Source organism: Talpa europaea (genome assembly GCF_964194135.1).
Source record: "Talpa europaea genome assembly, chromosome: 2".
Taxonomy (NCBI): Eukaryota; Metazoa; Chordata; class Mammalia; order Eulipotyphla; family Talpidae; genus Talpa; species Talpa europaea.
In genome coordinates, this window is record NC_140068.1 from 25,442,995 (window position 1) to 25,587,173 (window position 144,179).

The window sequence follows — 144,179 nt, forward strand, 5'->3', positions numbered from 1 at the left end:
TGACTTTAAGAGTTGAGGATTTGCTTTCCTTCTTTATTTATGGTGTTAGCTCCATCTGAAAAGGTAAGATGATACCTTCTCTAAGTTTTATCCATGTGTTCATATTTTAATATGATTCTCATAGTTAGACTTATTTTAAAATTCACAACTCTAGAAACCCTCTGAATGATTCGAATAATTAATCTCCAGTACTCTATGAAACTATGGTTAAAAGGTAAATATATTGTCATGTTTTTTCATATAGAAGACATGTAAGGGATATAAGAGGCATAAGAGCAAAAAATTCCTTTTGGTTTACCAATTCTGATCATTTCATCTATAAAAGTTAAGCAGGATTTGATTTTCTCTGAATTCTCACAAATTTTAACACTAAAGTCCCTGCAAAAGTGAATGGTGTTGTCAGACTGTGATGGGTTTTAAAATCAAGACTGTGATGGGTTTTAAAATCAAGAATGAATGGGACTTAGTCTTAAGGACAAGGAAAAAAGTTTGTAGAATGGAACAAATGGAAAAATTTTAAATCCTAATGCATTATGTAAAAGTTACTTTCATAAATATTGTCTCCTTGCGATGAAAAATGCCTGACCAGGTGGACAATTTGGGACTCCAAGAGGATGGGTGCCTTCTTTAAGGCACACAGCAGGTAAACGACAGGTATGGAGCTCACACCTCCAGTTCTAGCCAGTGCTCTGGACTCTATTGAAGCGTTTTCATCAAGTTGTCCAGGAGCACTGAAGATGTGAGAAGGGGTCTCAGGCCTTGTGGCAGAAGGTAATAGCACATTTCAAAGCATAAATCTATGGGACCTGGCTTCATCTGCCCACCCCACCCCCACCACCCAGTCAAATTTGTAGGCACACAACCATGTACATTTGACACTAGTCCTTTCAAAGTTTTACTCTTTCATTCACTCCCATTCTTTGAAATCAGTTATCTAGTCTCCATTCTCTTCCTCTTAAACTTGTTGATTTGGTTTCCCCAAGTCACACACTTGAAAGCATGGCTGCCTCCCCTCCCTTTTTTATTGCCACTCATTTATCACCTTAAAAATCAATTTAAGGGCCTCCTTGGTGGCAGAGGGGTTATTGTCTCAGGGCTATCAAGCTGTGGCCAGCCACTGTGGCCAGGGAGCTGACCCACATGGCGCAACACACCTCTCCTGTCTCGCCCGCAGCTCCCCTCAGCAGTGTATTTCATTGGATCTGCCTGTTCTGCTCCCCACACTGTCTCTGGTGAATCCTCTCACCCCCACCTCTGACCAAAACCCCAATTCTTGCATGCATGCATAAATAAAATAAATCTTTTTAAAAAAAAAGAATCAATTTAAGAGAAAACTCTTCCCATCCAGGTTATAAATCTATGGGAACACTCCTAGGTGAGTCACTAATCTGTCAAGAAAAGTGTTACAGACCTATCTCCATCATAGAAGATTCACATTCACCGGCACCATCTCAGAGCTACACACACTAGAGGTAATACCAGAATCTAGCACATCCATTAAAAGAAGTGAGACAAGTGGTAAGGTGAAGGAAATATCTTTTTTTTTTAAATTCCATCACTTTCTCACTGCTCTAACACTCCACTCCATCTACAAGCAAATAAATGAACAAGCAAACCTGAAACAAACCACAGGGAACAGCCTTGACTACACTCTGATAAATGCCTTTGCATCAAAAAACATCCTAAGAAAGTCAGAGAACTAATTATAAGGAGGAAGAAGCATGAAGGAAATGAGTATAATTTAGATGGTAAACATCCGCCCTCCTTCCCCACCTCTGAGCTCCTGGCGAGTATGCCCTCTCTGTAACCTTCATCTTAAGCAAACATAAGGCTATGTAAGCCAGCCCAGGATCCCTGAAGATTTTAGCATAATATTTATTACAATGTTTCAAAAAGCCTCTGGCACACCATTTTTTTGGTGAAATTCATTTACATGATTGAATTTGAGGCAGGCTAGAACCATCGGAAGCCCATCCCTACCCACCTAAACAACAAATCGTTCTCTGTCCAGATACCCATATACGGCCAGACTTCCTATAAATCTGACAGTTCAGTGTACGCATTGCGTGTGGAGCTTGGCACTGAATCACATTCCTCCAGTATGTTTCCTTGGGAGCTTTGATTTCCGCTTTGAGGGCTGGCACAGATTTCTACTTGCTCTTATAAGAAAATGTCTATGACTGAAAGTTGAAAATGTGCAAGATTCCTTCTTTAAGTACACAAACACTCCACGTCTAGCCACTTTCCTGTAGTCTTGCCAGCTTTCTCTATGTCTGATACTTGATCAAGAGACTTTTTTTAAAAAGAAAAAAAAAAACATAAGAGAAAGAATGTAGTACATCCACAGGTGAACATCTCACAAGTTTAAACAAATGACCTGTACGAAGGATACCTGAGTAGACACACCCATGTATTTCTGTCAATAGGACTCAGTGGCCAGCTTAGTGAATTCCTCATTTTACCAAGAAAAAAAAAAGCACTCTCTAAACAGCATTTGCTAGATAAACACTTGCTTACAAGACAAAATTAGGGCATCTTAACCATTTTGCACACAAGTTCAAAGACCTTTTTCTCCCAATTCTGACCCGCTGTCAATCAAAGGGGTTGGGATAAGTCAGAGTTGGACCACGTTATAAGAAGCCACTATTCCTACTTTACCGCCCAGGCACACACAAACATTTGCTGAGTCATTTATAATAGTGCAAGAATTCAGATCCCATGGCAGGAGTTAAGAATGAAGTGTCAGTCTTTCCCCTTGAATTTCCTGGCACTTGATGGTCTGTATCACAAAACAAACATACTTTTGAGTTTGTGAATGTCTTACAACTCTCTCTCTCTCCCTGTCTCTCTCTCTCTATCTCACTCTCTCTCTCTGCCTCTCATCCTCTTTTATTTCAAACCCTTCAAAAGAGTTTTGGTCACAAAACCTCAGTCTAACCTTATAAGATGTAACATATTTTTCTATTTTGAGAGTCTATGTTCTATATATTTCAATATGCTTATGTTTTCTTAACTAATACTATAATCACACATTTGGAGCTAACTATGGACTTTTTGAGAGTTTCAGGGACCATGTGAATTTCATAATAAAACCAGTTTTTTTGGTAATTTGTCTTGATATTTTTACAATGCAGCAGAATAGTAATGTACTTGGTTAAATTTGTAGAGAAAAGGAAAATAAAGAAAGTTGGGGGGAGGGAGATACCAAATTCCCCGAGAATATTAATCTGATTAACCATCATTAAACCCTATGAAATAAAACATTTTCATTGTTGTTATTTCACAAATGGAAATTTGGGAATGTGGCTCCTACTTGTGACTGCTCTAGGATTTGTGAATGGTAGTTCCAAGAATACAGCCCAAGTCACCCAACTGTAACCCAGTCCAGCAATTTATCCCCACTATGAATGAGTCTCCACTCTGCTGGACATGAAGGTGTTGATGGTGGCAGTCAGACGCTCTAAAGTATTCAAACATTCCCGACTATTCTCCCATCTACCTCACCCTGCAAGCCACAAAAGCTCACCAGCAAGCCCACATCCCACCTTAGGTGAAGTTGGACTTCACATCCCTCCCGCTCCCCATCTACCACACCTTTCCAGCCATTAGTGGTGTATGTAATTGGGGGGTTAGGTTTGAAAGATTTCACTGTGGCTTCCCACATATTTTGGACTTTTAAAATCATCCACAAGGGAAGAAAAAGTTGGGAGCCAAGTTGCCTTTAATACACATGTGGCTATTAACATAACTTGGAATGTTCCCTCTTTAAATAGGAACTTTTAGGTCTCTTCTCTTTGAGGAATGCTTGGAAAGAACATTAAATAGCAATGATGAAAATTCTCCCTGGGCTTCAGAGGCTGCCTTTGCTGGCCATTCACACTGTTGACATGCAACTACACTGTACAACATGTGGACTGCTTAGCGAGGTAATTGTGCACAGATGATGTGGTCTGTGCTGAACTTGGAGAGCTTTATTTTATTCCCCCCTCTTGGCTATTTTTCAGTAGAATTGAAACATTAAAAAATGTGACCAGTGGAAACAGGCTGTTTTCAAATTATAAATCTATGTGTTGTTTTTTAAAGCTTATATTCACATCAGATACATTATGTTTTTCTTAAACCTAGACACTGAAGTATCAACAACTGAAGTGAATCTACTCATTGGAAATATCATTGGTCAAATGATCTGGCATTTCAAGAGGGAAAAAAAAGAGGGTATGTTTCTGGAATTACTCTCTTTACATAAAATGGTAACTAGAGTAATTAACAAAAAAAGTAACTAAACAATGAAGATTCTGCCTGTGAAAGCACAGTTAATTAATTGTGGCCTTAGTGAATTTTACTAGCAATATTAAAAAATGGAGAGATATGCTAGATTTTATTGGCCATATTTGACATTTACACACAAATTGAGGGAATAAAATCTGTTCTTTCCTTGACCTGATCTTACTCCATTAGGTTGCAGGCTCTGTGGGTAATAAGAAATCACAATCAGTATCCATAAATGTGAGAGGAGTCACTAAAATACATTATTCACTGATACTCTTAGTTAATAATATAATAGGTACGCTACACTATTGTTATATAATCAGATTTTCTAACTGCAAGACATAAATCCAATCCACACTTGAAGATTATAGGTTTTAGTATAAGAAAACTCATTCATTTCTCCAAGAACCATAATTGTATTTAAAATGGCCCAAGTTAATCTCAAACTTCTTGCTAGCCCCCCTCTTATCTAGTTCTCTTTCCCACCCTTGAGACTTTATCCCAACACCCAGAGCCTCTGCCTACCCAACACTAGTCATATGCTTTGACATAAAAATAGACCCATTTTTCTGGAAATACTGATGTCCACTCAGTCTTTCCCTCTCTATACCCTCAGCAATAAAACTGTTACATGTACTAAGAGAAAAACAAAGCAAGAGTGTTGGAACTCTCCCCCAGAAAACTGGATCCACACTCAGACCCCTGGTTTTGTTTGCTTTCTTTCCAGTCTGGCAATGAGCATCCAAACCTTTATCTCACATGACAAATGATCAAATCTCTATATTTCCAGCACAGAATTCAGGGTTTTACAGGTAGGTTTACTGGGGATTTCAGCTGATTAAAAGCAATGAACTCCCTTTCTGCTCTCCAAAGTGTTTCAAGGCATACAGTCTTTAAAACTAAAATCATGACAAAAATAATAAAAAGAAAACCCTTTCGGATTTTTTAGGAATCCCTGCTGTTAGCCTCTGCAGTTACTACCTCCTGAAAAGAATTTGTGTCAGTGGGTAGACCCGGTACAACTACTGGAAACAGAAGTCAGTAGTATAAAACAATCATAATAATTGATGATGTGTTTTCAAATGATATAAATCAGGAATGGTTTGAAGAGGGAAGGGGAAAAAATCCTATTTGGTGTTGGAAATAATGAAATACTGAGCCTCTTTTCTCTCTCTCTCCCTCTTTTGGGTGAGTTGGAGTGTGCCAGCTTTTTCAGACGGGAGGAATGTTGAGTGTCAAGGGGTCAGGATCAATCCGGTGTGAGTTGATGAGGCAGGAAGGTGGGGAGGTATGCAAGGAATGTCCCTGTTTGTGTAGGACTCCATTCAGCTCATTGGCGAGCCAGGGCTGCCCAGAGCGTATAAAAGCCTCGGGCCGCCCGCCCCAGCCGCACACAACAACTCTTCCCCACTGAGAGGAGGCAGCCGGTGCAACTCCAACCACAGGCGACCCACCACCGCCTCCAGCCCGACGGCAGCCGCCCCGGCCGACAGCTCCTGTCCAGGACCCGCCTCCAGCCCGAGCCCGCGTCCCTCTCCAGCCCAGCGCGCCTCACCCACCCCGCCGCGCCGCCTCGCGCTCCGACCCGCAGCCCGCAGCCGCCGACCATGACCGCCTACGGCCTGGGCCCCGGCCGCTTCGCCTTCGTGCTGCTGTTTGCGCTCTGCAGCCGGGTAAGCGCCTGGAGACCCCCGCCGTGGCGGCCGCGCCGGGTGGGGAGGGACTCGGCCGGGAAGGGGAGGGCCGGCTGGCGCCGAGGGGCGTGAGCCTCGCTGACCGCCCCCTCCTGCCCGCAGCCCGCCTCTGGCCAGGACTGCAGCGGGCAGTGCCAGTGCGCGGCCGCCCCGGCGCCGCGCTGCCCGGCCGGCGTCAGCCTGGTGCTGGACGGCTGCGGCTGCTGCCTGGTGTGCGCCAAGCAGCTGGGCGAGCTGTGCACCGAGCGGGACCTCTGCGACCCGCACAAGGGTCTCTTCTGCGACTTCGGCTCCCCGGCCAACCGCAAGATCGGCGTGTGCACCGGTAAGATCTGCAGCCCCTGCCCGGGAGCTGAGGGCCTGGGGGTGGGGGGAGGGCCGGGGGCTCTCGGGGACCAGATAACATCCTCACTCCTGCCCACCTGCCCGCCAGAAAATAAACCGCGGCTATTGAGTCCGTTTCTCTGGCTGTTTCCAGCCCGCGCACTGCATCCCTGAGCCCAGCTCTGTCCCAGACGCACTTACTGTTGGAGGACCGGGAGCCCATATCTGACCGTTGCATCCCTTTTCCCCTTGCTTTCCTTCAGCCAAAGATGGTGCTCCCTGCGTCTTTGGAGGGACAGTGTACCGAAGCGGAGAGTCTTTCCAGAGCAGCTGCAAATACCAATGCACTTGCATGGACGGGGCTGTGGGCTGCGTGCCCCTGTGCGCCATGGACGTTCGCCTGCCCAGCCCTGACTGCCCCTTCCCTCGGAGGGTCAAGCTCCCCGGGAAATGCTGTGAGGAGTGGGTGTGCGACCAGCCCAAGGACCACACCGTGGTTGGCCCAGCCCTGGCAGGTGAGTTGCATCTTCCTGTCAGTGTTGTGATCCTCACCTGGGGCATGAGTCCTCACTTTGTCAAGGCTCAATGGTGGCTGTCTTCTTACCTTGCGCTGGTGTGCTCTGCTCTCACAGCTTACCGACTGGAAGACACCTTTGGCCCAGACCCAACTATGATTCGCGACAACTGCCTGGTCCAGACCACAGAGTGGAGTGCCTGCTCCAAGACCTGTGGGATGGGCATCTCCACCCGCGTTACCAATGACAACGCCTACTGCAGGCTGGAGAAGCAAAGCCGCCTCTGCATGGTGAGGCCTTGCGAAGCCGACCTGGAAGAGAACATTAAGGTATGTGTTCTGCGTCTATTAACTGATTATCATGGACTGACAATGGGTAGAACTACAGTTAGGTCTCAACCTTGTTAGTATAGGCCAACGGTTTTCCCAAAAGCCTGTTTTGAGCTGTTTTGCTGAAATGAGGTAGATGCTGCCTAACAGGAACCCCCAACTTTCCACTAGAAATCCTCCATAAATTTGTTATTCAATGCATTCCAAAGAGGCTATGTCTGTTTTTAGAAAACTGGCAAGAGACTCAAAGGTCCGCTCCTTAGAAAACAAACAGAAGTCAGACAACCTAAAACTACAACACACAGAGGTTGAAAAAAGTCACTCCTTTTATAGAGTCATTGATTTTTCTCTCCTTCCTTCTCTTCCTTAGAAAGGCAAAAAGTGCATCCGTACCCCCAAAATCTCCAAGCCTATCAAGTTTGAGCTTTCTGGCTGCACTAGTGTGAGGACATACCGGGCAAAGTTCTGCGGAGTATGCACAGACGGGAGATGCTGTACCCCCCACAGAACCACCACCCTCCCTGTAGAGTTCAAGTGTCCGGATGGGGAGGTTATGAAGAAGAACATGATGTTTATCAAGACCTGTGCCTGCCATTATAACTGTCCCGGAGACAATGACATCTTTGAGTCACTCTTCTACAGGAAAATGTATGGTGACATGGCATAAAACCAGAGAGAGTGAGAGATATTAACTCTGTAGGTTGTAACTTGAACTGATTCACATCTCATTTTCATGTAAACGTGATTTCCTTAGCACAAGTTATTTAAATCTGTTTTTGTAACTGGGGAAAAGAAAAGTTCCCACCAATTTCAAAATATTGTGCCATGTGACATTCAAATAGTCTATCAACCCCAGACACTGGTTTGAAGAAAGTTAAGACTTGACCTTGACGGTGGGACTACATTAGCTCATTGCACCAGAATGTATACTAAGGTGTGGCTTTGGGAGCAGTGGGAGGGGCAGCAGAGAGGCTTGTCATCTTAAAATAATAATGTGCCTGCTGTTTGGAGTGTAACTTAGAGGGAACATAGCACGTTGGATGACCTGCCTGACGCTCCAGTGACAGCTAGGATGTGCACTCTCCAGCCATCATGAGGCAAAGTCAAGGTCTTCTTTGAGTCAGAACAGCAGATTCAGCTCTGATATTCTGATTCGAATGGCAGTATTCAGGAATCAGAATCTTGTCTGTTAGACTGGACAGCTTGTGGCAAGCTAATTTGCCTGTAACAAGCCAGAATTTTTTTTTATTGATATTGTAAATGTTGTGTGTATATATAAATATATATATTTGTACAGTTATCTAAGTTAATTTAAAGTTGTTTGTGCCTTTTTGTTTTTGTTTTTAATGCTTTGATATTTCAAATGTTAGCCTCAATTCTGAACACCATAGGTAGGATGTAAAACTTGTTTGATAATTCAAAGCATGAAATGGATATTCAAATGGAAATTCTGTTCAGTAAGAGTGACAGTCCATCTAAACAGTTTGCTGAAGGTGAGGCCGAGATGTCCTTGGAAGTCTGATTTATGGGTTGGAACTGTGGTAGCCTCACTTTTAATAAACAAATGACCTTTATTAATAAATGAGTGGCTCTATAAGGTTGATCAGTTTTTCCACCTGGAAGCATTTGTTTCTACTTTGACTATGACTGTTTTTTGGACAGTTTATTTGTTGAAAGTGTGACCAAAAGTTACATGTTTGCACCTTTCTAGTTGAAAATAAAGTATATATTTTTTCTATAAAGGACTTGGTTATTCATTTATTCCCTAAATATTTCTGAGTTTTCTTAAGTATAAATGGGAAGTTTTTGTTTGTCTTAAAACAATTCACCAGTAATTCTCTAAAGATCTTTTCTCATATATACTAATAAATTGTCTTATCTCCTCAGTACAATTTTTGCAGACATTTCACACTCAAGTGTCATTTTGCATGTATGCATGCTATATTGAACACAGGTACATTTTAAGTTACATTTATTTAGAAACACTTCAATTATCTCTAGATAACGTCAGTCACTGCTAACTTCTATCACTTTACCCTGGTCCTGTTTATATTTACTACCTCTCTGGCCATTATAGGCATTTAATTTCCAATCCCCATGCCACAAACTTTCTTTGATGTGCTTTGCGCATGAAAAATAGACTTGGGAGCTGTTATGCTCTACTGCAAAACTATTTCAAATTTCAGAATCTTATTGTTAAATCTGAGAAGTATAAAATTAAATTGCCTTAGCATGGAATCATTTAATAAGTCTTGTTTTGTATAATTCTGTTTTCAGTTGCCATGGTGACCATCAAATAGATGATGGCATAATTACAAAAGTGATGATAAGCAAATCTTTCATTTAACATTAATAAAAATTGTCTTAAAAGCAACTCCTTCATTTTCTCAAGTTTTTTACTTTATCAGATCTCAAGATTAAGAATTTACCAAGTTATCTGTAAGTGACAAATTGAAATTTCTAAGAAGCCTGGTGTGGAAAATCATATTGGATCCATTCAGGCCCTACTGAAAAGTGAACTGCAGTGGCAAACAAAAGAAATACTCCAAGGACAACTAGAAGGCCAATTTGTTCCATATTAGAATAGCTGTGGATTCTAGAGGAAAAGAAATAAAAATAGTTACAGGTAACTATCCCATCACAAGGCAATTAGCCATGTTGTAGTGTCAGTGTCATTCCAAGAGACAAAAATACATCCAAAAATAAAGACTAATTCTGCAAACAGTACCCATGCCACAAACCAAAGGGAAAACTTCCCGTGTTCAAAATGTGAAAAGTATTTTTGGTCAAAACATCAGACTTTTAGGATACACCCACAAATGTACATAGCAACGCTGTCGGCAGCTGTACCCCACTTCCCCAAATAAACCCACAGGTGTAGACACACACAGAGTATATTGTTTAGTTCATATTTCCTTTCTGTCAATCCCTAGCTGTAAAGATGAAGAACCATGGGAAATGAGCCTGCCTGTTATAAAAGCTATTTGAGAATTCTGGGAGGATAGAAGTAGTAACAGAAGCATAGATTTTATATTTTCCAAATCGCCACATATAAACAGAGTTAACTAGATTACAAAATTGAAAAGCCATGAGCAATATTTGTAATAAAATTAGGTGACAAGGCATTCCTTGAACCCCAAAATATGAGTGGAGGAAAATCATCAGCTACCACAAAGCTTCTACTCTGTCAGCATATGTTTGGGGAAAAAGCTAAGGGAACCAACAGCAAAAGCCCAGTCTGAGGCTTTGGAGCACAGGAGAGCCAACAGCGAAATATAGAACAGCTGCTGAAACCAGTAGCAGTTTTGCCCACTCCAGCAAAAATTTCAAACCCGAGCTCTCTCCCAAGAAAGGACGCCACACCATTGGGAATGGAATCAAAATTGAGCAGGTCTAAGACAACAAAAACACTGAGAGGAAAGGGGAAGATAAAAGTAAGGAAAGGTTTGAAATCTCAGGAAAGGAATCACGATATTTAATATGCTTGAAAATAATAAAAAAAAAAAGGGAGCTATGTGAAGTCATAAAAGTTATGAAAAACACCATTCTCCTTGAACTTGTTTAGGAAAACTACTTCCATATCAAAAATAGGAAAGCAAAGTCATCAATGCCAAATACAAGGTTATTATATAAAAATAGTAAGGGAAAAATAACATCCATACAGATGATGAATGTAAACCAAAAATATATGTCCAGAAAACATGTCAAAACTCTAATCTATTTCAAAAGAATATTAGGAAAATAACAATCATAAATAATAAAAAGAAGAAAGCGAATGATATAAAATACCAACATAAATCAGAGTTGGTGAGACCTAGAAGTATGGTGATAATTCAAATGGAAATTATAAATAGAAGAAATATATCAAACTAGAGGAGTGAGCATGAATAAACCCAACAGGTAATTCCTTAAGAAGAATAAACAGTGAGGAGAGAGAAAATTTTTAATAAAAAAGAGAATAAAAATGTTTCAAGGAGAAGTGATAAATATTGTAGATAGGTAAAGAAGATCCAACATAGGGAGGTAGGAATTGTTGAGGAAGAAAAAGAACAAAAGCTATAAATTAAAATTTTTTTACAAGTAAATAGCTATAGCAAAGTACATGTTAAGAACATGTCATACACCTAATAAGATCTGCCAAACCAAGACATATTCTAGTAAAATTGTGGCATATAAGAAATGGAAAAGTCATCTAGACTTCGAGATAAGAAAGAACATAAGCCAAACAAGTAAAAAAAAGAAAGAAACCTAGCTCCTCAGATGTTGTTTGTTTGTTTGTTTACCACATTTTACACCAGGAAAAAAAAATTTAATATGCTCTGGGAGAGAAAATATGAGTCAAATGTTTCTACCTTTTAAAACTGACACACAGGAATGAAGGACACATAAAAATGATCAAAAATACACAAGACTTAGGATATATTATTCGTGAGAGCCCTTTCTGAGGTACCTAGTAGAGAAGAAGCTCAAACAATGAAAATGTCTGAGAAGTGTCAACATAAGGAAGGATGACGAGCATGAAATACATAGCTTCTTTTTGGAACTAAAATACGATGAAGGTTAATGAGGTTTTTGTTGGTATTAATGTTATTCTGAGATTGTCAGGTGAGTAATGTGGAATAAAGCAAATGAGCCACAATGGATACTCTATCCCTAGTGTTGGTGAGTAATGGGATTCTCAATAAGGAAGTCAGAAGAATGGGGACTATACCTGAGGGGTGGGGGTGGGGTAGGGGGAAATAAACATTGTTTAAAAATGAACAATGATGGGCCTCCCTGGTGGCGCAGCAGTTGAGTGCTGGGCTGCGAGGCTGCCCGCAGCCTCTGCAGCCCCGGTTCGATCCCTGGCCGCCGAGTGAGGGTCCCACATGGCGCGCAGACCTCTCCTGCCGCCGGCTGCTCCCCTCAGCAGTGTACTTCGGTCCTTCTGCCTGCTCTGCTCCCCGCTCTGGCTCTGGTAAATTCTCTCACCCTCCCGCGCTTCTGACTGTACCCAGTGCTTGTATGAATAAATAAATAAATAAATAAATAAATAAATCTTTTAAAAAAAAAATGAACAATGATGTAAAATATATATATATAAATAAAAAATAAAAACAGGAAGTCAGAAGATACAGATATAATATTAAATAATATATGTAGCTACAATTATATATTTCTAATGCAATATAAATAATATAATAAATGTAAATAAGAGATAATTATCATAAATATATAAGTACAAATAGCATATATATAAACGTTTATTTACTTACATATGTAAATGAATAGATTTCTGTAGTCCTGAAGTTGAAATAGAGATTATCAGGATAAATTTACCATGCATTTTATCTTTTAAAACACACATGCATGTGGGGCCTCCCCTGGTGGCGCATGGGTTGAGTGCTGGGCTGTGAAGCTGCCCGCAGCCTCCGCAGTGCCAGTTCGATCCCTGGCTGCCGGGTGATGGTCTCACATGGAGCGCAGACCTCTCCTGCCACGCCCACTGCTCCCCTCAGCAGTGTACTTCGGTCCTTCTGCCTGCTCTGCTCCCTGCTCTGGCTCTGGTGAATTCTCTCACCCCCGCTTCTGATTGTACCCAGTGCTTGTATAAATAAATAAATAAAATCTTTAAAAATATATATATTAAAAAAGACATACATGCATGTGCACAAGTATGTAAACTTAATTTTTCCCACATTTTCTCACTGAAAAGGTTTAGATACAATCATGTTGCCAGAGTAAAGAGCACTTGTAAGCTAAGATTGGGCTCTTGAAATGTTTCTAGTGCTTAGAATTACTAAGTAAACATGCATATTAAAGCTAAGGAGCTCTGGGGGGTGGGGACAATTCCTAGGACTCCTTTTGAAATCCAATATGAAGTCAATGGAAGCCTCTGTACAGGGATGTGTGGAGAGGAGGGGTACATGTGGGACATGAGACAAACACTATAGTTCCTGAGATTTGGGGAGGGAGTTGCAGTGCTCATTGTGTGACCTTTGGGCATACTTTCTAGGGGAACTATGCAAAGGCAAAGCTTTAAGAAAATCAGTCCATGTGTTCTGCCTTTATGAACAGCAAAAGAACATGGAAAATGCAGCAGGAATTCGGCCCTGAGTAATAATATACACATTCTAAGTTTATTCATACAATATTTGGTGATTCATTCTGTTTGGTATGAATCTTTTCAATTTTCTGCTATCCTTTATGGTAATCTTTTTGTCACATTCTTCCAAACATGGTTTTCTAGTGACATCCCACACACAGAGATGGCTCAGCTAACTGGAGTATATAGAAGACCCCACAATGAGAAAACATTCATCAGTCTTTCAAGACAGAAATCCAGCCTCTTCAACTATGGGACTTTTCTGATACAGGCAGAGTAGCCAATGGAGATATAAGGGACTTAGAACAGTATGGCATTGCAACTCTCTCTAATGGGCTTGATAGGGACCTGCTGAGAACTAGTTGACAAAAATTGTTCTGGAACCTACTATTCCTGTTAGCCATTGCAGGAAATCAGAAACTTCTACTCTTTTAGATTTTGGGATTGAAGTCCTATTAAATTGAATCTTTTTTTTTTTTAAAGACTTGTTTATTTATTTATTTTTAAAGATTTATTTATTTGTTTATACAAGCACTGGGTACAGTCAGAAGCGCGGGAGGGTAAGAGAATTCACCAGAGCTAGAGCAGGGAACAGAACAGGCAGACAGATGAAGTACACTGCTGAGGGGAGCAGCGGGCGGCAGGAGAGGTCTGCGTGCCATGTGGGACCCTTGCCGGCAGCAGGGGATCGAACCGGTGCTGCAGAAGCTGTGGGCAGCTTCTCAGCCCAGCGCTCAACTGCTGCACCACCGGGGAGACCCTTAAATAAAATCTTTTAGAATGTAATGGGATTCCAAGGAAATAGAAGTCAAGAGCTACTGACAATCATTTGGAGCAGTGTTCACCAGTAGGAAGATCTACTGAGAGAGGGTGATGCTAGTTAGAACCTGTGGCAACATGGCTCTAAAAGCTGCTACTATGGAAACTCAAACTCACATTAACCACTACTAGAAGTCATGGTCAATGGAAGCAGTCATTCCCAAGAGCAACAACCAAGAGGCCGTGCTGGGAGATGTTGACTGGAAAGAAGCACCAAAATGTGTATCCCATAGAGAGTTATGTCTAGGGATCCTCAACTTGAAGAATTTGGGGGGAGGAGGTTGTTTGTTTAAACAGGCTTAGATGAATCACCCTTGACGTTAGGGGAAGAAGAGAAAGACTACTGTTCTTTTTATGCTCCACACTGAAGGAACATCATAATTTCCCTTAAAACCAGATTCTCCAAGTGATCCTGCATTTCTATTAATAGTACTATTAATCCATTTGTTACCCAGGTGGAAATACCCAATTATTATGGAATCTTCCACCTCCCTTTCAACCCCACTCAAATATTTTAACTTCAATCTAGAAATTCATTTATAGAGAAATTAGTCCCAAACCCAGTAGGGAGAAGGGCTCACATTTTTGTGAGGAAGAGCTTATAAATCAACCTAATCCATCTTTTAAGGCCCTTTCAGAAATCACTTCCATATATCCGCTCCTGAATCCATTAACATACTAGCAGTTCTCTTTTCTTTAAACACTTTCTGTAATCATATTTTCTCACAATGTTAATTTTACCCATATTTTAGTTCTTTGCTGTCCAAATGATATCCAATAAACAAATATGGCTCTTAACATTGAATGAATTAAAATTAAATAAACTGTGAAATTCAGATTCTCTGTCACACTAGCGATATTTCAAGTGCTGAGAAACAACATGTGGCTAATGACTTCCATATTGGAAAGAACATTTTCATCAGCACAGAAAGTTATATTTAAAAGCATTGTTGAGTTGTTAGATTCACGTTTTTTCCCTCCCTTTCAGGGTCAACATCTTTATCTCAAAAACTAATCTTGGGCATGAAGATTCTCAATAAGTCTCTGTTAAATTAAAAAAATTATTCAATCACACTATTATATAAATATATTGGTCATGTCTTAAAAATAATTTGTTATGACTTTCTTAGTTCTGGTTCTATTTACTTGTGTTTTCTCTTCTTCTCTTTTTTTGTGAGCCTCGCTAGAAGCTTATCTATTTTTTCAAATAACCAGCTTTTGATTTCATTAATCTTTGGACTATCTTTTTTTTTCCTATTCCATTTACTTTCACTCTATTTTTTATTTCCTTCCTTCTACCGGATTTTGGTTTTGTTTGTTCATTAAAGTGAAAAATAAGATTATTTATATGAACTCTTTCTTGTTTCTTGATGTGGACCTGTATTTCTATATATTTCTATCTTAGTACTGCTTTTACTGGGTCACATAAGCTCTGGAAGTTTGTGTCTTGTGTTCGGAGAAGATGCTTGGTATGAGTTCAATATTTATGAATTTATTGCCACTGGTTTTGTGGCGCTATAGATAGATAGATAGATAGATAGATAGATAGATAGATAGATAGATAGATAGATAGATAGATAGATAGATAGCCTATCCTGGATAATGTCCCATACACACTTGAGAAGAATGTATATTCAGTTTTTGTGGGTGCAGTACCCCAGAAAAGTCTATAAAGTCCATGTGCTCTAATTATTTAAGACTATTGTGTCCTCAGTTATTTTCTTTCTGGTTGATCTAAATATAATACTTTTATGTGCTGAAATATATATATTATCTTCTCCTTCCAAAAATAATAATCTTCTGCCCTATTTTCCTATGTCAGATAATGGCACCATACTTCACCCAATCAATCAGACCCAAAACTGAGGTGATTTTTTTTTTTTTCTGCTTACATCTCACAGTCAGGCAATTGCCATGTTCTACAACAACAACAAAAAAAATCCTGAACCTGACCACTTATTACCTCCACTGCTGAGCTCCAGCTTTGCTTGCACTGCCCCTCTGCTAGACTCTCTTCTAGCCTCCCCATGGGTCTCTTCCACTTGCTCTTCTCCTAACTTTTCTCTAATAAGCAGCCAAAGTGATCTTTCTAAAATATAAATCCTTGTTGGAGATCCTTAAGGCTTAAAGTGCTGAAGCAAGGAAAATCTCAAGGTCATGACTGGAAGACAGGCCAACATGGGCTGGAAGACTGGCCCATGTCCAGACCCTGATGTCCTTCCTTGCATCAGCAAAGCTAACTTTAAAGGAAAAACAGGGAGGGGGGGTCCCTGGGGGGATTAATAAAAATGAGTTGCACCTGGCACTCAGGACGCTTGCACTCAGGCTGAGAAGCCTTGTGTCACCGGGATCCTGCTTCTCTTAAAAATCTATCTTGTGTTTGTCATTTCTTTAATCGGTTCTTTTGGATTCCTCTCTCAGCCCTGTTCACTGGAGCTGGTCTTCAGCAAATCCTCCCACAGCCCATTTTTTAAAATATAAACTAAACTCATGAGCATAGTACACATGATCATAGTTTCGGTGATCTAGATATCGCCAACCTTCCAGCCTCACACCCTAACAATCTCCGCTTTTAAACTCCATTTCCAGCAACTCTGCCTTCTGACCATTTCTTAGTCTAAAGTCAGTGCTGCCTCATGGCTTTGGACTTCCTGTACCTTTCCTTAGGCAGATCTTTTACTAAGAATTTCTAATAATGTCAAATCCAAGAGAACAAGATATTGTTTCTCTTGTTCTCCACTATATCTGTAGTGTATAGAACAATACTGACAAGTAGTAGACAAATATTTATTGAATGAGTGAATGTAACAAATGCAGAAACAAAGGCAGATATATAGATGGGCTATAAATAGGATAATACAGAAATGCATAAGAATTCCAAGGTTTAAAAAGACAGAAAATCACTCTGTCTAAAATTTTATTCCCTAAGAAAATTTAAAAGTAAAATTCACTCAAAAACAAACAGAAGCAACAACAACAACCACAAAATCTTTGGACTTGCTGCACTGCATAATTGACGAAAAGTTATGTTCTTCTCGGACAAGATAACTTCATTTATCTGGAGCTCAAAGAAGAAAGCACAAATTTTGCACCATGGAGAAAATAAAAAGTATGCTAAATTAAGCCATAGGGAAATGTGTTATCTTAAAACTGATTTTCTAGGTGGTGAGACAAGAGCCTTGCAAAGAATTACTACCACTTACAACATTGGCAACAAAGAATGCTTCACACTTGTAATTGAAAAACCAAAATCCCACCTTAATAAATCCCGGAAGGCATCATTAGGGACAAATAAGTAGCTGTATTAGCCATTCAAATGTCTCCAATACTTCTCTCCCAGAGTCCTGACATGGAGCCTTATAGCTGTGTGACATGCGTAGCAAAGATATTATCTTTAATATCAACTTTCTGATTCTGCTAAAGTGTTAATTACTATAAAGCTTGCATAACATAGTTCGATTGAAAGTGAAACTAGCTGATTTTCTTCACTGTTTACTAATGAAAAAGCACCGTTTTTCAAATCAGATAAATATAAGAACAATGAGATATCTCTCTTGGGAGAGATATTAATATAAACACCTTTGTTAATCAGGTTTCCTGTAGTGACAAACCAGTCCCAAATTTTAATGACTAGTAGCAATAAAACAATTCTCACAAAAATCCATGTTAGCAGCTGTATCTGGCTGCTGTGGCTTTGCTCCATTTGTTTTTTCATGCCAGCAAGCAGGCTGAAAGAATAGTCCCTATTTGGGACACAGCATCATCACTGAGGAGAGGGAAAAGGGCAAGAGGCAGAGCTAAATCCCCTAAATGCCCTTAAAGCTGCTGCTGCTTAGATGTGGCATTTCTATTAGCTGAAGCAAGTCACAGTCAAGCTGGCAAAGTGCAGGTAGTACATTCCTCCCCTAGGGTGGCCCTGCAAGTTACATGGCCATGAAGGGATGCAGGATTATGCTACAGAGAAGGAAATTAGTTGGTGTGAACAACCATGCCATGCAACCTATCAAAAGACCCCATTAGTACAATTGTTTTAAGTGTCTCCTTTGCCCAATAGAATATAATGAATTTTCTAAGGTTCGAGCTTCTTAAACCACTTCCAGCTTTGAACTCCTTCTTTAAGTCCTTGATCCTGAGTTGAATTTTATTCCTTTGTTAAATTCTATTCTTCCATAGGGCACAGGACTGAACCCATATTCTCTCTGCTCTACACCATTTTATCAGCCTACCAGGATTTTTTGTCATCTAATGCAATACTTCTAAAAATCTCTGCATGTTCAAATAATCAGAAGTTCTGAGATGCTGAAAAGATTCTCAGAATTCTCACTGCCAGAAATTGGTATGTCCACTGATTTTTCAGCACACCGTGTTGTGGATTTTCCTTAACCAAGAACCAGGTAGGCTGGGCACAGAGGTGTTTTAAGGTCGTTTTACAGCCTTAGTGGGCTCTGAGTTATTTTACTATGAATGTTATGCTCTGAATCATATAGATTATATCAAAACAAACCCTCTTTTCACACCAAATATAAAGTTCAGCTATTAATTTTTTGAAAAGATGTTCATAATTTTACTTTTGAAATTATTTGGCTAGAGGTAGTATTTGATTTATGGCTGACTATGATTTGTCAGCTGCCACCATATAGAGTTAGGAGTTCTTTCAAAGTAAGAAATTCTCTTTCAGAATTATTTTTCAGTTTAATGAAATTTGTATAAATACTAAATTTGGTAATACAGCTGACATATTGTGGTATTTGTAGATTTTAATTAAACATCCATTACTGTCAACATTCCAGTTTTCTTGTATTATTTGGAGTCTGTACATATTTTTTCTTCAAAGTTCAAAACATTTTGTTGGCCTGTAAAAAGTAAATACCTAGGAGTAAATCTGACAAAAGGCAAAAGATCTATACAACAAAACTATAAGACATTGCTAAAAGAAATAGATGACACAAAGAAATGGAAAAAGTATTCCCTATTCATGGATTAGAAGAATCAACATTGTCAAAATGGTCACCCTACCCAAAGCAATATACAAATTCAGTGTAATCCCAATAAAAATATCAGTATCATTCTTCAAGGAACCAGAACAAACACTACTGAAATTCATATGAAATCAAAAAAGATCCCAAATAGCCAAAGCAATACTGACAGAAAACAAAGAGAATAGAAGTATTAGACTTCCAGACTTCAAACTTTATTACAAAGCCACAATAATTCAGTCTGGTACTGGAGCAAAAAGACACATAGACCAATGGAATAGAAATGAGAGCCCAGAAATAAGCCCATATCTATATGGATAGTTACTCTATGGCAGAGGATCAAGAACATACAGTGGAACAAAGAAAACCTCTTCAATAAATGGTGTGGAAAATTGCATGCAAAATAATGAAACTAGACCACAATCTCACACTATACACAAAAATCAATTGATAAATGGGTTAAAGACTTGGATGTAAGACCTTAAGCCACAAAAAATATAAAAGAAAACATAGGCAGAATACTTCATGACATAAGCTTCAGTGATATCTTTAGGGATTCATCCCCAACAGTACTGAAAACAAAATAGAACGTAAACATCAAACTAAAAGTTTTCTGCACAGTGAAAGGAACCATAACTAAAAAGAAAAGAAAGCCTACTGAATGACAGAAAATACTTACATAGCATATATCTGACAAAAGTCTGATATCCAAGATCTACAAAAATTCTTACAACTCAACAAAAAGAAAACAAATAACCCAATAAAAAAAATGGGTAGGCTACCTAAAGAGACACCTCTCCAAAGAAGACATACAGCCTGCAAGTGGGGACTTTAAAAAATGTCCCTCATCACTTATCATGAGGTAAATGCAAATCAAGACCACAATGAAATATCTCATACCTGTGAGAATATCCCATATCAAAAAGATCAGAAACAGCAAGTGTTGTTCTAATAAATACAATTTTAATGGTTGAATACTATAAAAACTTCTTGACCTATTTTTCCACTTCTCAATATGTGAATAACATCTAGCCCTATGAATAGATAGTCATCTGCAACCTCATAAGGACTAAAACAAATGAGAAAACCTTGTTTTGCTGAAATGAGCTTATTACTAGGCAAATTATAAGTTGGATTCCCATTCCTTAATTAGACTTTTTCCTAAAATATCAACTTTAGAGAACTAACAGGTGGGATGTCCTGGACCATCCAATGAGATGTGTTTCAAGGAATCTGAGTAGAAACTTGAATGAAGGAGTGTTTATTAGCTAAACCTTTCTTAATACATTTGCCTTGGTTGCAGTAACAATAACAGACTGTTTTCTGTCAATATTATCTATGGGTTATTCTTCATATGAGTTAATGATCAAGTAATAATACTATTTTTAGGAGTTGACTGTATATTTGACAAAGCATGCAGTAGCCACAGACTGCCTCTAAGCAACCAGCACAAAACAGATTGGTGGAACTTACTACATTTAAAGTCTTATAAGAGAACAGGGAATAATAAAGTCTAAAAATAAATTTTCTTATAAGAAACTTTCCCCTAGATGTCAACTTTTGAAGTTTAACTCAAATATAACAAATATGGACTTCTCATACATAAAGAATAATTATTTTGTACATATTCTTACAGATATTGGCATGGAAAGGGCAAATTACTTCACAAATTTCCAGATCCCAAAGCAATAGTTAATGACATCAATATTCCTTGCATAGTAAAAGTTGTTCTGAGACAATATTCACTATCAATGCTACATCATTCTCAAAGAGTAGAATAGAAATGTGGAAAAACCATGAGTTTCTAGTGCTTGCAAAACTAGCATTTAAACTCTAAATCCATATTTACTAGTTGCATGACCTCAGTTTTGCTATCTGTAATAGAAAGCAGAAGTAAATGACTGTCAAGTTAATGTGAATATCAAATTTAGTTTTACATTCCTTGGATTCTTTGTAGAGTATATTATGTGCTGGGTATGTGGTAGCTGATACATAATAAGCAACCAGCAAATATTCTTTCCCTTTCTATCTTGTGTTACTTAAACATAACCTAAATCTAGCCCATCACATTAGAGAATACACAAGCCAAAGAGCAGAGATGAAAAGGAAATAAGAATGAAGAACAATGTCCTGTCCCATCAGGCTAACAGGACTCTAATAGAGTTTTGGAGTTTATATTTTTCCTTGTTTCATTTGTCCCTATTAATTTAGTTTAAAAGACACTTAGGAATTCACTGCAATATGTTTACTTTTTCCTTTAATTATAACAACATTTGTGGTATTCTGAACATATCTATAAATCGACAATTGTTTTCACAGTTTTATATATGGAAATAAAGTCATTTTTATGAGTTGGAAACAAAATTTTGCTTTTCGAATTTCAAACATTTTTTGTAGACCTTCAAAACCTTTGTCCTAGGCAATGCTGTATCTCGAGCACCTAAAGATGAAAGGATGTATGTGCTGTAAGGCAAGGCTTCTCCTATTTTTGCACCATCACTGCAGGGCCTTTTATAACAAAGTCTGCCTTCCCCACCACCAGAGTTTTTGACTCAGTATGTCTAGGGTAAGCTCCAAGAATTTGTATCTGTATTGGTGATGTTGATAGTCCTGGTTCAAAGGTAACACTTTGAGAACCACTAATTTTGTGTCTGCAACTACCAGAATCCAAAAGATCTAGAACAGACCATCAGTAAGGGGAACTACAATTAAATAATCAGGGATGTATATAGATATACAGAAGTACTTGTTTTTTATCTCCTAATGTGAGGCAGGAATTAGTGACATGAGACCATGGTGATGGTCTAGAGTGGAATTGCAATTTTTTCATTATTTGTAGAATTTTATCAGAAAAGCCACTTCCCCTCTCTGGGCTTCCATGCCACCTGCACAGAGGTTTTTGAGTATCAATGAATTTTGGATTTTGAGTATCAATGAATCATGAAATGAAATGAACAGCTTTAGAAAAAACAGTTTATGAAAATCTGAAGGTGAACTGCTGTCCAAATGGGGGTGCTAGTAAGTATGAAATTGTGTAGTACACAACTGGCCCCTGGCTCCAGCTGGACTCCTGTTCAACAGTGACAACACATGACTCTGACTGCCAACAGCTGTCCTAAGGACGGAACAGTTCTCTCTGTCCAGTATTAAAAGAGGTCCACTTCCCTTTGTAGTAAGAAAAAGAAACCCTAAGAGTTTTTGAATAATTTGCTGGACAAGATGAGGCTTCAGACAAAAGACACTAGTCTTTTTCAATAAAGGTGATTTAAAGTTACACACATAATAATGACAGTGGGACCATATAGGCACATTAAAATCGATGATTTGGGTTATGTCTGTAACATATTGCAAGTTTCTTTCACAGGGAAAATCAGGCAGGACTCAAGAGTTCTAGATCTAGACCTGCAGAGATCCAAATAGCCAGATCAGGAGCCTCCTGGTGTATGTGTCTATCAATGCTGAGAACATTAGATTTAAGGATTTCCTGAATAGATTTGTTTCCAGACATTACATAAACCTTAATTTTCCAACTCCAAACCCATAAATCCTGGGTAAAGTATACCTTTCATTCCTTAAAATGCATTGCTGAGTACTCAGGAAAAGAGAGAATTCTATAAGGTCTTCAAATAATAAGTAATAAAGAACTACAATCTGAATGCAAAATAACACTGAGGCTCTCCTACGGTGGAAAAGGATTTTCAATTCCAATAATCCTAACTAGTAGATTAATATAGTTCCAAGATGCTGATATCTCCATACCTGACTCAGTAGGCTAGAAACCTCTTTGGAGAGGTATATCCTCAAGTCAGGCTATGGAGCATGTTCATAGATGAAGATGAGTTCACAATACAGAATTCCAAAATATATATTTAAATAATCTTTCATGAGGAAACATTAGGGCACAGAAACAGGAATTTTATATCCCAATTTTCAAAGTAATATAAAGGAGAATCAGAGCAATCAGAAGGGACAGAAGTAGGGGTGAGAAATAGGGTCTCTAAGCAAATAAAAATTGCTGGTGATGGCTCCCCAGAACTCTGTGTTGAGAGGATTCTGAGGCCATGTCCAAACTCAGGAAAAGAGTAATTGTCATAAATAGTGTTCCCTTCCTGTTGGAGAAATGTTTTGTTTATTTTCTCTTTCTGTATCAGAGATGTCAGGACCTATCAACTGGTGATGGAAAAGGTTGTGACAAAAAGAGAAAGAAGTAGCAGCAAACTTACTCCCTGCAGTGTTTTCCCAAATTTGTACAATCATTCATTAAGATTTATCAGCAGCTAAGATTAGAAGAACAAGGCAGGATCTATGGTTGAATAGAGGAAACCTGGAGGAAAAATGGATGTTTCATTCAAGCCTGTACCTCTCAGGCCTCTCAAAGCAGTCAGCATATAGCAGCATATATCAAGTTGAATTGAAAAAGTGGACTGAATGGGGGGAGTTAAAAGCCAGAAAGTAGAATCATATTTATTTATTTATTTATTTGTTTGTTTGTTTGATGGTTTGTTTATACAAGCACTGGGTACAGTCAGAAGCACGGGAGGGTGAGAGAATTCACCAGAGCCAGAGCGGGGAGCAGAGCAGGCAGAAGGACCGAAGTACACTGCTGAGGGGAGCAGCGGGTGGCAGGAGAGGTCTGTGCGCCATGTGGGACCCTCCTCTGGTGGCCGGGGAGCAGCCGGGGATCGAACCGGCGCCGCAGAGTCCGCAGGCAGCTTCGCAACCCAGCGCTCAATCTCTGCGCCACTTGGGAGGCCCAAGTAGAATCTTTTTTTTTTTTTTAAGATTTATTTATTTATTATTTATACAAGCACTGGGTATAGTCAGAAGCGTGGGAGGGTGAGAGAATTCACCAGAGCCAGAGCGGGGAGCAGAGCAGGCAGAAGGACCGAAGTACACTGCTGAGGGGAGCAGCGGGCGGCAGGAAAGGTCTGCGCGCCATGCGGGACCCTGCTCCGGTGGCCGGGGGGCAGCCGGGGATCGAACCGGCGCTGCAGAGGCTACGGGCAGCTTCGTAACCCAGCGCTCAACCGCTGCGCCACCGGGGAGGCCCAAGTAGAATCATTTTTAATGTAAGCAACTGCTTCATTCTTTGTGTAGTCTCCCCAGAAAAATGAAAATTGTTCACTTTATCTGAAGCAAGTACACACACATGATTATGCACGCACATGTGAACTCACACACACACACATACACAATCAGTATCACCCATTTATTTTTATATTGCTCCCTCTCCCAACACCTCATTGTTCCACTGTTCTTGGCACATAACAAGTGCTCACTAAAATCTCAATAAGTGATTGATTAGGTTTCTTAAAACAAAGCCTCTTTAACTCTCCACTCAGTCTCTGTCTTCCTGAAATCCTAGAATCCATGACCTGCATGTGACATGAGCTGGTTAGAAGCAGCACTCAGTCCTCTGAAGACAGTGGAGCAGAGGAAGACAACTAATGAGAGGCTTAGCAGTCGAACTGCCTGAAATGCCACTGAAAAGATACTATTTTTACCCCTCATAAGATATTTTTCACTTCAACACTGTCGCCTTCCCCCCTTGATATATCTCTATTCCAAATTAAATTTCAGGCTTGCTTTCTTCTAGTTTCAAAACAAAATTCCCTCCCCAGAGATATCTCTCCAAACATGGTTTTATGAGGAAGGCTAACAGACTCAGACTGTAGGGTGTTAAGGGCACCTTTGATATGGATGAGAGCACAAACAGGCCTCTCACCTCCAGGCAGTGCTGCCAAACAGACAACCACTTTAAATAGACAGTACTCAAGCCCCACCAGCCTGGCCCTCCTCCTTCTCACTATACCCCACATCCGAAATCTCTATCCATCATTCACACTCCTGTTTGGTCTGGACAAGGGAGTGACTTTGGCAAAGTTCTCCGAATATTCTTCATGAACTCTGGCATTCCTCTTTGCGGTCTAGTCAACCACAGTGGATTAGTTCAGTTTCCCCTTTGAACAGAATTTTAAAATATAGTGGACAAGTTTAGAGACATACTAGTGAGAGATCAGAATACTTAGAGCAGCAGAATTGAAAGGACATGGAGGAAAAAAGCTCTGCAAAAGAAATAGTATTTGACCAAGACCTTGAAGGAAATGGGGAAAGACACTCCCTGGGGAGAGCAAAGAGCACCCACTAAGATGGAGAAGGTGGGAGGTAACTACAGGGCATGCCAAGCGACATGGTTTGAGAAAAATATAACAAATAGAACAGGATGAATGAAGATAGAAGTTAAAAAAAGTAATAAGGTCATTGGGGCCATATGGTAAACATAAAAGAAATATGAAGTTATATGAGCAAAGCCAATCTATAAGCATTTGACTACTATATGCCAAGTTCTATCCTTTTGACTGAGATTACCACAATGTCTGAGACACAGGCCTTAAATTCTCCTAGCTCTAGTAGGCACTAAACTCTTGAGTAACAAAAACGCACATTATAAAATAAGAATATTTACCCTGTGACATAAAGTGCCTTAGGAAGGAAGAGGCATAGAATGTGGGGGGCAGGTTCAGTGTCACTCTAAGAAGAGGTGAATTCGTTTTATTTGATTTGTTTGGTTTGATTTTTACCTTTTGATTGCCTTAGCTCATTTCCCCCACTCCACCTCAGGCAATCACCAATCTGTTTCCATTACTTCTGGATTTTTTTTTTCTTTTAAGATTTCCCATGTGAATGAGCTCATAAAGTATTTGGCATTCTCCGCATGACTTATTTCACTGAACATAATGCCCTCATTGTCCATTCATGTCATTGCAAATGGCAGAATTTCCTTTTTTTAATGGATGATTAATATTCCATTGTATGTATACAAGTATGCATCAGTTAACAACAGGATATGTTCTGAAAAAATGTGTAGTTAGGCAATTTCATTGTTGTGCAAAGGTCAAAGAGTATAATTACACAAACCTAGATGTAATAGCCTACTACAGACCTAGGATATATGACACGGCTTATTGTGAACACTATCATATATGCATCCATCATTGACCAAAATATCATTAAGTGACACACAATTGTATGTAGATATATATATATGTTATGTGTATATGCTCCATGTTCTTCATTCATTCGATGGATACTTTGGTAAATCTATGACATGGTTATTATAAGTAATGCCTCAATGAACATGATGGTGCGGATATCTCTTCAACATAGTGATTTCCTTGGGATATATGCCCAGACATTGGACTGTTGATCATATAGTAGTTCTATTTTTAATCTTTTGAGGACTTTTCATACTGTTTTCCATAGTGACTATGTCAAATCACATTCTCACCACTAGTGCACAAGGGTTCCATTTTTCTCCAACATCCTCACCATCATTTGTTATCTTCTTGATGACAACCATTTTAACAAATGTGAGGTGACATCTCACAGTGGTTTTGATTTGCATTTCCCTGATTATTAGTAATACAGAGCACCTTTTCACGTACCTGTTGGCCATTAATATCTCCTTTGGAAAAAAATTTATTCAGGTCCTTCGTCCATGATTTTCTTTGCTATTGAGTTGGTTTGGTTCTTTATGCATTTTGGATATTATCCCTTATCAGATATATGGTTTGCAAATATCTTTTTTTTTAGTATCTTCTTCTGTTCCATAAATTGTCTTCTTCATTTCGTCAATCATTCCTTCTGCTCTGCAAAAGCTTTTTAGTTTCACATAGTCTCACTTGTTTATTTTTGTTTTTGTTGCCTGTGTTTTAGGTGTCTTGTCCAAAAAATCATCACCAAAAACAATGTCAAAAAGCTTTTTTGTCTATTTTCCCTCTAGGAGTTTTATGACTTCAGGTTCTACATTTAAGTCTTTAATTCATTTTGTGTCAGTTTTTGGGACTAGTGTAAGACAGAGGCTAGTTTCATTTTATTTTTTTGTTGTTGTTGTTTAAAGATTTATTTATTTATACAAGAACTGGGGTACAGGCCAGATGCCCGGGAGGGTGAGAGGATTCACCAGAGACAGAGTGAGGAACAGAACAGGCAGACTGAGGAAATACATTGCTGAGGGGAGCAGTGGGTGAGACAGGAGAGGTCTGCTGCACCATGTGGGATTCTTGCCGGCCAGCAGGATCGAACCAGCACTGCAGAGGCTGTGGACATCTTCACAGTGTGGCACTCAACTGCCTGCACCACCAGGGGAGGCCCTAGTTTCATTTTCTTTACATGTGACTATCCAATTTCCCAACACTAATTATTGAAGAGATTGTCTCTTCTCCATTGAATATTCTCAGCTCCTCATCAAATATCAGTTGACAATTTGAACTGTGCGTTGGAAAATGAATTATCAGAGGTTTGGGAATTGATGGGATATGTGGAAAAGAAAAGCAGTATTATTAATGGTGGAAGTAAATGTGTTTGAATTTGTAGGCTACTGGTAAATACTTAACAACTGGCTGAAAGTAGAGGAAGTTCCTGGTTTCAGAATTTGGAGATTTCCATTGTAAACACTTCGACAATAACCAATTTCAAACAACCAATGTAAAGTCAACCAGCTTACAAAATCTCTTAACAAATTGCCAGCTGATTTTTATGAACTGAAATAGATTTGCCCCAGCACACCACTGTCTTACCTGAACATGTTGAGTTTGGGATACTGTTGGACATCTCAGTGTAAATGACTGGTAAGAATTACTGATCTGTTGTTAGAGTCGCAAGGAAAAGTTAAGCTCCTGGCCCCTATTCAACTAAAATAACTCAGTGTAAGTCTCTTTTATGCTTAAGCAGTGCTTAAACCACTTCACTTGTTTGTAGGCAACAAATGAAATAGCATTCAGGTGGTATTCAAATTAAAAACTAACTAAGCAAAAATCCCTAGGCAAACTTCAATTCTCTTTACCCACGCTGGTTATATTATTTCTCCTGATCACTTACTGCCACCTGCTGGGTGAAAATATGCCTCGCTGACAGATGAGTTGTATCTCAAGAACCAAATGAATTCTAAGTAGCTGTAACTTGTGGCAAAAGCTTTGCTGTCTCAGTCCTTGTTAAAGCAAAGGTCAAGTAAAGACAGACAGTGTAGATGGTTCAAAGAGTTACCCGCATTGGCATCTGCAGTCATTGTCAATCACTCTGCTAAAGATCTCTATTGATTAACGCAGACCTACGATCCCCCTTGCAAACAGCTCTTCTTAGTGTTCAGCACTCCGCTGGAAACTTAAAACCAGGTCAGGGTTCCAAGGAATTCTCATGGCATCTGTATATCTACTTCATATGCATTGTGTTTTCCTAGATATGCAATGGAGATATATTTCACTGCAATCTAATAATATTTAAAGGATTTTGTATTATTCACTTTACCCTATCAACATGACCATATAGTCAGATCAATTTTTTGACCAAGTGATTAAAACTTAAACAGAATCTCAAAGGCTAACATATTTACTTTCCTTACTTTAGTTTCATAAGAATGAAGACTGTATTATAACAAGAAAAGGCACAACAGATACTTTAAAATAATTAATCAGCTAATTATTAAAGTGATCAATATTTTTTGTATAATCACTATGAGGTGATATTTAAAATTATTTATGAATACACTAATATGATGATTATAAAATTTTACTGGGAGTGAAAGTTTTTCTTTGCATTATTTTTTCTAATTGTTTTTTGAATAATTATTAATTTTGTATTAAAAACAAATGCTTACCATTAACATAGCAACCTACATTCAGAAATAATTGAGAAAAATTAAATAAAATTATATTCTTGCCCTTTAAAGTGGTGGATAAAATAAATCAGTACATTTTTTTTCTACCAAAAGAGAAATGTAAACATATATTAAAAAAAAAAATCCTATGCTTAGCTTCCTATGCTATCTCTGCTGCCTAGGATCAGGAACAGGGCAAGATGTCCACAAGTCACTGCTACTAAACATGGCACTGTAATTTTTAGTCAATGCAGTAAAGCAAGAAAATAAATTGCCTACATAAAATTCCCAATCTACAACAATAAAAGAAAAAAAACCTAGAACTAATAAGGGAGATCTGCTGGATACAAATCAATGTACAAAAATTAATTGGTTCTACATACTAGCAATGAGCATTTGGAGAACAAATTTTTAAATAAAATACCATTTTTAATCACTAAAAATATATATCTAATAAAACATGTTAGAGCTACAAAACAATGATGAAAGAAATTAAAGACCTAAGTAAGTGGTCATGAATTTAAAAACATGTCGGTTTTTCCCATATTGATGTATAGATTAATTGTAATTTCTGTAAAAATCTCAGTAAGATATTTTATTGGCAAGGACAAGATTATTCTAGAATGTATAGGGAAAGGCAAAGGAACTAGAACTGTAAAAATCATTTTGAAAAAGGAGAGTTAAATAGGAGTGGGCTCACTTATCTGATTTCAAGACTTAACATAGAACAGCAAACAGAATTAATTAAACAGAATATTGGTGAAGGGAGAGATACATAACTCAATGGAACCACATAGAGAACCCAAAAATAGACCCACAAAAACACACACAAGGCATATTTTACTATGGTACAAAAAGCAACGCAATGAGGAAAGGAGACCCTTTTCAACATATGGTGCTGGAATAACAGGATTTTCATAGGCAATAATCTTGACCTAAATCTCATACTTTATACAAAAATTAATTCAAAATTTTTGCATAATAGATTTAAATCTAAACTGTAAACCCATAAAATATTTACAAAAAAATCACAGGATAAAATCTTCAGCACCTAAGACTTGGTGAAGAGTTCTTAGACATGACACCAAAAGCGTGATTCATGAAAAAAAAAAAGTCAATAATCAGACCTCATCAAAATTAAAAGCATTGGGCCTCCCCGGTGGCGCAGTGGTTGAGCGCTGGGTTACGAAGCTGCCCGTAGCCTCTGCAGCACCGGTTCGATCCCCGGCTGCTCCCCGGCCACCAGAGGAGGGTCCCACATGGCGCGCAGACCTCTCCTGCCACCCGCTGCTCCCCTCAGCAGTGTACTTCGGTCCTTCTGCTTGCTCTGCTCCCCGCTCTGGCTCTGGTGAATTCTCTCACCCTCCCATGCTTCTGACTGTACCCAGTGCTTGTATAAATAAATAAATAAATAAATCTTTAAAAAAAAAAAAATTAAAAGCATTTGTTCTGCATGAGACCCTGATAGAATGAAAGAACAAAATGAAGACTAGGAGAACAGATGCACAAACCACATATCTATAAAGATCTCATCTCTTGAATTTATAAAGAATTTTCAAATTGCAGTAATAAAAAAGTCATCCAACTAGAAAATAGGTAAGATATGAAGATATTTCACCAGAGAGGATAAACAAATGTAAACACCTGAAAGCATATTCAACATCATTAGCAAAGAGAGAAATGCCTATTAAGATCACCATGAGAAATTACTATGTATCAATCAAGATGAAAAAATGAAATACAGCACATAAAAACCTGTACATCATTGTTTTTGGCAGTTTTATATGTAAGAGCTAAAACTCAGAAATAGCCCAAATGTTCTATAATAAATGAATGTTTAAACAAACTATGTGCAACTATAACAAGAATACTGTTTGGTAATAAAAAAGGAAAAAACATGATTCATGGAATAATTTGCATGAATCTTAAAAAATTGCACTGTACTTTTTAAAAAAAACTCGGTAAGTCACATACTATATGATTCTATTTATATAACATTCTTGAAATAACTACCTTCCCTGCATTTTATTTACATGAGTCACTTCATTGTCCTTCTATTTGATGTTCTCCAGGGGGGCCAATGTTGCCTTTTAACAGATTGACAGTTACCAGGGATTAGGGATGTGCAGGGATATGACCATGCAGGGGTAGCATAGGGAGGTCTTTGTGGTGATGGAACACCCCCACATCTTTATTGTAGTGGTACTTACCAAATCTAAACATGATAAAATGATGTGGAACCATCATACCCTTTATAACAGTACAAATTCCTGTTTTGAAGATATAATCACTGTGGAAACTGGGTGAGAGATACACAAGACTCTCTGTACTAGATCTACAACTTTCTGTGAATCTGAAATTATTTTAAAACAAAAAGCTGATTTTAAAAAATCCAATTCATTGGGAATAGCTAAGGGGTTTCAAGAATGAGCTCTTGGCAACAATAAGTGGATAGCAGTGGTGGCAATGAAGATAGAAGGAATTTGGTCTCAGTATTTTTGAGTGACACATAATCACACAATGGCCATGGTTTTAAATCATTTAAATAAGGAAATCTAATTTATATTTCATCTTGGAAATTAGAGATGACTACTATGTAGTATGAGTATAATAACTGTTACAGGACAGGAAGAGGGGCACCCCAGACCCCGCAAACCTGCCTGCTCTAAATAGGTTCTGCCATCCGCTGCATTAACACAAAACATGAGACTTTAATGGGAAGGAACTTTAATACAATTTGGAAACAATACAGGAAAGGCAAAGAATCTAGTTTCTAAATCAAGCACCCGAAGTTACCCGTCCCCTCGTGGTTAAAACTCCATCCAAATGGAATCGGCCCAGAGCAAGGCCCCAAAGCCTGCCACAAGTCCAAAGCATCTTCCAATGGGGACCCACAGAAAAGGGTCAGAAACAACCAGACAAGCCCGGAAGGAAAAGAGCAAAATTAAAATCAAGATAAAAGCTGCCATTGTCACCTCCCCTCGGGTCTCACCCACATCTGTGTCACCCAATCCACAACCAAAAGACAAGCACAATTTCTTCATATGTCTCTAGGCTCTACGCACCTCCTCCAGGTCTCCTTCTGGCTCCATCCTGCTTCCTTCCTTCCTCAGTCTCCTCTGCATCCTCTTCTCTTCCTGCTCAGCTCCACCCTCCCTTGGGTGGGGCAGAGAACCTGGAACTTCCCCCTTTTCTGGGGACCACCCTGTTACATAACTAGTAATCTCTGAGTTGTTTGATTGTCTTTCTAGAGTACCCTTACAGTCTAGAGAGCTTGAGAGAAGAAAAAATCAGCATCAAAGGTGGAAACCCATATTCAAGAAACTGTGTGGCTGTGGGTGCCAAAAGTATATTGCTCAGGATCAACTTTGCTCTTGTGAAATACTTGCCTAGTTGTTTGGGTGGCGGACTTATGCAGAAGCATCTGACAGTAGAAGCAGAAAAGATACAATTATTCCAGTCTATGTTTTTTCTTGGGGACAAATTCAACTAGATCCTCTCATTTCAATTCAGAATATTACATTCCTAGGGAACAAGTTCCTTCTAGCTGTCTTGGTTATTTCCTCAGCCTGAACAATTCCAAGATTACCAGCAGGGGGAGAACTACTCCTTAGTTTCTAGCTCTAATCTGACAAGTATTGTCTGTGGCTACCTGAGATTCCTTTCAATTTAACCCAATTTCTATATTTATAGAATGAATAATGTTTCTAAAGTGACAATTGTTTTGGTATTTTTATTACTGCTATACTAATGATGTGAATATTTATAAACTTTCAAATTTCCCATCACCTTCAAAGTGCTGTACGACCAGAGCGATTTTAAAGAACTGCAAAAATATGTAACACAGGTAGTATTTTCCCCCACCTTCCACATCTCCTTACCATTTCCAGTGTCTGCCCACTGCCAACTCCCCAAGCCAATACTATGCAGGTGCTTCTTTTCACCACCTCTCTCCATGCAGGGCAGCAGCTTCCTGCCTGCCCGTGACCTGTACCTGCCAGAGTTTCTCTTCATGGATCTCACCGGAGGCCACTCTCCTCCAGGCTCCCTGCCTGCAACCATGCAGGCCTCTCTCAGCAAATCTGTCCCTTTCAGGGCAGCTCTTCCTCCCAACTTGTGTCTATGCAAGTGTCCTTTTTATTCTTCTGTCCCTTTCCTTAATACACCTGCCCTTTATTTTTTTTATTTTTTAATATATTAGCCTTTGTACTTTTTTTTAAAGATTCATTTATTTATACAAGAACTGAGGTACAGCTCAGAGGTGCAGGAGGTTGAGAGAATCCACCGAGACAGAGTGGGGAAAAAGACAGGCAGACTGACAAAATGTACTGCTGAGGGGAGCAGCGGGTAAGACAGGAGAGGTCTGCTGTGCCATGTGGGAATCTCCCTGGCTGGTGGGGATCGAACCGGCACTGCAGAGGCTGCAGACAGCTTCACATCACTGCGCTCAACCCACTGTGCCACCAGGGAGGCCCTAAACCTGCCCTTTAAATATAACTAAGCTCTCTGTCTTGTGGAGAAACTTGCCCGGGAAGCTCGCCTAGTATCGCTGAAATGGGAGCTCTAGTGAAACCTTTCCCAGCGTGAACCCAACTCACACTCCAAATACACTGACTCAAAAAACCCCATTAGAAGGACTAAGAACCATACCAGCAGTGGAAACACTCCTTAGAGGTGTCAGCAATACCCGCTGCTGCTTTTTCCATCACTCTCATCCCATCATCATGACAACCAACTGTCAAGTGAATGAGTTAATTTTCTGGGGAAAATATCAGCGTCATCAGGATTGCAGGGCTCAATGAAGAAAAGGAACACAAACTAGTAAAATCCAAGCGACTGCTGAAGAATTGGTGTCTAGATACAGGCCCAGAGTCTGAGGACCCTGGGCAGGCTCTTTACTAATGATGTGAATATTTATAAACTTGGCGTCTAGATTCAGTCTGGTCTTGGGAGAGAAAAAGATTCAGCATGGAGAACAGAGTTACAGGAAAGCAAGACACTTACTGAGAGGCAGGGAGGGAGAAAAACAGGAAAGTTCTCTGTAGAGAGAGTCCTGCTGGGAGCCCTTGGGGGCAGAAGTGGGTGCTTACAGGAGGAGGGGGGGAAGGGGGGGGCAAGGGGTGGGGTCTGGTCCTTGGTGTCTCTGAGCTGTGTCTCTTGCTGATTGGCTGGGCTCTGGGGGTCTCCAGCAGTTCTGAGGGTTCTCCTGGGCTACCCAGGTCCACTGAGGGTGACCACATTACCTGAAAGCAGCCTTTCATTTCTCTAGCATTATGTTACTGTGTTGGTGTCTGAACTCAACCCTTAGATTATTAAATGACCTAGATTTGGTGGGGAGGGCTCAGTGGGGCTGGAGAGGCAGTAGGGCACCCTCTTGGTTCCAGCCCAGAGTTTCTCATTCAGTCTGAGAAGTGGACTTGGGGCTGGGGCACCCTGTTCCTAACTGACTGCCTGGAAGCAATTCCTTGCTTCCTCCCTCGCCACCCCCAAATAGCATTAGTCAGCTCAGTGTGATTTTTGAAGGAAAAATCACAACAGCTTCTCAACAGCTCCAAACACACGAAAATTACCCAAAATGGCTTAGTTGATTTTATGAAATGATCAATACCACCAAAATCTAAAAACAATAGTAAAATAAAACCAACACTCCCCTAGTTCCCTTTATAAATGAACTTGTGAAATTTCAAAAAAAAAGAAAAATGTTTCCAAATCACGTTGCAGGTGGGGGATCCCCAGGGAAAGTTTGGGTGGCCTGAGCAGGGAGGAGAAAGAACCTGGAGAAGAGATTGAGGAGAGGGAAACAGGATGGAGGGAGAGAGGGAGACAGGCAGGAGGCATGTGGAGAGACAAAGACATTGAAGAGGTTGCACATGTTTCACTTATTTTTATTTTTTAGAAGATTTATTTTATTTATGTATGCATACAAGAGCAAAGATGCATGCCAAAGGTGGGAGGGTAGAGAGAGGGGCAGGGAGAGGAGTGAGAGGACTCACCAGAGACAGAGTGGGGAACAGAACAGGTGGATCGACAGACATATACTGCTGAGGGGAGCAGCAGGGAGATAGGAGAGGTCTGCTGCACAAGGTGGGCTGCTCCTGTTCAGCAGGGGATGAACTTGTGCTGCAGTGGCTGGCCAGAGCTTGAGAGAGTCCTAAGTCCTGTGCCCCCAGGTAGACCCATACAACATGACTTTAAAGGGGTTAAGACGCAACCTACAAAGCTATCTGCAGCCACTGCAGCCCGAGTTTGATCCCCGGCCTGGGAGCTACCCACATGGCACAGCAGACCTCTCCTGTCTCACCTGCTGCCCACTTCAGCAGTGTATTTCAATCAGTCTGCCTGTTCTGTTCCCCATTCTGTCTCTGGTGAATACTCTGACCCCCCACACCTCTGGTCTGTACATCAGTTCTTATATGCATGAATAAATCTTAAAAAAAAAAAATAAATGGTCAACCAATTCTCATTACGTAGCTGAGCATAACCTGAGCTGTATGAGAGAAGTAGCTGCCATTGAAATCATGATGGAATGGACAAGTTCAAGGCAGCAGTCTTTCTGCCCAGCCGGGACTGTGCTGGAGCTCCTTTTCACCAGCTCTCTCCCCAGGCAGGGCAGCGGTTTCCTGCCAGTCCAAGACCCTGCACTGGGCGGGGGCTTCTCTGCTCAGACCTCCCTAGGCAGAGGCAGCACTGCTCAAGTCTGCTGCCCGGCGATCAGGAAAGGCCAGCAGGTTTACCAAGCAGAGGGGGAGAACACACACCCTGGCCAGCCTCCCAGATCTCTCGCTGCTGCATCACCAGAACTTGCAGAACCCTCCTAGCACCCCCTGGCTGACCCTCAGCCATCACCCCCCTTTGTTTTTTTTTTAAAGATTTATTTATTTATACAAGAACTGGGGTACAGGCCAGATTCGTGGGAGGGTGAGAGGATTCACCAGAGACAGAGAACAGGCAAAGAGAACAGGAAAGAGGACAGGCAGACTGACGAAATACACTGCTGAGGGGAGCAGCGGGAGAGACAGGAGAGGTCTGCTGTGCCATGTGGGACCCTTGCAGGCCGGCTGGGTATCAAACTCGCGCTGCAGAAGCTGTGGACAGCTTCACAGTGCGGCGCTCAAACGCCTGGGCCACCCGGGGGGGCCCCTAACAACCCTCTTTTTTACTCCCTTATCTACAAGCCCCTCCCCTCAGCCCAAGAGCAGGATGGAGTCAGCCAGACACGAGGGGCTGCCGGCCCCAGTGTGTCCACAGCTAAACTACTTTCCTTCTCCAGCTCTGTCTCCTTTCCTTGGCGGTGGGAAACTGAGGCCCCCAGAGGCTGGATCCCTGCACAGGTGACTGGGAAAAGAACTGCTGCCTGTGGGGAGGAAAACAAAAGGAAAGCTAAATAACAGATCAACTCAAACTTGAAAAACCATTACAAAAGGCAATCCCAGAACTGAAAAAAGTACCTGCAACCCCCCCCCCACACACACACACACATGCACACATCCAAGAGCAATGCATGCCCCAAAGCAGTGGGAAAGGAGCCCGAGGTGATTGTAGTAGGAAGACACCCCACCTCTCTAGGCAGAGGCAGATGCGCCAACATCCCCAATACAAGGAAATGCAAATCACCCGACCAAGATAACCCCTCCACCCCATCCTGCGAGAGAGCCTAGGGCAACAAGCATTGCTGATAGGGAAACAGCAGCAACTGATGGAGAAAAGCTGAGAAGCAGCCAGGTGCAGCCACTGAGCTGATGCCCAGAAGGTCCCACATGCCCCATTGGGAAAATCGCCACAAGCCAGCCGCAGCAGTCTGGATGTCAGGGGTTCCTGAAGGATGAGAAGGCATAGGCACAATTGTAGAAAATGAGGAGGAGGTGGAATGAGGAGATGCAGACACTTGATCAGGGTGCAGACATCATCCTGCTGAGGGTCTCAGCAGCTCTTTATATGTTTCAAGCAAATCGTGAGAGCGCATAATAAGCATATGCATTAAGGCAGGAAGATAACAATCATCACATCTTTCTCAAGAACAGCCAAGGGTCTATTTGCCCTCCTGCAGAGGTCGGGACATTTATTATTCTTTGTTTTAAAGAAGGCACAGTTGCTAAACAAAAGTGTTCTTAGAATAGTCATTTACCTTAAACAGTCATTTTATTATTAGCAAAAAACTTAATGTGACTGAAACTAACATGTCTATGTTTGCGATAGTGAATGATTAACTAAGGGCTAGGGGAAACAGGACAGGAAGTTACCTGGGGGAGGAAGATGCATTGACTTATTCCTAACCCCAAGCTCTCAATTAAGGGAGGAATTTTCCTAATCTAACAAGAGCTTTTCTACCTATTACTCCTATACTTATCTAGTCGGCCTAGTTTTCCTATCTAACTTTAAGATCAAGGGAAAATTCCTTTTTCTGTAGGACTGCTGATTGTTGTTTAAAAGAACTACAAACATTACATCAGGAGGCAGGGCCGGAGATGGTTACAGCTTTCAGTTCCCAGAATGGTTAATACCTGACATATCAGTTGTAACATTGACTATTTCCAAGTGCATTATTTGTGCTGCCATGGTTATTAGCTCAACCAGTCACAAAATTGTTGTTGACTTATTCTTGAATGCACACTCTAACAGCTACCATACCAATTGTCACTTTGTTATAGAGCAACCCCGATATTAAACGGGTTCCTGGCTGTGGGTCCTCACCCACGCGCTTTAAAGGGACTTATGAATACTCTACTACAGACACACACAAAAAGGTTAATAAAAGGTTTATTTACAAGAGGAAAGGAAATAAGGAAAATGTACAACTCAGGGAGAAAATAGGGAAATAAAGTCTTTAATGCGTCCTACCTGATCCGACGACCTGGAAACCCAAAGTCACTCTCAGAGCTGGCCTGATGCTGCGAGCTGGCGGAGAGCCAAAAAATGGGGGATCCCCAATGCCCACGTGTCTGCCTTTTGTATCCACCTGGCTGCTTAACCCCACCCTCAGGTCCCAGCCACCTTCCCTTTGGTGGTGATGGGATTTGGAGTTCCCAGTGTCTTTGGCTTTGACCTGGGGTGGGGGTGGAGTCCACAAAGCCTATATGGAAATAGCTTTGGGACATCCTTTTCCCCCTAACAACTTCCAGGGGAATCAGCCATAAACAAACAAGAATTTAGCAGGAGCCGGCTATGGCGCCTCCTGGCTCTAGGGGCAGGAAGACCACAGAGCAGGTTTTCTATGATCCAGCAGACCAGGTAAAGGAGGAATCAGAGTCCTCAGCGGCTTTTGCAGGTTTTTTATTTAATTTACCAGGCACATGGCAGGCAGGGGTGCTGGGGGGCCGGGAGACTGGCAGTCCTCCCAGCCCCCAGCAAGTCTTCACTCTATCTGGGCTCTCTCTGGCCTTCTCTATGCTTATCTTCTTCTTCTCTCTGCTTCTGTTGGTTCTTGGCTTCTTCTGGCATCCCCCGTGACGCCACCCCTAAAAGCCCCGTCTTAGCCCAGGTGAACCCCATCTACCTATGCCCACACCCTACTCCAAGTGTCCTCCATCAGGCATGCATTCAGGACCACAAGGATCCATCATCTATCCTGATGGCGGGAGGGCAGAAAAGCGTGATACATTTTCCTTACCCTATACTGACTTATTAGGAATTTTCTTACACTTGGAGCATGGCTTGCTCAGCCACCCAACTGCTATCTTTAACTTTAAAGTAAGAGAAATTACCTTCTCCATTTAGCCCTTGCCTCAAAAGACCACATATCCCATATTAAAGACTTGGCCAAGGGATGCTCACAGCCATTTGTTCCCAGAAGTTTTTTCACTTGTTAATGTAAGGCCAAATGTTGAATTACTGCCTTTTGGCAGAGAATTACCAATTTTATAAAAAATGTAATATTTGTATCACGCAGTGCCATTTGCCATCATATTGGTTATTCAGTAATTGATCAAAAAGCATTTGCAGTTTTACTTTTAAATGCGTAGTTTAAATGCGTATGGTAGAAACTAGCCATAAACAAATGAGGAGAAACTAGCAGGAGTCAGCTAAAGAGATTGCTGACTTTTCAGGAATCTGCCCCATGCTGGGACCTTTGTCAGACAACATGAGCAGCACCGCTCCCAGCAGCAAACATAGGCAGAACAAAAAAATGACACAGAGGCATCGGTAGGGGGCGCCACGTCCCCCGCTAGCGAACCCTGGGCCCCCCCTCACAGGATGCAGGCCGGCAGCCTGCCCAGGATTGGGCTCACTTGCCCAGGATTGGGCTCGCTACATTCCCTGCCCCCTGGGCTCCCTACATTCCCCATATTTTATTTTCAGGTCCTGTCCTCCTCCGCATGGTCCTCTTCTGCTCCCCTTTCTCTGTCACAGCCCTTATGTGCAACCTTCAAGCCTCAGGTGTGCCATGTTACACATGCCCACCCCCATACTCCAGGTGCCCACCCTCAGGCAGCCGACCTGCAGGCCCCACTGCCAAGGGCCTGTTCTTTGCACAGCCGCAGGTTAGCCACAAAGGCATTCTGCGCAAACGCTGGAAGGGAAGCAATCTTCCCTTACCCCTCTGTCAACCCCCTCCCCCGCAACAGTCCCTGGACAGTCTTCACCTAGGTTTCTCTTGGCCACTGAACTGTGCAGCCATGACCCACACACGTGAACGGTGCAAATAAACACAACACGACAGACACAGCAGAACCAGGCTCCTCTCAGGGCGCCAGCCCGGGGCTGAATGAAGAGCTCATTTGCACCCGCCCCCAAGATCTCTGGCTTCTGCTGTCTGCAGGCCTGGCTCCCCTGAGGGGGAACCACTGCTCACTCTTGGGGGGCGGGGGAGGGGCCTCCGCCATCCCATCCAGGGGCCTCAGGCTCCCAGGCTTTCCCTGGCTGTGGTCCCAGCACAAACCACACCCTGCACCCGCCCCCAGCTGTGCTCACTCTGAGGTCTGCAACAATCGGGTCTTGAGGGGGCAACTGCCAGCCCCTTTGGTACCCACTGCTGTACCCCCCCCCCGCCCCCGCACTAGACTCTCGTGGCCGCCGCTGCCGGGAAGCCCCTGCGCTCAGGCCAGCCCTTTGCGCTTGACCACGGGTCGGGCTGCGGGGAGCGGGCTCCGCTGGGGGGCCTCTCCATCACCTCTCCGCCCGTGGGCTCCCCACCCGCCCCCTGAGGTCCCTCCGCCCCTCACCCTCACGCTAAAGCAAACGGGCCTCCCCACAGGTGCCGTGAGGCGAGCAGCTCCGCTAGGCTGCGTCACACCTGCTCGGGGCTCCCGACCTTGGCACCCGCTTTTGACTCCCCTGAGCGGCTTATGACACTCTCCCGCCTGCTGCGGGGACCCTGCCCCAGGTAGCTTAAGGCCACCCCGACTCTCCTCTCCGGGGGCGCACGATGATCCCCTCCCTCCCTCCCTCCTCCCCAGGGCACCACAGACTTGGCATCCACCCGCCCGAGTCCCCAGCCCCTGGCGGGATCCTCAGTCCCTGTCCGGCCCCCGTGGGGGGTGCCCCGCGGCAGCGCAGGGCGACCTGATGGGCCGTCGAGCCGCGTCTGCGGCTCAGGGTCCCGGGCGGGTCCTCGCAGGCCGCCCCCCTCCCCTCGCGTTCTCCTCGGGCAGCTCCCCGCGGGGTCCGCCTCCTGGGGGCCGCGGAGCCTCCAGCGTTGTCCTGGACCGACGCGCAGAGCTTCCAGGGCCCCCAGCGGCCCCACGTCCGGCCCCTGCTGTGCGCACAGTGGCACCCCCACCCCACCCCACCCTACCCCACCTCCACCCCACCCCCACCCCCACCCCCACCCTGGCCGCTGTGGTGTCAGTTCTCCAGGGCGAGACTCTCATCCACGCTGACTGAATTTTGAGACGTGGTGTCCAATATATTCTTTCGTTTACCTTTGTGATATCTACTTTATTTAAAATAATAGTGATTCTGCTTGTCAATGAGGCATGTTTCGTGTTTAAAGAGGGATTCATTGATTAAGCTTATATAATTATGATTACCAGTTTAGTTAAGAACAGTTAACTCAATTATTTCGCAATGTAAAACAGGGTTCTCTTCCAAATCAGGTGTTTCAACTTTGTGTAGAATTTTGAATTCTTTTCCATTTGGCTTTCCGTGTCTCCAAGATACCCAAGGCCCGCCTCAGTTTCCCTCAGCCAATAAAAGAAACCCGAGTTTGAGGGAAAGGAAATTGGCTGAATTTGTCGCTGAAGGAGGAGGGCAGCAGACTCAGGTCTGAAAGGCAACCGTCCTGCTCTTTGGCAGAGGGCAGGGGTCTTTATACAAAGGGGGAAAAATGGGGAAGACGGGCGAGGGTCTGCAAAGGGGTGTGGGAGGGGTCAGTGGGTGCCAGCTTGCTTTTTTCAACTCCTTGGAGTGCAAGAAGACAAACCTGACAAACAAGGGGGGAATTGCAAGAAATTCGGGGAAAGACAAACTTGCTAATGCTTATCTGAAGAACCGGTTCCAAAGAAGGCAAACTTGTCAAATTAGGGTGGAATTACAAGAGATGGGGGAAGACAAACTTTTTCATTCTTATTTGAATGTAAGAATGCATTTGTAACTGCATCATCCATTAAACCACCAATAGTTTGTTGTTTTGTTATTTTTTGAAAGTCTTCATCTCTTTTGAAAGAGAGCTTTTGAAAAGAAGTCATTTTTTATAGATTATTTATTTATGCATACAAGAACTGGGGTACAGGCCAGATGTGGGGGGTGCAAGGGGCGGAGGAGTTGAGAGGATTCAACAGAAACAGAGTGGGGAACAGAACAGGCAGAGGAACACAGGCTGGAAATGTTCAGTTAGTGCAGCTTTTTTGGACCCCTGCATTTCCTTACAAAGTTTGTAGCAAAGTATTCTCTTCAGAAGCTCCTGCCAGGACCCTGAAAGCCTGAAGTGGAAGTTAACAGCCTTCTTACACCAATAACCACACCCTGAAATTATTTTATTTCCTTTTATGGTTACAGACTACTTTTAGCAAGCCCTGTAAGGGGGTCATAATAGGGGGAGGATCTGAGTACAATTCCTTAGAGTGTCACAATGCCATGTAACTAATTGTGAGGAACAACTGCATAATGTGCCATTGATTGCTGCTACCTAACAATGCATAGCTTGAGGGCATGTGCTGTCTGTCATCCTCAGAGTCTAAGACAATCTTATCTCATGAGGAATGCCTTAGAAGTTTGAAGGAGAGAAAGTGTGGTAAAGACAACAGCCTTGGACTGAACCTTGAAATAAAAATGTAGATAAGGAAACACTAAGAAGGCAAGAATCTCATCTATCTTGTTTCCCAGCTTTCCCCTAAAGCCTTACTATATGACACAAGAGTAAGCACTGCTTTGCAATCTATTGTTGGTCTCCATCTGACTGAACATAATCTAGGCCCAATGTCTTGAAGTGTGCTATGAGGTTAAACAATGATGCTACCTTTAAAACAAAATAAGAAAAAGCTACAAAAATATACCATTCTGTTTCTAGTCGGGGCTTGATACAAGTAATTCTGCAAGACAAAGACAGTAGAATTGTGTTAAGGTACAGAAAAGTTTATGATAGAGAACTCAAAATTTAGGGGTTTATCAGAGACTTTAAATTGTGAAAATTTCAACAATGAAATGGACCCATTCTTTGAACGAAGAAAATTTGAGTTTCGTTTATTTCAAATCCTCTCGAGCTTTTATTAATTTACAAACTTTCAGTCTGAGACCCACTTCACTTCCTTTGTATTACAGCCAGCACAATGCATCCAAGCATATGCACATAAAAATTTTTGATAGTGAAAAAATTATCAGAAATGTGAAAATCTTATTTCCTAGATGTTTACTGTTTCCTCTCTCTCTTTGGTGAAAGAACTCTACTCTGAGTTCTGAATTTCTGATACAGAATGAAACTGGACATGCATTTTAAATGAATGTGCTATTTTTATTAAAATCCTTCAGTTTTCCCCTGAATTGAGGATTTACAGGCAAATACCTCAAGTTTAAGACAATGTCATTGGGGTGGGTGGGATGTAAAGGGACTTTTTTTGTGTGTTTTCCTTTATTCCTCCTTCCCTACCTTATGGGTATAATACCTATTTCAGAGATTCTTTCATTTCTAGTAGAGTGAAACATTTTATGAATCTGTGGCTTCTGGTATGGGTATGATTCCTTGTAAACATCTTTTTTTTTTTCCCCCAGTCATTATTTATGTATGACAGGGGGAATAAATGCAAATATTTCACATTGAAAAAAAAAAAATCTATGGAAGTTACAGGTTGGTGACTTTCCTTCCCTCTGCTTCAGTCTCTTCTAAATACTGAAAGGATATTTATATATGTCTGTCTCCTTTTTTACTTGGGAGTACCATTAAATGTAATTAAAGAACCAAAAACAGGAATATAGGTCACAGATCAGAAAGGACTGTTTACTCTGTGAACCTAAAATGAACTTTGGAACTTCTTTCCCCTTCCAACAATACAGCTGTGGATAATGGCCCACAACCCTTGCACTCAGTATGAATGCCTAGAGAAACACCACCACCTGTTCCCTGCCTCCTATCCCACACCCTCAACACACACACAAGCAGTCAAGTTTCTGTATATACAACTTTTATTTTTGAATCCACATTTCTTATTTTACAGACATTACATTCTGTAGATTTCCTTTCAAGGAAAATGTCATTGGATGTAGGTAGACATGATGAAATTTACTTAAGGCTTATGAAAACACCCACAGACCAAATTCCTGTGATAGGCTTCAGCATGAAGTGTAATCACTACACTTGTTTCAAAGCTCAAATGCCAGTTACTGTCATAGATAAGAACTTACCCAGAAAATAGGGCAGGACAGTTAATGTAGCTAATAACAAAGAAAAGTCAAAAGGGGTTGATTAACAGACTCCTTTGGAGGACTATGTGTTCTTAGCTCCATCCCTGTCTCCATCCTAAATAGGACCTGATAACATCACCCATGTATCTGGAACCTGAATGTTTGTCTTCTCAGGAAGATTTGCTCTCTTTTCTAATTCTTGTAAATATTTTTAAGTTCCACTTGGTTCTTTGATGTTGTGAAATTCTGTATGGAAGTTATTTACCTCATTGAAGAGGTGCATGACATGGTGATAAAATTAGGGTTAAAGATTTGCTGTGTAGTTGGAAAGCAAAAATAGCCTTGTCAAAAAAAAGTAGGGGGCCTCCCCGGTGGCGCAGTGGTTGAGCACTGGGTTGCGAAGCTGCCCGCGGCCTCTGCAGCGCCGGTTCGATCCCCGGCTGCTCCCCAGCCACCGGAGGAGGGTCCCACATGGCACGCAGACCTCTCCTGCCGCCCGCTGCTCCCCTCAGCAGTGTACTTCGGTCCTTCTGCCTGCTCTGCTCCCCGCTCTGGCTCTGGTGAATTCTCTCACCCTCCCGCGCTTCTGACTGTACCCAGTGCATGTATAAACACAACAAACAAATAAATGAATGAATAAATAAAACATGCCTCTATAAAAAAAAAAAAAGTAGAATCAATATGTTTCCATATTTGACCATGTCAGTTTATCAAATTGGGAAAGTGAAGGTCAGTGACATATTTTAAGGTGATTAATTGGTAAAAGGAGAGTGTCTTTCAAGACAAGAAATAATACATACTGTATAAGAGCAACTGAAGAAAAAATTAAGTGGGAACAGATGGGGATGTCATTTACCTTAAAACATCAAAACAATTTAGACTCTGATATTTTCTTCAAGAACAGGAGATTATTATGACAAAGGAAGAAAAGTGAAATGGTTGTATGTCATAAGTAGGTCATAATGACCTTTGTAAAATATATCAGAGGAAACAATGGGAAAATGCCAAAAATGTATCCATCCAAAGAATGCTAGACTCTCCTTTCCTTACCTGTTTACCTGAAGATCACCACTGCTTCCTTCAAAGACCTAGCCCAAACGTCACCACCTCCAGGAAGTCACTGCTGATATTACCATGCAGTACCCAGGGTTCCCTGGACACTAAGTTTCTGGTCCCTGGGCCACCATCCACCCAACGCTCCATTATAACATTTATCACCCTTTAGGGATCATTTATATTTCTGCTACCTACCACCGCCTCCCCAACTCTGTAAGAGTTTTAATTTTCTCTTCTCTGTGGTCCTGGTACCTGGCAAAGGGGAAGGGTATCTATCCAGTCAAATTTTACTAAGATGTTTTATATTAGCGGCAACCATGTGTCTGCAGGTGTTTTTTGAAGAATATATAAAATCAATGAGACACTTCTACAAAGAAGTAGATATCTTTCTGCTAAGTGCAGATAAAAAGCTTAGATATTATACATACACAAACACAGGAAGATTATGAAAAGTGGAGAGAAAAAAGGTACTATCAGGTTGGGGGCCTGGGACCTAAAGAAGATACTGTGATAATTTCCCCCATTTATTATTTAGTTCACATGGAAAGGCACGTTCTCTCTCTTTCTCTAGCTCTCTAGCCAAAGAGCCAGAAGAAAAATGCCTAGTTAAAAAAATAATAATAATAATAACAGCACTAGCCAAGCACCATGGAGAAGACCATGGCCCCATCCATCCTGCAAGGGCTGAGTGGGGAGCCAAGGCTTCCTTCCTTGCCAGGTTACAGCAAGGTGCCCTAACTTTCCTGCCAGCATGATGTCAGAGAAGGCTAAGTAGAGAACTGACCATTTCATCCATACCTGGTGATAATAAAGCTTTCCCCACCATTGTCTCTCAGTCCATGCATCAGTGGGGACCATGTGGGAGTAGGAACGAGGCACCTGCACATCTCAGACAGGGGGGCATCAATGGAGCCTCAGTGGTGAGCTGAAGTCCCACCCTGCTCAGCAGGCCCCAGGATCGCCTCTCATCCAGGTGTGAATGGAGGTTAAGTGAGAAACCTGGCTCCCAGCCACATCTAGCAGTGCTCCCAATTCTCTTGCTAGCGTGATATCAGAGAAACTCAGTGAAAACAGAAGGTTAAATAATATCCATAGTTGTATAACATAATACTAAAACTATCCAGGTTTCAATTGAAAACCATTCATCACACCCAGAATCAGGTAAATCTTTTCAAATGATAAAACACATAGATGACAACATCAAGATAACACAGATGTCAAAATTATCTGACCAGAATTTTATAGCAGCCATCATAAAAATGCTTCGGTGGGCAAGTATGAAAATGCTTGAAAGAAATACAAATCTCAGTACAGAAATACAAAGTCTCAGCAAAGAGATATTTTCAGTAAAAAAAAAAAAAAAAAAAAAAGACATAAAAATTATAAACTTTACAATTAAAAATACAATAACTGAAATATAAAAACCGATGGATGGGCTCTAGAACTGAATGAATTAGACAGAGAAAGAATCCATCAACTTGAAACTAGAACAATGGAAATTATCCAACCTAAACAAAAGAGAGAAAATACACTGGAAGCAAAATTGAACAGAACCCCAGGGACCTGTGGGATTAGAACAAGAAACAATGAAACTTTCTAAATTATTATATAATTTTCAGGTGCAAATTGTATTATTTAAAGTTTCTGTGGCCCTGAGGCTATTAAAGAACGATTATCAAATGAAGGACAGATACAAATCTTTGGTGTAAAAATATAAAATCTAAATCAAACCCAAGCAGCCTAAGAGTGAAGGTAGACTTTGAAGCTTCACAGACTGGGACTAGAGGACAAAGTCTACCTGGGGGAATTCAGGTTCATTTATCATGACCACCAAGAAGATGGGAAGTGAAGGTGACATGTCTCCTCGAATCCATGGAATTTCAAGATGAACACCTCAGTCCAGCACAGCACTCCTGGCAAGGTCATTTCTGTGCACAGAGGAAAACATTTCTAGAATTGCAATGAAAAATGCCACTTGCAGGTATCAACAAGTTCTCTAAAGTTTCACTACATAAGGCTCATTTTTAACAGATGAACCACTTTTAGAGCTATTTTTAACCTATGTTAATAACCATTGAGCAAATTGGGAATATTCTCTTTTGTGTACAAATGTAGAGTAGAACTTTGTAACAGGAGGTATACTCAGTTCACAGATTGTCCCTTAGTTTAACTTGCTAGCATCATTAAATTTGAAGAAACTCTAGCACAATAAAAAATAATACACAGGATTACATATTTTGTCTTAAGAGAATAAAAGAAAACATACGGAGCCTCTGAAATATTCTGGCTTCCACTATTTTGATTAAAACAAAATAAAATAAACTCCAAGTTAAATGGAATTCAGAATCTCTCTTAAATTCCTGTGAAGATGCTCTTATAACATGATTTTTTCCAATCCTATTCATTAGTCTAATGTTTGCCAGTTCCATAAAAATTTATTAAAGATACTAAGATTCATACATTTGGTGTCCAGATAATGTTCACAGCTACTTCTGCCTTTAAAGAGAAGCAGAAGAGCAGTTTTCGGTATAGTCTGTCTTTATTTCCCAAACTTGCACAACACATACAGCTCTTACACATTCAGACACGTGCAAGACTCAATAGGAACACACTCCTACTGCCATACTGAGGCCACAAGTTTCCCTGAGATGGTCATATCACAGAGGATTCCCACTTCTAACTCCGGATGACAGTTTCCAAACAATGCAATAGTGTAACAGAGGACTGTATAAAATAGAATGTTCTTTTAAAAAAATTTATGTTATGTTCTAGTAATAAAAAATATCAATCTTCTTGGTTAAAGGTTGGCAAATATGTCTTCAATTTTAAAATGTCTGAGATCGGCTCTTTTCTTTCTTGATAGAAGCTGAGTCCAGTGATGTGTTCAACATCTATGATGCGAGCCCTGTGCAACATCAATAACTCTTCAACCCATGAGGACTCATGCTTCCCATGCTGTGAGGAGGAAGGAAGAAAAGTCACTGGAGAACAGCCAGTTCACTTCTGCTGCAAAGTGTCCATCTCCCCAAATTTAATTAGTTCTGACACTTTGGTTCCCAAATGGTGGATGTCATAGATTGGTTAGGCGTGATCCCAATTCTTGATAAGCTCCCTGTCTTACATATACCATGCATATTAGTTAAAGTAGATGTGTCAAGTTTCGGAAAAGGAAAAAACTCGTGCAACAGATGTTCTGTATCATGCTGGTGCAAGAAACTTAGTGGTGTGGGTTTAGAAAATGTTGCAAAACAGAAACAACATGGCATGGTAAAAGAATATGGAAATTAGTTTGAAGAAATTTAGATTCCAGTCCTGTTTCTACCTTTCCCTATCAAGTAAACTGGGGCAAGTTATTTAACATCTGAAGCCTGCTTCCCCTGTGTGCACCCTCCTTAAAGTATTATACTGAGCATCAAATGCAATGATGTACACAACTGCTCGATACAAACACTAGCTCTTCACAGAATTCATTATCTATATAGGAACATGAAGAAGGGGCTAGGGAAAATAGTAAAACACTATCATTTCTGGTGAAGTAGTGAAATCTTAGCTAAAATGGAATGAGAATACAATTTGAAAGTTGTCAGAGAGTAAATCCTTAAAGTTCTTATCACAAGATGATGACAGATGTTAACTGGACTTATTGTGGGATCGTTTTGCACTATATACAAATATTGAATCATTAGGTTGTTTACCTGAAGCTAAATTTAATGTTATATGACAATTATACCATGAAAAAAAAGATTAAAAATAAAAGCAAACAAGTAAGAATTAAAGGCTGGTCCCTGGCAAATAGAAACATGCAGTAGCTGAGGCGGGTGATAGAAATGGAAATCAAACATCCATGTGATGGTGTAAATTTTTCTGAATATGGCTACTGGAGAAGGACAGATGAAGAATGTTCTCACTGTTTGATGGGCTTTGATTGTACTTTAAAGGCATCCCTCAAGAAAGGTTCATGTGCCCTTGGGACATTATTAGTTGGAAATGATAAACACAGACTTTTCACACAGATCATCTCAATAATTTCTAAATTCCCATTAACCCTCAATCACCCGCTGTCAGTACTACTGCCCATTCAGCTGCCTGCAGCCATCTTTACCCTGGTTCTAAGAGGAACAGCCATGACTTAGTAGACAATTTGGCCAGTGGACATCTGGCATCTCTTCTGACATTCACAGGAACATTTAAAAAGCATACACAACGCATCAATTCTCTCAGGCCAATATTCAGCTAAGAGGAGAAATCAGTAAGCATTGGGATATAACTTCAAGTTATATCCATCAAGTCTTTTATTTAGGGTCCTTTATGTACATGACCGTTGTAGAAAATGACAATGTTTGCACTTAAGGTGTGAGCACAATAGCTGTTGGAATGGTAGAGATAGGAAGGGAACTCCACACCTAATTTATAACACTTATCATTTGGGTCAAAGAAATGTAAACATAAGCCTGTTACTGACATTGTGGGGAAAACACAGAATTCAGATATAGCATGTAGGGAAGTAGAAGCCATCTTTTGCACACATGGGCCACAAGCTAAGAAACGGTGGCACAGAAAGACAGGAAGAGTCTGGTTCCCCAAGAGTGCTGCTCACCTGATGCACCATCCTGTTTAACTCTGAGTTTCCTCTTCTTCTAAGAAACCCTTTACTTGCTCAAGTTACTGTAATTAGGTATTCTATTATATGCTTCAGAACACAATACTAAATGATACCTTTAAATTAAAGGCAATTTAACTTAACAAGGAAAACAAAGATACAGTCCATGATACTGACCAATTAGCAGAGTAGATGCCTAAAAGGCATCTAAATAGACAAAATCTTACTATCCTCTACTTAACTCTTAAAGAATAATGAAAAAATAGCTTCAAAAGAAATATATTCTATGAGAGACTGGTCAATTAGTTCTGAAAGTTTATGAGCAAAACAACTAGAGAGAGACATATCTTCATTCGGAATGGTCACTCCTGGGCCTACAGCAGAGATCCACTCCTGGGCCTACAGCAGAGATCACTTTTTGTTTATTGCTGTGTCTTTAGTACCTACAACATCTATGTTAAATGAATGAATGGCTGAGGGGACACTGACACTGACACATTCACATTGACGCATGGAGAAATCAATGAGTGATCGCAGCACTTTCTCTTGCTGAGCTCAGGCTGGGCCTCAAGATCCTTTTGACCACATTATACACACCACTCATCCAATGAGGCTGGTAGGAAAGCCAAAATCTATTTGCCAATTTGTATCTAGACTTACTTTGTGTAAATTCAATGGAAAAATAACACTTAGGAAATCTGGGAAATGCTCTGAAACAAAAATATTTTGGCCTCCTCTAAGGAAAAACTTAAAACTGTTAAAATTTTAATGCAGCCTTGATGCCAAATAGTTACGGTTTAGATTTTTTTTTAAATTTTGAGCAAATAAGATGACATAAAACAATTATTTCCAAGCACTGGAATAACAGAATAGAAAAGAGGCTGTGGACAGCTTCACAGTGCTGTGCTCAACCACCTGTGCCACCAGGGAGGCCCAGGGACATACTTTTATAATAATGTGATATATAGGAAATTAATTTGAAATGTTGTATAACCACAACTTTCAGACAATTTACAACAGTAAATTACAGATCTGCTTTTGAAACAAGAGAAAATTCATACTTCAAATAAGCCTAGAATTTAGTGGTAAAATCACACAAAATCACCAATATTTACATTTTGATCTGATCTGTAGTGTTTTCAGTAGACAAGTGTGATCTCTGAAGATACACCATCTGAGAGGATTAATTTAAAACCATCTTACAATTTCAAAGTACATATACAGATTCAAGGTAAGGCTCCGTCATAGAATTTTCAGTGTAAGAAACACACACAAATATACAAATATATTTTCATTGTTTAAGGTAAATAAACAAAGGTTACTTACCGCACAGCTCTCACTGTTGTCAGTCCTGTGAGGCAAAATGAAAGCTAAGGTATCTAAATTTTCACACTGTAAGGGAGTCTGGGATATATTTTTACAACTTGTTAGTACAATGAAGAAGTGAGTTGGAATCAGAATTTCTTGATTACGGATGGGTCTGGTGTTTCTGTAAAATATGGCAATATTCACTTTAAGAATAAAATAATTATCTTCCTTTTAAAGAGTATTTCAGAATAACATATTTTAATACAATACAGCTAAAGCAAAGATTCAAATAATCAAATACATTATAAGAAGTTAATAATCATACTATCAACATAGATTGAGAAAAAGATTTCAAAGATAGATAAACAATCCAAGTATTTTTTATTTTCTATAGAAATTTATTGAACTTTGGAATTTTGTAGTTCTATCTTTTTTTTTTTTTAAGATTTATTTATTTATTTATACAAGCACTGGGTACAGTCAGAAGTGCGGGAGGGTGAGAGGATTCGCCAGAGCCAGAGCAGGGAATAGAACAGACAGACTGACAAAATACACTGCTGAGGAGAGCAGCGGGCAGCAGGAGAGGTCTGCGCGCCATGTGGGACACTTGCCCAGCGGCCAGGTATCAAACTGGCGCTGCAGAGGCTGCAGGCAGCTTCACAACCCAGCACTCACTGCTGCACCATTGGGAAGGCCCTTTTGTAGTTCTATCTTAACACACTGGAATTGAGACATCGTGGAAAGGAAAATATAATTTTGAACTGCTACAACCAAGATCCTAAAGCATTACTGTCTTTCAAACTTCATATAGCTGTGGACAAGCAGTGGCCAGAGAAAGGAATGGTTTTGTCATTTTTTTTTTTTTATTCTCATTTCATCAAAGAAGCCACATGCTATGAATTTTCCTTTGTTTCCTTTAGAGTTATCCCAATAATTTTATTATTTTATTGCAGCATATTCTCAATGCTATCTCAGTTAACATCATGACCTTATCTTAATGCTCTATCTTTGGGTTTCAAAGCTAAGCTGGTTGGTTGGTTTTTTCAACATCTTTCAAACTTCAATGTAGTGAGATCACTGCTTTCAAATAGAATCTTACACAGAACTATATATAACATGCAAAACAGATTAGTTGGAGCTGTGAGTAGGAAAGCATTGAGTTCTCTCCCTTCCCCATTCTACTGTTGTGTCCTATGAGGCAGTTACAGGGGGACATGATGCCTTTTAAGATATAGTAAAAAAAAAAAAATTGGCTTTTTTAATTGTAATTTTACAAACTATTGTGGTCAGATATTTATGTGTAAAAAGGATCCCCAAATCAGCCTGAGAGTAGGAAATTCCTCAGACCAGCGCTGAATCTCAGCAAAAGTTCCTGTCTTTTTTTCTTTTTCTTTTTTTTTTTTAATATTTATTTATTTATTTATACAAGTACTGGATACAGTCAGAAGCGCGGGAGGGTGAGAGAATTCACCAGAGCCAGAGCGGGGAGCAGAGCAGGCAGAAGGACCGAAGTACACTGCTGAGGGGAGCAGCGGGCGGCAGGAGAGGTCTGTGCACCATGTGGGACCCTCCTCTGGTGGCCGGGGAGCAGCTGGGGATCGAACCGGCGCCGCAGAGGCCGCGGGCAGCTTCGCAAGCCAGCGCTCAACCGCTGCACCACCGGGGAGGCCCTCTTTTTTTCTTATATACATAATAACAGCAAAATGGTTTGCACAAATGTTGTAATTATTGTTTAAAATAAGACCAAACCAGCTCCTAAAATGTTTTCTCCCTCTCATTTCTAAAACTACAATAACCTGGCAGTTTTCTCAACAAGGATGCTCTATCATTCCCCTCCAGCCAGGGTTCAGTCAAAGCTGTGACATTCACCCCCTGCCCACACATGGGCATTACTGATTTATAACCCAGTTGATTCGTTTATCAGGATGCCTCTACCCACAACATATATCTCTTCATCTGCAGTATGTTAATTAAGACAGTATCTTACCAATTACCTGCATGGGGAGATTTTAAACACTGATGCTAGTTTTGTAGCACACAGCAGAGCTCAGCATTAACACTGAACTCAAGAATTACACATCTGACTAAATGGGAGAGAAAAAATACTTATTTAACAAATATTTTTCTAAACACTGAGCAAAACTTCAAACTAGTCAGATATTTCAAGGTACTTCCAGTATAATCAGAAAAGACATACAACAGGATCAGGTAAAAAAACTTCTGCTGACTCACAGGGCGGTAATCACTGTTGAGAGCTATATTTAAGAGCAAATAAAATGTGTTCTTACTGCTTCAGTGTGTCTGAGGAATCATAACGTCCATCGTAGTCGAAGTCAAACACAGGGCCACTGACAACGTTGACGCCATTCCTTTCCTTGGCGTACTTCTGCAGTAGGGGGCCGTGGAAATAGCGCCACACAACTTAAGAAGGAAGACAAGGGTTTTCAAAAGAATGAAGAGCCATGGTGTCACATGAAATAATCAATCCTGCATTCAAACTGAACATTTGTAATATAGAGAAAAATCAAGTCTGACTTGGGTCTCAGTTTGAGGCCGTCAACATGAACTTGTGATAACATGTCACTATGTTAAGTATAAAAACTTCACCAACACAAACAAGGCAGGTTATTCAGATTTATTGTGAATATCTGCATATTATCACTGAATGTTCACAAGTAGGCTAAATGTAAATTAGAGTAAAATTTTCTCACATGCTGCATATTTTAAAATTTAATACATCATTTTAAATATAAATGCTTATCGATTCTTCTTATAAGAGTCTAATGCGACAAAAAAAATGATGCAAATTTGATTCATTTTAAAATCAAAAACAATTATCAAGAACTTCCCAACAGATAAATAGGAAAACAGACTAAAGCAAATGTGTGAGTGGACCACACTAGCTAGTTAACCTTAAGGAGAATATCACATACTTTTTCCACCAAAAAATGTTGATAAACATTTCAATACAAAATAGAAGAATAGACTATTAAATATCACAATTCTAATATTTGTGAAGTTTTGTGTGTACTGGCATTCTCGAAAAAGACTTGTAAGATACCTGATAGTCATTTAATTTAGAACATCAGTCTTATTACATATAAATTATATGTACAGAAATTCATCAGAACTATAAAATATAGGGTTAAACCTTTTTACCTTGGAAACTCTGGTACATTGGCACTATATTAGTAGTAAGCAATGCTTCAGAATATATTTGATTTGAACCTTTATTTAGTTCTACAAAGAAAAACAAGAGAACAAATTGCTCATTCGTTACAAACATTAAATAAAAAAGTTGTAGTTTTTCATAGGTGTGATTTAAAAATTTTAGTCAACTATCATCTTAAACCTGTAAAACTTTTCCAAGTCAAGGGAAAATGCAATATATTTTATCAAGCACTTTAAAACTTTAGTAAATTAAACATGTTCAAACTTTATACCTTATTTGCCTTATTTCAACTAAAGTATATTGTGCTGACAATCTTTTTTCCTTAAACTCTTTTATAGTGAAAAGAGAAAAGAGACTATGTGGCTTCAAAACAACCAACCATCCAGAAAAAACATCACAGGATGTCTGCCTAAAATGCTGTACAAGGCTTCTTTATATGAATTTTCAGCTTGGACCTGGTCTATTTTTATAATGCAATAGCCAAGTTCTGACTTCAGATACTTACTATGGGGACTGGAATGAATCTGGAGGGTATTTGAGTACCTGGAGCCTTCTGGGTTTTGCCTTTTTAAGGTCAGCCTAAAATGTCCTATCATTAACATACAAAAATGCCGCTTTAAAAAATAGAGCATTTGACTTCCAAAAAGACATTCCCTCGAGGCTTTGGATGAAGACAGAGCAAGCACATTTAAGGCTGTAGGTCTACTAATTCTATGACAAGTTACACTGCACAAGAAAATGATCTCTCCTTAAGAATCCTGAAGCATCCTTCTAATTGCACTGAGTTTTCTCAAATTCTCTTTAAAAGAAAGGCAGAAAAAAAATAAAGATTATCTTATTTAAATTGTCTGCATTAAATCAACCACTCTCCAAGCAACAAAAAAAGATTTCCAAAATTCAAGCTTTACATACTTTAAAATTTTCCCTAGTAGTTATATTTCTCATTCACAATTTACACCAGAAAAAAACAAGGCTATGTACTTTGCACATACTATATGGTGGATATATATCTATATATCTATATCTATATCTATATCTATATCTATATCTATATCTATATCTATATCTATATCTATATCTATATCTATATCTATATCTATATAAAGGAAGCAGATAAAGTTTAATGGAACTGAGAGTAAGAGACTTACGTGGGGGGGACAGGAATGCGTAACTCAGTTTAGCATTGTTTTTATAAAATGAACATTTATGAACAGGATTAAGAGAAATTCGGAGATCCTGATAAAAACAGTTGGAAAAGACTTCTGTAGAAAAACTGTCCTGAAAAATAAAGTGAAAAAAAAAAAAAACCAAACAAACATTATACCAGGCACATAAAAGAAAAGCAGCTTGCTTCATAAGTGGTTAACGTTCAACTACATCGTACAATTACGTTGTTCTAATGTCTGCTCATGTCCTTCACTTATTTTTCCATTTTTCTCTGGGTATATTCATTAAAGATCTGAGTCAATCTTCCATGTTTAACCAAGCAGAATAAAGTTGGGAAGGGAAAAAAAGGCCACTGAATAGCAATGCAATATGAAAACCTCAGAAGTAGGCATGACTGTGACTATATGAAGTCTTGATTATATAAGAAAACTAGAGTTCACACAGAATCCAAAAACACCATAATTAAGGGCCTAAACTCAATACACAAGATGCGGACAAATAAAACATTGTGTGGACTGCTATATATTACAAAGTAAGAGCGTTTCCAGATGGTCTTTAAGAATTAAAAAAAAAAATCATGTTTAAGGCAGAAACTTTACATAAATAAGTGAATGCACATATATGTATATATTTCAATCTATGAATTGCATATATACACATAAGTCCTTATTTTATTTACCAACCTCAGTGAAAGCTATTTTTCATTTTTAAATTTTTATTGCAGCAAGATCATTTTACAATATTACATAGGTTTGAGGTGACAGCATTAAAATTTGACATCTATACCAACTATGTATGATCCCCACTAACAGTCTAGTTTCCATGCACCACCACACAACTGCCCTTCATTCCCCAGTCTGCCCACCTTCATTCCCTTTCTTCTCATTTTGTTCTCATAACAAAATTTTGTTTCATGCTTACAGCTTTATATTTTGAGATCTGTATATATTACATTATGATTGCTACTAAAAGTCTATGTTTCCATCCACCACCAGGCAATAATTTTACCTTTTGTAATCAAACAGAAAGAAATCCTTTTTCTCTCCTTCAGGGGCAGCCTATACTTTGCCAGATACTTTCAGTTTCTGAAAATCCAGTTAGTCTAGTTTAAAACTGCAATTCTCATCTGAAATCTAAGTTTCATCTCACATTGCCATCCTCTCTTTCAAAGCCTATCTCAAACTTCATCATTTCTCTTTCTATCACAGCACCCAGAGGGTGGAGATGAGGGAGAATATTATTAGTTTTATTAAGAACTGTGATATCCGTGCCTACTCCTTTCAAGGCCTAAGCCCTCTGGTCTGGGGGTGGACAGGATGCCCAGCCGCTGCCTGGTCTAGTCTCTCATAGGTGGTGCATGCACAAGGTTACTGAACTTCAATGGTTTTTTCCACCAGTCAGCCAGAAGCCCCTAAGATGTGCATAGTTGAGGGAAATCCTTGTGCTCACACAGGTACGTATGTAGAGATGGATGACTGTGACATTTAAAACTGATTTCATAAAATTATAAACTAGAGTCATAAAATACAAAAACCAAAAAATAAAAATTAAACCAGCCTCATTTCACAGGAGAAGAAATCTGCTGAATCATAGTCACATAGCTAGCCAGTGGCAGAGCTGAAATCTAACTTTTCTGACTTTGGGTTGAGTAACTTCTAATTTAGAAACTGGTGATAGAGCCAAGATAAACTGTAAGGAACAATGCTTTCAACGTTTTGCTTAATGAGGATGTATAAAACCACTACACAGGGCTCAAGGGGTGAGGTGAGAAATACTTGCATTTCTGTCCACAGTGTAGGATGTCCAAAGGGGCATTAGGATATCGTGGCTGTAAGCACTCACAAACTGGTGCTGGTAGAGAAGGCAGATGGTGTTATTCTTCCGGAGAATTCTGGGCCTTCCATAGGGTAAAGTACCACGCTTAATGATCTTCTCTTGGGTTATATGGAGAAAATGGAACCACCATTTAAATGTACTTAGTGAACATTATGTGATAATATACAATAATACATTCATCTAAATTTTACTCAACTCCTTTGAAAAATTATTTTTATCTCTAAGAAAACTAATTACAAAGAGCAAATCCATAAACAATCTAGAAGACAAAATGGATTCACTGTAGATTTTGACTATGGAGATTCCCAAAATCAATGTTAGATCAAAATATCACAAAATGATAACAAAATGGCTAGAAATTTCAGCTACTAGGAGTTAAATTATAATATCAAAATTCTTTGACACTATTTTATTTTATTTATTTAATTTCTTATTCTTCAAGACATGCTCCAGAGAGAAAGTTTTCTGGGTGATATGTGTACTTAGAAACCAAAAGTTCAAAATTCTGAGACTAAACTGAATGAAATCACAGTAGAATATATCTCCCATTTTCATTTTCCCAATTGCCAGGTGTTTTATGCTTCTAGCATCTAATTTAATTTTTATAAATCCTATGAATTAATGTTATACATTTATCTTACAGATGAGAAAACAGCAGCTTGTAGGAAGTAAATATTTTCTCTATGGCTATAAGTGCCTAAGCTCATAATCAAACCCAGTTCTTGATTTCAAAAGTATCATCCTTCACCACAAAGGATGGTGGTACCATCAAGGATTTCTGTAATCCAAACATTCACAGAAATTTTATAAAGACAAGTCAAGAATAGTACAGAATTCGCCTTTATATTCCAGCAGGATGAAAATATAAGCAAATAACTTAAGGACCAGAGACTATATCAAAGTGATGGTGAACATGCAAGTGACAGCTGACAAATTTCATCAGGTATCTGCTTATTCTTCCATTTATTATTATTCACAGGTGATGAAAAATAACTTTAGGTTAATAAATCAACTTAGGCTTTCTCATAATTAAGAACCAAGTGAGATAGAAATTTAACAGGATTTTATTTATTGTTTTTTCTGCACATCCATGTTTACTGCAGCATTATTTACAAATAGCCAAGCTATAAAACAACTCCAACCACTGATGGAGGAATGGATAAAGATGACAAATAATATGGAATATTATTCAGTCACAAAAAAGAAGGGAATCTCTTTTCTGACAGGTATTTTAAATGGAAATATGATATAACCCTACAAAGACCTTCAAAATTTCAAAACATCACCAACATGTTCATAAGGAGTGATTTAGCTTCCACTCAACATATTATATGAGGTTCCCACTATAACTATCCCTTCTTTCTTTATGAGTAACAGTCTAGACTGTCAAGCAAAGAAATCTCTGTTTCATCAGGTGGTCTTCTATAACTTCCTTAGTTTTATTGGCTATTCTCAAATAAGGCTGAAACCTGCTTCCACTTTTCAAGCTCAACAATAAGCCTTACCTTCTGCCACGGTCAGATTCAACTGTGTCTGAAAATCATCAACTGGCAAAATCTAAAAAGTTAATAATACCATCTTTAAAGTCTGAGAGACAAGTTTAATAATGCGTCAAATAATGTCTGTAGTGTAATTATTTCATCATAGAACAAAGATAACATTCAAAACCATCTTTTTTAAAAATATGGGGTAACACTGGTTTACAGCAGTATGTTTTAGAAGTATAGGTAGGATAGCGTACAAGTGAAATTATTTTTGATGAAGAAGGTGAAAGAATAAGATGTTTGCTGCAAAAAAGACAAAATTGGTAGCATACCAAACTATTCATTGAAAAATAAGAATATAGGGCCTCCCCGGTGGCGCAGTGGTTCAGCGCTGGGTTGCGAAGCTGCCTGCAGCCTCTGCAGCGCGGGTTCAATCCCCGGCTGCTCCCCGGCCACTGGAGGAGGGTCCCACATGGCGCGCAGACCTCTCCTGCCGCCCGCTGCTCCCCTCAGCAGTGTACTTCGGTCCTTCTGCCTGCTCTGCTCCCCTCTCTGGCTCTGGTGAATTCTCTCCCCCTCCCATGCTTCTGACTGTACCCAGTGCTTGTATAAATAAATAAATAAATCTTGAAAATATATATAAAAAAAAAATAAATAAGAATATAATTGCTATTTTATAGTTTTCGTTTCTATTTTTACTGTTGTAATTCTACAAGCCTAAAAGAAAATAGAAAGCATAAAACCATTTGCTCCTCAAATTTCTATCTTTATGAAAACTATCAATTCTATTCATAAGTGTTTACATTATCATATTCTTACAACAGCTCTAAATTAAAATAGGAGTAAAAAAGGAACAATACCATATATCCATTTTGTTCCCCCAAATGATATTTCCCCCCTAAATTTAAAATAGTTTGGAATGTTTTCAATAGGAGGAATATTATAACTGGTCCATAATTAAGACCTCACTGCTAGGAAAACAGCACAGATTCTGATTCCAGATGTTTCAGGACTCAGCTACACTTTTCCCAACTTGTACTCAAGTCAAGTCACAGGGATAAAACTAGGTGGAAGCGCAAAAATACCAGGAGGAGGAAAAATAAATAATGAAAGATCTGCATGTGTCACTTGTATTAAAAAGAAATATGTTCACTCCCACTCATTAATTTTAATGTGATTATTAAATATTTCTACAGCACAAGCTGTGCAGAGGATATTATGAAATCCTGCACAGCCACGCTCAACTTCCCGGCAATACTTACCGAGGGATCACAGGAGCAGCCAAGGTGGTCTCTGGGGGTTGCTGTAATGGGGCATTGCATCAGGGGGCGGGCTTCTTTGGGATGCTTTGGGGTGTAAAAGGGATTCTTTAAAAGGTGGTTAAGGCTTCCGTGAGTTCCATTATTAGGAGCTGGTGTCAAATTCAGTAAATCTGCGTAATTCCAATGATGGTAAAGTGTTACTTATAAGTTTCAAATAAACAGTAGACTTGTACTATGGTTTTTATTTATTTTTTAAACCAACTCTATTGGTATCCTTCATCTTTATAAAAAGTCTCTTGGATTTTAGAACATTTATGACCACGTTATTCTTAAGGAAAATATGGGTATGTATGTTGTACTACTCTTGCTACATGCAGTTATATACCAATCACTTGACCAACACATTTTTCTTACTTAATCCTCAAAAGCACTTTGCTAAGTTGTCACTATTTGGTAGAAGAGTAATCAGAGTGCTGTGCTCAAGTTCTCAAAGCTACTACTGCAGTAGACGTTGGACTCAAAGCTTCACCTGAGTCTAAAACTCACACTTTTAGTAATAATAGCAAATATTTACATATTAAAGCAAATACTATATGCCAGGCATTGTTTTAAGTGCTTTCAGATGTCTTAATTCATTTAAGTATATAGGATCCCACACAAAGAATGCCACTTAGAAATTTAAGGTTTTGCAAATGTCCAGAGAAAGAAATATTTAAAACATAATCTCGAACCATAAAAGTACTAGTTGATAAAGAATAGGGTAAACCAAGGACATATGGATGGGTTCCTCTCCACTTCTATACCATCCATTCAATTATTATTGCTACCTGGGCTAACCACCTATTTTATTTACCTTTCACAGTCCCAAACTCTTTTCTCTTTTCTCTTTTGCTCTCCCCCACTGATCTCATTCAATTGTCATATAATTAAGCCCAGGACCTGGCACTGGGGTGTACAGACCTCTCCACACTGTGTGTTGAGCTTTGCTGGTCTATGGACTGCAGAGGAAGCAATCAGAGGATATCTTCTGCACATTTTTTTCAATGGCTTTGGCTCAAGAAGAGGAAAAGTGGAAATGTGAGGTTCTAGTTGCCTCATCATCATCTCCACAAAGGGGCCCACCATGTGACACCTTCCTTTGATAATCCTATTCCAGCTCTGTTTTCAGAAGGGATGAAAGTTGCCTGTTCACACTTACCACACATTAAATTATAGACTTCAATATTTTCAAAGGCATCAACTTCAAAGCTGTGCTTGAATCCAGGTCCATAGCCAATAAAGAGGGCCTAGATTGGTCAGAAAAGCAATAGTTTCTGAACTAATTTCATTTACATATGTATTTGGTAAAAACAACAACACCCGTATTTCATGTTATTCACATTGTACATCTATAAACTGGTTTTGTTAAAATAAATTTCTGTATACAACAGATTTTGTAGGCATTTAACTACTGTTGCACATTTAATGTAAGGGCATATTAGTTTTATGAATATTAATAGAATATTTCTCCTAGCTTTATTACAATTCCTGTCTTGATATCAAAACAGAATGGTTAAAAATGGTTTTATTTTTGAAGGAGGGTAAATCTCATCTTGCCCACCTTTGCACAGTGCTACAAAGGCCAATTTGATAATTATTGTGAGGATATTTTGAAAACATAAAAATACCAGGCAAATGTGACTTATCTTTATTTAAAAAACAAGAATGATCTTTTCACCTATTACATCACTAGATTCATTTACTGTGGAGCAATATTCTTAGTGAAGCACAAATAAATGCAAAAATATTTATTAGAAATTTGGCAGGCAGTGTCACACTTTCATGAAGTATGAAAACTTTAAACAAAACTCTATTCATTTCCTAAATGTAAAACAGCCAAATGAAAAAATAATTCTCCATTTATTCTCTATCAAGAGATACAGAGTCAGGCTCCCTGGTGGTGCAAAGGGATAAGTCTCAGCACTATGAAGCTGTCCACAGCCACTGCAACACGAGTTTGATCCCTGGCCAGGGAGGGGACCCACATGGCGCAGACCTCTCCTGTCTTGCCCACTGCTCCCCACAGCAGTGTATTTCAGTCAATCTGCCTATTCTGTTCCCCACCCTGTCTCTGGTGAATCCTTTCACCCCCTGCACCTCTAGCCTATACCCCAGTTCTTATATACATAAATAAATAAATCTTTAAAAAACAAAACAAAAGATACAAAGTCTATATTTTTAATACTAAAACTTTGTCAATATTTTTCCAGATATAAAGTACCATTTTTTTTAAAAAGTAGAATATATTTACTCACTTGCATATTTGAGAATGCATTATCAGAGCCATGAAATCCACCTCCACAATATTTCCTCTCCGAAGGATTCCTAATTATTTGCATAACAGAAATTAATAGCATAACTCATAAAACATTCATAAAGCAAAATTAATAACCATGACATTATCCCATTAGTAGTTTAGATTATTACTAGTTGTTATAAGGCATTATCATATCCCATCAATAAGAAAGTAACTAATTTGTTAATCAAACAACTACTACTTGGTATTGAAAAGCATCCAGGGGGCACCTTTATCTTTTGTTTTGTAGACAAATTAACTTTAAGCAGTGGTAAAGAGGAGAAAAACCACCAACATGGTTTTGAGCCCTGACTGTGCTATTTACTAGCTGTGGCTTTGGCAAGTTAATCTTCTTTAACTTTCAATTTCATCATTTTGGGTTGTTTGTAAAAATTAAATAATCTAGCCTAAGTGGCGCAGTGGTTGAGCACTGGGTTGCGAAGCTGCCCGCAGCCTATGCAGCGCCAGTTCGATCCCCGGCCGCCGGGCGAGGGTCCCACATGGCGTGCAGACCTCTCCTGCCGCCTGCTGCTCCCCTCAGCAGTGTACTTCGTCCATCTGCCTGTTCTGCTCCCTGCTCTGGCTCTGGTGAATTCTCTCACCCTCCCGTGCTTCTGACTGTACCCAGTGCTTGTATAAATAAATAAATAAATCTTTAAAAAGAAAGAAAGAAAGAAAGAAATGGTTGGAACCTAGTAAATGTTCACTAAAATATTAGTTCTCTCAGGAGGGTAAACACTACCCCTTCTTTTATATTCTTCTTTCAGGCACTAAAAGCATAGCTCTCTGCTCACAGTAGTGCAATTCTGTAGACTGAGTTCTGGTTCACTACTTAAGTTTTGCTTTACCCCCTGTATTTATCATCCTTGGCTTCCTGGCAACCATCAAAAGAGTTAATGATCAAGTTATGAGATACTAGCAATATCAACCATCCAAATTATTTACCAAAGATACCAAATAATGGAGGTTTATTGATGAATTAGTATAAGAAAATTTTTTTAAAAGCTGTATAAAAATGCAGGTAATTGCTAATTAATAAGAGCGCTCTTGCCAAATATTTTCTGCACTTTGCAGCTATTAGGCACAACTGTAATGAGCACAAGCAAATCATCAGCAAGTAGTGGCACAAGTCTGGAGCATAAGGAAAAACCGACATGGACGTGAGCAGACAGAGTGGTGCTTCTTTTCTGGGCATGATCTCTCCATGCCAGGGGACTTTCAGCAATATCTGGAGACATTTTTGTTGTTGTCACAACTGTAGAAAGGGTGTTATTTTCATCTAGTGAATAGAAGCCATGGATGGTTTCAAACAAAACAGTCTCCCACAACAAAGAATTATCTGATCCAAATGTTGAGATGCACAACTAAAAACTTATGCTATGATGCAATGTTACTTCTATAAAAAAATTAAAAGAGGGGCCTCCCTGGTGGTGCAGGCAGTTGAGTGCAGTGCTGTGAAGCTGTCTGCAGCCTCTGCAGTGCGGGTTCGATCCCGGCTGGCTGGGGAGATACCCACATGGCACAGCAGACCTCTCCTGTCTCGCCCGCTGCTCCCCTCAGCAGTGTATTTCAGTCAGTCTGCCTGTTCTGAATCCTTTCACACCCCCTCACCTCTGGCCTGTACCCTGGTTCTTCTATAAACAAATAAATTTTTTTAAAAAATTAAAAGAAAACAAAACAGCAAAGGGAAGGAAGGGAGGAGGGAGGGAGGGAGGGGTGAAGGAAGGAGGACAGGCGGGAAAGATTGGGAAATGCTGTCACAGAGTAAAGAGAATCACAGTCTTCATGTAACAATATAGTTGGAAAGGACACAGCAGTTACCTTGAATTACAAATATATCAGGGTAATTTTACCTGGGAGACTCTCAGAACTTACAGTGCAAGTTGCCATTGAGGGTCCATATAGAAGGTCAGGGACTCAATCCTGTCACTTTTAGCAAAATGCAAGCGCTTAGGTAAGAAATGTTTCAGGTATGGTCTGAAGTGTTGCTTTGGTTCCCGACACTGAAATTGTAGAAGGCAAAGAAAAGACATTATTTCCATATTTTCTGAAGTGTAAACTTTCCTTGAAATTACTTTCTAATCCCAATGAATTTTTTCTCACATTTTACCAGCATGCCCAATAAATCACACTTGCAAAAGTGAGTTCTTATTTTTTTTTTTTTAAAGATTTATTTATTTATTTATTTATTTATACATGCACTGGGTACAGTCAGAAGCGCGGGAGGGTGAGAGAATTCACCAGAGCCAGAGCGGGGAGCAGAGCAGGCAGAAGGACCGAAGTACACTGCTGAGGGGAGCAGCGGGCGGCAGGAGAGGTCTGCGCGCCATGTGGGACCCTCCTCCGGTGGCCGGGGAGCAGCTGGGGATCGAACCGGCGCTGCAGAGGCTGCGGGCAGCTTCGCAACCCAGTGCTCAACCGCTGCGCCACCGGGGAGGCCCCAAAAGTGAGTTCTTATTAACCATATAATGTATAAGGTGAATATTCCCAGCTAGGAAATATTCCTATTATTACAGGGAAGCACAATTACTGCATAAAAGTCACAGGAAACTTACACTGTATTATTAGATAATATTTGAGTTATTATCAATGATCTCGGTTTCAAAATTGTAACTACAATTAAAAGAATTTTTTTCAAAATTGGCCAAATTTTTCATCAAGTGAATAAAAATGCTGTAGAGATAAGTCAGTACTAGGGCAAAAACTTATCTTGAAAACAAGCGTTAAAAAAAATCTGGCAGTCAGGCCTCCCCGGTGGCACAGCGGTTGAGTGCTGGGCTGCGAAGCTGCCTGCAGCCTCTGCAGCGCTGGTTCGATCCCCGGCTGCCGGTGAGGGTCCCATATGGCGCACAGACCTCTCCTGCCGTGCCCGCTGCTCCCCTCAGCGGTGTACTTCATCAGTCTGCCTGTTTTGCTCCCTGCTCTGGCTCTGGTGAATTCTCTCACCCTCCCACACTTCTGACTTTACCCAGTGCTTGTATAAATAAATAAATAAATCTTTAAAAAAAAAAAATCTGGCAGGAAATACATCATAATGCTCACAATGCTTATGGTGCTACAGCTGCAGATTTTTTTCTTCTGCTGTTTCAAATACAAATAATGTACCATCATATAACTTTACAATGTCAATGAATAAATTCTTAAAAACTTCCAAACCTAGATGAATGTAGGGACATGGCCCTAAAGAGCATATAAATATTGTATAACAAATTCATGCCATTTGCAGCAGCATAATGGAGCTGGAAGGGATTATGCTAAGTGAAATGTCCTAAGGAAAAAACATTGCAGAATGAAATCAAACAAAGAATCAGATAAAGCCAAACTTAAAAGCTAACCCTTGAAAGCTGATTATAGAGCTGGAGAACCCAGAGATGGAGGGGCAGACAAAGTAGGCAGGGAGCATAATGGACTATGGTGGTGACCTACAGGTGCTTTGGAGGTGGATGCACTAAGGTAATGACACCTGAAGGGGGGATCGTATACTCCCAAAATACAAAAAATGATGTAAACCTATATTACCTCAATACAAATTAATTTAAAAAATAAAAACAAATGTTGTCCTAGATACTCAAAAATTCTAACCCCACAAATCTAAGAACAAATAATGGAACCTTTTTTCTAAATATATAACACATAAAACTAAACATAATTAGATAATGTAAAAATAAAGGCACTCACAGAAAGATTCCTGGCAATGCCTTCATAATTAACTGAAGGGAGAGAAAGGTAAAAATTAATAGTTGATGGTATGCTACAACTAGAAATAAAAATAAATCAAAAATACAGAATGTCAGTCTTAAACCTTGCATTTAAATACCAACCAGGTTTTAAATAGCTTACTTTAGTCATTATATATTACTCATTGACAGAAGTAAGAAGATATTTAGAGACAGAGACATGATATTACGTTATACTATTTTAAATTATGACTGTGTTATAATATCACAAAGTATACAAATTATACAACATGATATGTTCTAGTATTAAATGAAAAGGCAAGTTACAGAACATTCTTCTATCTATCCAGTTGCCTAACCACACATCTATCCACTTACCCACTGACCACGTATTCAGCTGCCTATCCTTAATCTATACATTAGTTTATTTATCCACCTACTTTCCATGCATCCAATACCTATCCATGTATCCATCCATCTATCTAATCTATTATAACTTCACAATGTAAAGATTAAAATGTTTTTTTCCATATGCATAGCAAAAATAAACTTAAAGTTTATCTCTAGAGAGAGGAAGTGAGCAGTGAATTAGGGGATGTAGGGAAGGAAACTTAATTTTTACTTTATATACTTCGATATTCAGTGATAATTCCAGAATTTACAATTAAGAGGAATACAGGGAAATGTAAAAGAGAAGACAAGAAGAGTAGTTTTGAAACTGAATTTGCATTGCAAGTCCACAGTGTACTCAGCATACTTTGTGTTACTGCCTAAGATTATTTTAACAATCCTTTACAATAATTTGAAAAAATTATCCATATAAAAATAAGATTACTGCATATTTGTATGTGTAAATAAATATATAGTTTTTGCTTTAATTTGAGAAATTAAGAGGTCTAATTAAGGCAAGATAGTGCTAAAGCTTAGCCATCCCAGCCTAAACATCTTTGGGGACTTGCACTACCCCTACAGCTTTTATAAAATGTTATAACAACATACTACATTCAAAATTTTTTTATAAATTGCTAATTAAAATTTGTGATGCATATAATCTGTTTTTTGTAATTGACGCTATTATTTGTGAAACCATATTCCTAAAGTGAAATCTATTTCTCCTCGTGAATATTCAATAGTATATTGAAATAAATAGCACTGAGTGCCCAAACCTAACCCAGTTCTGATAACTGTCAGAAAAGCTTTTTCTCCTTCCATCTGAAGTTAATTATAACAAAAAGATAACCAAAATTTGTGTTAGGTATGTGAAAATTACTAAAGATCCTGATCTAAGAGAAGCGTATGTAGCAGAGGTATACAGTTATAAACAGGCTTGACTTACAAAAAAAGAAATATTTTTTAAAACTTTTTGGCATTTTGGGTTGCGATGCAGCCAAGAGAGAATATGATATTTCTTCTTTGTTTACAGATACATTCTTATTATTTTCAAGTCATTTTTACAGACAAAACAGTTGCTTATCGAATTAATCCTCTCTGCCAGCATTCCTCCTCATAGAGTATTATTCTAGAACAGATGTGCGTGGTTTTAATGGAATGTCATTAATTAAAGGTGAGTAAATGTAGCTGAACTTTTCTCTTAAGGTTGTTTATTTTCCAGACAAGTAATCTTGAATCTAATACAAGCAAAATACACATACAATGAAATTGCTAAGCTTATACTTAACCATGAATAACTAGTAGCTACGAGGTTAGACTTAAGTCCTCATATCCAGTTTCATAGAATTCCTTTGGGTGTAGAAGAATTGCATGGGAGATTTAATGACAAAAAAGAAATTAACTTTAATTGATCTGGCTTTAGCATAGAGATATGATGACTGAGAGGAACATATTCTGAATATAATCATATTCAAAGTTTGCACAGAGGTATACTTACATGAAAAGTATTTATCTGGGATATCAGAGGGTCTTAATCGAGCTGCGGGTCCATATACAACTTTAATATTTTTAACATCTCCCAAATATTTATTCAGATAGACATATTTCTTGCAACTGCCTTGTTCCATGCCTAGGAGAAAAATTTTCAAACATGTTGCAACTTTGATGTAAAAGTTAATCTCTGTCTGAACAGAACTCCTTTCACCTCCCAGAATTTAATTCAGACTCATGTTAGTCAAACATTGAATGAAAAAGACACAGAACCTGTTTTCTATTTTCTGGTATACATACTACTTCTATAATCCCAAGGCTACAAAAGCCTTGGGATATACTATGGTTTTACAAAAACCATAGTAAACAAAAGGGAAATAAAAATATAGCCAAAATTAAAATATACTGCTTTTTCAGTCATCTTTATCATGCTAAAGAAAACTGAAGAGGCAGAAAATACTTAAATTAAATCTAAAGTGCTAGATTTACCAAAATTTTAATACTGAAAAAAACTTTTTAGGTACCCAAATTTCTGATGGAAGCCTTCCCAAATCAAGAGATAGGTGCATCGGCCTCCCCGGTGGCACAGCAGTTGAGCAATGGGTTGCGGAACTGCCTGCAGCCTCTGCAGCGCAGGTTCGATCCCCGGTTGCTCCCCGGCCACCGGAGGAGGGTCCCACATGGCACGCAGACCCCTTCTGCCGCCCATTGCTCCCCTCAGCAGTGTGCTTCGGTCTTGCCTGCTCTGCTCCCCTCTCTGGCTCTGGTGAATTCTCTCACCCTCCCACGCTTCTGACTGTACCCAGTGCTTGTATAATAAATAAATAAATCTTTAAAAAAAAAAGAGAGATAGGTGCATTGGGGTTTCTAGACTTCTTAGGTTTCTGTGAATTCTACTTTTTATTTGTACTTATATTTAATTTAATTTTTCCCAAAGACTCCCCACAAGAAACTATATTTAGTGAAAAAAGAATAAACAGTAATAGAAGCAATAATGAAACAATAATCAATCAAGTAAACCTGAAGGGTAAATAAAGCAAATTCAGATTACCATGATCTGAAATAAGGATGAGGTTCAGGCATCTATGCAAATTCAGCTCTTTTAGACCATCCATCAGCATGCCCACCATGTTGTCAACCCTCTGCAATGCTCTGATGACCTAGAAAAGGGATACAATCTCATGCAACGCATTCCATACTGAAGTCTACTTCTGCTTAATGTCATTTCTGTCAAAAAAGAAAAACCTCAGTGGATGCAAATACTACAGTGAACTGATTCACATCAAGCTAAGACATGCCAGATAAGAGAGAAAGGGCATAAATAATTGCTGACCATTAACAAGGGAAGGTCCAAATCTCAAGGGGAAGTCATGGGAATGACATTAACTAATCTGATTAGCATTTTCCCTCCTGGAGGTTTAGAATGTTATCCTCAGACCAGACCCAGCATAAGTCAAGCTAGCTGAAATCCACAACGTGGGGTCAGACACTGATGCATTCTCAACTATCACCTCATTTTCTATAATCAATTTGTTTTTGTGCTTTCTGAGCACTTAAATGTTTGCTTCATAAATGTTATCATGCTTCCTAATTTACAAAAATGTTAAAATTATTCATGAAATGCTTTGTGTAGTGCTATGTACTTAATTTTTAAAAGTAGAACTTCTAGGAATACAACCCATTATTCCTCACAAATGCATGTATTTTGCACATCATAAGGTGACAGAATGACAAATGGTTCAGGCAAATTGCTTTTGCACTTATCTTCTCCTTTTCCTCATAAAACCACCTGAGGAATATGCAGTTTTACATGTGTTTTCTATAATATATCAAATCACTCTAATATTTATATTTGGTATATTTCACTATAATATGAAGCAAGTTCTTTTAACCTGGTCTTTCATTCACTCAAGGATATCCAAACTATAAGAACTATAATTTTTTAAGTATTAAGAGAAAGGGGGACTTGATGAGCCAGTAATGTTAGTATTTAACAGGTCTTAAAAATTAGTGAATATGATTTGAAAAGCAATGCACTTAACCTTGAATGAAGATAAATAAAAAAGCAGGAATGTGGGGGAAATCTGGTCAATTAGAAAAGGCAGTACTGATTTTCAAACATGTATGATCTGATAATCAAACAATAACAAAGTGATATTTAGATATCTTTGTGACCAATCTGACCTAGACATGGGTCTTAAGTACCAGTGACTTCAGTAAAAGAATAAAAATTATTCTAGCTCTACCAAGCAAACAGCTATGAGACTTTTTCTTTGGACCAATTATGACACAGTTACACTGCTGGTCACATTGTTTATCCCACCTCTATGGGAGACCTTTGCTTAGCTGAATGACAGAATCAAAGCAAGAGCTCATGGGGCTGCTAAATACAGTGGAGCTGCTTGAGATGGTTTTTGATGGAGAGAATACAAAAGTAAGTATAGTTCTAGCTGAGGGCCAACTTCCTTCTCTTCCTCCTATTTTATCTGATGAGATGGCACCCAGAAGGACATAGTCAGAGGGAGGGAAGCCAGGAGAAAATGACTGGGCAGCTGTTTTACATTCAAGTGAGAACCATGAGCATGCTTGCTCCCTCTTCCTTCTGCTGTGCAGGAATGAGCACTTGGAGCAATCAGGCCCCTCAAAAACAGGGTTCTCAGGAGACAGGGACCTGGAGCCTCTGAGGCTCGCAAACTAATCTGCTAGACTTTCATCTATTGGAGTCATCTGGGACAAAAAAATAACAAGACAGGATTCTCAGACTAGGGACTCTGGCAGTACAGCTTTTCCATTTTATTATGGCCAAAAAATCATAGACCCTTACTCACTGTTTCTTTTCATGTCTTAGGTCAAAGGTAAAATATAAATCTATAGGAAATTAGAAGTACAAGAGGTACCTTGTACAAGTACTTATAGTTACAGAGGTACAAGGAAAGAAGCTCAAATCACTTTCCCATTCTAATGTTTCTTGTGTTCCAGGATACAAAAATGATATTGCCACACAAAAACTGATGTAGTATTTGATGTTTTAAAGCACTATGCCAATTGCAAACATAGCCAGGAGCTATGAATGCATGTCCATATCAAACAGGGTGTCAGGTCAAACAAGAGATTACATTAAGAGTCACACCATGAACTGCTACCCTGTTTCCAGTTTCCTAGCAACCACTCAATAAAACAATGATTATCTAATCTTCTCTATATTTTTCATAAACTTTCATATCCTTTAACTCTCAAGCTCTATTTTAAGATGATCTGAGATCTCTCTGCAAAAGAGTTCATAGAAATTATCTTCTGCTGTTTTTTGACAGATTATTATCTTCATAGAAAACTGGAGTTTTACAGTTACAAACTTTTTGAAGTGCACTAGTTTTTAAGGCCAGTGTATTATGGAGTGGTAAAAATCTTTGGAATTGAAAATACAGATTTACTTCATCATCATTTCAGTGTAAGCACTACAAAAAGTATAAACAATTCTCCAGCCTCATTTCAATGAAAATGCATTCTTTGCTGTAATAAAAATTGTGCTAAATGCACATGTTCCTTACAGAAATCATGTGATCTTATAACATCACCTAGAAATCTGTTTCAAAGCAAGTTTGGGTTAGATGTTACCAGGTTTAATGAAGTAATCACTGATAAAATTGTACTTACTTCACTGCTGACTGGTCCATACATATGACCTGAAGAATCTGGTTCTTCTAAATACAGAGTGTAAAAGTGTGGTCTAAATCAAACAGTATCAAAATGTAATATTTTATGAACACATGTAAAACAGAATGGAAAGAATAATTCAACAATTGATAGTGATTACAAATTCTACAACACTTAGGGTAACATTTCTAAACTTGCTGAGAAATTTATAGCTTTGGAATTCTTCAAAATGGGAATGTAATAGTTCACAGGGAGTTCATTTGGATATAAAACATCATGGCCATTGCAAAGCTTTCTTGTAGGCAATTTAGAAATATTGTGTAGTAATTTCTATGAAATAAAGGTATATGTACAATAGAAATTAGTTGTCTACATACCTTTCATCATTAGGAAGCTGCAGCCACTTAAGAACAGTCAGAATTCTTTCTTCAAATGGTACTGAACTAGAAAAAATAAATAAATAAAATGAAAGAAACCTGTGGAAATTGTTTGGCTCTAAATGTAAATGTTTTTTTCTTATTGAAAGTTGCATCAGAGAGACTAAAATCAATACAGTGTGTCTATTGTGTCTGAAGCAATATATGAGTCTTAGCTGAAAACAAATTGGTCTTCCTAACAGAGAAACAAAAGTTAAGTTTTACTCATTAAAAAAATATCATCAGGTTTCAAATTTTATTTCCTGTACTCTCCTTAAGGATATTATTCCTGCTCCCTAAAGGGAGCAGTTGCATCACATGAATAACCCATTTGTCAATATATATTTTTTAAAGATTTATTTATTTATACAAGCACTGGGGTACAGGCCAGAGGTGCTGGAGGGTGAGAGAATTCACCAGAGACAGAGTGGGGAGCAGAACAGTCAGACGGACCAAAAGTACTGCTGAGGGGAACAGCAGATGAGACAGGAGAGGTCTGCTATGCCACGTGGGAATCTCCCCAGCCGGCCGGGAATCAAACCAGCGTTGCAAAGGCTACAAACAGCTTCACAGCACTGCGTTCAACCCACTGCGCCACCGGGGAGGCCCCATTTGTCAATATACTTTATGAAGGTGATAGATCATGAAGAACTCACTCACTGAAGACTCAGTAAAACTGGGGAGTGGGAATCTGACAAGCAGACACTTCCCCAGACAGCATTTCCCAGTAGAATCAGTTATGCTTTCTTCTGGGCACAAGGTTTGGTTTGTACAACTCCATCAGAGAGCTTACCCCATGCCAAATACATTCAGCTGCTTTTATTTGACTTTGGGAAGCTGAAGAACATATAACACTATATTGAACCCCAATGCCTAACACAGGGCATGGCACATAAAACCTCAATTACTATCCATGAAATGAAAATTATAAGGTGGAGAACAGACACTGCACTATGCTCATGTGAACCACAAAGAAGCAGCAACAGTAAAATTGTCATAGAAAATAGTTATCCAGGGCCTCCCTGCTGGCCTATGGGTTAAGTCTCAGTGCTATCACCACTATGGCCTGAGTTGGATCCCCCGCCAGGGAGCTAACCCACATATGGTGCAGCAAACCTCTCCTGTCTTGCCACTGCTTCCCTCAGCAGTGTATTTATTTCAGCAGATCCGCCTGTTCTGTTCCCCACTCTGTCTCTGCTGAATCCTCTCACTCCCTGCACCTCTGGCCTACACACCAGATCTTCTACACCCCCCAAAAAAAGAGGAAATGGTTATGCATGTCTCGTCTGGAATTTGGAATTTTTTATCTTTTCTGTTCTTCTCCCAAGTACATCATTGCATTGATTTTGTGAGAGAAATTTCCTACATGGAAAACAGTCTCACCAAAATTGGTCATCTCACTAAAATTATCCAAACATAGTCTTCTGGAAAAAAGATTTGTTCATTTTTCTTTTTCTCAACAATCATGGCTATTCAATACCAGACGAAGGTTATTCCCATCAGTTACTCACATAGACAATATGTCTATTAATTTCGAAATGCAAATACAGAGATGCCATTAGTATCTTCTTTAAATAATATTTCCAGGTACCTGTGTCCTCCTTACAGCTTCCTTCTTTCTCATTCCTTTTCCTCCCAGAGGTAAATGAGGGTTCTCTCTGACATCTCTACTTTCACCATGACTTTTTATTTTTTTTTCCTCCTGCCCAAAGATCTGCATCCAAGTGCAAACGTTACCAGTGCTTTCTAGAAAACTTCTAGGAAAAAGTGTATCTACTTTTACTGTCTATTCATCATCCACATAAAACTCTTTGAGAAAGAATCTTTAGTCTGAAAGTTCTCATTTTTCAGCTGACATATCAGTCAAAGGCTAGAGCTTAGTGCTTAATAAAAAGGAGAGGCTGAGATAAAATCAATGAGCTCTTCCACAATTATAGCTCCCAGAAAATATACATCTATACATACCCATTATACATTTTATAGATGTCTGGGAGAACTCCATTAATTTTCACATCTGATCCTGGCCAAAAAAATGTTCCACTCTTCAGACCTTGGTAGTGAGCTGTTAGCCAAATCTGGGGAAGATAAAGAAGGAAAGTCAAACATTCATTTCTAGGGAAAGTAAGGATTCACACAACACCAATGTATTTCTCTCAAGAGCAAGAATATGTTTAAGGTTGAAGAGCTTTGGTAGTTAGACTACAAAACAATTGTGTAATGTGACTCTAAACAACAGCAACAAGAAATTAAATAACCAGTGATTAAATTAAACTTTAAAAATATGGATATAAGACAATTGGTAATTTATACAACTTTAGAGCCATACCCCTAGCTTAGGGGATTCCTCTTGAAAGAAGAAAATTCACAAATATACATCTTTACTGACATTTTTGCTTCCATAGTAAACTCTTATTGAAAACCTGGTATTCTGTTATTATCAATTATACTTTAAATAGTATTCCTATAAGCATCCTAGATTAATAATAATAATCCTCACAATAATTCCATGGGGTAGCTAACAGTATTAACTACAGTACAGAAAGGAAAAACTGAGGTTCTGACAGGATAATTTTTCCAAAGTCACAAAGCTTCAAATAATAGAGTTAAAATTTGAATTTAAATATGCAAATTAAACACCATGTTATTTTTCCTTCTAAGAAGACTCTCAGGGTTATCCAAATAAACTCAATGAAATTAGTGTGACAATTTTTAAAAATTTAAAGGCAACCACATCAAGACAATAAGAATATGATCTAATTAAAAAAAAAATCCAATGAAGACAAAGTTTACTTTCCTCAGAATCAATCAGCTTTTTCAAATCAAAATATTACCCCCAAACTATTGCTACTAGCTCAAGGTAGAATGGAGCAATAAAGAAAAATTCAAATTCAGTTCTGAAACAGACTTATACAATGACACAAGCTTTATTTAGGATTATCAGCATTCATCTCCATTTATAAAAAGATGGTACAGACATTGTAAATGAAGTAGGCTATTAAAAACACCAAAGAACCTAGTGTTTTACTCTGATTGAAATAGATGAGACTAAAAGAAGAAACTATTTTAGTAACTAAAACAACTCACTGGTTCTCCTTTGTACCACTCAGGATTAAATTTTTCTTTACTTTTAAGTGCAAAGGAAGCATTCATTTTGGGATCATACATTTTGTTGTCAATTATGCCATGGGATTCTGGATAAAGCCCCTAAAAAATATAAAACACAGGTTTTATACAAGATTTTTAACATTAAATCATTAAACAAAATCATTAAAGAGAAACTAATAACTGGAAGCTACAAGGAAATTAATAAAGTTTAAGAAAAAAAACAAAAAAAATTGTCAAAATACAATAACCACTCTAACTTTTATATAGTATTTGTGTTCTACATTATGTAATAGGAGAAAAAAAGTAACAAATGCTCTAGATGAAGGTCTATATAAATACACAGCCTCCCAAATTCTGAAGACAGCAGTCTGCAGTCCTCTTGCATTGCTGAGTAAAGCAGTTCTGCAGAACAAGTTCCTTTTGGAATTGATCAGTACAAGCTAAAGTATAAATTCTGGCTTCCACCCTAAGGTCTAGTGAATTCTACTTTTTTTCTAAATTCAAATTAAATCTGAAAAATTTGAAAGAAAAACAAGGCTGTAATCCTATTTAGAATCAGGCAATGTGGCTTGTTCAAATATATACAGCAAGATAATTAAAAAGACAGTTGAGACCATGTGAGTGTATGACCATTTTTGAACTCAAATGAAGTAAGCTATAAAATTAGTAAGAAAAAAATATATATACACACACACCAAACTCTAAAAAAAAAAAAAAAAAAATAGAAAAAACAAGGACATAAGAATCAGAGACTCTAAAAAATTAACAACAACAAAAAAACGAGAAATCATTTTTTTGAGGGGAACTTTAGTCACTTGTTCACAGAGGGAAATCAAGCCCAGTGATAAAGGGACTTTCCCAAAGGCATAGTTGCTTGGGGGTACTGCAAAAACCAGAACCTAGATTTCCTGGCTTACCTACACAATAGAAAGAAGTTATTTTTTCCTAATCTGATATCTAATTTTGCCCTTGAAAAATATAACATTCACATCTCATTTCCATGAAAACATAAAATTGAAATGCAAAACTTACTGTAACAATGCTGTAGTGATTGGGGAAAGTTTTTGTTGGGTAAACCGGTCTCATGTTTTTAGCATATGTTCCACAGCTTTCTACAAGAACAAAAGAAAAAGACTGCTAGTAAACACAAGTGACTATCTGTCTGTGTCTGCTAATTCATTTAGCATTTGTACCATCTAAATCTAAATCACATTTAAAAAAATAACTCAGAAGGGATTTATAAACACACAAAAATGTGAATTATAAAAGATATGGATTCAAATTTTATATTAACAACTTTTCTCTTAGTCAGAAAAACATTAAACAAAAATTAAGCTGAAATAATGATCACATATTCATCAATAATATTAAGTTCCAGGTGGACTGGTTATAATAAAATCACTAACTAAAATCTCTGTCTGATACTACTTGATGATTACATACCTAAATTGCAAGAGCTAGTCTAAAAAAATACTGCACCAGTAGTTAAATCTGCAAAATTAAAACAAGGGTAAAGCAATATCCCCAAATCCAGAACCAGGTAATTCTAGAAAAATTCACTGCTACCCTATAGACAAAGGTAACTTCTGGATTCAAGTTAGAGAAAGCACAGAAGTCAGCAGGTTCCTGATTTAGCTTTAGTGACACATTCCCTCCTCCACCTTTACTGATAAGGAAAAAACACACAAGTAGTGATTCTAGCATTTCAATACCTCATCCCCAGATGGGCATGTGTATCGATCTATTGACAGCTCATTACCTTTAAATAGTTTAAAACTACAGACTGCATATCCCCCAATGTTCCAAAGCTAATGGCACATTGATTTCTTTTCAGCTTCACATGTTGGTTGCCTTAGTATACATACAACACCATATTTTTGAACTCAGGACACCATGTTTGCTATCATCAAGACAAACTTTCCTCCTCAAGGTAACAAGAGACCAGATTCAAACTCCAAAGATCATCAGCCTGGCTGATAAGAACAGTCTTCCCAGCCTGTGCACTTCTACAAGCTATTTTCTTCCAAGTAGAAGTTAAAAACTGAAAAGCTTGAAAGTTCTCCAAAAATTATTTTGGCTTATCACAAAAGAAATATAAAAATATTTACCAAGAGTGAATTTAATGTTTAAGCCAATCTCATGTATTCAAATTCTATAAATAATATTTTATAATTCTAGGAGAACACAAAAATAGTTGTATTTATTCACTTCTATCTCAGTCCACTATAACACTGTAGGTACTTAAATAATAATCACTAATAACAAGCAAAGTTCTACAACTTTTATGTATAATTATGTTTCATTAACAATGATGATACAAGTGATATCCATATTACTGTTGGTTAATGTGGCTGAAAACTTTGTCATTAATATGAAGAAAATACAATTCTGCTATTATATTAATAACTTATCGAATAATCATTGAATTGAGGCCTTGACTGAGTCAAAAAAATTGGAAAGATGCTACAGAACACTATAGCATTATAGGATAATAAGGCAAATATTCTTTACACAACTAGTACATTCAAAAATTGCAGGTTTTTAAAATTGTATTTTAAAATACAATACTTTAAAAAAATGATTTTCCACAAAAGGAATCCAAAATTCCAACTAAAAAAATATATATTTGTATATCAGTCAAGGGATTAAAAACCTAAGAAAACTAGAAGCTCAATATAACAATTATCTTAGAAATGTTCAAAGTAGATTGGCTCGCTATCAGGTTAAATTACTTTATGATAAAGAAGTTTAGTAAAAGAAATTCTACCAGTATTTTTCCAAGAGGAGATAGCCTCCCCAGCCTATCTCTTGAAATCATGACACTCCAATATAAACTCTGAGTTTACTCACTTAGTTTGCTAATAACAGGAAGAAGTCCACCCCAAGTGTGTAAATATTCTGCCCTGAAACCATCCAAAGAAAATAAGAGGGTAGGAGGCTTTTCATACCTGGGTAAGAAAGAAGAAAAAAAAAAAATTTGAAGAAGCAGAAAGAAGATATGCATCCAATGTATTTTATCCTTCCTTGCAACAGTGAAGACTTTCCACTACCAATGTGATCTAACAAGCTCAGCAGGCATTCTCATAAAGGATGCTTTACAAATATTCATATACATGCTTTTACATCTTTATATAGAGTCCTCATATACCATTTATGAGTACACATATGATTTGGAGCCACCATATAGAGAACATTATTCATGGTTCCGGTTTTTCCAAAAGCTAGACCAAATCCTATGAATGTAATAATAACATTTTCCTAATTTGCAGAATGAATTAGCAATATCATTTCTAAATTATGCTCTTGTTTTTATTCATGTTTTTCCTGAACAACCTTTTCTGATATGGTATCTCCTTGGATCTAGTTGATGATACTTTAATTTACATAAATTATATCCTGTTCAGTTTTCACTTTAATATATATGAGATGTTGGGGCCTCCCTCCTGGTACAAGGGGTTAAAATGCAACCTATGAAGCTATCCACAGCCACTGCAACACAAGTTCGATCCCCAACCAGGAAGCTACCCACATGGCGCAGCCGACCTCTCCTGACTCCCCCACTGCTCCCCTCAGCAGTGTATTTCACTCAGTCTGCCTGTTCTGCTCCCCACTCTGTCCTGGTGAATCCTCTTACCCCCACACCTCTGGCCTGTACCCCAGCTATTGTAAGCATAAATAAATAAATCTTAAAACAATATATATGAGATGTTAATATTTAATAGAAAAATTTCAGAGGTATTTGCTACATTTAAGTATATAAACCACAAAGAAAGAGTTCAAAGCTATGGATGAACAAATAATGAGAGTATACACAGAGAGAGAGAGAGAGAGAGACAGAGAGAGAGAAAGAGAGCGAGAGAGAGCGAGAGAGAGAGAGAGAGAGAGAGAGAGAGAGAGAGAGAGAGAGAGTTAATGTGTATGGTGAAGCAATCCAAAGAAGCAGAAAGAAAATGAACAAAGAAAAAACAAAAACACCTAGCCTCTGACAACAAAAGGGAACTAAAGGGAAAGAGGACAAGGATGGGGGAACACACAGAGGAGGTCATCTGGCTAGTGGTGAGTAGTAGTAGGACTTTGGTGGTGAGTATGGTATGGTACTTATACTTATAGAGGTGCAATACTGTACTCCTGAAACTTACATAACATTGTAAGCCAGCAATACATCAATTAAAAAAAAAAAAAAGAAAGAGCAAATGCTTTGTTCCTAATTCTAGAATCAAAAAAAGGGGGGGAAATCACTACATTATAATAATATACTCAGCAAAAAAGTAACTGAAGATGACTTTTACACAGTTAAAATAAAACAGTTGTGATTCAGAAGTTTTGCAGCTTCTGATAATAGCTGGTAATGACAAGAGAATGGTGTATCACTGAGTAATGATGTAAAAACTTTCTGGTGGGGGACTATAGAATCAGCACAGCATCTCAGTGGTCCACATCTGTCAAAAATTATTGATATTCAAGTAACAGAAAAGGTAAGAATCAGTTGGCTGGGCCACCAGGTAAATATACTGGTATAGTAACTTCCAGTGTAATACAATGTGTTCTAAATTATGATCTTGTAAAGAAAGGAGAAGTTACAATGCTGAACAACTAAACCCCATATATAATGTTTTAAACCAATGTTACTTCAATAAAAAAATTAAACTAAAAAAGGAGTTATATTTTCCACTATATACCTTGAACTTAAGAGACAGTTTTTAAAAGTATGTGAGACAGTCCCTTTGAAATCAGTCTCTCATTGAAAATTCTTGGTTTGGGGTTAATTTTTGCAGCTGCTTTTTCTATTGCTTTATATAAAAAAGTACTCTCCCATCCAAGGGAAAAAAGTACATATAAAGCAAAAATAAGCTATAAATATAAAATAAGATAAAATACAACTTTAAAATTTTTAATTGTTAATAGTTTGGAAAAAATCATTATTATAGTCAGTATTCCATATAAACATGTTCTACATTTGCAGATTCAACCAAATGCGGCTGGAAATATGTACTGTGTAGTTTATGTGTATACTGGTTGTATCTACACTGAACACATAAGATTTTTTCATCTGACTATTACCTAAGCAACACAGTAATAACAACTATTTACATAGCATTTACATTGTGTTAGGTATTACAATAATCAAGAGTGATTTAAAATAGTGGGAAGATGTGTGTAGAATACTATATCATTTTATTTAAGAACTTGAGCATCTGTGGATTTTGGTATCTGCAGTAGTCCTAGAATCAATCCCCTCTAATACCAAGGGACAATCATGACTGTAATTTTAAAAGATAAACATGTATTTCTGAAGATGAATAATTCAAATTACATGAGATCATAAATAGCACAATGATAAATACATCTAGTACTTTCATTAAATTTCTACCCTTTGAATTCCACATAAACTTCTCTTGATAGTCTATTATACAAAAGAGACTCTGCAAAAAAAAAAACTTTAGGATAAAAGGAACAAAGAAATTATTAGAAATGTAAAAGTGATGTAATATTCTTACAGGCCAGGCATGTTGCTTATCCCAAAAATTTATAAATAAACCAAAATACCTCCCCCAAAAGAAACTTTGTTACAAGTTCAACTCTCAAAACTTAGGTCCTTCCTAAGAAGGACGACATGCACACTTCTACCCAACACTGCAGAATACTAGAGACTAACTATTCATGACCTCTGTTTTTTCCACTAGTTTCCAGGGGGGAGGTAGGGGGTCATGCCAACCATCTCTATACTACCAGGCCAAATGGGAGGCCTCACTAAAAATAATGTTTAATGATCCAACAAATAATTGTCATTTTTACTTCTTCATTTTGAAAACAGAAAAAAAATATGGTATTTCTAAGAGAAAAATTAGCATGTCAGAATTCAGTCTTACCCTGCAGGACACTGTGGCTCATCAATATTCTCACATGTTTCTTCTACCCAGCTTTCCTCCCCTGAAATATTTTCAAGAAATAAAACAAGTTGAACACACTTAATAGTGTGAGACACATTAGAACGGATTTCCAAATCAAAATATGTTAACAAATACACAGTAATAACATGGGGCATGATTACAGGGAAATAGAACAAAGGCAGTTATTCTCTTTCAAAATAAAATTGTGTGGGTATCAGGAAGAAAAAAAGGATGGATAATTACAACACTAAAACACAGTACTGTTTTTATGAGAACTTGCAAAGCATCTTTTCCATTTTCAAACTTACTATTTTCAGCCAAAATTTACAGTGCCCCTTCTATCTACCCAATATAATCTCTGGTAAAAAATCCTTAATGTCTAGGATTTACAACCAGTTTCCAGCAGAGAATTTCAAGATGTCCTGTAATCCCCAGGAACATCAGATTACATAATACCCTATAATCTTTTGCAGTAATTTCACACCCATTCTCTCAACACAGGATAGATATCGTCCTCGTTTACTGTAAGCGGATCTATTATATAGAAATCAGCTAGGACTGCAAAAGCGATCTTTCCACAAATACAGCATTAAATATGTAGCTACTATCAAAATAATATGAGATTATAGTGAGAGAGTAAATGACTAAAATAAACAAGGTTGGCCATGTGCAGATAAAATTAATTATTAAGCTGAGTGGCAAGTACAAGGTCCACGACATACTCCATTCTAGCACAGGTTTGGCATTTTCTTTAAAAAATGTTTGAGAGATTTTTTTTCAGCTAATGTAGTTGACCAATAAATATGACTCCTAATGTAAAAAAAAAAAAAAAAACCTATGCAAAACCAGGCTAAGCACAGAGAGATGTCGGGAGGTATGTGGAAGCATGCGTGCGACAGACCTAGACACACAGAGCTGTAGTTAATGCAGCAGTCGCCCTTGTCCTTGCAGTCATCTGAACAGGAGCAAAGGCTTCTGGACAATCTTTTCTCACCACACCTGAATTTGCTGCAAGTCCATATATGTTCTAGAAACAAATATCAACAAAATACATTTTAAGTATAGTCCATATTGAACACATCCAAAGCAAACACAGCATTCTGTGTTTGCTTTGGATGTGTTCAATCATAAGAGACAATGAACTATTTCATAATTCTTAGTCACTCACAGGCACTACCACCATCTTTCTCAGTCTGAAGTAACAAACAGAAAACATGCAGACATCACTGGTTACTATTTCACTAAAATCCTAGAACTTGAACATTTTAAAACATGGACAAATATAATTATTATTATCCAATTCATATGTAGATCTGTGTCTCCCATCAGTCATTTTCAGAGCTCTCAGAGTTAATTTAAATTTGACTCACTCCCATTTGAATATTATTTTATGTCATACATAGAGAAACTCAAGTCAAACTGAAAACTTCGATATCTGGATAGTTCAATTTTAAAGTTTAAGCGGCTACCTAAGGACTTTTGCTTAAGTAAGTCTAGCATGAAAATATTCATATATTTCAAGCAACCTTTTCTAATTTACTTTAAATGCAAATTAGATCACATAGGCTTTCGGCATATACTAAAAATAAACAAATTTTGGTATGTGTAAAACTGGCTATTTTCATTAAACATTGCTATCTTTAACTGTTTAATGAAGGCAAAATAAGTGAAAATTTGTTTTATAAAGAACTGCTAAAACATAAAGGTGAAAGTCAAAATAGTGTGTACATGTCAAATTTTTTAAAATTTCAAATGAGTTAGGGAAATCACATGCCCAAAGGCAAGTGTTGTCTTTGATCTTTTACTAAAGTTCATGACTCCATCTTTCCCTGCACATTTTTACCTGGTTCTATACACGTCTCCTGGTAATCTAGACAGCAATTTCCAAGGTCAACGCAGGCAACATCGCAGCGACAGTTCCCAAATGTTCTCTCAAAACAGCGACCTTTGCAACTTTTAACTGAAAAGTATAAAATGAGTTAGAAGTTTGTTAATTAGTATATAATTACAAAGTGAAACATCAACTAATATGCTAAGTTAGGTAGAGTCAAACAGTACTCTAGAAGACAGATGGAGTACCAAAATTATCCAAGAATCTATTCATAAACATATAGAAAGTGAACAAACAGAAGATAACCTATGTACAGAGATTATAATTTCATCTCTCGACACAGACAAAAAGACAACTTTCATCTTTTATTTATTACAAATCCTACTTGGCCTGATAAGACTTAAATACTTACGGGATATTAGAGAAGAGTCAAAATAAGTCTTGTTCAAAAGGTTTTATGCTCTCTTTATTGACTTAAACAGCCATGGAGTTCTCAAGAATTTCAAAATGTGGGGCCTCCCTGGTGGCACAGGGGTTAAGCACCGAACTATGAAGCAATCCCAAGCCTCTGCAGCACGAGTTCAATCCCCAGCCGTCCAGGGAGCAACCCACATGGCACAGCAGACCTCTCCTGAATCGTCCGCTGCTCCCCTCAGCAGTGTACTTCACTCAGTCTGCCTGTTCTGTTCCCCACTCTGTCTCTGGCGAATCCTCTCCCCACCACCCCACATCTCTGTCCTGTACCCCAGCTCTTGTATGCATAAATAAATAAATCTTTAAAAAAAAAGAAGTTATAATGTTCTTAAAAAAAAAAAAAGAATTTCAAAATGTGAGAAAAGATATTTAAAGTGATTTTATCAATATGTCAGGAAGACCTGACTTCTTACTCTTAGTCTTGGTGTAAAGAAGTGATGTGTCGGTACAGGAAATGTTTGGGAAGACTGCCTTCCCACCATCACCTAACACACCCCTTTCTCCTTCAGATCCAGCCTGGTTTCCTCCTAGAAACTTTCCACAACTCCCCAGTTTAAGTCCATTTCCCTATTTTCTTAAGCTTTTATGAAAGTGTGTCCTTCCACTCCATCACTTATCTCCTCCATTTTTATCTAGACTGTTTGATTAATCTCCCAATCTCACATCAAATTACAAAGAGCAAAAAACACACTTTGGTTTTGCCCTGTATATTGTATCCCTGCTACCAGAAAGTGTTCTGGTGGTTTTGTTTGTTTCAGGTGGGGTACTTGACATATAGTAATAAATTTTTGTTAAATGGATAAATGGTGGATTGGGAGAAAAATATTTTTCATTAAAAACAACAATTTTATATTGTAACTTTTTATTAGATACCTGGAATAAGGTAGGTTTCTAATGGATTACTAAAAAATCAGAATGGTGGGCAGGTTTCTAATGGATTACTAAAAAATCCTAGGTGGCGCAGCAGTTGAGCGCTGGGTTACGAAGCTGCCCACAGCCTCTGCAGCGCCGGTTCGATCCCGGGCTGCTCCCCGGCCACCGGAGGAGGGTCCCACATGGCTGCAGACCTCTCCTGCCGCCCGCTGCCCCCCTCAGCAGTGTACTTCGGTCCTTCTGCCTGCTCTGCTCCCCGCTCTGGCTCTGGTGAATTCTCTCACCTTCTGCGCTTCTGACTGTACCCAGTGCTTGTATAAATAAATAAATAAATAAATAAATGAAATCTTTAAAAAAAAAAAATCAGAATGGTGAGAAAAAAAATAATCTGCTAGTAATAAAATGGAATCCAACAGACAAAAAGCAGTAATTACAGCTCTTGAATTTAATATAGACTCCTGACCCTATAAGATACTGTCTAGGAATTTAGGTTTTATTCGACACTGGGAATTCAGGTAATTTTAAGACATGAAATAACAATAAATAATTCCTAGGGTCAGAAATACTAACTTCCTGACCCAAGAGAGAAAATGCTACTAATTAGAATAATAGGTATTACTTGGAGCTCATTAATATTCACCTAGGAGAGTTTTAAAAATACTACATATACTATGATTGGTTTAGATTAAATTAACTGTTTTCAATCCTTCAGTTTTATTTTTATGTGTTAAACTGAACTCAAGTGGAATTACTTATACCTAAAGACTACATAGGTAAACACTAAAGTGTAATTTCTGAATTTTGTTCAATTTAAAGATATTCAATTCTGAACAGAATGCTAAGTAAATACATAAAATTACCACATTTCTTTCAACAATAAATGACAGCTTAAAAATCATTAAAAATTTTAAATGACTATTATAATTACAGAATAGTCAAATAGGAAAACAGTTTGTTGAATTTTCAAAACTGAATTCCCTGAAGATCAATGATTTTTGTATTTATAGTAATCTTGTCAATGCTAGGTAGACTTGATATAAAAAAAGGTATAAAAAAACATTTACACATAACCTTAAAAATACTACTACTGCTTGAAATTACCCAACATCCACAATTTAAAAACCCGTAAGTGCATGTAGTGATGTTTCTGGTTGCCCAGGGATGCTCACTGTTCACCTAGGAACCGCCAGGGCTGCATCAACAATTAACTCCTTGGGGACAAGGATTCTTGGGGTCCCTGGAGGAAGGTGGGGTGAAAGGGCTCCAGGAGAGCAGCACCAAACCCCATCAACTGCATCTGCTTGCTTGTTTCTTTGCTCTTATTTCTCAGTGTTCTGGTGGTTTTGTTTGTTTCATTGATTTTTGCCTGTTCATTTGGTTTTTTCATGGCCTGTCTTTGTTTTGAGGGTGATGAAATTTTGCAAGTAAATATGTAAATATTAAATGGCTAAATGAAAAAGCTTTAAGAAGGATCAAACCAGCATCAAATGTGCAGTATCTATGAATTATCTATAAGATTAAGACATAAATAGGACCCCAGTCACATTCTGTACATTGATTATCAACACACCACACCAGCACCACCCCCAACACACACACACACACACACACACACAACTAATTACCTTCTTTGGCACAGCTTGGTTTCAACCCAAATATACAACCAAGGATTGTTGTTAACACACAGACTGACAAAACCTGTGGGAAGAACAAAGACAATTATTTAGCTTCAAAGCCCTTTTATTTCTTTAAATGTTTTATATCTTCAAATGATTGTAAACTGCTGGTGCCAGTCAGTTCCCTGGTCTGGGGCTGGTACCACAGACATGGTCACTTTGTGAAAATTCCAACTGTACGCTTTGTCTATTTTTCTGTATGTCTGTAACATCACAAAAGTCTATTAAATTATATTAAATAAATCTATGTCATCCCAAGGTTAATGTGCCAGAAATTTCATAGCTGAAGTAAATGAATATAGTCAGAAAAACTAATTTAGGAAGGCGGAGAGGATAATCTCTTTAGTGACGCAATTTACAGTTTGTTAATCCACAAAAGACAATATGAGAATATTAGACAATTCATTTAATAGTTTAACCTCTCAGACCTAAATACTATCTTCACAGGCACTGTAGCAGCTTTTAGGAATGAGCACTGGATCGGCTTAGATCATTATCTCCTGGGCTCAAATGTAATGAAAAACTGGTTGTGTAGCTTGGGGCAGGTAATGTAAACTTTCTAAACATCAGATTATTTACCTATAAAATTAAAAGTCTGGATGACACAGATGTCTAAAGAACTTTCCAGTTCTAGTTTACCACTTCCTTCATCTCTATTCTTTTAGAGACATTTTAAACAACTGGATATAGCATATAATTCCTAAAACAATAATAGAATGTTTGTTTGTGATTTAAAATAAAAAGGTGCATCATAACTCACAAAAAGAAATCCTCAGTATGCTGTAAAAGAGAGGTTTCTTGACAGCTCTCTAAAAGGACAGTTTACAGGGCAATTCGACAACAACAAAAAATGCACCGAGTACCAACTATATGTAAAGACTTTAAGTCTCCAGGCTAGGTATTGGATAGTCAGATAAAAACACATAATGACCGGGGCCTCCCCAGTGGCGCAGCGGTTGAGCGCTGGGTTGCGAAGCTGCCCGCGGCCTCTGCGGCGCCAGTTCGATCCCGAGCTGCTCCCCGGCCACCGGAGGCGGGTCCCACATGGTGCGCAGACCTCTCCTGCCGCCTGCTGCTCCCCTCAGCAGTGTACTTTGGTCCTTCTACCTGCTCTGCTCCCCGCTCTGGCTCTGGTGAATTCTCTCACCCTCCCGCGCTTCTGACTGTACCCAGTGCATATATAAACAAAAAAAAAAAACAAACAAACAAATAAAATAATAATAAAATAAAAAAAAAACATAAAAAAAAAAACACATAATGACCTTTGTCCTAAAGTCACTACTCAAGAACTGAGGATAAGACAGCAGGTTTAGGGCCTCCCTGGTGGTGCAAGTGTTTAAGTCTCAGCACTATGAAGCTATCCACACCCATTGCATCATGAGTTTGATGCCCTCCAGGGAGCTACCCACATGGTGCATCAGACCTCTCCTGTCTTACCCACTGCTCCCCTCCGCAGTGTATATCAGTAGATCTGCCTGTTCTGCTTCCCACTCTGTCTCTGGTGAATACTCTCACCCTCCTACCTCTGGCCTGTGCAACAGCACTTGTATGTATAAGTAAATAAATATTTAAAAAGAGAGAGAGAGAGAGCAGGTAAAACTTATTTCAAAAGAAAATAAGGGGAAAGGAAAGGAAAGTTAAGAATAGAGTGGGTCTAAAATGTAACAGGATCAAAGTCAGACTTTCTTTAGGAAAGCAAGAACTAAGTGTATAAAAGTCCATTAAAATAGGGACCCATCAGAAAAATAGACAAAAGCAAAGGAAATATCAGAAGAGTACAAACAGATTGCCTAGACCTTTGGTTGTGGTATAAACTGAAACCATATAGGGAAGGATAATTTAAAAATATTTATCAGAAATATTAAAAACTTTCACCATCAATTATAAACATGGGGAAACTAAAACTTAATGCAACCAATCTGTATTTAGTTTACTATAATTTAAAAGATGGATAACTGAAGTTTTATTTGTGAGAAACTTATCAAGAGTAGTCTGAACAATGCTTTATTATGTTCTCATATAATTTACAATACAGCGTGAGAATCTTGTCTATGCCTCAGTTAACTATGACCTTCCTAAATTTAGATCAATTCCCAATATTTTAACCTTTGTAGTTTCAATATCATGAAATATCTCCAACAGTTTCTTTAATGTGAGTTTTTGTGCCAACAGCACTTCCTCTAGGACGCCTTTATGCTTATCATCACAACTGTGCTCCTCATTCATGTGAAGAAATGCTCTGTCACTAAATTCCTAAGGCTGAGTACCTAGAGTCTATTGAACAGCAGCTCTGTTAATATTTCTACAGTTAGCGATTTCTTCTATACCTTATCGACATTTGATTTGAATCTCCCTTGCAGCATTATCACTGTATTTTCATCTTTATCAGTCCATTTTCTCTTCCAATTATCCACTTCTATAAAATGGCATGTAAGTGTACCATTGGGAGACAAAGAAGCAACATTACTGGAAGCTTTGCTTTCTGTGCTTGAAACTGAACAAGACAACAACGGTGACCAATCACCACAGACTTAGTTGGTCACTGAGCACAAAACACATCTGTTATTTACATATTGTTTTGTCAACTGAAAAGCCAGGGGCAAGGCTTATACTTCATGAAATTACTCAGTGAATAAACCTTGATAACGGAAAATGAACCATGTTGTTGGGTAGCTTTTGTGATTTAATTGAACTGTGCTGACTGGAATTATTCATGTTAGAGTCACACAAAACTAGAATGGCCTGTCCTCTCATAAGTGGGCAATATAGTTGGCTAAGGGTGTTTATTTCAAAACTATTTAAAAAGCAGAAACAGCATTCATTTTAAGAAACTGATTTAGTAAGGCATGTTTAATCTATAAAATGGAGAGGCTATCCTCAGAGACAAGTGTGTCAGAACAGGGCTGAAAGGAAGATACAGAAAACAAAAACAAAGACCTGAGGTGTGGCCATAGGCAACTGGCAGCAGCTGATGATGAAGCTCTTAAATCACAGGAGAATTCACTGTGGGGCTCTGAATTAATGGGGGGCTCAGGAAACTCCTTGTGAGGGATGGCAGTAAAATCAGTGAGGGCTGAGTTAAAAAAGGACTAGCAAAGAGAGTCAAGCTCTGGGAGCTCAGCTCAATCTGAGATCCTGAGCTAAGGTGTAACCAAGTGACTGGAATTCCAGGAGGGGAAGTGAGGGAAGGGATAAAATGGTGACATCGTGTGGGGAGATGTGAAGGCAAAGAAAACAGCACAAAAGTAACAAGAGAGCCCTGGCGTGGCTGCAAGGACTCAACCGGTGAGGACCAGGTGGACATACATGGGTATTTGAACTGAGAACTGGGAGAGGAAGACAAGATGAGGAGGGTGAGGGAATAGGAACAAGGGGGGGTAGGGAGCAGAAATTACCAACTCTGAAAGGAATTTCAGAGTCTGAGTTTTCAGAAGTGGGAGAGTTTGGAAAGGAAATGAAACTGTAAGTATAAATCTGAAACTGGTTTAAGGTAATTGCTAGATGTAAGAAGGTCTGAAAGTCCTCGCACTTTTACTCATAATTAGAGTTAATCTTTCATTTTTAATGAAAATCACTATGAGAACTTTATTCATATTTTGAAATTTATTGACTTAAAAATATGTATTTCCTCACAACTCTAAGAAATTCAGTCATGAAAATGTTTTACAAATAACTTTACTATTCTTACTAAATATAATACAGAACTCGTGAGCAATTCTCTCACAAGTAAGCCTTATCTTGAAGAAAGCCATGGAACAATGTGGTGGTAAGCAAGCACTTAGATGGTAACCATTGGTTTAAAACATACATAATTATATGGCAGTTTTTTACTCTCTTGTTAAGCTTCAGAAAAGGCATGCTTTTTTTTTTTAATAACTCTTCCTTGGTAAAAGGTATTTTTATAATGTGCATTTTTCTAATGTGCATTAGTCTTTATCAAACATTCATCAAATGCATGTGTTTAACTGTGCATAAGAAAGGTCAGAAATACAAACAAAAGCAATTCCTTCCCTGAAAGAGAGGCCAAGGTTAGGGGGTGGACATTAAAATGAATGCTAACATGCTAACAACACAGAGGAGAGAAGAGAGACCGGCTATTAAAGGTTTCACAGATTTGGAGAAGAGTGGATTTCTTCCTCAATCAATAAACAAATATCTGAGTGTCTGCAGTATTCACTATACTGAGATTCTGTGGAGACATATAAAAACAAAATTTAAAAAAAGGTTTGGTGAAACTTTAATCTCAGAGTTTGCAATGTATTCAGGGCAATGGCAATTCTAGAATTTGTTGATGAAAAAAGACTAAAAACAATGACAAACAAACTGAATACTTAAACTACATAGTGACAATATATGAAATGGTGCTTTTATGCAAAGCGAAGAAATTAAAAAAAACTAATAGTCCAGGAAACAGAAAACAATGAGGACACAGTAACAGCCATCACGTCTACACAGTGCTTCAATGCACTGGGCACTTACCTAAGTGTTATACATCAGATCATTTAATCCTCACAATAATATTAGGAGATAGATTATTGTGATTAATCCAGTTTAATGAAACTGATGCAGAGAGGTTAGTAACTTTTCCAGGATCACAAAGTTAATAAGCAGCATGGGCAAGATTTGAACTCAGGCAGTTTGACTGTAAAGAAATTGGGCAAAAGAGGGGTACAGGAAATACTCAAAGGGGGTTCCAGCTTTAGGGTCAGTCACTGGGGAGCTGTTGAGGTCCATGGAAGTGACATAACTAGACTGAAAATTCTAGAGAGATCCTTTGGCAATTTTAACGATGGCTGTGGTCCAAGTGTGAGTTCAGGGGTGAAATGAAGGCTTAGACTTACCCGCCTCTCTTCTCTCAGGAGATGCTCAGTGCTCCTTGAGCTCTTTGCCCACCCCTACGATAAAGATTTGTTTATTTGTCTGTCTCTGATTAGACTGGGATTTCCAAAAAGGTCTGACTTACTCATCTCTGTATTTTTTACATCAAGCATGGTGCTTAGAATATAGCAGACATTCAACAAGTAATTCTTGAGTTCAAAATCCGTACGTTGTGATTTAATTAAACATAATTTTGCGGGAATCCATAAACCTCCCATCCTTCCTCATCTAAGTTGAGAAAGTCAGTTTGTTAAAGTGACTTTGTGTCTGCTTTACTCAAAGGATGCCCACAATAAATATGCATTATTTTTTTGGATTTGCTGTTCAAATGGAATATAAATGTCCATTGTGAAGATAATCAGTTAACCACATTGCCATCAGCCTCTGACCTTTGAACAAAGCTGCATGTTTTCTAAAAACAACTCTGTGAGAACACATATCAGTGCACAGCTGTGAGTCTTCAGGGGATTTCTCTTAGAGGACAAGGATTAAATCCTAATGCAGTAAGTCCATGGTCAAGAACTCCCATAGGAGAGTCAAAGGAAGGCTCAAAGATAAAATAACATTCCTCAAAAACTTCCAAAAATTTTAAAGTTCAAAATAGAAGTTAGAATAACTGCTTGAGTAGACTTAATACATATTTTAAAGAAAAAGTTCTAATTTTTACTTGGCCTTTATACATTTAGCTTTATTTTAGTTACATGTGATTTAATTGATGATTCTCCCAAATGGCAGAGACATTTCATGTGAAGCAATTTATATACCGATACAAGAAAATGAGAAGGAGATACAGTAAGTACTGAACAAGCACATCTCTTAGAGGCAAACTTCACACTCACTCTCTCAGTGAAACACAAAACTGCCTAGTAGAAAGAGCTTCAAGTTCAAAATGACTGGGGTTCAAATCCCAACTCCATCAATTCATCTTTCAGCACTCAACAAATGCTTTTTGAGACCCTCTACACCTCAAGACTGATTAAGCACCAGGGGATACAACAGTGAGCAAGCTAACTTCAGTGCTCTCAGAAAGCTTACATTCTAGTTGACTTCTATACAATCACCAGCTGTCAAAACCTCATGGCTTTACACCTAAAGTGGTGATAATAACCACTTCACAAAGGTGGTATGAGCCTTGGGTAGGCTGCACATGATGTGTCTAGATGGTGACTGGGACACACAGGTGCTCAACAAATGACGGCCCCTGTTAGGAAAATCCACTCAGTCCTGAAGATTCTTCCAGAGTAACAGTATAACCTTATCAATGTTTATCCTAACTACAAGACATTCTTTTTTATTTGCTCATAAAAGAAATGCTGTAAATATACATATTAACATTTCTCTCTGTTGATAGAGTGGTAAATTCTGCAATAATCTGTTTTAAACAGTAGTTGAACACAATACAGTGATAAAGAAAATCTGTACAAAGAACTGTAACAAAGAAAAGAACAGCAAGATATTATTTTTCAGGGAAGGACGGTAATAGAAATTTTAGTTATAGCTATGTAACAGCTCTTAATGTCCAATAACATAGAAATGACTAAAAATATGGATCTTTAAATGATTGAATATTATGTAGTCATGAACAGTGATTATTTAGTAGGATATTTAATAACATTGCTGAGTACAAACTGCAAACTATATTACAGAATGGACAATACAGTCCTAATTTTATATTACTCATATATATCATAGATTTTTGTCTCTGGCTGATGGACTTACAAGTGATTTTTGTTATCTTCTTAGTATTTAATCTTTATTTTCTCAAGTTCTCACTATGAACCCATGTACTTTTAGAATCAGTATAAAAGAGATACTGTATTAGTAACCAGAATAAAGTTTTTCTCATTCTGGCATTTTAGGAATTTTCAGCACAGTAGGATATAAGCCTCCTCCTTAATCCTTCATTGTTAAATATAAATGAACAATCATGATTCCTTAGTCATTTGAGGTCAGCCTACCATACCAGATCAACAGAAAGAAAAGGTCTAAAATAGGCACAAAGGAAAAAAAAGGGAGGGAAGAGAAAAAAATGCTAAAAACAAATCTACATCTAATTTACATCCTCAATGAGATTCAAGAAGATATATGCAAATCTTGAAACAGAAAGTCATTATCCGTAATTTAAAAAATCAAAGAAGGCTTATTTGCATCATTAAAGATTCCAAAATATCAGTGATGAAAATTTCTTAAAGTGAAAGACTATCCTAACTTCACAGAAAAAGCAGTAAAGATGTGTAAGACTGGAGTTAGTTTTTCCTTGGAGATTTACTACAATGCACTGGTGGGTAGATGTAAAAAGATCTGCATAAAAAGTTTTATTGATTTCTGGTTCAATCTCTTCAAGGTTTATATAATTATTTAGATTTTTAAATTTTTCTTGGATCAGGCTTGATCAATTATATTTTTTCTTGGATTTTTTTTAATTTCATCTAATTTTAAAATTCATAGGTACAGTGTAGTTTATAATAAAACCTGTTATCTTTTCCTTGTCAGCAGCATGTTTTTGTGTTCTTTTTTTCATTTCTTATATAATTCTTTTTAATTTCCTTCCATATTACAGGTTTAATTTTTTAAGGTTTTTCACTAAATTGATGATATGGATACTTAGGTTATAGCTTTTTAGACTTTCTTTCAATATTAATTGTATTCTAACTTTTAAATCCCTAAGACATCATTGATATAAGTTCATTTATATTTACCCAAACTTTTACAACTTTATTTTTAATGCACTTTTCCTTCGTACCTTGATAATCACCTGAAATCAGTTTCTTGTACATAAACAGTATTATTTAGAATTTTCCTGATGGCAGATTTGCTCAGTAGTTTATAGTCTATACATTATTTTATCATTCTTGAAATATGTTTCTTTTGGGTTTACATTCCATTTTAGCAATTATTTTCATTCAGCACAATGAATATGCCTTACACTGATGCTTTAATCACTGCTGTTGAGAATTTTTCTATCAGACTGTCTCACTTTTGAAGGGAATCTTTAATTTACAATACTTTTAATTTTTTTTATTTTTATCTTTATGTTCTACAATGTTTTTCTGTTCTCTGCCCACCCCTTATACACACACACACACACACACACACACACATAGGTAGATTTCTTTTACTTATTTTGCATAAGATTTGCTAAATTACTTGAATGTGGGGACTGATGTCCTTCATTATTTCTAGAAAACTGTCATCTCTTCAAACAGTATCCAAATTAAGAAATAAGAAAAGATTAACAATATTAGCAGAAAACAGTAAATGATAAGAAGTAGCCTAGAAAGTTTTTTAAAGAACCTAATAAAATGAATAAAATTAATTCAGAGATTAGGCTTAGCAGCAGAGACATAGTAGAAGACAGAACTAGTGAGTTGAAGATAGTTCAGAAAACATAATCAAGTATACAGCACAAAAGGATCATAAGAAATTGTCCTTCTTCCAATTCACCATTAACACTTCCATATTTTCTTTAAGAATCATCAAGCAGTTTATAATCTGTCTGATGACGCTATCATACAGGTCATCGCTTGCCTACTTCTGCTATGTACTATTCCTACTAGTTTTTGCTCATGTTAATTCCACCAAAAAAAAAAAAATACCCTTTCTTCATATTTGTGTGTCTGGTTGTTTTTTAACTGTGTTCTGTTCATTAATGTTAAAAATATCAGAATTCTTTAATGCAAAAAATGAATATATCTTCTTCCAGAAAGCATTTACATTTGTTTCTGTCAAGAACATTGGGGAAACTTTAAGTCTGAACCACTGTCTCAGCTTAAGGTATAAAGTAAGATAAACTTGTGTGTGTATCTTACGTATGGGAAATGCACCATAATTACATAATAGCTATGTCCTTGACAGATTGTTCTAATGTATTATATTTAAAATATAATACATATATAAGGTATAAAAGTATATACAAGTTCTTATGGGTTAATGACTTTAAAATCTTATCTCTATTTTTGATTTGTGACAGTTTTCAAAAAGATATCTTTTTTGGGGGGGGCCTCCCCGGTGGCGCAGCGGTTGAGCGCTGGGTTGCAAAGCTGCCCGCGGCCTCTGCGGCGCCGGTTCAATCCCTGGCTGCTCCCCGGCCACTGGGGGAGGGTCCCACATGGCTCGCAGACCTCTCCTGCCACCCGCTGCTCCCCTCAGCAGTGTACTTCGGTCCTTCTGCCTGCTCTGCTCCCCGCTCTGGCTCTGGTGAATTCTCTCACCCTCCCGCGCTTCTGACTGTACCCAGTGCATGTATAAACAAAACAAACAAACAAATAAATAAATAAAAACATGCAAAAAAATAAAATAAAATAAAATAAAATAATTAAAAAAAAAGATATCTTTTTGTAACAAAAATTACAGGGTTTCAGGTAACAAGGCCATTTATTATCAAATCATTGACTGTAAGAACAAGAAGGACCAAACAGAAGGCTGTGACATGACAGACAGAAGCACTGTGGTGAGTTGGGCTCTGCAATACCCACAGTGCAAGGCAGAAGGTATCAATACCTGCTCACACCCAGCTGCTGAAGACTTCCAGGATGTCTATTACAAGCAAGTTGAACCTGAGTCACTGCACTTTCCCTCAGAGGAATCCCTCTTCTGTGGATGAAAAGAGTATCAGGAAAGTGCTCAGGGAAGCACTTCCCACAAACATAAAAGGGAAAATATAAACATTAAAATGTGAGTTGTTAAGATAGGCACCCACAAAAAAAAATAAAATAAAATAATGAGAGTTGTTAAGATAGGAGCCCACAAGACATATCACAGATAGTTTGGTCGACTTACCAAGAATCTGCCATCAATGCAACGAGTAACAGAATTGCTGGATTTATGCCATCATTCAATCAGTACTTGCTTCTAATTTATATCAGAACTAGTGCCATGAATCTGGTGCACTTTTTAAAATGGCAAATAGTTCTCATATTTTAGTCAGTGGGGAAGATCAGCAGCAGGCTGAGTTTAATAGACTTTACCAAAGTGAATTATAATTTTGAATAAAAAGAACCATACTAACATTGAACACCACTAACATTGAACACCACATGCTTCTTTGAGATCGTTATGTTCTTTTTCCCTTATCTTTTTTTAAAGAACAAAGGAGAAATAAAGTCAGAAGGGAAAAAAAAAATGAAAGAAATCTGTCCTGGGACCCTGCAAGGCCTCTATAGAAAAGAATTTTTAGGATAGTGTTATTCCTCTCCAATTATGTTCATTTATTTTTGTTCCGAAAAGCACCAAGTGTTTTCAAAGGAAAGAATATCTGCTACTTGTATTATTTGCCTGAGTGAGCAAACTGTTTCTCCAAGATCTTGCAGACCATTTCTGCAAGTGCTTTCACAGGCCATTTCTCTCTGAAGTTCAAGAATAAGAAATCGGGGTCTCCCTGGTGGCACAAGGGGTTCAGCACTGCACTATAAAGCAATCTGAAGCCCAGCCAGCCAGGGAGCAACCCACACCGCGTAGCAGACCTCTCCTGTCTTCGCTGCGTACTTTGGTCAATCTGCCTATTCTGTTCCCTACTCAGTCTCTGGTGAATCCTCTCACCCCCCGCACCTCTGGCCTGTACCCTAGCTAGCTCTTGTATGCATAAATAAATAAATCTTAAAAAAAATTTTCAAAAAAAAAGAATAAGAAATCCATTTGGTAGCACCAATAGTTTCAGTAAAGACTCAGGCTAAAGTAGCAAGCTTTAATTCCCTTACCTTATATATTCTAGCTGAATCTGGAGACACAAGCACCTAATCAAAATGGTCAGTAATAGAAAACACCTCAATACAAACAAGAATCTCTCTAAGGCTGCAGGGTGACTCCTCAGATACAGTCTCTGTCACTAGAGCTTCTGTTTACACACGCAAGTGTGTAATGTCCACAAGTGATCACAAGAGTACTATATAGCAACCCTATACAGAGTCCATTTTTTATCCACTAAAATTGACAACTGTGAGTCTGATGACTTATTCAACTGACTTCTGTCCTTAATAGACTGAGTATAACAAAATACTTGTTTGTGGTCATTCTTTATATAATCTTCTGATTTATTTCAACTTCTTAAGAAAAGCAATCTACTGAAAAGTACTCCACTGAGAACACAGATCTTCAGGAAAGTATTTGGTAAATTGGATTTCTATCTTTTTCTTGTAACACAGTAAGATGATGGAGAAGTAAATGTTTAAAGACGCAATATTAGAAAAATACATAAGCAGGTATTTTTATAACTGTAGGTTGATGAGCACCTTTACACACTGTACAAAATCCAGAAATTATAATAGACGATTTGATACATTTGAATCCATAAAAATCAGGAACTTCTATAAAGCGATAGAGGGAGAGAGGGAGGGAGGGAGAGAGGGAGGGAAAGAAATCTATCAGAGGCAAAATTAGGGTAGGACAACTAGGGTAAAACATTTTCAATTTATGACAAAGGTTAAAGTTCATGACTGATAATGAGTATATAATAATCAAGATATCCCCTACTTTAAAATATCAAAAGTAAACTAGCTATATAAAGAAATAAAAGCAGTTCATGAAAATTGGATATTACCTTTACTAAAAATCAAAGAACTATAAATCAAATAACTATAAATCAAAGAGCCCATTTTTTTATCCAATGAAATTGACAAATGTTCAAACAATTGAAAATTGCAAATATTTACAAGAATGTGAGGAGAAACTGGTATTTTCATACCTGTATTTATGGAAGTTCCTATCTAAATGTCATTTAAATGAATACATCTAAATTTAAACTGTGCATATTCTCCACAACAGCAATTCTAAGTTAACTGACAGAAAATTTCATATAAGGATATGCAGAGATATTTATTTACTGTAGCATTGTTTGTAATAGCAAAATGTGCCAATAAACTGAATTTCGGTTCATCAACAACTGAATGAACTTAATATATTATGATAAAACTAAAAAAAATAAGGGCGTCCCAGGTGGCGCAAGGGTTAAGACGTAGCCTATGAAGCTATCCACAGCCATTGCAGCAAGAGTTCGATTCCCAGCCAGCCAGGGAACAACCCACATGGTGCAACAGACCTTACCTGTCTCGCCCACTGCTCCCCTCATCAGTGTACTGTGGTCAATCTGCCTGTTCTGTTCCCCACTCTTTCTCTGGTGAATCTTCTCACCCCCCGCACCTCTGGCCTGTACTCCAGCTCTTGTATGCATAAATAAATAAATCTTCAAAAAAAAACAAATAAAATACTTCCCACGTATTCTAAACTTATGTTGATCATCTTTGGGAGGCTTTCTCTTAAAGACTTTGGCACCATGTAAGCAGTACTCGGAGGCAATCACTGTGAGTAAACCCAAGCTACCCCATTCGTAAAAATTACATGGTCTTTCAGAAACTGCACGAGGGTCTGAAAATACATGAAATGGGAAAGAGAGTGATACTAGCCAGCTCTTCAAAGCTTCATTTTAAAGGGTTGCAAGTCCACTCAACATAATGGGAACAGTATGAGACTCTGAACCACACTGCCCAGCCAAGTTACTCCTGGATTCCTGATCCATCAAAAATAGTGAGAGGTTTTCAAGTCTATGGAACTGCTGATAGATGCTGACTAGAGATTAATTCATCAAGTCAGTAGCACTAACCAATATGGCTCCCTGACCACACAAGGGAACTTGCTTGCTTTTCTCTTTTAGGTTATATGCCTAAATCTTCCCCAGGGTAAAGTGATCAACGACAGGAATCAGATGACTCTGCTGAAAATGCCCAACTGGTCAGCTTCACTCAGAGGTAATGGCCAGGTTCTTTTCATCATTTCATTAGAAAAAGGGAAATGCCTGAACACTACTCCGTGATGATGGAGGGATATGAGTGATGTGATATGTGTATCCTTTCTTTTGCAAATGCAAAGAGTGAGCACAAAGTTTATATAAATCCATTCTAACTTGTAGTTAGAGAAGTGGAATTTTGATTATATACACCAGTTTTATATCATCCAGAGTATCAGTAAATTGGGGGGGGGGGGTGGCAGGAAATAGGACAAGATGAGCCTGAAAGCCTGAAACATCTTGTGGTACCAGAAAACAAGTTAGTGCTAAACACACATGTATGTGCTTGTAAACACACAAACACACACACAATAATGGGGGCTTGTCAAAGGGACACAAGAGCTGCCTACAAGGACCGCCTTAACTGAAGACAGCACCTTGCCCAAGGTCACACCCCTTCCCAGGGAAGCTTCTCCCTCTTGACATATCCCACGTCCTGGCAGTAAGAAAACCCACCGAGTGGGCTCAGGCCGCCACTGAGACCGCACTGCTGCTCAGCTTCACCGTCCCTAGAGTCTTCTTCCCTTTCTCCCCTTCCCTGGGTGCCCTTCTCCAGAGCACACTCTAACAAAGTCTCCGGCGTGTGAGTCTCAACTCAGACTATGTCCCCCAGAAACCCACACTCTGCCACTGTCTTTCTTCTGCACCCTCTCAGAGAAATGACCTTTGACTACCTGTATGACCCAAGTTCCCTGACTCAGGTGTCAGGCCAGGATAAGTCAATAGCAAATAATGAGAGAAGGTAGGAGGGTGGGAAGAAGAGTGGTCTGAAGGTATTCCCCTCTGCTCCTGACCTCAGGCAGGACCCTGGCAATGGGCGCATCGCTCTAGGGTCACATTTCTTCTAGGGGAATCCTAGTTCGCAACTTGGCTTTTATCATCTTTGCCTTCCTATCTCCAAGTCAAAGCAGCTTCCTCTGCTCAGGTCTGTGTTGCCTTGTCACCACCATTTTGTCTGGATTTTAGTTCTTCTAACATTGTTGCAACTTGTTTCCTATACTAAATTCTCTTGGTTAGATTACCAGGGAAGGCCTTTGTTTTCTGGTTGGATCTTGGTCAGTACAGCAAATGATTGGACAGCTGATACACACACACACACACACACACACACACGCACGCATGCATGCATGCACGCACATACGTGGACGTACTTGCGCACATCCCAAGAAAGCATAGTTTTAGCTACACTTAATAAAATGAAAGAACTTTTCATTTTGAAGGTTCAACTGTTTTTATTTCTCAAATCTCTAGATGCGAAAAATTTTCATTAGCTCTTGCTTCAGTTGGATTTCAAGAATGGAAAAAAAAAAGCACTACCAAAATAATCCTGAAAACAGTTTGTTTCTTTGACTCCATGATCAAGGTATGACTCATTAAATAATAACATGAAATTATTTTTTTTATTTTAAGGTTAGCTAAATTCGTAAGAAGAGAAAGGTGGAAAAGTGTTTTATTTATGACGCCTTTGGGCAGAGGACAAACAGAGGGACTAAAAGGTAAAAGCATATGGGTTTTATCCAAAAGACATTGTTTTCCTTGCCTGAACAGGCACCTTGCCTAGCAGGTGATGGGTCAGAGATGAAACGCAAAAGGTGGAAAGAACATTATGCTTAGTTAAGTGTATGTGATTTATGTTTGTGGTTTTTATTTTTCCTAAAACAATTTTGAAACACAATTACTGTGGCACCTTTTACTTATTTTTGAAAAATGGGTTCAGTGGAAATAAACAACAAAAAGACAGCTATACAAAGGACTTACTAATTCTTCCTGAGTAAAGGAAATGGGAGAACAAGGAGTCAATAAATGACCATTCTGTGAAGATCCAGTGATATTCAAGTAAAATTCCAGTGGCAAAGGAAAGAGAACTTAAAAATAGGTCATGCACACATGGGTAAATAATGGGGAAGGAAACAGAAGTTTAGAAATGTGTCCTCTTTTCATGTGCATTCTTAGGCGTCAGTCAACTTAATTATGCCCATTCATTGGATAAGTAGTTTTAAAATTTTATTTGTAAGGACATTCACAGTTTAACCCTTTTAATCAGTTCCTTTTGTTCTCCTAGCAAGTGTTTCTTAAATTAAGGGCATTTATTATATGTACATTTTCATTATTACTTGTTGGAAGAACTATAAAAGCAAAAAAAAAAAAAAAATCCTACAATGTCACAAACTTTGATCACTATGCAATAAAAGCTTCTAAGAGGATAAAATGTTTCTTATGTCTGGGCTGCCCAAACAGCAGTGACTAAGGTGTCAACACTGAGCATTTGAAAAGTGGCTACTGTGATGGAGAAACTGAATTTTTTTATTTTATTTAACTTTAATTATTTTTTTTAATTTAACCTAGATAGCCACATGTGGAACTTAAAATCCAGAAGAAAAGACAAAGGTATGAAGTAACCAAGTGAAAAAAAAACTACTTTTTCTACACCCACCCTGTTCTCTTTAATTTGTTCCTTCCAACTAAAGCCAAAATGACCTTTTCAAATCATGAAACAGATTCTGTTTCTAAGAACAATAGAAACAAAAACAAACAGAAAAAGACTTCAGTGATCTCCAATTGCTCTTAAGTTAAAAGAAAAAATCCCTAAGAAGGTGTGCAAGGCTCTGCCTGAACCAGGTGCCTGTTCACGTTCCCAGCCACCCATCACCAGTCACACAGTGCTCAGCTGGCCACACAGTACATGCTGGCCACGCTGAGATGGACCATCTCCCTGCCACCCCAGGGTGCTGCTGCCATGTCCCTGAAGAAGCCAAAAAGTATCAAGGAATGTTCCATGTGGGAAGGTAAACTGAGTTGAATCCCAAGGGTACTTGCTGCTGGGTAAGAACATGGAGATGAAAAGTTCACTCTTGGGCCTCCCCTGGCGGTGCAGCGGTTGAGCACTGGGCTGAGAAGCTGCCTGCAGCCTCTGCAGCACTGGTTCGATCCCCGGCCACCAGGCCAGGATCCCATGTGGCTCACAGACCTCTCCTGCCGCCCGCTGCTCCCCTCAGCAGTGTACTTCAGTCCTTCTGCCTGTTCTGCTCCCAGCTCTGGCTCTGGTGAATTCTCTCACCCTCCCGCGCTTCTGACTGTACCCAGTGCTTGTATAAATAAATAAATCTTAAAAAAAAAAATCACTCTTGGGGTAGAGAACAGAAATCATCTATATGAAGTGTTTGCGGACCAAGACAAGTCCAGGCTGACAGTAACAGAGGGTGTCTTTCAGCAGGGCTGGACTATCTGTGACAGAGAAGAGGTTCTGTTTCATTCTGTTTTTTAATTATTACAACATATTGCATTCTCTTTGGACAGAACAGTGACATTTTCTTATTATGATAAAATAAGCATAACATAATGATAAATTTATCATTTCAATAATCTTTCAGTGTACAGTTGAGTGCCATCAGATATACTCAAAGTTGTGCAACCACTACTAACAACTTCCAGCCACAACTTTTCCATCTTTCCAAACTGAAATGCCATTCCGTGAAATAACATGTAATGGCTGTCTTTTAATAAGTAAATAAAAGAGAAATCAACTCCATAAAAGAGAAGTAAAGGGTCGCCCCAGTGGCGCAGCAGTTGAGCGCTGGGCTGCCACGCTGCTCACAGCCTCTGCAGCACAGATCCCCGGCCGCTGGCGAGGGTCCCACATGGCGCACAGACCTCTCCTGCGGCCCGCTGCTCCCCTCAGCAGTGTACCTTGGTCCTTCTGCCTGCTCTGCATTCCAGCCCTGGCTCTGGTGAATTCTCTCACCCTCCCTGCTTGTATAAATAAATAAATAAACAAACAAACAAATAAATAAAATGGATAAATGAATCTTTAAAAAAAAAAGAGAGAGAGAGAAGTAAATAAAAGAGAACTAAGGCCTGACTTCTGGTTTCAGCATGTACTTTGCCCTGTTATGACTGGTTGCTTTTATTTATTTTAACCCTTTGCACTCCGAACCATTCTGGACATTGGCTACCAATGTCCCCTGAGAGGGGACAGCGGAGTGCAAAGGGTTATTTTAATATTTTGAGTAATCTCTATATTGTTTTCCATAGGCTGGACCAGTGAAAATTCACAGCAAAGTGTAAAGGGGTTCATTTTTCATTTTTCTCTACACCCTTACCAGCATTTGTTCTTGCTTCCTTTTTATCCTTTTCATTTCTTTCTTTTCTTTTCTTTTTTTTTTTTTTTTTGATATGGACCATTCTCACAAGTGTGAATTGGTATCTCATTGCGATTTTGATGTGCATTTGCCTGATGACAAGTAACACTGAACATTTTTTGTTTTCATGTTTCTGCTAGTCACCTGTCTTCTTTGGAGAAGTGTCTATTTAGCATCTTCTGTCCATTATTTGATTGAGTTCTTTGTTTTCTTTTTGTTGAGATGTATGAGTTCTCTGCAGATCTTGAAAAATCAGTCCCTTATTGGATGTATGGTGTGCATATATTTTCTCTCATTCAGTAGGGTGTCCTTTCTTTATCATTATGGTTGCTTTCACTGTGCAGAGGATTTAGTTTAAAGTAATCCCATTTATTTTTGCTTTTGTTTCTCTCATCATTGGAGCTGAGTCTTGAAAGACATCCCTAAGGCCAATGTCATTGTTTTGCCTGTTTTTTACCTATGTATTTTACAGTTTCCAGTGTCACATCCAAGTCTTGGGTTGATTTTTATATATGGTTGTGAGAGAATGGTCTAGTTTCACTTTTCTGCATGTAGCAGTTCATCTTTCCAACACCATTTTTTGAAGAGGCTTTCTTTCCTCTAATGTATACTCTTGGCTCCTTAATTGTCCATGTAAATGTGGACTTATTTCTGGGCTCTCAAATTTATTCCACTGGTCTATGTGTCTATTTTTATTCCAATACCACACCATTTTGATTATTACAACCTTGTAGTATAGTCTAAGTCTGGGAACATGATAGCTTCATTCAAACTAAGCAAAATCTTAAGACCCTTTCTGATTCTCTGAATTGCTAAAGTTTCATAAGAGCAGAAGCTGACTAAAAAATATCTGAGCCCTTTGAACTCCTAAATTCAAGTCATACATAATACATATATCATGCATGTCCCCTATAACATAGAAAATAGAGGCCTAAGGAGGTATGTATAGGTTACTCGCCAGCCATTAGGCACACTCCCTCCTATCTCATACAACTATGCCAATTAATGGAGGTATAGTATATACACGGAATCTAACAAATAGCAGACTCAGTAAAGGTATGTATGCATTCAGCAAATACTTATAGAGCACTTACTTTGCACAAGGGTTGACTCTAAGTACTTGACAATTTTTGACTAAGAGATAACTACAAATATATCTCATATACCTTCAGAATTGCAATGAATGGACAAAACTGTTCATGCTAAACCCTCAAAAGGTGACAGTGTTGCTTGAGCAATGAGAATAAGGTTAAAGACAAGACTGGGCTTAGGAGTACACATCTTCCCACATATGTTATGACAGTCTCTGAGAAATCCTGAACAGAAATATAATGTAGGGAAGCCATTATCTGAGGAAAACTAATAAGCAAGTAACATACACACACAAAAAAGAGACACAAGCAATGAAGAGGGAGCTGAAGAATAAATAAAATGGAAAACATGTTCTAAAACTTCAGTTGTTGGTAACTAAATAGGTTACCAAAACTAGTAGAAATGCTATCAAGAATTAGCCAATCAACTAAGGTTACAAAAAGTCTTCAAATTCTATTCATGGAAAGTGCATCAAAAGTTGTTAGTAGTGATAAAATCTCATAATGGACTATAAATGAAAATAAGAAATACGCAGTATATGCAATTATGTAGTAAGATCTCATTTTCCTTTCAAAAGAAGTGATACAAAAGGGGGGAATTCAAACTATTAATAGCAGATAAAGTAATAAACAATCCTTATTTTTATATATATTTTACATTTTTGAACTTCCTGCAGAGTATAGTACTTTTTATAACAAGAAGGAAATTTGTAAGCTCTCTATACAAAGATTTTAGACCTAAGAATTTATTTAATACAAATCACTCATTATTATTTATTTGAAGAAACTAACTACAGAGAAAAGTAAAGCAACTATTCAAACATCATGACAAATTATTCACATGACTCAAAGTTTAGACCATGATCCCTGTCTCTTAAGAATAGAGCCTGAAGTATCTCAGAAAAATCAGTCTTTTCTTTTTCTTTCAATGTTCCAAGAGATGACAAATGTATGAATGCATGAATACCTTTATATGCCAACTAACTTCACACTTCCTTCAAGCTATCAGTAAGGTATTTAAATAAAGTGTACAAGTAGAGTTGTTCTATAATTATTTCCCTGATTAATCCAAAAATTAGAAAAGAACAAGAACACAATCTATTCAAAATGTTCCTAATCCATTCCCTTTCTACCCAAATACACTTCATTCACCTGTTTCCTAGTCTCTGGAAGATTCTAATCAAAATGATGCAGGGTGGTGCTTTACAGGAAGCCATGTGTTTGGATGATGAAGTATTATGGAATAAACTCTGAGCCAAAGACATTCAACCTGATTCAACACCACCTGAAAAAGCCCTGGCATAAGATTCCTTTGTTTGGTTTTGTGTCATGTATACTGTTGACGGTTGAGAAGTAGTGCAGTGGAAACTTTGAATTGGAGTTCTATTGATGATCGATGTAAGTGAAATATACATAGTATTCTGATAGGTGGATGGTTGGCTTGGAAAGAACATTGAATGTTATCAGATCACAACAAGGCAAAGATTGGCACAGCTGAGAGCAATAGAGACCAATTAAAGGACAAGCTAGGGCAGTGTAAGCAAAGGCAATTAAAGTATAAGAAACAAAAGAGTACAGGTAGGCTCCTGAGAGATGGAAATTGCATATGACTGGAATAAGGGGCTGCATATGGGTATCCTACACACATGGCAAGAGTTATGAGGTGACTTTAATTAATTCACCACTGAGAGCCAAAGATGGAAGGGGGCCAAATGCAACCAACAGCAGCATCATTCCAACCCAATACCAACATAGTATAAGTCATTAGGAACATTCAGTTTAGTTTTCGATTTTGTTTTGAATCATAGCACCAGGTATGAAGTCAGTGGCAGAACAAGGGCTGATTGGAACTCTCAAGTAAAGAACTTTTATGTACCTTCCACACCACCTCATTGGCCTATGGAGTGTTGCCTCCCCAACTTTAATGTAAAGAGAACATGGCTGGGGATCTGTGGATGCATATTCTGGTGCAGTAGGCCAAGGATGAGGCCTAGGTTTCTGAAATTCATACCAGTTCCAAAGAGGTGACACTGCTCGGCTAGTCTGCACACACACTCTGGGTAGCAAGGATGTGAAGTGCTTTCTGAGTAAGAAAAACTTAAAAATTCAGTCACACTTGAGTTTATCAATAATAAAAAGAGCAACCACTTATTTCAGATACACTAAGTGCCACGTGCATACATTTCCCAACTTAATTCTTACAACAACATCTAATATGGTTTTATCATCTCTATTTTATGGTAATAAAAGCTGTTCTTAAGGAAATTTAAGTTATTTGCCTATATCCAAACAGCTAAAACAGAAGCATGATTTAAATCCAATCCTATCTGACTTCAAATTTATTCATCACACAATAGTAGTGAGATTAAGGAAATGACTAATTTCATGATCTTGAAAAGCCCCCCCAAATGTCTCTGAGCCATATTTGTTTCTTCCCTATCATAAAAATAATAGCACAGTTGTAGTTTGGATCAAACATGGAAGTAGATGGAGAAGTATTTTGAAATCTATAAAGAACCTTATGTAAATAAAGACGTAATTGCTGTAACTAGCTGACTATATATTTCTTTTTTAAATTTTTTTTAACTTTACAATTTTTTTATTTTATATATTTTTACATCATTTTTCATTTTGCATTTTTCATTTTACCCGCTGCTCCCCTCAGCAGTGTACTTTAGTCAATTTGCCTGTTCTGTTCCCCACTCTGTCTCTGGTGAATCCTCTCATCCCCCACACCTCTGGCCTGTACCCCAGCTCTTGTAGGTATAAATATATCTTTTAAAAAAATAAAATAAAATAAAAACTTTTAACCTCCTAATTCATTATGCTCTTAAAAATTGCTGAAGATCTTAAGAAGTCTTTGTGGACATTCTTTAAACTACACCAAATTTTTATAAGTGGTTATTTCTTAAAGAAAAAATGTAACATGAAACATGAAACAATATTATTAAACTTCTTCTACTGCTACAGTAAAATCAGTTAATCTGTTCTACAGTCTAAATGGAATCTATACCTATGCATAATTTTATAAATGACCTATAAATTGGCCCTTTGGAAAATATTGATTCACTGATTTATGTAGTTCTTCCAATTTTTTTTTAAGATTTATTATTTATTTATGCATACAAGAACTGGAGTATAAGCCAGAGGTGGGGGGGGGGGATGTGGTGAGAGGATTCACCAGAAAGAGTGGGGAGCAGAACAGGAAGATATACTGAAATACACTGCTGAGGGGAGCAGCAAGTGAGACAGGAGAGGTCTGCTGCACCATGTGGATTGCTTCCTGGCCAGCTGGGGATCGAACTTTTGCTGTAGTGGCTGATAATAGTTTGATAGCCTTGTCTTTAACCCCTGTGCCACCAGGGAGGCCCAGTTCTTCCAATTGTTGTCATGTCATAACCATAAGTGTAAAATGTCAGTACAATGAAAAGAACAAATAATGTCCAAATTCATGTTCGAAATTCATGCTCCTTCTCAAAGGTTCTTAGGAATCTCCCCAGAATCCACAGACTACACTTGGAGAAATGCTCCCTGAAACATTTTGATTGAAACATTGTTCTGCCTTTATATTATCTTTGGCTTATAAACACATCCAAATCAGACTCTATCACAAATTGGTACATAATCTTACTCTGGAGCATTATGAAACTCTACTTGGAAAAAAATCTCATAATGATAGTTCTATTTATTCTATTTCACAATAGCATCATAAAAAATTACTTTAGTTTCTTTTCAATTTCTTCTCTCCAGGAGAGACTATAAGCTCCAGATGCTTGCTAACACCAAGGGAAAGAAACCAGCTTCAGGAACAAGCACTTTTCAGGAAAATTCTCTTGAAACCCAAGACAGAATAATCATTGAACATGTCAAATCATACCTGTGATAGAATATTTGCCACATAAATCTGTGTAAAGACATAAGGCATGGTGAGTAATGATTAATTCCCGTGAGATATTCTTGCAAAAACTGACATCTCCAAAATGACTTTAAGTTATGACTGTTTTTCCCGCTCATAACTTTTTTTCCCCACTCATAACTTTTCGTTATGACTCTCTGTTTTTCCCACATTTTAAACCGTATTAAGAAACAAACTGTATTAAGAAATGCAAATTAAGGGCATCCCTGGTGGTGCAGGGGTTAAAGACAGTGCTATCAAGCTATCTGCAGCCACTGCAGCATGAGTTCCATTCCTGGGAGCTACCCACATGCTGCAGCAGACCTTTCCTGTCTCGCCCGCTGTTCCCCTCAGCATTGTATTTCAGTCAATCTGCCTGTTCTGCTCCCCACTCTGTCTCTGGTGAATCTTCTCACCCCCTGCACTTCTGGCTTACAACCCAGTCCTTGTATGCATAAATAAATAAATCTTCAAAAAAAAAAAAAACTCAGAAACTCAAATTAAGAAGAAAGTCACTTTCCCAAAGGTTTGTATCCACTGGAAGCTCATAATAACGTGTAACTACTGACTTTACACAATAAAAATGGCAGGGCCTCCCTGGTGGTACACCAGTTGAGCGCTGGATTGCGAAGCTGCCTGCAGTCTCTGCAGCACCGGTTCGATCCCTGGCTGCCAGGTGAGGGTCCCACATAGCGCGCAGTCCTCTCCTGCCGCCGCTGCTCCCCTCAGCAGTGTACTTCGTCAGTCTACCTGTTCTGCTCTCCGCTCTGGCTCTGGTGAATTCTCTCACCCTCCTGCGCTTCTGACTGTACCCAGTGCTTAAATAAATAAATAAATCTTAAAAAAAAAAAAAAAGCAATGGCATATGAATAAGTCGGTATTAACCATTAATCCAGAATAAAAATTCTAGTTAAAAGTACTTTTAGTTATCATAGTCTACTACCTACTAAAGGTGTGACTTTTGCCTATAAAATAACCTGTTGTTTCTAGAAGTGGAGTAAATATACCAAACATAGCTGAAAAAACTTGAGGTTCTTGTTTAAAAAAAAAAAAAAAACAAGTTCCTTAGATTCATTTCTTTTTTTTTGTTTTAAAGATTTACTTATTTATGCATACAAGAGCTGGGGTGCAGGCCAGAGGTGGGGGTGGGGGGTGACAGGATTTATCAGAGACAGAGTGGGGAACAGAAAAGGCAGACTGTGTGAAATACACTGCTGAGGGGAGCAGTGGGCGAGACAGGAGAGGTCTGCTGCGTCATGTGGGTTGCTCCCTGGCAGGCCAGGGAATCAAACTCATGCTGCAGAGACTGCGGACAGCTTCAGAGTGTGGTACTTAACTCCTTGCGCCACCAGGGAGGCCCAGACTTAGACTCATTTCTAACCTAGTCTGCTTTGGACCACTATTACACAACACCACAAACTGGGAGGCCTGAACAACAGAAACTGATTTTCCCGCAGTTCTGGAGACTGGAAAGTCTGAGCTCAAGATGCTGGTCAATTTAGTTCCTGGTGAAGGCTCTTTCCTGGCTTGCAGATAACCACTTTCTTGCTAAGACCTCACATGGCCTTCAGTGAGCGCTCTCATCCTCTTTTTATAAAGCCACTGATCCCATCATGAGAGTTCTGCTCCCAATATCTCTCCAAAATCTAATTACCAAACCCCATGAGGGTTGGGGCTTCAATATAAGAATTTGGTGAGGACACAGATGTTGAAATCATAAAAATTCCAAATAGTCTAAGTAATAATCACTGGGATTAAGCCCAAGAATCTATGCATTTAATTATTCCATGTGGTTCCCATGCACATTAATGCTTGAGAAACCTGACTGGGACCCTATGTGCCTCAGTTTCCCTATCTGTAGATTAAGATTCACTATCACCACACTGTCCTACATCTGAGTTGTTGAGAATCAATTAAGAATATATAGGACTATGGTGGTGGGAGAACTACGGGAACTACACCTAATGGGGGAAATTAAATACTGTCCAAAACTTAAAAATGTATGAAAATAAACTTAATGGGAAAAAAAGGAATAAGGTTTGATAGGTATGCTATTGTGCTAGAGTTAGAACTGTCACCAATTGGGGAAAATGGGTGAAGGAGATATAGATCTTTTTGTATTATTTCTTATAACTACATGTGAAGATTATAATATGTTGGTTCATTTAAACTAGTTGTAACAATATTTAGTGTGTAATAAATACTTAATAAGTATATAAATATGGAAAAAGCTTCCTAAAACTGCAAAGTGCTATTTATGTTCTACCACCTATATTTCCACCAAATCTTATCTAAAAGTGAGAGGAAAAAATAATGAAAAAGATTGCAGATGCTACCTTAATTCTTGTAATTAAACTGCACACAACTAAAATACTCAGTAAATACCATGTTCTAGTTAACATTTAGTTAAACATCACTGTGACTCTTTTGAAAAACCTTCTTAAACATATCTTTCCCCTTTTTTTCCTTGGTAAATCCAAACTTAGCTCTTCTCCAATGCCAAAGGTTTTTCACATTGGGTCAGAATTCTGAACATCTTGTTGCATAGGACATAGGCTTGGAAGAGTAATCTATGTTCTACCTTGAGTTCATTTGCTAAAAGTTTTCTTGTTTATTTTTTGTTGTTTAGGGAATATTTCATGGTAGATAGAAGTATGTTTATTTTAATGAAAGGCACATCTCTAATTACAAGTTATGTACTGAAGGCTTATTTGTTCCTAGGCTGTTTAGAACTTGAAATGCCTTTCTCGTAGCTAAAAAGAAAAAACAAGCTATGAATCATGGCTAAGTTCTCTGATTTACCCCTGAAGTCCATAATATAGATGAAATATATTTGCTAAAGTTATATATTTTGCAATGAAACTCATCAAACTCAAAAATAAAACTGACTATAAAAACTATTTGCATTTACCATTAATATTGATACCTGAGGGGAAAAGTTTGCTGGAAAATGAGAAGTTGATAAGTATTTCTATAAATATTCTCAAAAGGTTAATGGCCTCAGGGTTCTTTTTAATTTATTTTATTTATTTATGCATATAAGAGCTGGGGTGTAGGCCAGAGGTACAGGAGCAGAGGGTGAGAGGATTCACCAGAGACAAAGTGGGGAGCAGAACAGGCAGATCCACTGAAATATACTGTTGAGGGGAGCAGTGGGTGAAACAGGAGAGGTCTGCTGCGCTATGTGGGTTAACTACCTGGCAGGGGATTGAACTTGTGCTTCAGTGGCTGCAGATAGCTTCATAGTGCTGAGACTTAAGCACAGTGCAACCAGGGAGGCTCCACGCCTCAGTTTTTTATCATACAGAACACATGAGGCCTCTCAACACGGTCACTAGGGATTCTCTTGAGAGTCAAAATTAGGATATGAAAGGAAGAGGAGATGGCAAAAGCAGAGTTATCTGAGTAAGTGGAACATTAGAGGGGACAGGAAGGTATTGAAAGGGGAGCTGTGCATCCAAGAGAAAGACTGTAAGGAGTGGAAATAGTTGAGATATAAATGGTAAAGAAAGAAAAACACCAGAATATGAGTGAAGGCAGAAGAAAGGGATGGAAAGCAATGCTAGAGAAGACAGTTCCCTTCAAGAGCCGTGACAACTGAATTTGGTATGTGACTGCAAAGTCACCAAAACAGAAGAGGCCTCAGTATAAGTAAGGGGATTCTCCTGTACCCACAGGATGTCCTTCCTTCCTAGTACATGCCAAATGGTCATACTGGACTGATCCTGATTCTGAAAGCAAGTCATCACATCACTGCCTCTTCTTGATACACAAGTCATAGTTGTGAACTTTCGTTGATAGCTCATCTACTGCCCCTTCCACTTCAGTGACCCAATAAAATCATATCCCAGTTTAGATATTGCCACTGAATCTAGACCCAAGTGTTACCTCTAACAGTGCATCTGTATTTGGATTTATAACTATCCACTGATCATATGGGTCTGTGGTTTTTTATATCTTGTGCTGCCCTAGTCATAGTTATCACTTAATCTAAATAAAAATGCAGTGCATTCATTCATTTAACCAGAACAGTCAGGCACTATTTTAGGCCTAATAGTAAACACAACAGTCTTAGTGAATTCCCAGAAAACCTTGCCATATTTTATTAGAGCATGTAAAACAATTACCATAAGGGGCGAACAGGAAACTTCCTTGGCCCCAAAGGTGCTCTGGACATCTCAAAGTAAATGCTGAACTGTGACTGGAAAGGTTAATTAAATTTCAGAAACCAAAAAGCAATGTTAGTTCAGTTTGATTAAGAACAGAGAACTATCCTGACTAATCTCTGCGGTGAATTCTAGAGATAATGCATTGCAAAAGGAAGGAGAGAGAAGCTAACAGAATTAATAACTTTCACACCCAAATTTCTGTTAAACAATGCCAACCCCGTGCAAGACAAAGATTTCTTTCACAAAAAGGTAAGAGTGATCTTTAATCACTGCCACCCACACAAAAATCAGCTTTTGCTATGTGTGCTTTGAGTACACTGGTATACATATTCCTAAGAACAGCAGGTCACAAACACACCATAATGCTGCAGGAGAGCTCACTGGGGAATGGACAAGTGTACTGCAAGGTGGCTGAAAATTACCACTTTAAAATGATGTCAGGGGACAAGGTCATTTCAAATGAATCTTCAAGTCCAACCTCAGTGGAAGTTTACATTTCAGCTCAAATCTTAATTTGGGGCCAAGGAAGGGCATCCAGTATTTAACATATTTACTGAAGCATACAGAGAATAATACTTGTGTTTGCCCTCTTCATGTAGTCTGGCTCAGTTTCTAGGCCTGAGCATTTCTAGGGCCCAGGGCCAAACGCTCCCAGAGCAGAGTCTGCTGGTCTTCCCCAGGGATCAAACCATGTTGGAAAGAAGAAGAGGAAGGCAGAACCTTCCCAACTATGTCCACTCTCACATACCTGTATCATTTCAGCTCATCTGAAATATTTTCAGAAAAAGTACAAGTCCTGTACCCACTAAATAATTAATTCTCTGCAAGGCAACTCTTGTTTTTATCATGCTAGATAAAAACTATACACCTAAGAATCAACCCCATATACAATAATTACTCAAGCTCTTTCTTCAACTTTATTAAAAGTGTGATTTTAACCTAAAAAAAGGAATTCCTAATTGTACCCTCTTTCTAGAAGGCACGTTCCAGTGCTGTTGGATAATTGTCAAGTCCCCTTTGGAAACATTTCCTTTTGGAAATGCATAATGTGAGGAAGGGTTGGGGGATGGGGCAGGATTGGGGATGGAAGGGTGAAAAGGTGGTATTAAAGTAGGGCGGGGAAAGATCAGTGGGTAAAGGATTTCACTTTCAATCCAGTCCTCAAAAATAAAGCAATGTGTTTCGGTGTATATTAATGTTCCACAGTAGATGATAAGACATGAGGTAAGAGTGCTTTCCAATTATACCAAATTAGAAATAGATTACAGCAAAAGGTACTACCTAATGAAATAAAAAAATATTCATGATCACAATGCTTTTGGAGGTTAGTCCTGACACACTTCCATGTCAAACACCGAGTTGCTTCATCAGCTTAAAGGAATGCTATTTACCCAGCTAATTGTGTCAAGAACTGAAATGCATAATCCAAAGGTAGTCTTTTCTGATAACTATTCTGGATCTGTAAGTAAATAAGTAGGTAATATTTAAATATTGAATTTAGCAATTGGAAAATCAGCAGCTTTTCACGACCGAAGGCATTGTGTGCTAACCACCTGAAAGTACCAATACTAAATAATTTTAAGTGACCATTTGTAAAAACTAAGGTCTCCCACCACCAACAACAACAAAAAAAGTGACTCAATGAACTAAAATGAAAGTCTCATCAATATCATGTGATTCTACACTCAAACTGCGACATAAGATTCAGGAATATATCCAGGATGCAAACCATAGTATGTGGTTTAAACCTTAGGCTTATTTTCAAGTACTAAGTATGTGACACCATCTCATTCTAGGAATGCTGGTTCCTCAAAGTGCTGTAACATCGTCATGATATTCAAAACACAGTGAAAATGGAACCAACCGCTTAGGAAAGAAAACAGAGATTTCAAAAATCAGAAAAGGCATTCTCTGCACAGCACAAAAATCATAGTATGCAAGTGATGATAATGTACATTTTGACGGTATTCTATGCATAGAAATCTGTTACTTCTATATACCACCATAATAGCAACTACAACTTCATTTAAATTGAAAAATTTACTTTGCCACACCCATTATTCCATTTGATGCTTACAATAATCTTATGTGTTTTGCAATGGAGTTTAATTCTCTTTTTAACACAAAAGAAACTGGAGTTTGGAAAGAGCTGCAATTAATAAAGACCATGAACCAAAACCCCAGGCTTTCTACCTCTCAGTCCAGCACTTGCACCATAGACCAAGAATGAAACATTTCATAAAGTTGACAATGCGTCCTGCAACTGTCCTAACAAAACAGCAGAGGAATAACTAGTACTTCTGCTGGCAACTAAAACCATATAACATGTGCTTAAAAGAAAGGACAAAAAATCAAACACTTCCTCACATACTATGAATAATGATGAAATAGCTGAACACCTGCAAGAAAACTACCAAACAAAGCTAGACAAACGAAAAAGTCATTTAGAAAGTTCCTAATAAAACAATCCGTTGAATCCTGGCAAGTGGAATCAGTGAACAAGGGAAGTCATTGATACCGCACCCAGAGCCAGGGCAAAGAGGTAAAACCTTTCCAAGACCAACAACTTGCGGGCTGGTATTTTACCCTCCAACACTCTACACTTTTTAGAAGGTAGAGGTGGTGTTTCTAAAGATCACGATTTAAAAATCCCGACTTCAGCAAAAGGCTCACAGGCATCAGCACTGCAAGTGAACCATCCCCCTGGGGTAAAGACAAAACACACAGGGGGTGATGCGCAAGGACAGAAGCCTGCAGAGGAGTGTGCAGGAGGAGCTCGGGAGCTCGGGGCCGCCGGCACTGGCGCTGTCCCTCTCCGGGTCGGGGGTGCTGACCGCGCTCGGGGCGCACCGGCTGCGCCGCCCTCCCTGCCCCCCGGGGCGCCGGGCGGGGCGCGCACCTACCAGCGAGAGCACTTTATAGGTGTTGGGGTCCTTGGCCGTGCGGGCGCGCGCCGCCTTCTCCAGCGGCTCCTCCCCCAGGTCCATGGGGGCCAGCAGGGACGCGGCCGCCTGCGACTCCCCGGACGCGTCGGCTGCCGGGCCGCGGGGAGGGTCGCGCCCGTTCCCCGCCGGGCCCTCCCGCGGGCCGCTCCCGCCCTCGCCGCCACGACTCCCGCCCCCCGCGCAGCCATCGCGCTCCATGGTGGCCCCGGGCGCTCAGGCCCCGCCGCCCCGCCGCGCCTTTAATAGGCTCCGGCCGCCCCGCCCCGCCCCGCCGTCGTGCCCGCCCCCCCAACACCCCCGCCAGACCCCTGGCTGCGCGCCCGCCGCCCAGCGCTGCAAATGAGGGAAAAGCAATTCTACGCCCCGGATTATTTGGCTTCCTGTCTGATTTCGGGCACTCAGCGTGTCGGTTATTTTGGGTCCTTCACGTGGGCGTGTCTTTAACTTCACCCCGAGCCTAACCCTCCCCGCCCCCGGGCACCATCCAAACTCTTGCAGGAATCGCCCTGCGTCGCCTCTCGGCGCGGGCTGCGCTGGAATTGCAGTGCGGTCTGCACAGGGCATGAGATCATGGGGCCCCAAAATAGAGGGAGAGGAGAAGGATGCAGCGAGGCTATTGCAGCTTCTCAAAGCGGGAGAGTGGAATCCGCTTCTGGACAGAGGAGCAAATAGGATCTAGGATCGACCATGTGGGAAGGTTTCCTTCTTTTTCTCCTCTTAGAAACAAGAATTCCCTCAAAGCCCTGCCGCCCACCACCTATGCAGCTGTGAAAGAGGACTCGCCACCCTTAAAATATCTGCTTTCACCAACATACATGCATATATGGGACATTTAGCTTTCTACGCTTTTGTATAGTTTCTATGTTTGTGGCGCTGCTCTTGTTTTAATATATTTACTTATTAGTTCCTTTAGATTTGTTCTAGGAAAGCTTCAGTGTCCATATTTTCCTGTTCAAAGGCTGACATTGATAACTAGGTTAGTAATATCAAAAATTCGAACGATTGTTTAAAAATGAGCAATGATGTGGGCCTTCCTCGTGGCGCAAGGGGTTAAGACACATTCTATGAAGCTGTCCACAGCCACTGCAGGACAAGTTTGATCTGCGGCCAGGGAGCTACCCACATGGTGCGGCAGACCTCTCCTGTCTCGTCTGCTGCTCCCCTCAGCAGTGTAGTTCACTCAGTCTGCCTGTTCTGCTCCCACTCGGTCTCTGGTGAATCATCTCCCCCACCACCTGTGGCCTGTACCCCAGTTCTTGTATGCATAAATAAATCTTAACAAAATGAACAATGATGTAAAAAATTAAAAATTTAAAAAATAAAAACTTTGAATGCAACAGAAAATACTTTGATTCTTTACGGACTGTGGGATATGCACCGTAGGCTATAATTCTTAGTGGGTTTTTTTAATTCAATTGCGGTTATGCAACTTTACACTTCCTTTCTCATCAGTTAGAAAAACCACAACTGTAAGGTGAAGAGAGCTCTGCCTGTTGAGGAGAACTCAATAACTTTCAACTCCTTTTCAGTACCCACCGACTTCACTGACCAAGAAAAAGTATACGTTTAATTTCATTTTGATGATGATTACACAAATATATACAAACATTTAACAGATGTCAAGTGCTGTCCCCTTTAAACAGGTCAACTTGGGATGCTTTCCATTTATACTGATAGTTCTTTCATTCAGTTATGAATCTCCCATGTTTTGGGCTCCATCTAGACATGCGTATCAAAAATAAATTTAAAAAAATCTTTCCCAAGTGACTTTATATGGTGAAGGTGGTGAAAGTGTTATAGGGCAGCCCCGATATTGAACGGGTTGCCTGGCTGTGGGTCCTCACCCGCGCGCTTACAAGGGACTTATTAATACTCCACTACAGGCACACACAAAAGGTTAATAAAAGGTTTATTTACAAGGGAAAAGGAAATAAGGAAAATGTACAACTCAGGGAGAAAATAGGGAAATAAAGTCTTTAATGCGTCCTACCTGATCCGACGACCTGGAAACCCAAAAAGCACTCTCCAAGCTGGCCGGACACTGGGAGCTGGCGGAGAGTCAAAATGGGGGACCCCTCCAAAGCCCACGTGTCTGGCTTTATGCCAACCTGGCTGCTTAACCCCACCCTCAGGTCCCAGCCACCTTCCCTTTGGTGGTGATGGGATTTGGAGTTCCCAGTGTCTTTGGCTTTGGCCTGGGGTGGGGGTGGAGTCCACAAAGCCTGTATGGAATTAGCTTTAGGACATCCTTTTCCCCCTAACAAAAGCAGTAAACAAAAATGTAAAACTCCAGTCATATATGTACAATAGAGTCATACATAGGGGAGTTTAGTGGAAAGACTCTCTGGCATCTTGGAGAAGTAAAGGTCATTCATCAAACAACATTCAGTTTTTAATTACCTTTGAGTCAGCTCACAAACCACCCAAGAGAAACAGGTTTTCACTATTTCATAGTGACACATAATTTTTTTAGCCCAAACCTGGCTCCAAATTTTCCTTTGACTGTTTCCAAAAATCAGATCAAGGACAAAGATTTGCTCCACAGACTGTCAAATAAGTGGCAAAAGTTCTAAAAAAGCAACTCCATGGAGTCATTCCACAGATTCTTCGTGGCAGACAAAACAAATGGTGTTGAGTGTGTAACTGCATCCCAAGGACACAAACCTTGTTAAAGACTTCACCCAGGGTACAAGTCTGCACACCATCTACAGGATCACAAACTCAAAGATAGATGCTGACAGGAGCCAGGGCAGAACGAGGTAGCCCCTGTAGGTAACTCTGGGACCTGTGGAAGGGGACAGCAGTTGGTGCCAGAATTCTTTGCCTCTTGTGGTCAGATAGATTTTTCAAGACAAACAGGAAATTTAGATGTTTGTGTGAATTCTCCAGATTGCAAAATGTTGTCTACAAAATTCAGTGAAACAATTTTTTAAAACACTTTAAAGGCCAAACAAAATGTACAAATCTACAGACCACCAGGATGCAGCTTCTGCCTTATGTTCTTGCCTTGCCTGTGCCAGTTGAGACTTTTATGAATAAATTTAAGAATCCAGTGAAAATTCAAAAATCAAAGGAATAAAAATGAGTCAAGTATGCCACTTATCTTACTTACCTCTAGACACTGCAATGCCTGCAATGACGTCTTATCCCCATCTTGTTTGTGTTCTAACTAATCTGAGGGACAGCTTCGCATTCCAAAAGGTAATAAAGTCATGAGACATAGTACTGCTACACATCTTCTCCAACTGATGCAAAAGTAGACAGTGAATGTTTCCTGCTGGATCCTAACCCACTCCGCTTTAATGATTAAGGACTCTAATCTTGGTGCAGCAATACACATGATAGTTTACGTTCTTGTAAGATTCCTTAAGTTTTACAGTATGTAAATGAAACATTTCTGTCTATGTTTAGATACTTTTGACAGACATAAGGCCAAAACTCCAGACAAAACCACTTTGTCTGTGCTTGAACTATGGCTTCCGAAGTTGAGAACACTTCTCAACTTTTAAAAAATAAAATATGTTGAAAAGTAATTATGTTAGCAGCTGCTTCAGAGCTTCTTCAGCTTTCCCGGTTCTCTAGCAAAATACCAAAGACCTCCATCCTGTCTCAAAAATTTTAAGTATCTCAGGAACTTTAATCTTCATAAGATTTAGGGAAAAACAGTTTCCATGGCATTAATTTATTTTTAAAATTTTTGTGACATTCTGATTTTCCTTTCCCTTTGCTGAGCACAAAAATATGCTCTCTAGAGGAAGAATCTTGGATCATTATGTGACCTTGTACAGATTACAAGTATTCTCTGAGTTTTGGCTTCATCATTTACAAAATGGTGTTACCTCATATAAAGTACAAAAACAGATAAAATAATCAGATGAAAATTTGGTTTCCTCTGGAGGAGGCTCTGTCTATCTATCTATCTCTGGAGTCTAAACAATCATGTATATGTACTTCATAAAAATTCATCACTATGCCCTTATTGTTTGTGCATTTTTCTGCATATTTATCATACTTCAAGAAAAGTTTACATAAAAGTTTAAAGAATAAAATAAAATGGTGTTGCAAATAATGTCATAAAATTGTACTTTCTATACATGCCAACAAGATATTTTATATTTCCCCAACATTACATGAAAAGTTAAATCTGTCCTTTCCACCTTTAAATCAATCAATTGGCACGGTTAAGAGAGAGAATTAAACCATTTAAATTCTACATAACTGTGTGTAATTTATGAGTTATAATGTCTGGGAAAGTTTGAGAGCTGCCATTGGACATGCATCTACAAAAGGGGAGGTCTTGCTTCTTATCTTGCTTGTTTTCAGTGTAACTTTGAACCCTGAAATGATCTTTAGTGAGAATTCTGTACATTTTTACAACCAGGATTTTGTTGAAAGGACTCACAAATCCCTTTATAGTGACATAGCTGAAAATCCATACCAGATTTTTAAAAAATGCTAACAACATGGATATTTAGTTTCACTTTAAAATATTGTCAACTGAGTCAATATTTTTTAAAACACCATGGGGGGGGCAACAATACATGCATCTGTAGGGGTCACTGACCTACATACAGGCTATCAATTTGCAAATTCTATCCTAGGAGTGTGCAAGGACTGTGTGCAAAGGATTGGATGGAATTCTCACTCAGTCTCCATTTTAACTCCAGGTTAAATATTCCCTGTTTGTGCCAATATCCATTCTATAAAGACTAAATCACAGTGTCTCAATCCCTTTCTAGCTCTTTACAGTAACTCAGTGACTGGTACTATCTGAAGAGCCAAATACATGTTGAGATGAGTAAGGTGTGACTAAAGGGCTGGTTCCCCAACGTACAATTGCTGTATTATTCCAAAAGAATGGGAATTAGATGCTGGATGGCAAAAGCAATAACTGTCTACATCAGTTTGTTCAGTTCCTGACTTACCAATGGAGCCTTCTAAGCATTGCAACGTGTCCATTGTATTTTCATCTAGGACAATGAACACTACTAAAAAAATCATTATTTTACTTTGATCCCTTTTTGTGTATTTGGGTTAACTCAGTGTTTGAAGGTAATTGTGCCCATTATTCCTGTTTGTTCCCATGCATCTACTCTGCAAGATGTTTGTTGGCAGGCGTTCGACAGAGTTCTTGCTGCAATGTAAAAAGAGACTTTGCTTTGGTTTGCTTCTCTTGGTATTGTTCATTGGATCTTTACTTATCCGTGTCTGATAAGGTCCCTGTGCACCTTTCACTTGGGTTTCCTCAAGTGTTATTGGTAAATTTCTAATTCATTTTCTTAGCTCCATCAAGGCTCAGGAATCCTTTGTATTTGGTTAAACTCTACCTTAGTTTAGAATAAGGTTGCATATACTTCTAAATATAGCCACAGAGTCCATCCAACCACGATCTAAGTTCTTTATATCTTACTCTGAGTTAGGGTGACTTTACCTTTAACTATAAAGCCCCACAGTTTAACTCCACTGGCTTTCAACTGTCTGCATCAGGCTGTACCAAAATGTGCCACAGTAGTACACTGATTATTTCCAATTAAAGAAACAGCCAAGAAGAAAATGCCATCCTAAACCTTCCTTTCAATTTAAAATAGAAATTTTCTCTTTTCTGTGTCCCTGAAAGCAGGAAATACTTCTACATGAAAGGTAACCTCCCTGCACAGAAATGGGGAGACACCCTTATCTCAGAGATAGGTATGAAAAACTATGTAAACAAGTTCTGCTTTGCTCACTGACTTAGTTGGACAAACTGAAACTTTCAAGAATTTCTTTGTCCTGTGCGTTCTCTACAGATATATTGCTTCTTTGTCTAAGAGCTATATACTGTTTTGGTCATTCACTAGATTCCTTATCTTATGAAACTCTACACACAAAATTAAATTTGTCTTTTCTCATGGCCTCCCTGGTGGCACAAGTGGTTAAGTCTCAGCACTATGAAGTGATCTTCAGCCACTGCACCATGAGTTCGATCCCAACCAGGGAGCCAACCCACATGGTGCAATAGATCTCTCCTGTCTCACCTGCTGCTCCCCTCAGCAGTGTATTTCAGTCAATCTGCCTGTTCTGTTCCCCACTCTCTCTAGCAAATTCTCTCACCACCCCGTACGTACCTCTGGCCTACACCCCAGTTCTCGTATGCAAAAATAAATCTTTAATAATAATTAAATTTGTCTTTTCTCTTACTAATCTCTCTCATTTCAATTTATTATTGGGTCAGCCAAAGGAAACAAAGATGATGAGGCAGAAATCCTCCCCAAATGTTCCTTCCACAACGTAGGTACCTTCCTCATCCCTCAAGGGCATGTGGGAAATTCTGGATTGTTCTCGCCCTATAACAATCAACAAAAGCTTCTGAGTGCTCCTCAAGGTTCTGTCTCACCACACTCAACAGCTGGCTTTCTATTCAGAAGGAAGCCGTTTGTATTGATGAGAGGAATGTTCTGCTGACATTTCCTTCATGAGACCTAAATCAAGAAGTAGGTTAAAAGGATCTCACTTTGGGGCCTCCCTGGTGGCGCAGCGGTTGAGCGCTGGGTTGCGAAGCTGCCCGCAGCCTCTGCAGCGCTGGTTCGATCCCCACCTGCTCCCCGGCCACCAGAGGAGGGTCCCGCATGGTGCGCAGACCTCTCCTGCCGCCCGCTGCTCCCCTCAGCAGTGTGCTTCGGTCCTTCTGCCTGCTCTGGCTCTGGTGAATTCTCTCACCCTCCCACGCTTCTGACTGTGCCCAGTGCTTGCATAATAAATAAATCTTTAAAAAAAAAAAAAAAAAGATCTCACTTTGGATTTTCTGTTCAATCCACCTACCAACCCATAATCTAGGATTTCAGCACATCAGAGGTCAAGTCATCCAAAAGGTGGCTGACGGCTTCCCTTAAGGCTCTCTCTTTTCCTTTTCACACTTCACAAAACTGAAGAGTCAACTTTCTCTCATTCCGGCATAGCAGCAACTTCCTGACATCATCTCTTGAGTTCTATATTCCCATAGTTCACTTATTTTCAACTTTCGGTATTAATATGTGAGAATTTAGGAATCTGGAAATTATATTCTCTCTTAACAACACCTGGTGTTAACAGCACCTAGACAATCAATGGTGTTAAAATTTTACTATTGTAGATGAAAGTTAACAATATAACAGTTCCTTTACTTTTGTATGTTTGATATAATAAAGCAAAGTTACCTATCTTGTCTTCCTCACCCTATTCTGAAGTAGGTCGATAATTCTAGCTCATAAGGATCAGATCACTCAGGAAAACAAAAGGAAAAACTCATTCATTCCTTTCAAAAAGTATTACCCATTTACATCACATTCATATTCATGTGTATATGAAAAATCCTGACACTTTTAAATTCACTATTGATGTTGTCATCAAAGCTCATTAGGTAGGGTTATGGAACACAGAAGACCAAGATTTAGGCAAGCATATGGTCTTTCTTCTCTCCCACCTGAGACAACACTGCTATAAATATGCCATAGTTACAGGATAGTCTGAAATTTGGGGAGATGTGGAGGAATGTCGCAAGTCTGGGTTCCAAAGAAAAAGAATGTGGTCCTCCTCACTGTGTTGGGGACAGTATTCCATGCATCAAATGTTAAAGTCTGCCTCCATATAAGACAGATTTGTTAATTCTCATAATATGGAGTTGGGGGCCTGGAAGAAGCTCTGTATCTCTCTAAATCTTAAGTGATCCAAAGCCAAAATATTGGAAAAAAAAAAATAAAAAGGGAGTGTCTCAAATCTTATTTCAAAATAAACATCTAAAAGATAGAAATGTAAACATATACACAAAAAGAAAACCTATAATTACATATGAAGAAAATATAAATGATTATCCAAAATTACCTCATAGCTCTTGGCTTAGTCAAGCAAATAATTGTTGAAAGAACGGTGAATATTAAGAAAGTATTGTTTCTTAATATGCAAATATATTTATAATCTTTTAAGGTTAATCACAGTTTAAAAAACTTAAATTTTGGGGCCTCCACGGTGGCACAGCGGTTGAACGCTGGGTTGCAAAGCTGCCCGCAGCCTCTGCAGTGCCAGTTCGATCCCCCACCACCAGGCAAGGGTCCCACATGGTACACAGACTCCTCCTCCACACACTGCTCCCCTCAGCAGTGTATTTCGTCAGCCTGCCTGTTGTGCTCTCCGCTCTGGCTCTTGCGAATTCTTTCACCCTCCCTGCTTCTGACTACACCCAGTGCTTGTATAAATAAATAAATAAATCTTCTAATAAATAAATAAATAAATAAATAAAAAACTTAGATTTTGAAAGCATGACAAACAACCCAGTTCTTTAAAAAAAGAAAAACTATATATATAACATGGGGAAATATGCAAAGAGCAGTAAAAACAAAACAAAACACTTAGCTGATAATGAAATGCATGTGGCCAAAAAGAAAGATTCAAAGTCAAGTCTTCAATAATAAGAGTGGAATTTGCCAATCAAAGAAACAATGAAATATCAATGTTATTAAATTAGACAAACATATGAATCAATTGTTTCATATTGAATAACAAGTTACTAGGGACTATTATCCTTTGTATAAGGGAAATAAAGCTTTATATTTGCATCATTTATAGCCTAAAGGCAATTTTGGGAGCACAGATCAGGGAAGAATGAAACAAACAAACCCTGCGGTGTCAGAATGCAAGCGTTAGAGATTGGTTTTCAGAGAAGCCAAAACAGTCATAACCTATACAGAAAATTACAGATAGGATGGAATTGGAGAGGAAGGAAAAAGAAAGAAAATGGAATTAGAGGTTGCTCTGAAAATTTGTAGTAAGATGCCCTTGAGACATCATCATTTGTAGTAAGATGCCCTTGAGACATGGGAGTAGTTTGTTTCTACTGGTCAGAAGAAAAAAAACCTTAGAAAATACAGAACAATGTAGATACCTCAGAAGATTATCACTTTGGAAATGGAATTTAAAAAAAAAAAAACAGTTAAATGCTGCTCTGGAGCTAGCCTATAAAAGTTTAAAAGTGAGCTTTAAAAAAGATCAACCTAACTACTACATGCCACAAGATCCAACACAAGTTAAAGGAATACGACAAAATCCATCAATAGGCAACATAAAACTCACTGTGTCAAACATCCAGAACTTACCAGACAAAGAAACTGAAAAATATGACATTTTATTAGGAGAAAACTCACCAACTGAAATCACCCAAAATTACAGGGATGATAAGAACTCGTTAATGAATGACAACTCAATTCTTTTAAGTAGCAACTTAGCAAAAATAGAAACACATATTTTAAATGGTGAATAATATAAGCATTACAGTCTCCATACATTAAAGAAATTAGAGGGAAACATAAGCATGATGCAGAGAGAAGTAAAAGATGTGAAAAAGACCAAAATACAAGTTCGAGAGATGAAAAAGACTATCTGAAAAGAAAAACACATTGGGGCCAGGGGCACCTAAGCAGACAAACAAATGTGTAGACAATGGCCTTAGTCTTAGTCATCACTGCCAAGCCAGGAACTGGGGAGATGGGCGAGGTGGACCCCAAGACTATGCAGGAGCTCACAGTGGCGCAAACTCTTCTGCAGCAGATGCAGAGTAAATTTCAGACCACATCTGACCAGATCATTGGAAGAATGGATGTTATGAGTAGTCATATTGACAACCTGGAGGAAGACAATGAAGATCTAATGACACAGGTAGGGGGTGGAAGATTCAGAAGGGGAAAATAAGATACCTGCCACACAGAAGAGGCAAAGGTTGCAATTTACACCAAAATCTGCAACACCATTTTTACAAGTCAAGAGAACACTAAACAGCTATTTGTAATGAACTCCCATGTGTTGACAGATTTTATATTATAAAGTGTGCATTATAGAGTGATTTCCCCTCCCTTGCAGTTTCTTGAACATGGTATCTTCACATCTTGGACCTTGTTACGTTGTGCAGTTAAATATTAAACACTACTACAACTTTGGCAAAGAAAGAAAAACACATTGGGTGGTTTTAAGAATAAATTAGAAACAGGAAATAAAAAGTGTGGTGAAATTCAAGACACAGCAATAGAAACAATACAAAACAGACTCACAGAGAAAAATGAATAAAAGATAATAAACAAAACATCAGCAACCAGACAGACATATAATTTCTATATATATATATTTTTTAAAAAAATAAGGGCAAAATAAAAACACATTCAAATAAACTAAGCTGAGGCAATATCCCCAGTCAAATTTCACTACAATAATTATTAAATGAAGTTATTTAGACAGAAGGAAAATGATACCAAATCAAAATTTAAATCTACTTAAATGTATAAAGAGTAAAGAAATTGTAAATATTAGGATGGTTATAAAGAATTTTTCCCCTCATATTAATCTCTTCAAATAGAATTGATGTGTGCAAAACTAATGACAATTTATCATGGGATTTACACCATATGTGGCCATAGAAGACATAACCTAGGGCATTTATTGACTCTGCTGTGAGTAAAGTTTTCTCTGGCCTGGAATGTGTGGTTTTCTGTGACTTGATAATTTTGTATCAGGCATAGCTGAAAGATCATAATGTATCTCAACAGAAACAGTAATGGAGGGACCCTATGTTCATTGAATCCTTACCATGAACCAAGCATTACCCTAGCCTCAGGATATAAAAGAACATCAATCTCCTTTAGGAGTTTGAGTCTAGTAAAAGGAGATATAGATTAATCACATAAATGATGAGGACTGTAATTTAAAAATTGTAATAAACACTTATGTGAAAAAGTACGAGGCTGAAATATATCACTGGAGAATGTGAGTCAACAAGTGGTAGAGAATTCCTTAAGGATGTAACGCTTGAATCAAGGTTTGACAGATAAGTAGGACTTAACTAGAGAAAATAGAAATCAGACTACAGATCTGATTTCAAAACATGGCCTTTGTTGGATGTATAAGGTCTGTATGTAGAAAGAAATGAGATAGATTAGCTATGAGTCATAACCTGGTGGTATTCACACATTTCTTCTTAATCCACCATTTTATGGGTTCCATTTCATACATGAAAACAATTCAAGGTCCCCAACATTGTGAGAAATAGTTTTGGGATCTAGAGAGCAAAATCTAGAGAGAAGTCACATGTTAAAAAAAAAATACTTCAAAGTGATTATGTAACATATCCCTGAAATGTGATCCAGGTAGACTCACTATTAAACAATAAAGAAAGAGAAGCAGTAAATTAGGTAAAGTATACACATGAAAATATATTCAAATATGTATTTTGAAAACAAGGAAAGTCACAGTAAATGAGATAGTTATATATCTGAAAGGAAATATGCAAACAAAGCAAGTCACAAAATGATGTTAAGAAATTAGTAAAGACATTTTTTGTTTTGATTTAACTTAATTCTGTAAGTAACACGTGCCCTATGGTAGTTGTAACAGGAAATTGAATGTCTTGTGCCTTTGCAATTCCATCCTATGAAATTGAATTTATAAACATTCCATAAGAATGAGTGCTTGGTGAGCTGAAAAAAATATAGGGTAATAATTCATTTTGGTTATTTTCACACTTCCTTCAGAAAAGAGATATTTGAACCTTCTAAGTCAAAAATGGATCAAAATTGTATTTTGAGAAATTATGTTGCATTTTCAAAACAGACAGAGTTAGGCCACAGAGTTAGGCCTTTGTCCACGCTGCTACTACCCCAGTGGGTGAGATGGGTCTCATCATCTCTGCTTATTAATTTTATTCCCACGAGGAGACTAAAAAGTTTTCAATAGTTTCACAATACTCCATTGTACCAAGAAACCACATTTCAAACAAACTAAATCCCTGTGGATGAGGTGGGATATTGGCTGTTTCTAACATTGCTACTGCAAACCATGTTACGGACGAGAACATTTGCTTATACTCTATTTCCAAGTGTGACTACATCTGTAGGAAATATATTTACACATGGGAATGCTAGATTGTCACTTATTTTTTCTATCTTTAAAGAGGTTGGCAAATGGCCCTCTACAGAGAATAATAAATTTATTCTCCCATAAGCAATGCAGGAGAGTTTCTGTTCCCATGCCAACACTGGGTACAGTTCTAAATGCCTTATATACTTAAAGCCTCTTAATTCTCACAAAACCCTATTATTATCATCAGCACCACCATTCTATAGATGAGGAAATTGAGGACACAGAGATTAACAAATTTGCCTAAGGCAGGACAACTAGTTAGACAAGCAGGCTTTAGATTCCAGGGTCCATGCTTTTAATTTGTGTTGTATTTTGTTTTATTTTATTTCAACCTGTTGCATAAGAAGGGAATAATTTATATAAGAGGACATTCTTTACATAAGAATTTGTATTTCTTTTTTCTGTGATGACTATTTTTTGGTTCCCTTTTCTAATAGACTATTGGCCTTTTTCTTATTGACTCATAGTCAAGATATTTTGACATTATTTATGACTCTTGCCTATATAAACAATATATAGTTATAATTGTATAGTCATATTTGTTGATCTTTTACTTTATGATTTCCAGGTTTTACATCATACTTAAAAAAATCTTTCTAATATTTGTTTAATTCTCCAACATTATCTCAGTAACTTCTTTAAGTTATTATATTTCAGTTTTTGACCAATCTGTAATTTATTTGGGTATGACATATGGGTTTTCTTTTTCTTTTTTTTTTTTTAAGATTTATTTATTTTTATTTATACAAGCACTAGGTAGAGTCAGAAGCGCGGGAGGGTGAGAGAATTCACCAGAGCCAGAGCAGGAGCAGAACAAGCAGAAGGACCGAAGTACACTGCTGAGGGGAGCAGCGGGCGGCAGGAGAGGGCTGCGCGCCATGTGGGACCCTCCTCTGGTGGCCGGAGAGCAGCCGGGGATCGAACCAGTGCTGCAGAGGCTGCGGGCAGCCTCGCAACCCAGCACTCAACCGCTGCGCCACCGGGGAGGCCCCTGGGTATTATTTTTCAAGTGGCTGTCTATTTCTTTCCCAAAACTGTTTACAGAATACTATACTTTTTCCTACCTGCTCCAGTTACCCTTGCTGCATAATAACCCACTCCCAATTTAATAGCATCATTAAAAAAATTATTATATTGTTCTCACAGGTTCTATGAGTTGAGAATCATGAGTGTCACCACAGTAAAGACTTGTCTATACCCTGTGATGGTGGAACCTCAGCTGGAAAGTCCAAAGGGCTGGGGTGTCTGGCTATCTGGGGGTAGGAATTATCTGAAGATTCTCTCACTCATGATTGATATTGGCTGTTAGCTGAGACCTCAGCTGAGTCTGTCAACCAAAATGATTGACCTTGCTTATGCAATGAAGCCTCCATAGAAATCCCAGAAGTATGTTGTTCAAAGAGTTTCCAGGTTGGTGAACACACAGAGGTCCTGGGAAAGTAGCACACATTTTCATATACCTTGTCCTGTGCTTCCTTTCTATCTGGGATCATCTCTGTTATCACACTCTTTTATTATGTTAGCAAACAGTAAGTAAACCATTTTATAAAATTCTATGAGCTGTTTTAGTAAATTAATTGAAGAGGGGGTCCTGAGAGCCTGTGATTTATAGCTGATAGATGAGAAGCACAGGTAGCAACCTGGACTTGCAATTGGTCTCTGAAGTGGGGTAAAGGGGAAGACTTATGGGGCTGAGCCCTCACCCTGGAGAGCTGATGTTAGTTTTATCTAGTCTGACAGTGTCAGAACTGCGTTGAATTGTAGGACACCCTGCTGGTATGGCAGAAATGCTTAGTGTGTGGGGAAAACACACACATCTGTGTGTGTTGCCAACATAATAGTAACAAAAGAGGAAAGGAGAAATATAAGAGGACTAAGGTAGGTTTTTCCTACTCACATACACTGAGTCAGAAACAATGTGATGACATGCGGCAGCCTCTGCCGCTGAACACCAGTGAACTTACTGGAAAGAAGGAGGCTTTCACTCAGACACATCCGAGTGACGAAGACCCCCTTCTCCTGTGCGCTGGACTGGACAGTCAATGACGGGTAAGATGGGGACAGACTAAAGAAGGCACTGCCAGCCTCATGTCTGTGACTCCTGACGACCTAAGACAGGCGCAGTCGGGCTTCATCATGATAAACTTTGGCGTTCAGATCAAACAAGGCCTACATGCCTATAAGTCTAATTTAGGCAACAAGCCCGCAGTAAATAACCCCTCCTTTGATGGAAAACAAGGCTGCTAAGAGTGTCACCTACAAACAAGCCTGATGGAATTACCTACAAAGCAGTTTAGTCATTAACCAGATAGTCATTGTTTCAGAATAAGTAGCAACGTAGCAACCTGTCTATAATTATACTACTCTTTCACCTACTTTGCTTTTTCTTTATATGTGTGCAATCAGTTTCAAGAAATGCATGATAAAGAAAATAGAGTGTGGCAATAGTAGTTTTAAAATAAGCATAATACTTTTCACATGAGACAACACCATAAAAATCAAAATGCTTACGTAGAGAATAGATTGCTCATGATCACTAAAAGTAAAAGGTAGCAATAGTTAAATATCAATGCTTTCTGGTAATTGTGGTCTTGGGAAACAAATCAAGGAAAGCTAACTTAAAGAATGCTGTTCTGTGTAAGCAAAAGTAATTGTGTAGATTCAGGACTTGGAGATTGTTTACTGTGCCATGTCATGGAACAGCGATCACATGAACATGAATAACAAAGTAGATGTCTTATGCCTTACAAAGTATTTTATGCTGAGAAAGAATTAAATTGTATGAAATCATCTATTGTTAGAAAAGGTATAAAAGTGTATGATGATTCTGAGCAAATTACATTCAGATCTTCACTCTTGAAGTGTGTCTGTCTGTCATTTATGCGCCGAATCCTTGACCATCCTGCACGAGTTTCACATCCCTGGGACGGCCTTGCCAGTCTACCACTGCGCTGGTCCTCGGCAGGTGGCGCCCAATGCAGGGTTCGAGTCCAGGTCAATTTAAAAGAAAAATAAGTGTCCCTGAAAGAAGGTAAGTGAAGAAAAAACTGTGCAGGATAAGCTGTCTCTCTCTCTTTATTTTTAACTCCTTTCAAGTCAAGGACAGGATCCTCGCTGGAGCGCCGCGGGCTCGCTGATAAAGGATCATCAGTCCGAGAAGGCCAGGAAATCCCACATAGATTCAATTTGTGAGTGTATATGTGTGAGTGCTTGTAATTGTTGGCTCCACGGCCTTGGCTACGGAGTCTGACTGAGCTGCAACCGGTCACTCGCGGGGCGTCGTACGGCATAACGGTCATCTGTTCTTTGGAACAGCCTGGTCCGGGGCTTACACGGACAGACCTTAGCTAAGACGTCCCAAAGTTCCCGAGAGGGACGCGAGCCGGCCAGCGCCAGTGCGTGACCCCGTCTATATAAACATGGGACAATTACAAACTAAGAATAGAGACCTCTTTCTCTCCATTCTGGGTCATATGCTCGAAGGAAGAGGAATGAAGGTAAGTAAAAAATCACTTGTGTAATTATATGAGTTCATTTTAAAGGTTAGTCCTTGGTTTCCAGAGGAAGGGAGCTTATCTCTTGACAACTGGAAAAAAGTGGGCAAGGAAATTAGAAAATTTTATGATCAGCAGGGACCCACGCAGGTCCCCCCTCAGGCCTTTTCCCTCTGGGTCCAAATTCGAGAGCTATTAGTGGATAGAACTGAGGCAGACTTATGGAGAGAAGAAAATATTAGTGACTCACATAGTGAGCATGAGGCAGCACCGTTTGCCTCTCCTTCAAAAAATTATGCCACGGGAAAAGTCCCGTCAGCACCAATGATAGGAGCAGATTATGTTCACTGTACTCTTTTAAATGATAAGGATTTTTCTGATAATTCAGATTATGAGGAAATTTTGTCTGGTGCTAAAAAGCTTAATAGTATTCACAGCAGCAAAAAGACGAAAAAGTTCAGGCTGCAAAGTAGTCTTGTTTGACATAGTTTGAGTAACATATATAAATGGCACCCAGCCAGGAGTGAACATTCTACGAACAGGTCCAAAAGGGGGAGCTTGATAGCCATGAAACCGAGGATCATTATCAATGTCAGAATTGTTGGTACGATTAGGAGTACTAAAAGAAAAATCATATATTTTATCACTAACATCAAAAGGAGAAAATACAGCAGGACGGGGGAACCCACATCCTTCCAACCATACTGGATAATGAACAAAAGAGTTCCAAAATTGATCATGATCAAAATACTTTTGGAGACGATTAGGAAAAGGCATAGGGAATGGGGGTGAAACAAAAGTTTCATTGTACTCAATGTGTCCAAGAGTTGTAAGCTGCATTTCCCACACAAGGCGTTTAGCCAAGGGGTTAGATTTAGGATGATGATTTGGTGCATCAGTAAGCAAAGTTCTATAATTTAAAGGAAGACATCCACGCGTAAGAGGACTTTTCAGGGAAACACAGAGTGGTGCATCATCAGAAAGGCCAGTATAAGTGAATGGTTGGGAGAGAACTTGTTTAGAGTGAAAATCAGCTAGACCTCCAATGATGACAGTGTTGTTAACATAGACCTTAATAACTGATTGCTCTCCCCAGCCTACGGGATGTAGTAAGGGAGGCTCTGGAATATAGGCCCAATAAAATTCTGCTGTTGCAGGAGCTGATTATGCAGCAAGCAAAGCAATAAGAGCCAAGAAAACAGTAGCTGGTGTCAGTGGTTGACCTTGTGCTTGCACATGAGCTGCAGCAGCATGAACAAAATCTTGTACCTCGCGCCAACACATTAATGCTTCAATAAGAACAGATGCAGCAGGAGAATCATTGGCTGGAGAATCTGATGAGGGAGAAGGTGGCGGCACAATCGGATACTGATTAGGGTGTCGTGAGTACGGTGTTGGTCTCCGCAGGCGGCAGCAGCGGCTGCGGCGAGTTGGAGTGGTGCCGGATGAGTCGGTCTGGTATCCAGATCGGAACCTCGGCATCCTGAGGAAAGACGCAAGCATATCCCCGACCCGAAGCAATTAAGGCATCTGGCCCTTTTCAGGAACCAGTTAACAAATCTTTCCAAATCACGTAAGGGAAAGCAGACAGTTCCAAAGGCCCCCAATGTCTAATCATGGGAGTAATGCCCTTATCATCAGAATTTAAATGATTTAAAACAAATAAGTCATGTTGTAGAAGGTGATGTACAGAATAAAAATGAGTGACTGCATGCAAGCGTTGAAGCTGAACTTTCAGCGTTTGATGTGCTCTTTCAATAATAGCTTGCCCTTGTGGGTTATAAGGAATGACAGTCACATGAGTAATTTGCCATTGAGCACAGAAAGCCTGAAAAGCCTTAGAAGTATATGCTGGTGCATTGCCAGTTTTTATTTTTAAAGGTTTTCCTAATACAGCAAAACAAGCTGTTAAATGTTGAATAACATCTTTCACTGCCTCCCCTGTACGGGCAGTTGCATAAATTGCATGAGAAAAGGTATCCACTGTAACGTGGACAAAAGACAACTTTCCAAAAGATGGGATGTGAGTAACATCCATTTGCCAAAGAACTTGTGGCTTTAACCCTCGCGGGTTTGATTACCTAGTGCTAGAGGGCCGGGCAAATTAGAGTGCCCTCGGATATGTCCTATGTACAGTTTTGCAGATCTATTTAGAACTAACATTTGTAATTGTTGCAGTAGTGGAAGAATGTGAGACGAACCTGACAATAATGCAATCTCTAGTGCAGGAAATAAAGAGACCACATACTTAGAATCAGAATACAAATTTAAAGGCTGAGTAAAATGCTCAAGTGCCATAATGACTGCAATTATTGCTGCCTGCTGAGCAGAAACTTTTCAGTGACTTTTTGTAAAGGTTCATCTCCAGGACTGTAAACTGCAGAGACTCTAGATGAACAGCCATCAGTGAAAATAACCTTTGCATTGGGTACAGGTTCAGAACTAATAATTTTTGGAAAGATAAGTTCCATTTCTCCGCAAATTTTAATAATGGATGCTGAGGCGAATGAAATTTAATTTGTCCTGTAAAATTTAACAGAGCAATCCCCCAATATCTACGCCGTATGGAAAGACAATCTTCGTGCCTGTGTTGGATACCCCTATGCATTGCTTTTTGGATCTGCCAACACAATGAACATTTCCCATCATGGAAATTCCTATTCTGTCACCTGTTCTCAATGTGTGTTGTCTAATTGCCTGACTCCTGATATTGTTCATAATTTTTCTACTATGGTTATGTTGAAAAGACCTTCTTATGTTATGTTACCTGTTGATTTACAAGATACCCCTTGGTTTGACAATTCTGCTTTGCAAATTATTCAGGAAGTCAATGCCTTAATTCATCCTAAACGTTTTGTTGCTGAGCTTTTTCTAGGTATTTTAGCTTTAATTGCAATTGTAACTTCTCTTACTGTTTCTTCAGTAGCTCTGGTTCAGGAAGTTCATACTGCCCATCATGTTAATGATCTGACTAGAAATGTGTCTCTGGCTTTAGCCACTCAACAGGATATGGATCAGAAAATAGAACAAAAATTAAACGCCTTGGAAGAAACGGTCTTGGCTCTTGGTGAGGAAGTTCAACTTATTAAGAGACAGATGTCAACCTGTTGCCATGTTCAATTTCGTTTTATCTGTGTGACCCCTAAGGTCTACAATTCTTCCCTTAATTGGAATCTTACCAAAAATCATTTATTAGGCATTTGGCAGGACAATGATCTTTCTCATGACATTTCCACTTTGCAATCTGAGATTTCTGTTATCAGTCATTCTCATCTCTCTGAACCTTCGATTTCTTCCTTTGCTCAATCGTTTGCTGAGTCCCTGCAGTCTCTCACTCCGTCACACTGGCTTCACTTTCTGATTTCTTTTGGCATTCTTGCTCTAATGGTTCTTGTTCTTTGTGCCTGTCTTCCCATTATTTCTCGCCTTTTGGTGAAGATGATTTTTGCAATAAAACGTGACATGCACGCCATGCAGCTTAAACTTAAAAATAAAGGGGGAACTGTGGCAGCCTCTGCCGCTGAACGCCAGTGAACTTACTGGAAAGAAGGAGGCTTTCACTCAGACACATCCAAGTGAAAAAGACCCCCTTCCCCTGTGCGCTGGACTGGACAGTCAATGACGGGTAAGATGGGGGCAGACTAAAGAAGGCACTGGCCAGCCTCATGTCTGTGACTCCTGACGACCTAAGACAGGCGCAGTCCCCGAGGGGCTTCATCATGATAAACTTTGGCGTTCAGATCAAACAAGGCCTACATGCCTATAAGTCTAATTTAGGCAACAAGCCCGCAGTAAATAACCCTTCCTTTGATGGAAAACAAGGCTGCTAAGAGTGTCACCTACAAACAAGCCTGATGGAATTACCTACAAAGCAGTTTAGTCATTAACCAGATAGTCATTGTTTCAGAATAAGTAGCAACGTAGCAACCTGTCTATAATTATACTACTCTTTCACCTACTTTGCTTTTTCTTTATATGTGTGCAATCAGTTTCAAGAAATGCATGATAAAGAAAATAGAGTGTGGCAATAGTAGTTTTAAAATAAGCATAATACTTTTCACATGAGACAACACCATAAATATCAAAATGCTTACGTAGAGAATAGATTGCTCGTGATCACTAAAAGTAAAAGGTAGCAATAGTTAAACATCAATGCTTTCTGATAATTGTGGTCTTGGGAAACAAATCAAGGAAAGCTAGCTTAAAGAATGCTGTTCTGTGTAAGCAAAAGTGATTGTGTAGATTCAGGACCTGGAGATTGTTTACTGTGCCATGTCATGGAACAGCGATCACATGAACATGAATAACAAAGTAGATGTCTTATGCCTTACAAAGTATTTTATGCTGAGAAAGAATTAAATTGTATGAAATCATCTATTGTTAGAAAAGGTATAAAAGTGTATGATGATTTTGAGCAAATTACATTCAGATCTTCACTCTTGAAGTGTGTCTGTCTGTCATTTATGCGCTGAATCCTTGACCATCCTGCACGAGTTTCACATCCCTGGGACGGCCTTGCCAGTCTACCGCTGCGCTGGTCCGCGGCAATGACACAAGGGAAAGACCAATGTATACAAAGGGAGGTTGGGATTATGTAACTACAAACCAATGGATGCCAATGATTACCAGAAGCCACCAGAATCCAGGAATAAGCAGGAAGGATCCTCCTCCAGAATTTTCAGAGAGAGAGAGAATATGACCTGTCTGGTAGCTTGATTTTGGGCTTCTAGCCTCCCAGAACCGGGAGAAAATAAATTTCCTATTGTTTTAAACTGTCAGATTATGATACCTGGTTACAATAGTTCAGAACTGAATATAGCAGTTTAGAGCCAATATGTTGACTCTGAGCATTAAACAGTCAGAAAATAGGGGTTACCATTTAATTCATAGACTTCACCTTCAGCTGTATCCTAACATTATTCAACTGCATTTGAAGACATCTCTAATCTCTTTATTTCTTCGTTTTCAATTACAGTGGTTCTGTCCTTTATCAACTCTCTTCAAACCACCTGTAGAAACCACTACTGTTCACATCCTGTATAAACAATGCGGTAATTGAGGTTATGACATATTTGTTTGTAATAGTCCACCTTCATTTGCTAGGATGTATCTGGTTTATGTAGAGGCCATACATTTAAATGTGGACATAAAAGAGACCACAATGCGGTATCCTTTAGATCTTTCAGGGTGGCATAAATTTCTTCTATTTCCCTTAGCATGGGAAATTGTTGTAGGTTTATTGCTGTAACCAGAGCAGAGAGTTTAAGAGGCTTCTACTTGACCTGCCTACTGTGTGACTGTTCTTACTGCTCAGATCAAGGATTCCAACTGATATTCTGACAATTAGCATTATTTCCCTTCCAGTTCAGGGACTGAACAATGCTTTATTAGTCCATGATCCCAGGTGAGCTAGGACTCCATTGCTTCACCAACTTACAACTCTACTTTACTAGGGAAGCCAGGGATGAGGTTTCAAATTTTTGACTATCAATCCCCCATCAGACCTTAGATTCAACATTTCTCCAAATGTCTGGGTGTATCCCTTTCTCCCGAGTCTAGTACCTGACTAAAAGGCTATACATCCCTGTGAGAAAGAACTGGAAAGAATCATTAAAGTATCTATTGTTTGTGGTGTTACAGTGGCCCATCCTCAAAAGGACCCAGTTTCTCCTGGAGTCAGAGTGTTATAGGTCTCATAATTTGCTTACTTCTGAAAACTAAGGGATTGTGACTGTTATTGAGTTTTCTGCCCTCACCCTCTTAATTATCCATCCTTGATTTCTTTTGTAATGTAGATTGAACAATACCTTATTGTCTGTCCAGCTATCATGCCCTGTTATTATGACAATTATATCACTTAGCTTCCATTATGCCAGGGGCTTTCATTCTGCTGTTATGCAATGTCGCTCCTATCCTCCATCCTGGCCTCTAGAAAAGAAACTCACTGAGCTCTACAACATGATGCTCCCTCACCAGAGTATTCCTTCTACATCTGGTAAACTCCATTCTTCCTAGCTTTCCTAAAGAACATAGCCAGCCAGGGGACTACCTGGCCTTACATAGGTCTAACATGCCCACTTCTAGGAGACTTTTACTCCTCTGGTCAATCATTTGCCATGAGTTCTGGAATTTCCACTTATGTGAAAGTGAGTCACCATATCCCCAAAATTTCCAAAGCCAGTCCAGCAATGTTTTAGCATCATCTTCAGTGGACCCTACCTGTGTTAAATCCTGTATCAAGAGGAGTTTCTGTAGGATTAAATCTTATATTATGTTCATAGATATTATATTCCAGGGTTTATAAGGAAGACTGGATCCATTCTTCAGGTTTGAAGTCCTATTTTTTTTTTTTTAGGAAAAAACAGGTAGTTTTTATTTTAAAGATTTATTTATTTATGCATACAAGAACAGGGTGTAAGCCAGAGGTGCAGGGGAGGGAGTAAGAGGATTCACCAGAGAGATTGGGGAGCAGAACAGGCAGATCTACTGAAACATACTGCTGAGGGGAGCAGCAGGCGAGACAGGAGAGGTCTGCTGGCCATATGGGTTGCTCCCTGGCGGGCCAGGGATCCAACTGGTGCTGGTGCTGTGGTGGCTGGCTACAGCTTGATAGTGCTATCAAGCACTGTCTTTAACCTGCTACAGCTTGATAGCACTGTCTTTAACCCCTGCGCCACCAGGGAGGCTCCCAAAACAGGTAGCTTTTAAAGGATAGCAAGATAAATTCTTCAGAGACGGCAGCATGGGCCCAAAGCAGAATACAGACTCCACGTGATACATCATATTAAAAGTTGCCACATAATTCTCCTGTCATCTCTAGGAAGGGTGTGATTCTTATGTTGTTGGTTATTTTCTTTTGGATATTTCGAAGCAACTATTTGGAAAAGTCACTGCGAGTCAGTGTGTTTATATTACTGCTTCAGTATTTCATATTATTTTTAATTCTATCATTTCTGTGACTGCTGAAGACATCCCAAGTTCTTATGTGCCACCTGTTTATGGGGAATCCTGGCATTGTCACCAGATCAATTAAAAAATAGTAGTTGCTCAGACTCCAGTATTCTTGGAAAATCTGCTTCCTTAACATATTTACTCATACAATTTCCTCCTTTGGTTGCAATTATTTTATTAGGAGATTTTTGTTTAGAGAGTGGGTGAAGAGAAGGGGTGGTTGTGGCAGGAAGGAAGGGAAGCCCATGGTTAGGTTGTGCCTGATGTCTATTTGGGCTGCACACAAACGTAATTATTTGGGGGAGGGGGCATCTGCAACTGTTTATAAATAAAGGTAATTTTAAAAATATAATTTTGTGGTGAGAACGTTTGGGAATCATTATACGTTTGTGAATCATTATACGTTTGTTAAAATCCTAGGTTTCTCTACCTAATAGGAAGATGACCCTAGCCAAGTCTTCCTCCTGGTCTGACTTCCACTTTTAAAAAATGGGGTTGGCCTCCCCTGGTGCCGCAGCGGTTGAGCTCTGGGCTGCAAGGCTGCCCGCAGCCTCTGCAGCGCCGGTTCCATTCCCGGCCACCGGGCGAGCGCCACACATGGCGCGCAGACCTCTCCTGCCACCCGCTGCTCCCCTCAGCAGTGTACTTCGGTCCTTCTGCCTGCTCTGCTCCCCGCTCTGGCGCTGGTGAATTCTCTCACCCTCCCGCGCTTCTGACTGTACCCAGTGCTTGCATAAATAAATAAATAAATCTTTAAAAGAAAAAAAAAAATGGGGATAGGGCCTCCCTGGTGGCACAAGAGATGAAGACATAGCACTATGAAAGCTATCAGAGCCCCAGCCAGGGAGGTGACCCACATCTCTGCCTGTCCTGTTCCCCACTCTGTCTCTGGTGAATTTCTCACCCCCCCCACACCTCTGGCCTGTACCCCAGTTCTTGTATGCATAAATAAATAAATATTTTTTAAAAATGGGATAGTAATGCTATCTGCTCTGTTAATCTAAAAAAATAACTGTTTGAAATACTGAGATTATGGCCATTTGTAAATTTTAAGAGACCCCTAGTATTGTTGATAATATTCCTGTTGTAGTTACTATAGGATAGTTGCAAACTAAAGACAAACTATTTATTCCTAAAGGGTGAAGCTATCACTCTAGGTTGATGGTTTGTTTATTCTAAAATTCCTGTGAAATTCATAAACACACCTTTTAAATTAATGCTCATTTCTAATCTCATACCACAACTATTTGAAAAGCAACTTTTTACATTGAAAAAAAAAAATGTACAAATCATAACCACAGAGAATAAGCTGGCTTTTCTTAGGACATTCCACCTGAGGTGATAATTGTGTAATTTATAGACATGTCATAGGCTCCAAAGCAAATTTCTAAATATACTGAACTTTAGGTAAGAAAATGACCATTTGTTTTAAAGTAATATCTTCATTTAAAAAAATAAAAGTCAGTGTACTTTACTATAAGATCTGTGCTGAGATAAACAGATCTGTCCTCTCACTCCACTCCAACTGCAATGACCTTCTTTCTTAAAAAAAAAAAATCATATGAGATTTGTTTGTTGTTTAATTATCACTTATTTTTGACTCCATCCTGTTCTATTCTAACTCTGAGTCTCTTGTTCCTAGGTGACTCAACTTTCCAGAATAAGCAACATTCAAATATCCTCCTATAAAGAAGGATTCTAAATGTTCCTTGATCTTCTCTCTTAACCCAAAATTTCCATTTCTTTATTTCCAAAGATAATTTATTATTTTGATAGACATAATAAAACAAAAGGTATAAATATTGTTATTACTATTACTACCTTGAATAACTAAAGAGTTTGCTGATTTTTAAATTACTCTTTGGCTAAGAGTAGAAAGATCTTTAAAGGTATCATCCTTTTAAAGAAGTAACACTTTGAAATGATTCTCCAATTGTATGGGGAATATAAAAATAAAATTTATTATTTAAAAAAAAAAAGAAATGATTCTCCTGCGTAGAAGCCAGCTTACAATGGGAAGTAATTAAGCCCATATCAAATAATTAAGCCCATGTAAAATAATCACTTGACTTACAAAACATCCAATGTTTGTACATTTTCCATCAGTGTTAGAATCAATCTGTGGACACATTTTAAATTTGGAATCATCTGCTTTATTCTATAAGTAGCAGGCAAATGAGAACTGAAAGAAAACATGCTTATCAAATTGAATTATTCCAGTTGGTTGTTCCCCTTAATAAAATCACCAGGATAATTGCTAAAATCATTCCTTAGGCTGGCATGCCATACACTCTTAGTAGAACCAAAACACCAGTTTATAATGGTGAACCCTCTGCAGAGCGAGGAGCCTAGCAATTTCAAAGGTTCTCCACCCTTTGCCCCTACTCTCAATGCCCAGGGTGACCAGGACCTCTGCTGGGATGATCCACACTTCAGACCAAAGATCTTCTATAAAGTGTACTAGACTCACAGGGAGGCATGTGCGTTTTCAAAACAAAACACGTCAATAGTATGATACAGCTTCATATTTGGCTAACCAAAGAAAGTGCTTATTTTAAATTTTGAAATCATTTATTGCTCATTTGTCTTCAAAGAGGAACATGGATTTTTGAAACATTGAAACACCCAGTATGAAGAGTTTTTCTTCCTGTCTGTGCTTGTGAGATTTGCTTTATTTCATGCCGGGGTCAAGATCCATGTGAAGAGTGAGTGTCAATGAGACTACCAGCTTCCCAGAGCAAAAGAGAGAGATCCAGCCTCTAGGTACACAGACCTCGCATTTGCCCCCACCCTGCTGGCCTTCCTGAATATTCTAAAACCCATGCCCAGGGCTCACTGAACACAGGAAGCTCAAGTTATGTGGCTGGGGAGGGAGCTGATAGAGCTCAGGATGAGAGTTTGGATACAAAGAGGGTTACCAATATAGACTGAGCAATTCTCTTCCACCCCAATCTCTTGGGAGAGAACAAGGGAAGAGGGGGAAGGGAAACCTGGTACACATTTATCTGTACGGATTTACTTAAATCTTTTGCTAAGTAACCAGACAAAAACACACTGAAACCAGACTTCATTACTACAACCAGAAAGTATGTTTTTCATGATTAATTGCTTTTTAGTTTCTTATTTCTGGAATACAGCTTTGCTAGTGAGAAAGTACTAGTAGTGCTCAGAACACCCATAACAAAAATTTAAAATCACATTGTTGGAAGTATCAGGAAATCTTCATATAAATGAGGTGATGCTAATCCTTTCTTTTTTTAATATTCCTTTTTTTAAAGATTTATTTATTTATTTATACAAGCACTGGGTACAGTCAGAAGCGCGGGAGGGTGAGAGAATTCACCAGAGCCAGAGCAGGGAGCAGAACAGACAGACTGACGAAACACACCGCCGAGGGGAGCAGCGGGCGGCAGGAGAGGTCTGTCGCGCCATGTGGGACCCTCGCTGGTGGCCGGGATTGAACTGGCGCTGCAGAGGCTGCAGGCAGCTTCGCAGCCCAGCGCTTAACCACTGCGCCACCAGGGGAGGCCCAATGCTCCGATGCTAATCCTTTCTTATGGAGAAATAAAGGTGGAATTCAGTTTACAACACAGAGGAACCAATGGGACTGGACTAGCTATCTCTAGGTAGGATTTACCAAAGATTCATATTTCTTCTTGGCCAATGGTGATTCCTAAGGAGTCAAAGTATTTATGGTCTCCACATTCTCTAACAAAAAGTGGAGTACCTATTGTACATGCATCTGGGAATAGATCCCCTGCCTTAGGAAACACAGATCTGAAGGAGTCGGGAAGGCCAGCTGCATTTTGTCTCTCATTTCACCCACTTCACTGACTCCGAGGTCAGAAACTAAAGCTTCCAGGGGCCAGCATCCCACCATCAACCAGTAGAGGGCCTTCCTGGTGGCACAAGTGGTTAAGACGCAACCTATGAAGCTGTCTGCAGTCACTGCAGCACAAGTTTGATCTCCCACCAGGGAGCTACCCACATGGCGAGACAGACCTCTCCTGTCTCACCCGCTGCTCCCCTCAGCAGTGTATTTTGGTCCATCTGCCTGTTCTGTTTCCCACTCTGTCTCTAGTGAATCCTCTCATCCCCCACACCTGTGGCCTGTACCAGTTCTTATATGCATAAATAAATAAATCTTTTAAAAAAAAACCAAACCAGGAGATGCTGAAGTTACGTGATTACTATATCAGGCATGCCTCTGATTGGCCTAATGTTTTATGTGCTTATAAAAATGCAAATATGCCTGAGAGGGACAATAGAATATATTTTACCTAGCATTTATATCTTAATGAAGGAAAGTTTCTAACAATCGGAGAGTTGAAGGAAGAGAGAGAAGCTGAGGATACTGAACTTCTAAAATGGCCATGACAGGGCCTCCCTGGTGGTAAGTCTCAAGGGATTAGTCGCAAGGAGTTAAGTCTCAGCACTATGAAGCTATCAGCAACCACTGCAGCACAAGTTTGATCACATGCCACAGCAGACCCTCCTATTTTGGCCACTGCTCCCTCAGTAGTGTATTTCAATCTGCCTGTTCTGCTCCTCACTCTGTCTCTGGTGAATCCTGTCACCCTCCGCTCTTGCACCTCTGGCCTGCATCCCAGCTCTTGTATGCATAAATAAATACAGTAAATCTTAAAAGAAATAAAATAAAATGACTGTGACACCAGAGGGTACACATGAAAGGCACAGTAGACTCTGAAATGGGTTTGCCTATTGATTTCCCAACGTGGTTTTCTTGCACCTACCCCTGCTGGCATTCCCCCTTTGAGATAGTACAGATTGTCTGAATGAACATAAGAAACAGAAAGTAGTGAGTAATATAACCCAGGACTCCCTATCTGATGAAGCATGTGGAAGGAGATGAAATATCTTTTGGTCAATAGGAGATGAAAGACCCATAATGAGCAGCTGCATAAGCATTTACAGAAAACACATGGGAAAAGCTCTAAGAACACATAAGCCCTCAGTAGGAATGATGTTCAGTTGAAATGCTATTCAGGTCGTGCTGGTTTCTGTTGAAGCCTTGTGTCTTTGCAGTTCCCTGACACCCCCCCAACCCCCCCAAGGCTGTCACCTCCACATTCTAACAACCTATAAGGCCCTTGATCTTACTGGCACTAGGGTTCCTGGGTTGTCCTTTCCAGGATTCTATTTTCAGAAAACTGTGCTCTTATTTAGTATAGTGACATGATTGCCCAGAAGCTATAACCAGAGACTTAATCCACTTCCAGTTTAGAGGTTGCAGCTTAGAAATTGATTTAACCTCATCAAAGTCATCAGATCCTCTCAGTCCCTCAATCTTCCTACTTTGATCCCTTTCTAATTACTTTAGTCTCCAAAGCCACCATGGTAAACATCCTCAAGACTTTTATACCCATTTCTTATGGGCATCCAGCACGTATCAGATACATGAAGATTGGGTGCCTAGTACATGCCGACTCAGGGAATGTAGCAGTGACCAAAAGAAACACAACCCCTTGGCACTTCCAGGTTAGTGGGATATGCTGACAGCAAGGAAAATAAATAAATAAGATACATAGCTTTGTAGCAAGTGGTTAAGTTCTATGAAGAAAAATAAAGTGGGGAGAAGGATGAGTATTAGGGAGAGGTGGTGGTGATTTTATTTATAGTGACTAGATCACCTTCTCAGACTTCACTGAGAAGGTGACATTTAAGTCAAGACCGGCAGCAGAAGGGAGGGTGGCCAGGGGAAGACTATGGCAGGAGGAGGGAACCAGCCAGAGCATAACACTGAGGCCAATGTGGCTGGAGCAGGGTTAGTGAGAGAAGACAGAACAGATGAAGTGAAAGGTAGAGAGGTTGGGCCTTGGCGGTAAGAAACAACCTGATCATCTTCATTCCACAAACCCCCAGTATGCTGTGGGAGGTCCATCCAGAGTGGTTCCACCTGGATTTTATTTATAACTGAGAGAGAGAAGAGGCTTTATTATACACCTGCATGCCTGTCCTCTGTTTGGTACCTCTGGCAATTTAATGCAAGATCATTATGTATGTCTTGGTTCCCTCAGTGGAAGTTACTTTATACATTTTAATCAGGAATCATGTGCGCTCTCAATTGCTCCAGATATGAAAATTTGTGGGGATTTGTTTGTTGCTGACTTTTTAGTCAATTAATTCCATGGCAGAGGAAGTATACAGGAGGATTCCCAATCAGAAACAATGGCATTTTTCAGCAATGTCACTATGAATACTAAGACAAGAGCACCGGACAGGAGGTTGTGATTCCCAAGGAGCATATAATTGGCCTATATATGCCCAATGTGCCTAGATCATTTCATCATTCTTCAGGGCACTGAAAACATGTGTTTCTCAAGAAAAACAATACGTTGAGAGTTAAGACTGATTATTTTTGGAAATATTTTAAACTATATTATGTTTCATACTATCCAGAAGTCATTATAATTTTTTAATGAAACCTTTTAAGGAAAAGCAAGATAGGAAACTTGACTTTTGCTAGTGATCACAATAAAGGATGTACAGTGTCAAAGTGTAAAACTGTATACCTGAAACTTACACAATGTTATAACCAATGTGACCTCGATTTTAAAAATTAGATTTTTTCAAAAAGAGTAGTAACAGACATTAAAAATAAATTAAACTAATGTAAGACTAAAATACATGTGTATATAAAAGTCTAAGATTACACAGACTGAATCCAAGTACAGGAAACATTCAGCAAATGCAGCAAATAGAGATTAACAAAATGCAGCAATTAGAGAGAGGAAAAACAGATAGCTGCCAAAGGCACACATTCTCACTTACTCTACAGAAAGGGGTATGCAGAAAGAACTGTGACATATATTCAGACCTGAAGAAGCAAGAGCAGATTGTGATCATCAGATCTATCCTGTCATTTTCAATCTAGTTTATTCTCTGACCTATGTCTCTGATAAAGGAGGAATATACTCCCTTTAGGAGCTGGATGTAGGTCAGGAAAATTATAGGAAATCTTGACTTTTTCAAATTTTACAGACTGCCAATTGGCCCAAAAACCTAGTAAAAATAGATACAGATGCATTATCTCACTTTTTCCATATCTGAATCCAGTTTCAATCAAGGAGTTTGGAATTTTCTTCTTTGGAAAAATCATGGAAATAGGTTAAAACCCTTAGTCCTGTGGGGCCCCTGCAGAACTATCCTCTGTGACTTTAGCTTTCTCTTTCTAATCTCAGGATGAGGAATTAAGAAAGAAGGTCTCCAAGAAATGAAATAAATAGGATGAAGACGAAGGCTGTGCCCTTTCCTTTCCTCAACCACAGAGGACGGGAGAAGTGGTCCTGCTACTTCAAAAAGCTCCCTCTTGGATAAACTGATGAATCCAAGGACACGCCGCTTATTTCCTTGTGGTCAGGCCACTCAGGAACGTGAAGTGCCACTGTCTCAAAATCCAAACTTCCCATGGTTTTTGTTCAAGATCCTCCACCCACTTTCCCTGCACCATTTCCTGCTCTCCCACTTCATTAAAATCCACTTAAATCCATAACATTTACATCCAGTGAGTCTCTCTTTGCAAGCATGTAGCATTCTAAAAAAGTTAACTTACTTGCATTTTTTCATAAATTTGGTTAATTTTTTTCCTTGTTGTATAATTTCTGGTAAAATAGTATTGTGTTTCATCCTGAATTAAAGTTGGTGGATATTTCTGGTAAAGCAGCACAGTAATGAAATTTGAAAATGCAAAAAAAATTTTCTTATATCTAAATATTTTCAGATCAACATTCCTCCTTAAATTAAAATATGATGGGCCTCCCTGGTGGCGCA

General features: G+C 38.9%; 2 protein-coding genes across 2 annotated transcripts; one reads left to right on the plus strand and one right to left on the minus strand.

Annotated features, from left to right (window-relative positions):
- Window positions 1–5,751: 5,751 nt before the first annotated feature.
- On the plus strand, window positions 5,752–7,798 carry CCN2 (cellular communication network factor 2; the record flags this gene model as incomplete). Its single annotated transcript, XM_084228571.1, has 5 exons — window positions 5,752–5,942; window positions 6,066–6,288; window positions 6,551–6,802; window positions 6,920–7,131; window positions 7,502–7,798. The coding sequence occupies exons 1-5, from the start codon at window positions 5,877–5,879 to the stop codon at window positions 7,796–7,798; spliced, it is 1,050 nt and encodes a 349-aa protein (XP_084084697.1). The 5' UTR covers window positions 5,752–5,876.
- Window positions 7,799–47,278: 39,480 nt separating this feature from the next.
- On the minus strand, window positions 47,279–114,228 carry ENPP1 (ectonucleotide pyrophosphatase/phosphodiesterase 1; the record flags this gene model as incomplete). The annotated part of the gene is made up of 25 exons (XM_084227887.1): window positions 47,279–47,449; window positions 50,421–50,583; window positions 52,691–52,823; window positions 53,562–53,642; window positions 54,723–54,852; window positions 56,521–56,675; window positions 58,083–58,134; window positions 59,324–59,493; window positions 60,522–60,609; window positions 61,618–61,687; window positions 63,534–63,661; window positions 65,337–65,368; window positions 67,224–67,355; window positions 68,268–68,376; window positions 70,871–70,943; window positions 71,248–71,313; window positions 73,252–73,361; window positions 74,371–74,490; window positions 75,424–75,503; window positions 77,242–77,339; window positions 80,262–80,322; window positions 81,184–81,309; window positions 82,126–82,242; window positions 85,086–85,158; window positions 113,989–114,228. The coding sequence occupies 25 exons, from the start codon at window positions 114,226–114,228 to the stop codon at window positions 47,279–47,281; spliced, it is 2,778 nt and encodes a 925-aa protein (XP_084084013.1).
- Between the last annotated feature and the right edge of the window lie 29,951 nt (window positions 114,229–144,179).